General features: G+C 42.8%; 4 protein-coding genes across 5 annotated transcripts in view; 1 reads left to right on the top strand and 3 right to left on the bottom strand.

The window, feature by feature from the left end:
* Positions 1-23,648, bottom strand: part of HEPACAM2 (HEPACAM family member 2) — a 97,687-nt gene extending 74,039 nt beyond the window's left edge. Inside the window, exon 1 of the mRNA XM_075827719.1 lies at positions 23,411-23,648. Coding sequence (XP_075683834.1) covers positions 23,411-23,474 — 64 coding nt within the window. The 5' untranslated portion in view covers positions 23,475-23,648. The remainder of the gene's footprint in view (positions 1-23,410) is intronic.
* Positions 23,649-44,123: 20,475 nt separating this feature from the next.
* On the top strand, positions 44,124-55,565 carry LOC142652160 (uncharacterized). Of its 2 annotated transcripts, XM_075827704.1 has the most exons (6): positions 44,124-44,241; positions 46,818-46,949; positions 47,076-47,234; positions 47,388-47,508; positions 49,028-49,828; positions 54,075-55,565. In XM_075827704.1, the coding sequence occupies exons 2-6, from the start codon at positions 46,878-46,880 to the stop codon at positions 54,878-54,880; spliced, it is 1,959 nt and encodes a 652-aa protein (XP_075683819.1). In that variant the 5' UTR covers positions 44,124-44,241; positions 46,818-46,877; the 3' UTR covers positions 54,881-55,565. The 2 variants fall into 2 exon arrangements, with proteins under 2 accessions (XP_075683819.1, XP_075683820.1); XM_075827705.1 differs by lacking the exons at positions 44,124-44,241; positions 46,818-46,949 and having other exon boundaries at positions 47,149-47,234; positions 47,371-47,508.
* Positions 55,566-83,420: 27,855 nt separating this feature from the next.
* LOC142652166 (protein lifeguard 1-like) lies at positions 83,421-98,926 on the bottom strand. Its single transcript, XM_075827713.1, has 10 exons — positions 98,858-98,926; positions 95,568-95,890; positions 93,146-93,224; positions 91,695-91,748; positions 90,455-90,545; positions 87,989-88,026; positions 85,820-85,907; positions 85,341-85,430; positions 84,482-84,529; positions 83,421-84,037 (listed from the first exon to the last, which is right to left on the bottom strand). Exons 1-10 carry the CDS (start codon positions 98,872-98,874, stop codon positions 83,888-83,890), a joined length of 978 nt encoding a protein of 325 aa, XP_075683828.1. The 5' UTR covers positions 98,875-98,926; the 3' UTR covers positions 83,421-83,887.
* Positions 98,927-116,801: 17,875 nt separating this feature from the next.
* Positions 116,802-141,932, bottom strand: LOC142652163 (1-aminocyclopropane-1-carboxylate synthase-like protein 1). Its single transcript, XM_075827708.1, has 14 exons — positions 141,822-141,932; positions 141,416-141,475; positions 138,959-139,029; positions 138,414-138,483; positions 131,380-131,446; positions 130,232-130,329; positions 128,384-128,461; positions 126,223-126,323; positions 125,247-125,330; positions 123,693-123,738; positions 123,449-123,590; positions 120,064-120,206; positions 118,038-118,191; positions 116,802-117,190 (listed from the first exon to the last, which is right to left on the bottom strand). Exons 1-14 carry the CDS (start codon positions 141,930-141,932, stop codon positions 117,123-117,125), a joined length of 1,293 nt encoding a protein of 430 aa, XP_075683823.1. The 3' UTR covers positions 116,802-117,122.
* Between the last annotated feature and the right edge of the window lie 2,247 nt (positions 141,933-144,179).

The following is a 144,179-nucleotide window of genomic DNA, read 5'->3' as shown; positions in this document are numbered from 1 at the left end:
CGGCGTTTTGCGCGCGCAAAAACCACTTGACAGCTGCGTGTGTCATCCGTGTATGATGCGCGGCTGCGTGATTTTCGCGCAGCCGCCATCATAGAGATGAGGCTAGTCGACGCCCGTCACTGTCCAAGGTGCTGAAAGAGCTAACTGATCGGCAGTAACTCTTTCAGCACCCTCGACAGTGAATGCCGAACACAATATCGAGAAACCTGTTAAAAAAAAAGAAAAAGTTCGTACTTACCGAGAACTTCCCTCCCGGCCGTTGCCTTGATGACGCGTCCTTGGTGACGCGCCTCTCTTGACATCGGGCCCCACCTCCCTGGATGACGCGGCAGTCCATGTGACCGCTGCAGCCTGTGCTTGGCCTGTGATTGGCTGGAGCTGTCACTTGGACTGAATTGTCATCCCGGGAGGTCAGACTGGAGGAAGAAGCCGGGAGTTATCGGTAAGTGAGAACTTCTTTTTTTTTTTTACAGGTTCATGTATATTGGGATCGGAAGTCACTGCCCATGGTGCTGAAACAGTTTAACTCTTACTATAATACTGCTCCCTATGTACAAGAATATAACTACTATAATACTGCCCCTATATACAAGACTATAACTACTATAATACTGCCCCTATATACAAGATTATAACTACTATAATACTGCTCCTATATACAAGAATATAACTACTATAATACTGCCCCTATATACAAGACTATAACTACTATAATACTGCTCCTATGTACAAGAATATAACTACTATAATACTGCCCCCTTTGTACAAGAATATAACTACTAAAATACTTCCCCCCTATGCACAAGAATATAATTACTATAATAGTACCCCCTATGTACAAGAATATAACTACTATAATCCTGCACCTATATACAAGAATATAACTACTATAATACATCACCATATAATAAAATAATAACAACAGTGATCTTGAGCTTTAGGTATAACTATGAATAAGATCCTGCTTGCATTTACCGCAGGGGGGGGGGGGGCAGGCACCATGATTTAGTGACACATGCCTAGATGGTATCGGAACGTATTTCGGCCGCAAGTCCTGGACTGAACACACTGTAGGGAGCCGGGCTCCTAGTATCATAGTTATCTACGACGCTAGGAGTCCCGACCTCTCTGTGGAGCTACTGTCCCGTAGCTGAAAACATGATTACAGTACGGGACAGTTGTCCCGCATCGAGGCAGGGACTCCTAGCATTGTACATAACTATGATGCTAGGAGCCCGGCTCCCTGCAGTGTGTTCGGTCCGGGGCTTGCGGCCGAAATACGTTCCGTCCTTTACGGACATAACATGCTAGTGTGAATCCAGCCTATGGCTGGAATACCTCTTCAACACAATAAAAGCTATTGAAAAAGTCAAGTTTGCACCACCTGTATTATAATAATACACGTAATAGCTGATTTAGTATAGGATAAGATAGCGGAACATGATGTAACCAGTATTAACTAATCAGAATGTATTTTCAATTATTTTAAAACACCAGCTGTTGTGGAACTACAACTTCCATTTTGCACTGACAGCCGGTGGATGTCCAGGCATGCTAGGAATTGTGGATCTGCAACAACTGGAGAGACACGGGTCGGAGACCAATGGTCCAGAGCACAATATTTCATTGATAACAGTTTATTCAATAAAGCCCATATTGTGATGGAGAAATAGGTAATGTAATCATATAAGCATTCATTACATCGGGTGTGGTTCCTCATTACTCTCAGCACAGACCTGGGACGTCACCCATACACAGATCTATTGAGTAATATTTGCCAACATGAAAAAGCCATTTTGTTGCCATTACAGTTAATGAGGTAATCCATCTATGAAAAATAACGAGCTGAACAGGATTAAAATGTAACTTGTATTGTAGGATACATGGGAATGCACTGTTCAGCCATAACATTAACCCCTTCGCGCTCAGCGACGTAATAATCCGTCGCACTAACTGTATCGTTAGCGCTCAGCGACGGATTATTACGTCGCGGGGATAACGGCCATTTCGGCCGTCCTCCCGACACATGCAGGAGCTGTGACAGCTGCTGTCTCGTACAGCAGCTGTCACAGCTCCTACAGCGGGGACCGATCGCTGTGTCCCCGCTGATTAACCCCTTAAAAGCCGTGTCCAATAGTGATCACGGCTTTTTAGGGGTTAAGCTACAATCGCCAGCCTGCTACGCGATAGCGGCTGGCGATGGTGGCTATGGCAACCGGACACCAAACAATGGCGTCCGGCTCTGCCATCGACGGAAGCCTAGTGGGTCCTGACAACGTCAGGACCCACTATGCTTGCTGTCAGTGAGTAGCTGACAGTTCTAATACACTGCACTACGCATGTAGTGCAGTGTATTAGAATAGCGATCAGGGCCTCCTGCCCTCAAGTCCCCTAGTGGGACAAAGTAAAAAAGATGTGTAAAAATAAGAAAATAAAAGTATTAAAAGTAAAAATCCCCCTTTTTCCCTTATCAGTCCTTTATTATTAATAAAAATATATAAACAAACAAATAAACTATACATAATTGGTATCGCCGCGTCCGTAACGGCCTGAACTACAAAATTATTTCGTTATTTATCCCGCGCGGTGAACGCCGTAAAAGAAAATAATAATAAACCGTACCACAATAACAATTGTTTGGTCACTTCACCTCCCAAAAAATGGAATAAAAAGAGATCAAAAAGTCGCATGTCCCTAAAAATGATACTGATCGAAACTACAGTTCGTTACGCAAAAAAATAAGTCCTCGCACGGCTTTATTGATTGAAAAATAAAAACGTTCTGGCTCTTAGAATAAGGAACACAAAAAGTGAATGATTGTTTACAAAACGTATTTTATTGTGCAAACGCCATAAGACATAAAAAAAACCTATAAACATCTGCTATCGCCGTAATCGTATCGCCCCGCAGAATAAAGTGAATGTGTCATTTATAGCGCACGGTGAACGCTGTAAAAAAAATAGATTAAAAAAACAATAGTAGGATTGCTGTTTTTTAGTCACCACGCCACCTAAAAATAGAATAAAAACTGATCAAAAAGCCGCATGCACCCCATGAAAACTACAATGGATTCCTCAAGGGGTCTAGTTTTCAAAATGGGGTCACTTTTGGGGGGTTTCCACTGTTTTGGCACCACAAGACCTCTTCAAAGCGGACATGGTGCCTAATAAAAAGGATGCCTCAAAATCCACTAGGTGCTCCTTTGCTTCGGAGGCCGGTGCTTCAGTCCATTACCGCCCGAGGGCCACATGTGGGATATTTCTCAAAACTGCAGAATCTGGGCAATACGTATTAAGTTGCGTTTCTCTGGTAAAACCTTTTGTGTTATAAAAAAAATGGTATAAAGAGGATTTTCTGACAAAAAAATTTTTTTAATTTCACCTCTACTTTGCTCTAAATTCCTGTGAAACACCTAAAGGGTTCATAAACTTTCTAAATGCTGTTGTGAATACTTTGAGGGGTCTAGTTTCTAAAATGGGGTGTTTGATAGGGGTTTCTAATATATAGGTCCATCAAAGCAACTTCAGAACTGAACTGTAACCTAAAAAAAAATAAAAAATCAGGCAATACTTGGCTTCTTACATCATACTGATAATGAGCCGTGCCCACCCCGAGATAACCCCAGTTTTGACCGTTTGTATAAACGGAGACCCCTATTAGACCGTTTCAGTGCCCGGTTTTCCCAAGCATACACCCCCAAGAAGTGTATTTCTATTAATGAGTCCTTGGTGGATTTTAAAGGGAGGGTTCAATTCCGCGAGTACCTGCCGGGTAAGAGGGCAAGGTATGGCGTGAAGATGTATGAGCTGTGCGAGAGTGCATCAGGGTATACATACAGGTTTAGGATATATGAAGGGAAGGACACCAGTGCTCAGCCCCCAGAATGCCCCCCCTTACTGGGAGTTAATGCAAAAATTGTGTGGGATTTGGTACACCCACTGCTGGACCAGGGTTACCACCTCTACCTGGATAATTTTTATACCGGCGTCCCACTCTTCAACTGCCTCGCTTCCAGTCCTGTGGCATGCGGCACTGCTAGAAGAAATCTGAGAGGCCTCCCTAAGACTCTGCAGGGCAAACAAGAAGGGGTGAGCGCAGGGCACATTCTAGCAGCAACATATTGTGTGTCAAGTACAAGGACAAGAGAGATGTCACACCAGTACCCATGTACCTGTACGAGGTACCAGACTGCATCCTGTACTACAATAGGTACATGGGAGGGGTGGACTTGTCAGATCAAGTCCCGAAGCCCTACAGCGCCATGCGGTGTGGTATAAGAAGCTGGCCGGGCACATCATACAGATGGCATTGTACAATGTGTACGTGCTACGTCGATGTACAGGCCAGAGGGGAACTTTCCTGGAATTTCAAGAGGTGATTATCAAGAACCTAATCTTTAGGGACCAGGAACAGGGGGGCACCCAGTACTTCTGGAAGCGAGGCCACACGCATCGTACCAGGGCAACACTTTCCAGGAGAAGTTCCCCAAACTGGCAAGAAGGGAAAAAGTCAAAAGAGGTGCAAAGTCTGCTATAAGAGGAGTATAAGGGAGGACACAATATATCAATGTAACGCGTGTCCCGAAAAACCAAAGCTCTGTATGAAAGAGTGTTTTAACATTTATCATACATCCCTTGTTTTATAATTTACCCCAATTCTACTTACCCTGATGCACTCCGCACAGCTTATCCCCCCTTATCTTTCCCTTCTGAGCCCTGCTGTGTGCCCAGGCAGCTGATAACAGCCACATTGAGGGTATAGCCATACCCGGGAGAACCCACATTACAGTTTATGGGGTGTATCTCTCCGGTCAAAATGCTCACTACACCTCTAGATGAATGCCTTAAGGGTGTAGTTTTTAAAACGGGGTGACTTCTTGCGGGTTTCAACTGTACTGGGGCTTCTGCACACATGACTTTGCACGAGAAAATCCCCAGTAGGCCAAATGGTGGTCCTTTCGTTCTGAGCCCTCCCATGGGCCCAAACGGCAGTTTATCACCACAAATGGGATATTGCTGCACTCAGGACAAATTGCGCAACAGAATGGGGTATTTTATTTCTTGTGAAAATAAGAAATTTTCAGCCAAAACTACATATTATTGGAAAAAATTAATTTTGTTTTAATTCCAAGCCCAATTCAAATAAGTTCTGTGAAAAAACTATGGGGTCAAAATGGTCACAACACCCATAAATGAATTCCTTGAGGGGTGTAGTTTCCAAAATAGGGTCACTTCTGGTGGGTTTCCATTGCTTTGATACCTATGGGGCTCTGCAAATGCGACATGGCACCCGAAAACCAAACCAGCAAAATCTGTACTCCAACAAACACATAGCGCTCCTTTCCTTCTGAGCCCTCCCAAGGGCCCAAACAGCAGTTTATCGTCACAAATGGGGTATTGCCGCACTCAGGACAAATTGGGCAACAAAATGTAGTATTTTATTTATGGAGACAATAAGAATTTTTGAGCTAAAACGACATATTATTGGAAAAAATATTATTTTTTTTCATTCCCAGCCCAATTCAAATAAGTTCTGTGAAGAAACTATGGGGTCTAAATGGTCACAACACCCATAAATGAATTCCTTGAGGGATGTAGTTTCCAAAATGGGGTCAGTTCTAGTGGGTTTCCATTGCTTTGATACCTCTGGGGCTCTGCAAATGCGAGATGGCACCCGAAAACCAAACCAGCAAAATCTGCACTCCAAAGAACACACAGCGCTACTTCACTTCTGAGGCCTCCCATGGGCCCAAACTGCAGTTTATCGCCACAAATGGGGTATTGCTGCACTCAGGAGAAATTGGGCAACAAAATGGGGTATTTTGTTCCCTGTGAAAATAAGAAATTTTGATAAAAAATGACATCTTATTGGAAAAAATGTAATTTGTTTCATTTCACAGCCCAATTCAAATAGGTGCTGTGAAAAAACTGTGCAGTCAAAATTGTAACAACAACCATATTTGAATTCCTTGAGGGGTGTAGTTTCCAAAATGGGGTCACTTCTGTGGGTTTCCATTGCTTTGATACCTCTGGGGCTCTGCAAATGCAACATGGCACCCGAAAACCAATCCAGCAAAATCTGAACTCCAACAAACACATAGCGCTCCTTTCATTCTGAGCCCTCCCATGGGCCCAAACGGCAGTTTATCACCACAAATGGGGTATTGCCGCACTAAGGACAAATTGGGCAACAAAATGGGGTATTTTGTTCCCTGTGAAAATAATACATTTTGATCACAAATTACATCTTATTGGAAAAAATGACATTTTTTTAATTTCACAGCCCAATTCATATAGGTGCTGTGAAAAAACTGTGCGGTCAAAATGGTAACAACAACCATAAATGAATTCCTTGAGGGGTGTAGTTTCCAAAATGGGGTCACTATTCTGGGATTCCTACTGTTTTGGCACCTCAACACCTCTTCAAACCTGGCATGCTGCCTAAAATATATTCTAATAAAAAAGAGGACTCAAAATGCACTAGGTGCTTCTTTGCTTCTAGGGCTTGTGTTTTAGTCCACGAGCGCAGTAGAGCCACATGTGGGACATTTCTAAAAACTGCAGAATCTGGACAATACATATTTAGTAGTGTTTCTCTGGTAAAACCTTCTGTGTTACAGAAAAAAAATGAATAAAATTGAAATTCAGCAAGAAAAATTAAATTTGCAAATTTCACCTCCACTTTGCTTTAATTCTTGTGAAATGCCTGAAGGGTTAAAAAACTTTCTAAATGCTGTTTTGAATACTTTGAGGGGTCTAGTTTTTAAAATGGGGTGTTTTATCAGGGTTTGTAATACATAGGCCCCTCAAAGCCTCTTCAGAACTCAAGAGGTACCTTAAAAAAAAGGATTTTGAAATTTTCTTAAAAATATGAGAAATTGCTGTTTAGGTTCTAAGCCTTGTAACGTCCAAGAAAAATAAAAGAATGTTCAAAAAACGATGCCAATCTAAAGTAGACATATGGGAAGTGTGAAATAGTAACTATTTTGGGTGGTATAACCGTCTGTTTTACAAGCAGATGCATTAAAATTCTGAAAAATGCTATTTTTTCCAAATTTTCACTAAATTTTGCAATTTTTCACCAATAAACACTGAATATATCGACCAAATTTTACCACGAACATGAAGCCCAATGTGTCACGAGAAAACAATCTCAGAATCGCTTTGATAGGTTTAAGCATTCCGACGTTATTACCACATAAAGTGAAATATGTCAGATTTGAAAAATGGGCTCTGAGCCTTAAGGCCAAAACTAGGCTCCGTCCTTAAGGGGTTAAGACCACCTGCCTAATATTGTGTAGGTCACCCTGATGCCACCAAAACAGCTCTGACCCATCAAGGCATAGACTCCACAAAACCTCTGCACGTGTTTTTTTTCGGACTTGTTTCTCCGTCACATCACACACTTGAACGATCAGATTTGGAGCCAAGTCAACACCTTGAACTCTGTGTCATGTTTCTCAAACCATTCTTGAACAATTTTGTTGCAAGATGCATAACCATGTTGAAAGAGGGCACGGCCATTAGGGAATACCGCTACTACTTGTCTGCAACAATGTTTAGGTTTGTGGTACGTGTAAAAGTAAAATCCAAACGCATGCCAGGACCCAAGGTTTTACAGCAGAACATTGCCCAGAGCATCAAACTGCATCTGTCGGCTTGTCTTCTTCCCATAGTGCATCCTGGTGCCATATCTTCCCCAGGTAATCGACGCGCGCACACACACCCGGCCATCCACATGATGTAAAAGAAAACGTCATTCATCAGACCAGACCTCCTTCTTCCATTGCTCCATGGTCCAGTTCTGATGGTCACTTCCCCATTGCAGGAACTTTTGGCGGTGGACAGGGGTCAGCATGTGATCTATTATCACGATCCGTGGGTATGTGGACCCACTAGGCCGCACCGCCGTAGTGGAGTAGCAGCTGGCCAAACAACAGTATACACAGTCTATACAAAGTCTTAGTACAAAAGTACCTGTAATTGTCCAGACAGTAGCAGAGGCTTAGTCACAGATGGAACTTGACAGTAGATAACGCCAAACGTGGCGGATGATAGCAGGCATGGCAAATGGCACAACACGACTCCAACACTAGAAGGGGCACAGAAACAAACACAGCACGGGATACAGGATACAGGTAGCAGGGCACGGGAACACTGGGAACAGGATACAACTAAGGGACCATTTGCAAGACTAACATGGGAATACACAACAATGCTCAGGCAAGGAGTGAAAGGGCAGGACCCTTTTTATAGTCCAGCATGATCTGGGAATAATTAATTACATATGCGTGCTGGCCCTTTGAGGCCGGGAACGAGCGCGCCCGCCCCCTAGCAAATACTGTAGGGCAGAGCGGCCGGATGTGCTGACGTCTTTCTGAGAAGGAGACGTCAGCCACGGGAGAGGTCTGCGGTCGCGGCTGTCTGCAGGTAAGGGGAGGCAACGATCCAACCGCGGCTGTTACAGTGCCCCCCCCCCCCTTACGCCTTCTTCTCTTCTTAGGTCCAAAGCGAGAAAGAGGAATTTTTTAACGAGGGTAGGGGCATTAAGGTTCTCTTCTGGTTCCCAGGACCTCTCTTCAGGACCAAACCCTCTCCAGTCCACCAAATATTATGTCCTTCCTCCTACCCTCTTGCAGTCCAGGATCTCCTTCACCTCAAACACATCAGAAGAACTGCTGGGAGCAACTGCAGGACTAGGAATTTTACTGTAGCGGTTCAAGAACACGAAAGGAGTTGGGGATTCTAAGGGTAGGAGGCAGCTGAAGCTTATAGGAGACAGGGTTTATCTGTTGTAGGATCTCAAATGGTCCGAGAAAACTGGGAGCAAATTTGTATGAGGGCACCTTCAAACGAATGCATCTTGAGGACAGCCAGACTTTTGTTCCTGGAGAAAACGGAGGCGGTAATCTCCCTAGTTTATCTGCTTTTTGCTTCATTCGATCAACTGCCAGCAGAATAGAGGATCGGGTCTGCTGCCAGATTTGTGGATTGTCCCCAAATGCAGAGTTAGTGTAAAGGATCTGCCAGGTACTACGTCTGTGTATACTCCCGGGATTAATCAGTCGACACCTGAGGCCAGACCTCTTAGACTGACACCGGCTCCCACCAACCAGGGTGGCAGGCTCAGGAGTGGGAGAGCCTATCGCGGCCTGGTCAGTCGGAGTTAGCTCCGCCCCCTGTCCATTTATACCTGCCGTGTTCTCTTCCTCAGGGCTTGTTATTCTTCTTGGATTCCTGGCCCCACTGCTGCCTTGCTCCAGCCTGCTTCTGCCGTGCTTCTGCCTTGCTTCAGTTCCGCTTCTCCTGCTTTGCTTTGCCCCTTGCTTGCTTCCTGCTCCGTGCTCTCGTTGGTATACTCCACTACATCCTGATCCTGACTGACTCATTCACCGCTCCGTTTCCTCGCGGCGTTCCGTGGGCTACTGCCCCTTCCCTTGCGTGTTCCCTGTTTGTACTCCCTTGCACTTAGACAGCGTAGGGACCGCCGCCAAGTTGTACCCCGTCGCCTAGTGCGGGTCGTTGCAAGTAGGCAGGGACAGGGCGGTGGGTAGATTAGGGCTCACTTGTTCCCTTCACCTCCTTTTTGCCATTACATAATAACAAGCCCATACCTAGTCTACCATTTCTCCTACGCTGACGCTATCATGGACCCCCTTGAGACCCTGACCCAGCAGATGCAGGGCCTCTCCCTACAGGTCCAGGCCCTGGCTCAGAGGGTCAACCAGGGTGACGCTGCCTTAGTAGTACCCCTCACCTCACCTCTAGAACCCGACCTCAAGTTACCTGACCGGTTCTCAGGGGACCGTAAGACTTTTCTCTCCTTCCGGGAGAGTTGCAGACTTTATCTCCGCCCCTGTGCTTACTTCTCTAGGAAGTTTTCGCCCACGGAGAGTAACTATGATATTGGCAACCGCAAACTTTTAGCCATTAAATGGGCTTTTGAAGAGTGGCGTCACTTCCTGGAGGGGGCCAGACACCAGGTAACGGTCCTTACTGACCACAAGAATCTGGTTTTCCTAGAATCTGCCCGGAGGCTTAATCCTAGACAAGCTCGTTGGGCACTATTCTTTACCAGATTTAATTTCTTGGTTACCTATAGGGCTGGGTCCAAAAATATTAAGGCTGATGCACGGTCACGTAGTTTCATGGCCAATCCTCCTTCCGAGAAGGATCCTGCTTGTATTTTACCCCCTGGTATAATCGTTTCTGCCACTGATTCTGATTTAGCTTCTGACATCGCGGCTGATCAAGGTTCAGCTCCCGGGAACCTCCCTGGGGACAAACTGTTTGTCCCCCTGCAATACCGGCTAAGGGTACTCAGGGAAAACCATGACTCCGCACTATCTGGTCATCCTGGCATCTTGGGTACCAAACACCTCATTACCAGAAACTATTGGTGGCCTGGGTTACCTAAAGACGTTAGGGCTTACGTCGCCGCTTGTGAGGTTTGTGCTAGGTCCAAGACCCCTAGGTCCCGACCTGCGGGCTTACTACGTTCCTTGCCCATTCCCCAGAGACCTTGGACCCATATCTCCATGGATTTTATCACCGATTTGCCTCCATCTCAGGGCAAGTCGGTGGTGTGGGTGGTAGTTGACCGCTTCAGCAAGATGTGCCACTTTGTGCCCCTCAAGAAACTACCTAACGCCAAGACGTTAGCTTCTTTGTTTGTTAAACACATTCTGCATCTCCATGGGGCCCCAGTCAATATCGTTTCTGACAGAGGGGTACAATTTGTTTCCTTATTTTGGAGAGCTTTTTGTAAAAAGTTGGAGATTGATCTGTCCTTCTCCTCCGCCTTCCATTCCGAAACTAATCGCCAAACGGAAAGGACTAACCAATCCCTGGAACAATATTTAAGGTGTTTCATCTCTGACTGTCAATTTGATTGGGTCTCATTCCTTCCCCTCGCCGAATTTTCCCTGAATAACCGGGTCAGTAACTCGTCAGGGGTCTCCCCGTTTTTCTGTAATTTCGGGTTTAACCCAAGGTTCTCCTCCGTTTCTCCTGGTTGTTCCAATAATCCCGAGGTAGAGGACGTTCATCGGGAACTGTGCACAGTCTGGGCCCAGGTTCAGAAGAACCTAGAGGCGTCCCAGAGCGTACAAAAGATTCAGGCTGATAGTAGACGTTCTGCTAACCCCCGGTTTGTCGTCGGGGATGTGGTCTGGTTGTCGTCCAGGAACTTGCGCCTTAAGGTCCCGTCCAGGAAGTTTGCTCCCCGATTTATTGGACCTTATAAGATCATTGAAGTCCTCAACCCTGTATCCTTCCGTCTGGAGCTGCCCCCATCCTTTCGCATACATGACGTCTTCCATGCCTCCCTCCTTAAACGCTGCTCCCCGTCCTGGTCCCCCTCGAGGAAACCTCCTGTTCCCGTTCTCACCCCTGAGGGGGTGGAATTCGAGGTGGCCAAGATTATGGACAGTAGGATGATCCAGGGCTCCCTCCAGTACCTGGTCCATTGGAGAGGATACGGGCCGGAGGAGAGGACTTGGGTACCTGCTCGTGATGTTCACGCTGGGGTATTGATCAGGAGGTTCCACCTTCTCTTCCCCACTAAACCGGGTCCTCTTAGTAAGGGTCCAGTGGCCCCTCATAAAAGGGGGAGTACTGTAAAGGATCTGCCAGGTACTACGTCTGTGTATACTCCCGGGATTAATCAGTCGACACCTGAGGCCAGACCTCTTAGACTGACACCGGCTCCCACCAACCAGGGTGGCAGGCTCAGGAGTGGGAGAGCCTATCGCGGCCTGGTCAGTCGGAGTTAGCTCCGCCCCCTGTCCATTTATACCTGCCATGTTCTCTTCCTCAGGGCTTGTTATTCTTCTTGGATTCCTGGCCCCACTGCTGCCTTGCTCCAGCCTGCTTCTGCCGTGCTTCTGCCTTGCTTCAGTTCCGCTTCTCCTGCTTCGCTTTGCCCCTGGCTTGCTTCCTGCTCCGTGCTCTCGTTAGTATACTCCACTACATCCTGATCCTGACTGACTCATTCACCGCTCCGTTTCCTCGCGGCGTTCCGTGGGCTACTGCCCCTTCCCTTGCGTGTTCCCTGTTTGTACTCCCTTGCACTTAGACAGCGTAGGGACCGCCGCCAAGTTGTACCCCGTCGCCTAGGGCGGGTCGTTGCAAGTAGGCAGGGACAGGGCGGTGGGTAGATTAGGGCTCACTTGTTCCCTTCACCTCCTTCCTGCCATTACAGTTAGCTGCGGATACCTGAGATGTAGCTGGAACAGGAAGAGGGATACGCGGATGTTGCCCGTAGACCATATAGAATGGCGTGGAAGTAGTAGACTCACTTGTGTGGTTACATGAGTACTCGGCCCATGGAAGAAGCTGTACCCAGTCATCATGCTGCATGGAGATGAAGTGACGAAGATAATTCTCCATGATCCTATCGACTTGACCATTGGACTGGGGATGTTAGGCCGAGGAGAAGTCCAATTTCCCATTCATACAGAGGCTCTCCAGAATTTTGACGTGAACTGAACCCCCCAATCAAACACTAAATGAAGGGGCAAGCCATGCAAACGGAAGATGGGCAGAATGAAGAGATTTGCCAGTCAAGGAGCAGAAGGTAGGCCGGTCAGCGGAATAAAATGTGCCATCTTTGAGAACCCGTCCACCACCCCGACAGTCTTGCATCCTGTTGAGGGAGGAAGATTAGTGACAAAGTCCATTACAATATGCTGCCAGGGAGTGTTGGGCACAGGCAGATGTTGGAGCAGGCCGGCAGGCTTGGAGTGAGCAAACTTATTAGAAGAACAGACAGTGCAGGAAGAGACAAAGTCCACAATATCTTTGGGCAACGTGGGCCACCAGAAATTACGATCTATCAGGTCTTGAGTCTTATGAACACCAGCGTGCCGAGCCAATTTGGAAGCATTCTCCTCCTGTCTGCCAAACGAACAAAAGTCCTCCCCCGGAGAGATGTCACTAATTTGCAGGGGATTAGCAGTGACAATTCAGGACGGGTCTATGATACATTGAGGGGGATCCACAGGGTCCTCTGTTTCAAATGACCTGGAGAGGGCAGTAGCCCTCACAATTTTGTCAGAGGGACGGTAGTGGAGCACAAACTGAAAACGAGTGAAGAGCAACGATCACCTGGCTTGACGGGGATTTAGCCGTTGAGCCGACTTGAGATATGTAAGATTTTTGTGGTTGGTGTAAATCAGAATGGGATGAAATTCGCCCTTTAGCAGATGTCTCCATTCCTCCAGTGCCAGCTTGATCCCCAATAGAGTAATTGCGCTCTGCAGGAGAAAAAAGTCTAGAGTAATAGCCACATACTACAGCCTTTCCTTTGAAGCTTCTCTGGAACAGAAGTGCACCTGCACGAACAGAGGAAGTGTCCACTTCCAACTAAAACTGTCGGGACACGTCAGGATTATGGAGGATAGAGGCTGAAATGAAGGCAATCTTGAGCCTATTAAATGCTGCTTCTGCCTCTGGAGTTCATACCTTGGTGTTAATACCTTTCTTGGTAAGGGTAGAGATAGGAAACGTCAGTGACGAAAAATTTGGGATAAACTGCTGGTAGAAGTTAGCGAATCCAAAAAAACGCTGTATGGACCGCAGGCCCTGAGGATGTGGCCATTCCAGGACGGACTTTACTTTCTCGGGATCCATATTGAGGCCGTGATCCGAGATGATGTAGCCCAGGAGGTGCAGGCAATTTTTTTCAAAAATTCACTTCTCCAGCTTGGCATACAGACGATTCTCCCTTAATCGCAGCAGGACTTGACGGACGTGCCTCCGATGTGTCGTCGGATCTGGAGAGAAGATCAAAATATCATCAAGATAGACCGCAACACAGACATAGAGGAGATCTTGGAAGATGTCATTCACAAATTCCTGGAAGACGCGGGAGCGTTACACAGACCGAAGGGCATCACCAGGTATTCGTAGTGACTGCCTCGAGCGTTAAATGCCGTCTTCCACTCTCGACGGATTTCACCTCGATGGATTCGGATCAAGATGTAGGCCCCACATAAGTCCAGTTTAGAGACAATCTTGGCTCCTCGTATATGGTCAAATAATTCGGAGATTAGTGGCAATGGGTATTTATTCCTGACCATGATCTGGTTAAGACCACGGTAGTCAACGCACGGTGCAAGAGATACGTCTTTATTTTTAACGAAGAAGAACCCGGCTCCAGCCGGAAAGGAGGACTTTCATATGAAGCCCCTCTCCAGATTCTCCTTGATATAGGCTGACATGAACTGGGTCTCTGGCAGGGAGAGAGGATATACCCGTCCATGGGGGGTGAAGCATCTGGGACCAGCTCAATCCGGCAGTCATAAGACCAGTGTGGGGGAAGCATCTCAGCGTCCTTGCTGAAGAAGTATGCAAACTGAGCATAATGAGTGGGGAATACTGTTAATGGCTGAGGCAGAGGAGTCTGGACAGGACAGATCTGTAACAGGCAGCGGTGGAGACAATGGGGACGCATTGGAGAATTTCTCCGGATCTCCAGTCAAGGACTGGGGCATGTAGCCGGAGCCAAGGCAGACCCACCAACACAGGATTGACGGCTTTAAGCAGGATAAAAAAAACGCAATCTGTTCAGTGTGAAGGGCTCCAGCTTTGATCTTCAGTGGCTTGGTCTCAGGCACAATAGGATCAGGCAGAGGAAGTCCATTCACTGAGGCAACAGCAAGAGGTGTCTCCAGAGGGACTGTGGGCAACTGGAGTTGGTCCACTAGGTCCTGTTGTATAATGTTTGCCGCGGACCCGGAGTCCAGTTAGGCAGGGACCCGATGCGTCTTCTCGCCGGACACTATAGTCATGGGAATGGACAGTTTGGGAGAGAATTTTCTATTTAGTGCAGTTCCACCTAGGATTGTCTCTCCAACCAACCCTAGGCGCTCAAGTTTTTTGCCTTCTGGGGACACAAATGCACAAAATGGCCTCAGAGGTCGCAATACAGACAGAGTCCCGAAGTGTTTCTGCGTTGTTTCTCATGGACTGACAACTTGAGACGGTCTACTTGCATAGGTTCCTCTGGTGGAACAACTGATGAGGGCATCAGGGGTTGGAATGTAGGAGCCAGCCTAGGGAATCTTCTGTCCCGGCTAACCCCTTGGGATCGTTCCTGGATCCTCATGTCAATCCAAGTGGTCAGAAAAATGAGGTAATCTAGGGTAGGTGGCAGGTCTTTGGTGGCAAGCTTATCTTTAATATCTCCTGTGTGGTGTAGTATAGAGGAGCTGTCAGCTCTCCTGTGTGGTGTAGTATAGAGGATCTGTCAGCTCTACTGTGTGGTGTAGTATAGAGGATCTGTCAGTTCTCCTGTGTGGTGTAGTATAGAGGATCTGTCAGCTCTCCTGTGTGGTGTAATATACAGGAGCTGTCAGCTCTCCTGTGTGGTGTAGTATAGAGGTGCTGTCAGCTCTCCTGTGTGGTGTAGTATGGAGGATCTGTCATCTCTCCTATGTGGTGTAGTATAGAGGAGCTGTCAGCTCTCCTGTGTGGTGTAGTATAGAGGATCTGTCAGCTCTCCTGTGTGGTGTAGTATAGAGGAGCTGTCAGCTCTCCTGTGTGGTGTAGTATAGAGGAGCTGTTGGCTTTCCTGTGTGGTGTAGTATAGAGGAGCTGTCAGCTATCCTGTGGTGTAGTAAAGAGGAGATGTCAGCTCTCCTGTGTGGTGTAGTATAGAGGAGCTGTCAACTCTCCTGTGTGGTGTATTATAGAGGATGTCAGCTCTCCTGTGTGGTGTAGTATAGAGGATCTGTCAGCTCTCCTGTGTGGTGTAGTATAGAGGAGCTGTCGGCTCTCTTGTATGATGTAGTATAGAGGAGCTGTCGGCTCTCTTGTATGATGTAGTATAGAGGATCTGTCAGCTCTCCTGTGTGATGTAGTATAGAGGAGCTGTCAGCTCTCCTGTGTCGTGTAGTATAGAGGATCTGTCAGTTCTCCTGTGTGGTGTAGTATAGAGGATCTGTCAGCTCTCCTGTGTGGTGTAGTATAGATGATCTGTCAGCTCTCCTGTGTAGAGTAGTGTAGAGGACCTGTCCACTCTCCTGACATGTCTGTTTCAGTAAACAATTGTATTACCCATGAAACTCTGCAGTGCACTGTCCCTCTTTTAATCCTCTTGGACATGTGTGAATGAATTGACTACTAAGGGTATGTTCACACGGCAGCGTCCGTTACGGCTGAAGTTACGGTGCTGTTTTCAGGAGAAAACAGCACCGTAATTTCAGCCATAATGGCATGTGCAGGCGTCTTTCGCTGCGTCCATCACGGACGTAATTAGAGCTGTTTTTCTATGGAGTCCATGGAAAACGGCTCCATTTACGTCTGAAGAAGTGACAGACACTTCTTTGACGCGGGCATCTTTTTTACGCACCGCCTTTAGACAGCGGCGCGTAAAAAAAATGACCGTCGGCACAGAACATCGTAAGACCCATTCAAATGAACGGGCAGATGTTTGGCGACGCTTTTGAGATGCATTTTCGGACGTAATTCGGGGCTAAAACGCCCGAATTACATCCGTAAATAGTGTGTGTGAACCCAGCCCAAGTGTTACCATTCCCAAAACCTGCAAAGGTTCAAACTCCCAAAAATGTATCAACATCTAAGACATACTGTTCAAAATATATGTTCTTTATTAGCTCAATACTTAAAGAGGCTCTGTCACCAGATTTTGCAGCCCCTATCTGCTATTGCAGCAGATCGGCGCTGCAATGTAGATTACAGTAACGTTTTTATTTTTAAAAAACGAGCATTTTTGGCCAAGTTATGACCATTTTTGTAGTTATGCAAATGAGGCTTGCAAAAGTCCAAGTGGGCGTGTTTAAAGTAAAAGTCCAAGTGGGCGTGTATTATGTGCGTACATCGGGGCGTTTTTAATACTTTTACTAGCTGGGCGTTCTGACGAGAAGTATCATCCACTTCTCTTCGGAACGCCCAGCTTCTGGCAGTGCAGACACACAGCGTATTCTCGAGAGATCACGCTGTGACGTCACTCACAGGTCCTGCATCGTGTCAGACGAGCGAGGACACCGGCACCAGAGGCTACAGTTGATTCTGCAGCAGCATCAGCGTTTGCAGGTAAGTAGCTACATCGACTTACCAGCTAACGCCGATGCTGCTGCAGAATCAACTGAAGCCTCTGGTGCCGGAGTCCACGCTCGTCCGACACGATGCAGGACCTGTGAGTGACGACACAGCGTGATCTGGCAGAAGCTGGGCGTTCTGAAGAGAAGTGGATGATACCTCTCATCAGAGCGCCCAGCTAGTAAAAGTATTAAAAACGCCCCGATGTACGCACATAATACACGCCCACTTGTACTTTTACTTTAAACACACCCACTTGGACTTTTGCAAGCCTCATTTGCATAACTACAAAAATGGTCATAACTTGGCCAAAAATGCTCGTTTTTTAAAAATAAAAACGTTACTGTAATCTACATTGCAGCGCCGATCTGCTGCAATAGCAGATAGGGGTTGCAAAATCTGGTGACAGAGCCTCTTTAAAATAACAACAAATGACAGTAACCGACAATAAAAAACAAACAAACCCAGAAAGGTTGGAACAACATCTGCCCTTTCCACATAATGTCAATGATCACAATTCATTCCACATTGGATGTTTAAAAATAAAAAATATAAGTAATCAAATAGTATTAAAACGTCATATTTCTAAAATGCATTAATGAATTTCATAAATATTAAAATAAATCAATAACATTTTCATAAAAATATTACTGAGTTCTGTGTCTAGAAACTGGTTCACTTGCAAATAATTAACGAATAAAACTAAAGACAGTAACTAATGTGATGTAGACATGATTAATCAGCGAGATGTTACCCCTCCAGCAGCTCAAAGCGCGTTTCGCCACCTTCATCATAAGAATACTGTTCCCCTTGCCAGACTGTTTTGGGAGACACCCTATTGACAAGGGGAATGCCCAGTTGTCAATTTATTCATTTAGTCACGTAAAGAGAGATGACAGGTGCTCTTTAAAGGGGTTTTCTCGTTTTAGAAGTAAAACCCAGAGTAGAAAAAAGGGTTTTATGTTTTTACAGAAACTGCTACACGCTTCTTTATGAGTTGTGTCTGGTACTGCAATGAAGTAAATAGGACTGTGCTGCAATACCAGGCACAGCCATGAAGAAGTGTGGCACTGTTTCAGGAAAAAAGTAGATCCTGTTTTTTAATTCTGGATCACCCCTTCAATCAATATACGTATGAAAAATGGAGCAATTTTAGTGAATAGAAACATTCCATAAGCTGAAAATCTCTCCTCATGACTTAGTCTAGCTCATACAGCTGCTTGGATTGTTATTAGAGAGACCTGTGAGACACTGTAACAAGCTATGCATCTGCGTCAGGTAAATACGAGCAGGACACGATTTTTAGCCTCTGGATGAATATTTTCATTCTCTAACAGTAAGGCCATGTTCAGATGTGGCAGAATTTTTCCGCTGCAAATGTTGGTGCAGATTCGGAGCAATTACGCAACGAATCTGCAGCAACATTTGCATATTTGACAGGTAATTCAGACGTTGCAGATATCACAGCGGACTTGCCACAGATTTCAGTTTTTGCATTGCAAAGGCTGAAATCCGCAGTGAAATGCCGCTTCTTCTCCGCAACGTCATGAGCTGCTGCGGAGGGAATATTCCGCACCGCAGCCTGATTTCCACACAGTTATTTTCTGCAACGTCTGAACTAACTTTCCTAAAAATGTATAGAAACAAATGTAAAAAACGGCTGCTGCAGAATTCCACTGCGGACTGTCCGCAGCGGAATTGAACAGCAATTCCGCCACACCTGAATGTGCCCTTAGAGATCTTGAAAATAGTGAAGAATTGAAACTAAGATTATATTAAAAAAAGTCTTAGAGCTTTTTATTATACACTAATGCAATCATGTGTTCTCTATTCCCTCTTCCCCTTTTTCTTGCTAATCTACAGAGGAAGCAGATAAAAGGGTGTAGCACATGACTGAAGTATCAGACTACACAGGGTTTGTTTGCAGTCTGTAACCATGGAGACACATAGGTCTGCTTACTAGCTGTATAACACAACGGTATTTGCAAAATTGCCTTATTTTGTATTTTAAATGCATTGGAGCAATAAGTAAATGCCCTGCAACCGGATAAACCCTTTTGACTTATAATGGGGTCTGTCGTTTTGATGGTAGAAGAAGACTAGCGCTGCATGCAGATCTCACCTTTTCTGTGACATCCGAAGCAGATGTGAACATAGCCTTAAAGGTATATTAGAGATATGCTGTGTAACCTCATCCCTAATAACCCGTGGAGGATCCCTTATAATCAGCGCTTCCTCTTTGAACTGTTCGGTTGTATTGCACATGGAGAGAGATTGCTGTAATATTTCTATATTATGTGACAGTTTGTAATAAAATAAAACGTCTCTTCATTCTGGACTGACCTCTTTGTGGAATGCACAAACATGGTGTAAAATGAGGGTTTTAATCGTTCCAGCAAGGTAAGACCAAAACACAGCAGGTAGTGTTGACATAAAACAAAGGGCGGGGGTTTCGATTAAAGAAAAAAAATCCTTTTGTGTTATGTTGTGATTGTGGAGCACAAGTAAAAGCCGCAGACACATAAATCTGAAAAAAAGTTAAATGATTACTCTACTTAAAAACTGAAACTCACCTGTGACAACTTCAGTATCCCCATACTCCCACACCACACTCATAGGGGTCCAAGAAGCTAAGGTATCTCCTGGGTCGTCACTCTGTAATACTGTCCCTGTGCTGCCAACCTGATTTTTTTTCTGGACAACTTTTTCAAAAATTACGGACAACTAACATGTTTACAGACAAGTTGGAAAACAATAATGAACCATACACATAATAAGTAATATATGTCTATATTTCAGAAGTCTGGAGGACCCAGCACGTCTGTACATTATGAGAACAGCTCATAGATTTTGATGGGAAACTGTGTAATTCTTCATGTCTCCTGTGGTGGTGCTGCAGGAGATTTGAACACTTGGTTCCCTAACAGATTACAGCTAATACATTCATTTCTTCCCCTTAATGGTATTTTAGACAGCTACCTACTCTGCCTACCACTCACCCGACCTTGATTCTAAGCAATGTAGGGCTCTTGACTTAGGTGGGTGGCATGCAATGCTTTGTTTCCATCGATCACGGAGAGTCCCAGCAGCAAGACCAGGAGCGTAACTTGTAAGTATAGGAGGTGCAGGGGCGGCAGTAGCTCCCGGGCCCAGGTACCCGAGGACAGGGGAGGGACAAGCTCTCTTGGTGCCCAAGGCAGGGTTTTTAGAGTGCACCCCACCACCCTCAATCCAAGAAGTAAAGCGTTAGAGCTGTCAGATAGACAATCACTCATATAATTACCCCCGCCAATCCCTAACATTCTTATTTATTATACATACTCTCCCTTAGCGCTTCAATTGGTTATACAAAGAGATTTAACCCTTTAGTGACCAGCCTATTTTGGGCCTTAATGACGGAGTGATTTTTTTCTGTTTTTTGATCGTCGCATTTCAAAAGCCCGTAACGTTTTTATTTTTCCGTAGACATGGCCGTGTGAGGGCTTGTTTTTTTGTGGGATAAGTTGTATCATTTGCGTCTTACGTTTACCGCGTGGCATAAATAACAATAACTTTATTCTGCGGGTCGTTACGATTACGGCGATACCCAATTTATCATTTTTCATGTTTACTACTTTTGCACAATAAAAACATTTGTTTTTGTGTCGCCATATTTTATGATGCATGACTTTTTTATTTTTCTGCCAACGTTGCTGTATAAAGACTTATTTTTTGCAGGACGACTGGTAGTTTTTATTGGTGCCACTTTTTTTGATCGCTGTTTATTGCATTTTTTGGAAAGGCAGGATGAACATAAAAGAGCAATTCTAGCATTGTTTTTTATTTTATTATTTACAGCATTCACTGCGTGGCTTAAATAATTGAATAGTTTTATATTTCAGGTCATTACGGACGAGGCAATACCAATTATGTATTATATTTGTACCTTTTTTTTTCTTTTTATTATTATTATTATTATTATTATAATAAAGCATTTTGTAAGGGGAAGAAGTGGGTTTTTCATTTTTTTTACTTTGGATTTTTCATTTATTTATAATAAACTCTATTAACCCCTTAAACTTTAGACTTTAATATGTGATCATTTGATCGCTTTTATAATACACTGCAATACTTCTGTATTGCATTGTATCATGCTTTTGGCAGGGCCTAATAGTCATTTACTGAGGGCAGACCTATAAAAACCATCGGCACCCTGTGGTCATGTGGCGGGGATGCCAATGGGGTGAAAGAGGGAGCCCCCTCCCACTAAAACCACTTGGATGTCGCGGTTGCTGTTGACCGTGGCATCTAAGGGGTTAAACGGGCGGGTTTGAAGAAAGCTTTGATCCCTCCCTTTAGAGCAGGAGCCCAGCTGTCTCTAGATAGCCCGACAACCGCTCTTTTACCGGCACGGTACACCCTTGCTGGGCTTATGTCACAGTGCCGTGAAAATGCAGCGCTGTGGCATAAGTACCCTAAATGATCGCCGGAAAAACACGGTCATTAAGAGGCTAAAGGCAGAGCATTGTATTTTTTATTTTGAATTAATAAATTGCACCCGCTCGCCCCAATGGCGCCCACCTATGTTGCTACCCATGATCCTGGCCCTGCCTGAGGGGTGCCAATGACCCCTCGACTACATAAGAAGACACCAATATAATAAATAGCACATGTTATGTAGGGGGCCCGGTTACAGATTTTGCACTGGGGCACAGAACCACAGGTTGCAGACCATTTATTTACCGTAATCATATTTTACCTACATAAAAGGATGTATAAAGAGAAAATAAAAGTGTAACATAATACAGGAGAGTGAAAGGGAAGAATTGTGGCTGAATCGTTAAATGACTTTAATAATGTATTGAGGCTTATTGACGTGCAGCCAAACAATAGGAACATTTGTGAACTGCACGCTCATTGTTATACGTGTGACAGATGTGGTCATTAAAGGGGTGGCTTTGAGTAGACAATCCCTTATATAATCCATGTCAACTGCTATGGTGACCACTGAAGTTGCCTTGAAAAACGACATCACAGTCCCCTCTGCAATGATCATGAAACGTCCCAGCAACATGCACGCCATCATCGGCATAGGGGCTCATGTACATAACCATGTAATGGCTCTGTACCAGTTCTAATATGGCACTAATGTAATCCTATGAAGGTTGACGCTGTATATTTGTACAAAATATATTTGTATGAACTGTATGAAAGCAAATTGTGTTATTCTGGATCGGATGACGTGTGTATCGTGATTCCCCCCCATAGAAGTTATTTAATAAATTGCATCCATAGAAGTCAAGAACCTCCCTGCAAGTACTGGGTACTGACAAGGGGAATTGTTTTTGAAGCAAGTAATACTTTAGCACTCATACAGAACCCATATGGAACAACATAGGGAAATATATGGACAGAAATACAATACCAAACCAAACCAAACTTTAAAAGTGGGCACCCATACAGAGTGCTGTTTTTTTTTTATCTTGCCGCGTGTCTGGACCCTTAAAACATTAGATGAAAATCTGCTATCAGATGTACAAGCAATTTTATATCAAATACCACTACAAATTTCTGACAATGTACAAACAAAATTCATTGAGTACAGGGGATAAAACTGAAGATATCCCTATAAATATAAGAACCAAACAAATATGACCAAACGATGACCAAATTTATCATTCACTTCAGCCACGGAGCCACAATCAAAAAGGAATTGTCTTGTTAAATAATCAACCATATAAACTGAGGGACAGATAGATAGATAGATAGATAGATAGATAGATAGATAGATAGATAGATAGATAGATAGATATGAGATAGATAGATAGATATGAGATAGATAGATAGATAGATATGAGATAGATAGATAGATAGATAGATAGATATGAGATAGATAGATAGATAGATAGATAGATAGATAGATAGATAGATAGATAGATAGATATGAGATAGATAGATAGATAGATAGATAGATAGATAGATAGATAGATAGATAGATAGTGACTATTATTATTTATTATTATATTATTATTATTATTATTATTATTATATATTATTATTTTTATTATTATTATTATTATTTATTATAAATATTATATTCTGCTTTGGTTGCAATCTAACAAAAATGTCTATTCTAATACTACAAAATATTAAATCCATCCATTCATAATGTAGATAAAGAAGCTTTAACTATCCTGCAACCACAAATCCCAGCATGCCATTTCAGTTGCAAGTCTGGAGGATTTCTGGATCTTGTAGTTCCCCCCACAGGAAGGTAGTATATTCTGCTTTCCATAGCTCATTAAAATCCCCCTATTCTATACATTCCCTACAAATCTCAATCCAGTGAAATAATTGAAGCCTCTTACCTAATAGCAGGACTATGCAGACACCGCACTTAAGCAAGTAGTTTGGGCAAGAGAGCAGCTCCATGGAAGCATCCTGTCCCTGACAATTGTCACTTGGCTCTGAGTGACTACAGAAGACAACAGCTGCTGCTCCTGTATTTGTCAGTCAAATCAGTCTCTCCTGCCTCTTTATTTGCATTTGAGTCTACAGAGCCCAGGAGAAGGAGGAACACCTGCTGCCGGATCACTGTTTACCATCCTCTGCCCGGCCGGCTCATCAGCTTCATTCCTTTAATAGAGGGTCCTGGTATAAACCAGCCCACTGTGGCCATGTGTTGATTAGACCAAGCCCAGCAGGGTTAGACTCAAATACTTGTAATTCCACCGTGCACAGCAGAATGTCATTATCCGACACAATCCAAATCACAATTTAGTGTGTATACTGAAAATAAAAGTAGGTAAATACAGTTTACATAGGCAGACGTCAGCACGTAAACAGAAGAGGGCATTAACGTATGACTAGAGAGCACACAGCCTCCCCAAGTCTGGGAATTCGACATAAAGCTGGTATCTTCTCACTCCATAATGGGTGTCCAGCACTGGCAGATCTGTAGGAGAGCACTAAAGGGGTTGCCCAACTTCGAAAACCCATTTCCATACACCCTTTTAGGGAACTCTGAGTTATTAGAGGATCCTCATCTCTTGGCCAGAGTGGAGAGCATCTACAAAATAGCATCACTTGCTCTGGAGGACCTGTCTTGTGACTTGATATCTAATTCATTTGAATGGACATTGTGTAATACCTAGTTTCTCCTTTAGAGGCACTGTAGGGGAACACTTATTGCAAGGTTTCCCCACAGATTACAGCTGATGAATGAGGGTTCCAGCAGGGGGACACTTTGTGATCAGCTTATTGTCAAGGGATCCTTTTTAAGTATGGATTGTCCAAAGCGGAGAACCTCTTTAAGCCCTAAGCTTCCAGCACTGCGATCAATAAAAATAAATCTCTAATGATAACAGTGTAGGACATGGATTACTTGGGCCCACTAGAAGAAATGACTCTGAGGGCGACCCTCCATCTATACAGAACATGTACACATCCACTTTTAACTGCATCCTAATCTTTGTTGATATCGTACACACAGGAGAGAAAATCAATAAGGTCTAATAAGTTATTTGTGAATCATCCCATAAGAAATAGACCCTAGTAGCGAGTGATCGGCTTCAAAGTCACCTTCAAATGGGGTTGTCTTCTACTGGACTTCTGGAGTCCATAATTGTGTCAGAACCTGGGCCTGGAGGATCCTCTGGTATTCTGCAGACTGACTAGAAGTTCTTCAACAAAATGGCCATACACCTGTAGTCAGGGTTTCTTTAGGGTAAATTTGAACATGTCCGATCCTTTTGTTCATTAGTAGATAAGCCGCTACTGGCTAGCGGTGGCTTTCTCCATTCTCACTATTAAAAGCACATGCACGCTTGGTCGAGCCATATGTGTATGAGGGAGTCGGGAGGACTAGCTGTCGGCCAAACGATCCTTCGGTCAACAGCTATCTAAAGTGTATGTGTAATGGCAGGAAGGAGGTGAAGGGAAAGTGAGCCCTAATCTGCCCACCGCCCTGTCCCTGCCTACTTGCAACGACCCGCCCTAGGCGACGGGGTACAACTGGGCGGCGGTCCCTACGCTGTCTAAGTGCACGGGAGAACAAACAGGGAACACGCAAGGGCAGGGGCAGTAGCCACGGAACGCCGCGAGGAAACGGAGCGGTGAATGAGTAGTCAGGACCAGGATGAAGTGGAGTATACCAAAGTGAGCACGGAGAAGGAAGCAAGCCAGGGGCAAAGCAAAGCAGGTAAAGCGGAACTGCAGCAAGGCAGAAGCTCGGCAGAAGCAGACTGGAGCAAGCAGCAGTGAGGCCAGGAATCCAGAAGAATTACAAGCACTGAGGAAGAGAACACGGCAGGTAATAAAGGACAGGGGGCGGAGCTAACTCCGACTGACCAGGCCGCGATAGGCTCTCCCACTCCTGAGCCTGCCACCCTGGTTGGTGGGAGATGGTGTCAGTCGAACAGGTCTGGCCTCAGGTGTGGATTGATTAATCCCAGGAGTATACCTAGACGTAGTACCTGGCAGATCCCTAACAGTATGGCCAGCTTTATGACCTGTGTGTTACATTCTTTGGGTACTCTCTCCACCATATGCTCTAGGTCAGGGGTCTCAAACTCGGCCGGGTAAGTGGGCCACATATAGAAAAAATGTGAAGTTGACGGGCCGCATTACTTTCAAATTTGATACATTACAAAATTATTGTTAATTAATTCGTTATTTGAACTCCTATAACAATACTACATTACTATAACAATACTACATTACTATAATACTACATTACTATAACAATACTACATTACTATAATACTACATTACTATAATAATAATAATAATAATAATAATACTACATTACTATAATAATAATAATAATAATAATAATACTACATTACTATAATAATACTACATTACTATAATAATAATAATACTACATTACTATAATACTACATTAGTATAATAATAATAATAATAATAATAATAATACTACATTACTATAATAATACTACATTACTATAATACTACATTACTATAATAATAATACTACATTACTATAATAATACTACATTACTATAATAATAATAATAATACTACATTACTATAACAATACTACATTACTATAATACTACATTACTATAATAATAATAATAATAATAATAATACTACATTACTATAATAATACTACATTACTATAATAATAATACTACATTACTATAATAATAGCGCAAATGTCAAAATTAGGCAGCCCCTTTTTAGATATTGCCATAGTGCCCTCTATAGATACTACCACAGTGCCTTCTGTATATACTGTCACTGTGCCCTCTGTAGATAATGCCAGTGCCCTCTGTAGATAATGCCAAAGTGCCCTCTGTAGATAATCCCACAGTGCCCTCTGTAGATACTGCCACAGTGCCCTCTGTAGATACTGCCACAGTGCCCTCTGTAGATACTGCCACAGTGCCCTCTGTAGATACTGCCACAATGCCCTCTGTAGATAATGCCACAGTGCCCTCTGTAGATAATGCCACAATGCCCTCTGTAGATAATGCCACAGTGCCCTCTGTAGATAATGCTGCCACATTGCCCTCTGTAGATAATGCTGCCACATTGCCCTCTGTAGAGGCTGCCACAGTGCCCTCTGTAGATGCTGCCACAGTGCCCTCTGTAGATGCTGCCACAGTGCCCTCTGTAGATGCTGTCACAGTGCCCTCTGTAGAGGTAGCCATGGTGCCCTCTGTAGATGCTGCCACAGTGCCCTCTGTAGATGCTGCCACAGTGCCCTCTGTAGATGCTGCCACAGTGCCCTCTGTAGATGCTGCCACAGTGCCCTCTGTAGATGCTGTCACAGTGCCCTCTGTAGATGCTGTCACAGTGCCCTCTGTAGATGCTGCCACAGTGCCCTCTGTAGATAATGCCACACACACCCCTTGTAGATAGTGCCACAGACACCCACAGTACATAGCTCCATTGGGGCTCCCTCTAGGAGTGGAATCCCCAGCCAGAGCATTGCCAACGCTTTGGCCAGGGATTCCTCTGCTGGAGGAGCCCCTGATGTCCCTGTTCATACACAGTGACATCAGGGGATCCTCCTGGACCGGAATGTGATGTCAGGGGCAACCCCAGAGCCGGTGTCCCAGAGTAAAGCACTAGTATAGGCTCTGCTCCGAAACTCTGGGGAAGCAACTGACATCACAGCTCATATATGGACAGAGATGTCAGGGGCAACTCCAGAGCTGGAGTCCCGGGCAGAGCGCTACTAGCGCTCCTACTGGGACTCCAGCTGTGCTTCTGACATCACTGTCCAGCTCTGGGGAAGCCCTAGAAATCGCTGTCGATATATGGACAGCGATGTCAGGGAATTCCACAGAGTCCCAGTGCAGAACCTATACTAGCGCTCTACATGGGACTCAGGCTCTGGGGAAGCCCCAGACATCGTGTGTCCATTCATGGACAGCGATGTCAGGGGATTGCACAGAATCCCGGAGCAGAGCCTATGCTAGCGCTCTGCCCTGGACTCCACTCTGGGGAAGACCCTGACAAAAACTGTCCATATATGGACAGCGATGTCAGGGAATTCCACAGATTCCCGGAGCAGAGCCTATACTAGCGCTCTGCCTGGGACTCCGCTCTGGGGAAGACCCTGACAAAACTGTCCATATATGGACAGCGATGTCAGGGATTTACACAGAATCCCAGAGCAGAACCTATGCTTGCTCTCTGCTTTGGACTCCGCTCTGGGGAAGACCCTGACATCGCGTGTCCATTCATGGACAGCGATGTCAGCGATTTCACAGAGTACTAGAGCAGAGCCGATACTAGCGGCTCTGTGTCCCGCGGGCCGCAGCAGATGACAGCCTCAGGGGCCGCGTGCTTGAGGCTCCTGCTCTAGGTCAGTGTACAAATTAACATACCACACAGTCCCTATAAATTATATGGTTCCCAAATAATAGTGCCATATAGTGCATTAAGCTTCATGTATTCTCATCTACTACTGGTTCACGCAAGTAAATTATTATATCAAATTTTAAATAATTTTAATAAAAATGATCTTGATCGGTATAATGGCTGCTCGAGAATATCCATTAGGGGTTCCTTCTTCTTACATAATTTAGCAGATCCATCAACATCTGATCAACATGTGATCTCCCTGCAGAGCAACGGTGAATATGACTGGTCAAAATTTTCACTGAAGCTCCAGCCTTCAAAGGGGTTTTCCAATATCTTATTTTAATTTATTTGCAGCCGCCTTTATTTTCCCCAGATCAAATCCCCTAAATACCTTTTTGTACTTTGCAAGTCATTTCAGTCCTATAATCTTCATTTGTTGTCACCCCGCACTTTTCCGTTGCGTTGATGACAGCCTCCGGCTCCAAGCATGAACTGTTTCTCCTCATGTCAAACCCGCCCAGTACACACTGATGTCTATGCTCCCTCCTCCCCCGCTGTTCTCACTATATTACTAGTAGCAGTGGAGGCTCAATGTACTGAGCATGCGTGGTTTAAAGAGATACTCTTTGAAATGCGCATGCGCGTATATGATGTCCCGTTGACTGGGCCAACCTGCCACTGAACGAGCGTCATTGATGACACGACATTCAGTGACCAGGCCGGAAGAAACATTAGTCATGAAGAACAAGCACAGCGCTGAACGCTCGGGACGTCATCAGAAGTCTAGAATTTCGATGGAGACGGCGACACGTGACCGGAGTTGCGATGAGGAGAATTCATGATCTTTAAAAATTTAAGTATATTAGAAAGTTTGTTTAATAGCTATTTGCTATCTGTTTATTAATAATTATTTGAAACCGGAAAATCCCTTTAAACTTATTTAGCGACAACCATAATGCTTAAACGAATTCTCTCCGAAATGAAATTCTATTGTAATATTACGTTCCTCGGGGGCCCCCCTCCTCAACTATCACATGTAATTTATAGCACTGGTCTCCTCATATGGGGCAGAGGACATTTTGCCTCAGGCTCCAGGGTCCGGATGCCAATGCAACCTCTGCACCCCCTATAGTTATGCCCATTTCGTCGTAAAGCCATCACAGGAGATGGGGCATGACATTGCCAATGCTTTTTTGGGAAATTACCCAATTTCCTTAGTGCCGCTTCCTGTAGTGATGCCTCTTCATTCTGGCCCCTATCATGCCAGCTTTAAGAAAGAAAATTGTCCTACTGGGTAGGTTGTGTTGGCAGGCGAGTACATGGTGGACAGTGACTACTTCACCATCTTCCATCACTAAGCTATTGCTCTTCGTATTGCTGCTGGAAGCCTACACATAGCTGGAGATGAGACTCTACCAAGTAGACCGGGGCCACCTATTTCCATGTTTATGTTGGTGATGAGGCCATGCTCTTTGGGCAAATACCTGATAAGACATTATCCTGCCTGAAAATAAGAAAGTCACCTACAGGCTGACATGTGCTCTGGCAGAAACATAGATTGTATTTGGCATCCTTGCCAACAAGTGGCAGCTGGTACAATTCCATGACAGACGGTCCGTGTTCAATAATTATGTGTTAAGTTATATAGAATATATGTATATATATATATATATATATATATATATATAAATATTTTTTTCACATACTCACCTGTGTTGAAATAAAAAGAATTGTTCGTTTTTTCTCAAAAATATTCCAAGTACTTGGAAAAAAAAAAGTTTGTTTTGTGAAAAATTGGCCATTCTACCTACGCATTTTACACCTTAAGAATTTGAGTTCCTGATATATCATGTGATTTATTAGATTACATGTCAATTATGTAACATACAGTCTGTGAGTTGTACAACGTCCAAGTACAAGACGTCATAAAACATCTGCCCAGTGTAAATAACCCAAATGCTGCCAATCCTGTCTAAGTTTCTAAGTATATGATACATTGTAGGGCACCAAAGAGTGAAGCAGCGCCCCTCATGGTGGAGACCACAGACTTGTTTAACCATGAGGCCTGTTGGATATTTATCTTACAGGAATAATCTTGTCAAATCTGATACACTGTGTTATGCCTAGTGCAGGGCCCAGGGGTAGACACAGACAACTTAGAGCCCCTTTGCAAAAACAGCATTTGGCCCCCTTCCGCCAGCATACCCGTAACTTACATCTTCTCATAATTAGGCCTGATTTACACGAGCGTGTGCGTTTTGCACACGCAAAAAACGCAGCGTTTTGGGTGCGCAAAATGCACTTAACAGCTGCGTGTGTCATCAGTGTATGATGCGCGGCTGCGTGATTTTCGCGCAGCCGCCATCATTATGACACTCCGTTTGGATGTTTGTAAACAGAAATGCACGTGGTGCTTTTCTGTTTACATTCAGAGTTTCACAGCTGTTGTGCGAATCACGCAGTTCGCACGGAAGTGCTTCCGTGCGACCTGAGTGGTTTTCACGCACCCATCGACTTCAATGGGTGCATGATGCGCGAAAAACGCTTAAATATAGAACATGTCGTGAGTTTTACGCAGCGCACTCACGCTGTGCAAAACCAACGGACTGTCTGCACTGCCCCATAGAGTAATATAGGTGCGTACGACACGCGTGAAAAGCACGCGCGTCGCACGCACGTATATTGCGCTTGTGTAAATGATGCCTTAATCGACAGTGAAAAGAGTGGTGGTCACGCATGTGCACCACTGCTCCATGACACATGGAACTCAATGACCCGCATTCTCGTGATCGCTGGGAGTCCCAGCAGTGGGACACCCAGGAATCAGACATTTATCACCAACACGTGACCCTAGAGTCCAGCATAAAATCAAGTGAGCGCATTTTTAGTGGATCACTTTCTGTGTGAATCCATATCAGAATGGGAAAATTAAGCGATCTGAGCGAACTCAATCAAGGCATGCTAAAGTAGCCAGGACCAGTATTCAAAAATTGCCAACCTTGTGGGGTTTTCTCATGCAACGGTGTAGAGAGTAAACCAAGAATGGAGTAATTAAGGAAAAACAACCAATGAAAGGGGATTCTGTGACATCAACAACTCGTCTATGAAAGGGGTCAGAGGAGGATGTCAAGAATCGTTCTGAGGAACAGGTGGCGCACGGTCAAGAAAATTGCTGCCAACTACAATGCTGGTGCTCCAACTAATGTGCCCGAATGCACAACTCGTCTTTCCTTAGCACTGATGGGCTATAACAGCCAAGCCAGTGGCGGATTAAGTAGACCAGGGATCTCAAACTCGGCCGGGTAAGTGGGCCACATATAGAAAAAATGTGAAGTTGACGGGCCGCATTACTTTCAAATTTGATACAATACAAAATTATTGTTAATCAATTCGTTATTTGAACTACTATAATAATACTACATTACTATAATACTACATTACTATAACAATACTACATTACTATAACACTACATTACTATAACACTACATTACTATAATAATACTACATTACTATAACATACTACATTACTATAATACTACATTACTATAACACTACATTACTATAACACTACATTACTATAACAATACTACATTACTATAATACTACATTACTATAATACTACTACATTACTATAACAATACTACATTACTATAATACTACATTACTATAACACTACTACATTACTATAACACTACTACATTACTATAATACTACATTACTATAACAATACTACATTACTATAACACTACTACATTACTATAATACTACATTACTATAACAATACTACATTACTATAAGGGCATGACCACACGTGGCGGATTTCCTCCGCAACTGTCCGCATCAATGCCGCACAGAATCTGCGTTGCAGATTCTGCTGCGGATCTGCACAAAATGTGCAGTAAATTGATGCGGACTAGCTGCTGCGTACTGCGGGAAAAGTGCTTCCCTTCTCCCTATCAGTGCAGGATAGAGAGAAGGGACAGCACTTTCCCTAGTGAAAGTAAACGAATTTCATACTTACCGGCCGTTGTCTTGGTGACGCGTCCCTCTTTCGGCATCCAGCCCGACCTCCCTGGATGACGCGGCAGTCCATGTGACCGCTGCAGCCTGTTATTGGCCTGTGATTGGCTGCAGCCGTCACTTAGACTGAAACGTTATCCTGGGAAGCCGGACTGGAGACAGGAGCAGGGAGTTCTCGGTAAGTATGAACTTCTATTTTTTTACAGATACATGTATATTGGGATCGGTAGTCACTGTCCAGGGTGCAGAAACAGTTACTGCCGATCGCTTAACTCTTTCAGCACCCTGGACAGTGACTATTTACTGACGTCTCCTAGCAACGCTCCCGTCATTACGGGAGCCCCATTGACTTCCTCAGTCTGGCTGTAGACCTAGAAATACATAGGTCCAGCCAGAATGAAGAAATGTCATGGTAAAAAAGCAAGACGCATCCGCAGCACACATAACATGTGCATGACAGCTGCGGACTTCATTGCGGAACTTAGAATCTCCATTGAAGTCAATGGAGAAATTCCGCCATGAGTCCGCCACTGCTCCGCAACAGACAGAGCATGCTGCGGACACCAAATTCCGCTCCGCAGCCTATGCTCCGCAGCGGAATGTTACGCATCGTCTAAACGAACACTTCTAAATAGAAGTGGAAGTCAATGCAGAAACGGCTCCGCTGCGGATTAACGCTGCGGAGTGTCCGCAGCGGAATTTAAGTGAAATTCCGCCACGTGTGAACCCAGCCTAACACTACTACATTACTATAATACTACACTACTATAATAATACTACATTACCATAACAATACTACATAACTATAATACTACACTACTATAATAATACTACATTACTATAATAATACATTACTATAACACTACATTACTATAATAATACTACATTACTATAACAATACTACATTACTATAATACTACATTACTATAACAATACTACATTTACTATAACAATGCTACATTACTATAATACTACATTACTATAACAATACTACATTACTATAATACTACATTACTATAACACTACTACATTACTATAACACTACTACATTACTATAATACTACATTACTATAACAATACTACATTACTATAACACTACTACATTACTATAACAATACTACATTACTATAATACTACATTACTATAACACTACTACATTACTATAACACTACTACATTACTATAATACTACATTACTATAACAATACTACATTACTATAACACTACTACATTACTATAATACTACATTACTATAACAATACTACATTACTATAACACTACTACATTACTATAATACTACATTATTATAACAATACTACATTACTATAATAATACTACATTACTATAATACTACATTACTATAACAATACTACATTACTATAATACTACATTACTATAATAATACTACATTACTATAACAATACTACACTACTATAATAATACTACATTACTATAATAATAATACATTACTAAAATAATACTACATTACTATAACAATACTACATTACTATAATAATAATACTACATTACTATAACAATACTACATTACTATAATACTACATTACTATAATACTACACTACTATAATAATACTACATTACTATAATACTACATTACTATAATACTACACTACTATAATAATACTACATTACTATAATAATACACTACTATAATAATACTACATTACTATAATACTACATTACTATAATAATACTACAGTACTATAACAATACTACACTACTATAATACTACATTACTATAATACTAGATTACTATAAGGGCATGACCACACGTGGCGGATTTCCTCCGCAACTGTCCGCATCAATGCCGCACAGAATCTGCGTTGCAGATTCTGCTGCGGATCTGCTCAAAATGTGCAGTACATTGATGCGGACTAGCTGCTGCGGACTGCGGGAAAAGTGCTTCCCTTCTCCCTATCAGTGCAGGATAGAGAGAAGGGACAGCACTTTCCCTAGTGAAAGTAAACGATTTTCATACTTACCGGCCGTTGTCTTGGTGACGCGTCCCTCTTTCGGCATCCAGCCCGACCTCCCTGGATGACGCGCCAGTCCATGTGACCGCTGCAGCCTGTGCTTGGCCTGTGATTGGCTGCAGCCGTCACTTAGACTGAAACGTCATCCTGGGAGGCCGGACTGGAGACAGACGCAGGGAGTTCTCGGTAAGTATGAACTTATATATTTTTTTACAGATACATGTATATTTAGATCGGTAGTCACTGTCCCGGGTGCAGAAACAGTTACTGCCGATCGCTTAACTCTTTCAGCACCCTGGACAGTGACTATTTACAGACGTCTCCTAGCAACGCTCCCGTCATTACGGGAGCCCCATTGACTTCCTCAGTCTGGCTGTAGACCTAGAAATACATAGGTCCAGCCAGAATGAAGAAATGTCATGGTAGTAAAACCAATACGCTCCGCAGCACACATAAGATCTGCGGACTTCATTGCGGAATTTTGACTCTCCATTGAAGTCAATGGAGAAATTCCGCCATGAGTCCGCCACTGCTCCGCAACAGACAGAGCATGCTGCGGACACCAAATTCCGCTCCGCAGCCTATGCTCCGCAGCGGAATTTTACGCCTCGTCTAAACGAACACTGCTAAATTAAAGTGTAAGTCAATGGACAAACGGCTCCGCTGCGGATTAACGCTGCGGAGTGTCCGCAGCGGAATTTAAGTGAAATTCCGCCACGTGTGAACCCAGCCTAATACTACACTACTATAATAATACTACATTACTATAATAATACATTACTATAAAACGACATTATTATAACAATACTACACTACTATAATACTACATTACTATAATAATACTACATTACTATAATACTACATTACTATAATAATACTACATTACTATAATACTACATTACTATAATAATACTACATTACTATAACAATACTACACTACTATAATACTACGTTACTATAATAACACTACATTACTATAACAATACTACATTACTATAATACTACATTACTATAACAATACTACATTACTATATTACTATAACAATACTACACTACTATAATAATACTACATTACTATAATAATAATACATTACTAAAATAATACTACATTACTATAACAATACTACATTACTATAATAATAATACTACATTACTATAACAATACTACATTACTATAATACTACATTACTATAATACTACACTACTATAATAATACTACATTACTATAATACTACATTACTATAATACTACACTACTATAATAATACTACATTACTATAATAATACACTACTATAATAATACTACATTACTATAATACTACATTACTATAATAATACTACATTACTATAACAATACTACACTACTATAATACTACATTACTATAATACTACACTACTATAATAATACTACATTACTATAATACTACACTACTATAATAATACTACATTACTATAATAATACATTACTATAAAACTACATTATTATAACAATACTACACTACTATAATACTACATTACTATAATAATACTACATTACTATAATACTACATTACGATAATAATACTACATTACTATAATAATACTAAATTACTATAACAATACTACATTACTATAATAATAATACTACATTACTATAACAATACTACACTATAATAATACTACATTACTATAATACTACATTACTATAATACTTCATTACTATAATAATAATAATAATACATTACTATAATACTACATTACTATAATACTACATTACTATAATAATACTACATTACTATAACAATACTACACTACTATAATACTACGTTACTATAATAACACTACATTACTATAACAATACTACATTACTATAATACTACACTACTATAATAATACTACTACATTACTATAATAATAATACATTACTAAAATAATACTACATTACTATAATAACACTACATTACTATAACAATACTAAATTACTATAATACTACATTACTATAATAATACTACATTACTATAATACTATAATAATACTACATTACTATAACAATACTACACTACTATAATACTACATTACTATAATACTACATTACTATAATAATACATTACTATAATACTACATTACTATAATAATACTACATTACTATAATACTACATTACTATAATAATACTACATTACTATAACAATACTACACTACTATAATACTACGTTACTATAATAATACTACATTACTATAATACTACATTACTATAATAATACTACATTACTATAATACTACACTACTATAATACTACATTACTATATTAATACTACACTACTATAATAATACTACATTACTATAATAATACTACATTACTATAACACTACATTACTATAATAACACTACATTACTATAACAATACTAAATTACTATAATACTAAATTACTATAACAATACTACATTACTATACTACTATAATAATACTACATTATTATAATACTACATTACTATAATAATACTACATTACTATAATACTACATTACTATAATAATACTACATTACTATAACAATACTACACTACTATAATACTACATTACTATAATAATATTACATTACTATAATACTACATTACTATAATAATATTACATTACTATAACAATACTACACTACTATAATACTACATTACTATAATAATACTACATTACTATAATACTACTACATAACTATAATACTACATTACTATAATAATACTACACTACTATAATAATACTACATTACTATAACACTACTACATTACTATAATACTACATTACTATAACAATACTACATAACTATAATACTACACTACTATAACAATACTATACTACTATAATACTACATTACTATAACAATACTATAATACTACATTACTATAATAATAATAATAATAATAATACCTTACTATAATAACACATTACTATAATAATACTACATTACTAGAACAATACTACACTACTATAATACTACATTACTACAATAATACTACACTACTATAATAATAATACATTACTATAACAATACTACATTACTATAAAAATACTACATTACTATAACACTACATTACTATAACAATACTACATTACTATAATAATACTACATTACTATAATACTACATTACTATAATACTACATTACTATAATACTACACTACTATAATACTACATTACTTTAACAATTATACATTACTATAATAATACTACATTACTATAATACTACATTACTATAATAATAATACATTACTATAACAATACTAGATTAGTATAATACCACATTACTATAACAATACTACATTACTATAATACTACATTACTATAATAATACTACAGTACTATAATACTACATTACTATAATACTACATTACTATAATAATAATACATTACTATAACAATACTAGATTAGTATAATACCACATTACTATAACAATACTACATTACTATAATACTACATTACTATAATAATACTACAGTACTATAATACTACATTACTATAATACTACATTACTATAATAATAATACATTACTATAACAATACTACATTACTATAATACCACATTACTATAACAATACTACATTACTATAATAATACTAAATTACTATAACAATACTACATTACTATAATAATACTACATTACTATAATACTACTACATTACTATAACAATACTACATTACTATAATACTACATTACTATAATAATACTACATTACTATAACAATACTACATGACTATAACAACACTACATTACTATAATAATACTACATTACTATAATACTACTACATTACTATAACAATACTACATTACTATAATACTACATTACTATAATAATACTACATTACTATAATACTACATTACTATAATACTACATTGCTATAACAATACTACATTACTATAATAATACTACATTACATTACTATAATAATACCACATTACTATAACAATAATACATTACTATAACAATACTACATTACTATAATACTACATTGCTATAACAATACTACATTACTATAAAAATATTACATTACTATAAAAATACTACATTACTATAACACTACATTACTATAACAATACTACATTACTATAATACTACATTACTATAATACTACATTACTATAACAATACTACATTACTATAATACTACATTGCTATAACAATACTACATTACTATAATAATACTACATTACTATAATAATAATACATTACTATAATAATACCGCTGGGTTTAAACATAACGGAAATTTGCGAGTTTTCTCCACGTGCTTATTTTAACAATCCAGTTTTCCAGTTTAAGTGTCGCTAAATGCAGTCCGGCGGCTCAGTTGGCAGCGTTTGGCAGACACACGAATGTCAAGATTGGGCAGCCCCTTTTTAGATAGTGCCACAGAGCCCTCTGAAGATAATGCCACGGGCCCTCTGTAGATACTGCCACAGTGCCCTCTGTAGATACTGCCACACACCCACCGTAGATAATGCCAAAGTGCCCTCTGTAGATAATGACACAGTGTACTCTGTAGACACTGCCACACACCCACCCATAGATAATTCCACAGTGCTCTTTGTAGATAATGCCACAATGCCCTCTGTAGATACTGCCACACACCCACCCATAGATAATTCCACAGTGCCCTCTGTAGATAATGCCACAGTGCCCTCTGTAGATGCTGCCACAGTGCCCCCTGTAGATGCTGCCACAGTTACCTCTGTAGATAATGCCACCCCCCCCCCCCCCCAGTAGATAGCTCCATTGGGGCTCCTTCTAGGAGTAGAGTCCACAGCCGGGGCATTGCCGACGCTTTGGCTGGGGATTTCTCTGCTGGAGGTGCCCATGACGTCACTGTCCATAGACAGTGATGTCAGGGGATCCTCCTGGACCGGAATGTTATGTCGGGGGCAACCCCAGAGCCAGTGTATGAACAGAGATGTCAGAGATGTCAGGGGCAACTCCAGAGCTGGACACCTGGGCAGAGCCGCTTCTAGCACTCTGCCTGGGATTCCAGCTCTGCTCCTGACATCACTGTCCATATATGCACAGTGATGTCAGGCGCAACCCCAGAGTCAGAGTCCCGGGCCGAGCACTACTAGCGCTGTGCTCCGGGACTCCGGCTCTGGGGAAGCTCCAGACATCGCTGTCCATATATGGACTAATGTCAGGGGATTCCACAGAGTCCTGGAGCAGAGCCTATACTAGCGCTCTGCCCGGGACTCCGGCTCTGGGGAAGCCTAAGACTTCGCTGTCCATATATGGACACCTATGTCAGGGGATTCCACACAGTCCCAGAGCAGAGCCTATACTAGCGGCTCTGTGTCCCTCAGGTCGCAGGTGACAGCCACAGTGGCCGCATGTGGCCCGTGGGCCACGTGTTTGAGACCTCTTAAATAGACCATAGGCCCTGGGCTGTTCCACAAACTTGGGCCCCCCTTCTCCACCACCGCTCTGCCATATCTATAGTGAACACCAACTTTTGTGCGAGCGTTGACAAATGGGTGTTACAATTTCTCTCATCAAAGGGCTGTGTCCCTACATACTGACAGTCTCCAAACATCGCTGACAGTATAACGCTGTGTAGGGACACATCCTCTTGACAATGGGAATAGTAACACGAATTTGTCTATTAGTCCTGGGAACAAAAAGACTTTATATGGAATGCAAGGATTTCCTACAACAGACATGTCAGGAAGAGGGGCAGATCCTCTATAGATCCAGTGACTCACAAGTGACGTCTTCTCTGATGGGAGTTGTTCTCTTTTCTTCTCCATCTGACACAGACTGGTATGGCGACTTCTCCAGAGACATCTTTGCTCCTCGCTTCTGCAGCCATTTCCAGCCTCTATAGAAACACAAAAATTCAGACACCAAGGCCCAGGACCATAAATTAAAGGGGTTGTCCGGGCACGGACCGTTTTTTTATACTGATGACCTATCGATGTGCCTGGACAACCCCTTTTACTCAGACTAATTAATTAGAATACATACAGACCCCAGACCTTCTAAACTATTGCCTTCCCCAGACCAGACCCCGCTAAGCAAATACAGACCCCAGAACAAGCACCCTAAAGAAATACAGACTCCAGAACAAGCACCCTAAATACAGACCTCGGACCAGCACATGATGTGAATACAAAACGTCACTGATTTGGGTCTGAGACAGCGGAGATTCAGTCGTGTGACCGCATTACAGAACTGGAAAATGGAGCAGCTTCAAGAAAATAAATATCTTAGTAAGTGAAGGATATTGAGGGGGAATAACTGATCTAAATATAACTTTGTACACTATGCTGCTCTGCCTGCCCCCTGCATTCACTCGCCACATTATACTTTCTGCTCCCTTTCCCCCTACTTTTTGGTCCAAATGCAGGAGGAAGAAGCTTAAATGGAGCAGCATTGTGTGCAGAGGGCATGCAGGGGGCGGGCAGAGCAGGAAGTCTGAGAGGTGCAGCTTCAGCCAATAGCTGCAGAGCAGGAAGTGATGTCAGAAAAGGGGGCGTTGATTTGACAACTTCTAAATAGCCCAGTAACAGACTGTTGATTATCTTTGTGGTGTTAAGCACCTGTAGTGTACAGAGCACCTTGGAAACTTGCATTCGAGGGGCCACAGTGAAAAGAATAACCAGCCCTGGTATATCATGTGACCCTAGTAGCTCCATGTACCTATTTATGAAAATTTGCCTGGAGTTTCACTTATATCCACACTTTCTCGCATTGCCAATCCTTGTGGAAGCCCATTAAAGAAATCTATGGGTTTGAAAGTAAAGCAGTGCTTTCTTATTTTGACATTAAATTTATAAATTTTACATTTCAAGTGATCTTGTGTCCCTGTGGGGTATAAATCCTGAATACATTTTCTCATTATGTTCTGATAGATGCCATTTACATATTAATATATTCTCCCTAAGGCTTCTCTTCTCTTGGTTGAATTAGTTCTGATAACCTTCCCTCTTAAGTGAAATCTTCCATGACCCCTATCTATTGGATTTACCTACCTGGAACCTTCTCGTGGTCGCTGATGTGTATATATAAATATATTTTTTTTTTATGAACTGCTGTCCAGAAGATGCAGGTGCATCAGTCAGTAAAAGACCCTGTTCACACACAGTTTTTTTAAGTCAGAAATAATCTGCCTCTGAATTTTGAGGCAGATTTTGAACTGCCTGCACTTATTTTTCCAAATTTTTTCACTGTTTTTCGTCTGCGGCCATTAAAGCTGATGCAATGACCGCAGGCAAAAAACGCAGCAGAAAAAACACTCAGAAACTAAACGCCTCTGCCTCCCATTGAAAACAAAGACGTTTTTTTGGCACTGATCCCGTCAAAATCAGAACCAAAAAACTCAGTGTGAACTGACCCGCAAAATTCAATGTCCTTAAAATTATTTGTGTCAAAAGTGCTGCATAATAAAAAATTGATTTGTGAGAAAGCCCCGGCCTCCCATCACATTTAGGTGTAAAGAATATAAGTTTTATATACTCTCGGGGTCCTCTTGCTCCATATTTGAAGCCAATTAAGGCTCTGGTCACATCTGGTCACAACCACTGGTGCCCGTCACGGTGTCCATCCTGCATGCTGCACTATTTGCGAAAATCTAGGGAATCTGCGACCGAGCCCCGAATGGAGCCTCCGAAGCAGATGTAAACAGTGTCTAAGAGGATGTTGGGTATGTCAGTAGGAACTCCGCAGAACACAATTCGTCTTGACTGCCACTATCAGCCCTGGCCAGAAAAGGTTCAGAAATAACTGTCTAAACATTTCTTCCTCCATTGAGGGAGATTGGGGAGGAATTGGCTTAGAAAGTAGAACTTTTTTTTTTTTTTTCAAGAAACTGCGCCATTCTTGACAATGGGTAGTGTGTGTTATTATAGCTCATTCCCATCCATTAGTGAACTTAGATGCAATACCAGACACAGCCCATTGATAAGAGTGGCGCTAGGGACAAGGAAATGGTTACCTCTACAGGAGCGCCCGATCCTCTTCTCCTGACTGTAATCCCACTACTCTCGTTCACTTTAATACCAGTGTCCAAAATTTCTCAATGTTAACTAATGATATTGGAAAGTTGTTATTACAATCTTTTGGATTTTTCGCTGACCATGGGATCATTGAAATGAAAGCCATCGTAGCTTCCTAGTTAAGCCACCCCAACCCCGGGCAACTAAGCCATGGCCAAGAACATCTGTAAATTTCTTATAAATTATAGAAGCCATAAGGGATCCTGAGTCTTTGAGGACTTCATCAGACTATATCCAACAAGACATCTTCAGGGGTGAACTAATGTCAGGTTGCTGATTTCCGAATGCGATTTTTTGAAAGGGTCTTAAAGTGGCAAAGAAATTTATAGAGCTGGGAATAACAATGGAAAAACCCCCAATGACAGACTGTACTTTGTTTGTAGTCTGTTACCATGGAGACACATAAGATGGTAGGAGTGAAGCAGCAAGGGAAGCTAGCCAGAAAGTGGAGAACAAATAAACTATTGATTATCATTAGGGGAGCAGTAAGTGAAAAAAGAGGGGGGAAAGCAGCACGTCCAGTGAGTACAGAGACATTAATATAACTGAAGTCAGTCTGTGCGCAATGTTGAGTTGAGGATCCGTTATTACCACTTCAGAATCTGCGGCCATTTGCAGCGCAATCCATGTGGAAATTGGAGCATGCTGAAGATTTTTAAATTCCCATTATTGTGCGGAAATGTTGGCGATTTTACCTTACGCCATGCATAGGGTGAACCGCCGCAAAATCCGTATGTAAAAGATGCAGATTTTGGCGTGGTTTTGTAGAGAAATCCGTAGCGGAAAGAATCAGCTACATGTGGATTTATTCTAAATCTGGGGCTGAGATTCTGATAGCAAAATTACCCCTTTATTTTTCTGACAAGTGCAGTGTTGTCATGGAGACCTTGTGCCGATCCAATGCCATCTATAGAATACATTTTATCCATGTTTTGTCTTATTAATCAACTCATTAAAGGCCTTCAAAGAGTTAAATTGTTTTAAAGTGTGTCCATAATGTGGTGGTCTGTCAGGGTGTATTCACATGGTGCTGCCTTTGCCGCACGGCCGAAAACACGGCAAAACCGCACTGTGTGAATACACCCTAAGGGCTCATTCAGACGAGCGTGTTCCTCGTCCGTGTGCTGGGAGTTGAAATAACAACGCACATCATACGGACCCATTGATTTCAATGAAGCTATTCACACATGCGTGAGTTTTCAGGCAGCGAATGTCTGTTGCGTGAAACTCACTGCATGTCCTATATTGCTGCGTTTTCCCGCACCTACGCGCCTATTGAAGTCAATGGGCGTGTGAAAACCACGGACGCACATCCGTGTTCTGTCCGTGTTTCACACGTCAATTACATTGAAAAAAAATCGATGCAATTGCGTGAAAAACACAGGCCACTCGCAAAGCACAGATGAAAAACGCAACGTACACGGTCAGATTTACACGCGTTTTTCGGTTGTAGGTCTGATACACTGTGTACGTTTATGCTGCGTGTCTGACCTGTGTGAACGTACCCTTAGGGCGCCTTTACAGGTCGTGTGCCATGCAGGCAAGAACCATGGAGCAAAAACGAACGTAGTTGAACTGGAATTACCGCGTTTAGGAACTGCGGCCTTTACAGTTGAAACACATATAAACCGTGTGATTCACCTGTTTAAGACGCGCGGGCAAAAACAACATGGCAAAACCGCGGTTATTCGCCTTAAAAATGTGCAGTTTTGCCGCCCGGTTCTTGCCCCTACAGTACGCAAGGGATACAGGGAACCTTATCGATATGGGGGAAAACATAGACCTGTATCCTCCACGTTAAAAACTATGGAGTTGTGTTACTGATCTACGTATTTTTAGCTACCGCTGACTGGGGAGAATACAGATCCGTATTACTTATTTCGCCAGTTGTTCATTCCCTGCAAATTAAAAATTCTTATCAAAACCAATTTTTCGCTCGTTTCCTGAATTTGTCTCAAAATGTTATAATTCCATTATAATAATTGCTGTAGCTAATTACTAGGAACGTGAGGAAATTATGAAAAACAAAATGGGCGTTCTCTAACTTTTCCATGTTCTGCCAAATGAACTTTCAGAAATCCTCCACTAGGGGCCGCTATCCTGCCGCTCGCTTCACTCATCTATGCCACTGACTGATCACATGATCGCGGCGTCATCAAAGCTACTTTCGTTTTGCATGACTATGCTCACGTGACTGATCACATGATCGCGACGTCACGGCAGGTCCTTCAGTCCTCCAGTGTATAAGGTCTTTTAGTTGATCATGTCCCTTGTATGGACTCCGCTACATAAAAGGAGGTGACGCCATCCCAGCTGTCCCCCGGCATGTAACGTCCAGCAGGCGCTCCGGTAATATGCAGCTGATTACAATGACATAATGACAGTGCCCAGTGTAGATATTATGGGATGACATTGGATGGGCTATTGCATAAATGACAGTTCCATATTGTACTGTGCTTATTAAAAATCAATCCCTTAAAGGGGTTGTCCATCAGGACAACCCCTCACCTATTAGAGCATATGGATATCATAGAGGGGGGTCTGTAAGGGTGACTCCCACTCCGGCGTGTCCTTGCATTATATGGAATGGGCGGCACATAACCCTTTTTTTTTTTTTAATCCACTCCTGGTTGTGGCTTCAAGAAATACACCAAAACTGCACTGTGTGAATATACCCTAAGACTTTTTATAGCACTACTGATTGATTTTAACTCTTGAGTGACAACTGCAGTCCTCAGGATTGTATACAACTCAATATATTGCCATTAAACTCAATCAGTAGCCGTACAAAAAGTCTAGGTGTAGCCCTGGCCATAGCCTTCTATTGCCTGTATTGTGCTGTAGTTGCTAGCGGGGACGGGTGAGGGATTTGATTTCTGCTGCACTGCTCGATTATCACAATTGTCTTCTTCGTGCGAGGCCAGGGCTACATGGAGACTTTTTGTAGCGCTATTGATTGATTTTTACAGTCACGTCCGAATGAATACATTGAGTTGTATGCGATCTTATGGACTGCAGCTGTCACTCAAGAGTTAAAATCAATCAGTAGCGCTACAATAAGTCTAGGTGTAGTCCTGACCTAAGGGCTCATGAACACGGGAAATCTGTGTATATGGCGGCACACATCGCCCCTACAGTTCCGTATTACAGTCTGGTAGGTACGTTTTGGTTGAGTCAACTGGGTCATGAGACCCCCATTTTCCAGTTGATGCTCCATAAATGTTTATAGTTGGAATACCCCTTTAAAGAAAAGTTTTTGTGCATTTGTCAATGAGTGAATAAAGTTCTCTGTTTTTAATTTACAATGATCTGAGAGGGTCAGGGGAGCGGCTGTATTCACAATGGGGGAGATTTATCAAAACTGGTACAAAAGATCGTAGAACGGTTACCCATAGCAACCAATTATGTTGTTGTTTGTATCTGTCAACTGAGAAATGACAGCTGGAAACTTGCTGGTTGCTATGGAAAAGTGACACTTTACAATGGGAAAATTATTATCAGAATTTATGGATTATCAAATGCTGGATTAAAGTGCTTTGGCTTCATGTGTATCAGGTATTCTCCAATTACACCAGTCATGTGCACCATAAGGCTGGGTTCCCACAGTGCAGATTTGCTGCAGATTTTGCATGTTTTTTTTTTAACCAAGACCAGTAACAGAAGAAATATATAAAGGAAGGCCTTATAGGTCTGCGCTCCTGGATCCAATTCTGGTTTTGGCTAAGAAAATGCATGCAAAATCTTCACTGTGGGAACCCAGCCTTAGGATATGTTCACACTTAGTGTACAGATTTTCTGCAGCATATCATAGTAGTGGCAAAGCGGATGAGATTTTAAAAATCTCAATCACACGCTGCAGAATATTTCCGTGCAGAGATCCGCGGTGTAGATTTATTAATCTGCAGGATGTAAATTCATGCTGGGAAATAGTTGCATATTTGTTCAATGGGAAAGTTAAAATCCGCAACAAATTGCAACAGTTGCATCATCAAAAAAAACTTTTTTTTTTTTTCCAGTTAAGGGGGAAAAAAAAACACAATACTCACCTCCCCCGCTCTCTCATAGTGATGCGTCCCTGCTCCCAAGTCTGCACCCGCCCTCCTGGGATGACGTTTTGTCTCTTATGACCGCTGCAGCCAATCACAGGCTTAAATAGTCATATGGTGAAAATCGTCATCCCAGGAGGTTGGCTAAACACAGACGAGCCGGGGGAGAAGGAACGTGTCTCCATGGGGAGATGAGTTTAGTTTTTTGTGTTTTTTTTACTCTGCCCTCTCCGACAAATTTGTCCGATTTTGGTGCAGACTTTCTGCCGGAATTCCCATCGGAATCTGGATCGGTTTTCCTGTTGGGTTTTCTGCAGCAAATCCGCCTTGTGTGAACAAACCCTATAAGTGATACAGGTAGAAGAAATCCCTGGGCAGGTGTTAAGAACGGGGTAGTCACACTTGTCCCAGCGCTGGTAGCACGTTAGTTATGAGGATGTGCAATGTAAAACTAAAGCTATACCTGAAACCTCCACCTCTCCAACCAATGACTGCGTACACCACCATGTATAATAATAGTCTGTATAGAACCTATATATGTTATAACCTATAATATGTGTAGGGATATCGCTCCATCCATCATGAATACAGTATTAAGCCATTAGAAGAAGTCATTGTACTGTCTTCTTCTAATCCTCGTTTCTAAGGCTCAGCTGTCTTCAATGGGAATGGTGTAATACCTTATTACTACTGGAGAGGCGCTGCATGGAAATTAAACACTTCATGCCAGTCCCAGCAGCAGGACACCAAATGATTGGCTTCTCTTTGAAGACCCTTCTAGCAAAAAGCATTGTCCAAAGCGGACAACCAGGGCTACATTTCTATTATTTGGTTGTTTATATCCATTTATAAAAGAAAAAAAACAATATCTTTTTACAGAGTTTTCAAAGACGTCACGTCAATCCACGAACAGTAGCGTCCATTTCTAGGGTATTCAGGATGGACTATGACGGCAGTCACCTGAAGATCCTAAAACTGACCCTGGAGATCATCTACCTGCTGACTGGAGAGGTGAGGGATTCTGAAGACACTGCTATTATATCCCCTACATGAATATTTTATTGTATGTATATGTATGTATGTGTATATATATATATATATATATATATATATTCTCTTTTAACTCTTGATATACAGGACTACACAATTGTGAAGAAAACATCAGAAGATCAAAGGACAATAAGCAGCGGAAGCCAGGAGCCCATTATGATCCCGCAACCTACCTCAATGACACAAAATTATGATGAAAAGATTCTGCAACTCACCAACCAAATCATTCAGCTGATTTCTGGAGAGGTAAAAAGAAAAATTAGGAAAAGGGGGGAGAAATGATCCTAAGAATTGTCCACCTTGGAGAGAAAGTTTAGTGCATAATATAGACTGGTTTATTTTTTTACCTCTTACATTTTATTTATTTGATTTATTGTTTTAGCTTTGTGTTTACGGCAGGTTCCTCTACGATGTGAGGATGTAACGGTTTATTTCTCCATGGAGGAGTGGGACTATGTAGAAGGACACAAGAGTCTCTACCAGGACGTCATGATGGATGATGACCAAGTCTTGTCATCGGGTAATGTTGTGTGCCGAATATGCTCCACACTCGCCACTTCTCTGTTTCCGATAGGGATTTAATTTTTTAATCCTCTACGCCATGTTGTTCGCTGAGGTCTTAGAAACTGCAATAATTTTACCCCAATGTTTGGAGATGCATCACTGTGGTCCACACACAAAACTATTGACCACGGGTGCAAAACCTTTTCTGGTCTGATTGTCAGATTGCACCACTCACAAGGCCTGAAAAATACAGAGGTATTCCCAACTGAGACATATTGACAAAAGGTGGAAGTACCAGAAGTGGAACCCCCACCTCTCAGGAGAATAGGGGTCTCCTGCTCAGCACTCCAGAAGAGATGAGGTGGCTGCAAATGCAAACGGCAATCTTTATTGTAGTTTATGGGCGTTATGGTTAAACTACAATAGAGAGCTGCACGCATGCAAGGTCACCTCTCCACCTCCTCTCCTAATCTGTGGCGTGTCGATACTGTGGCTATGCCATAAATGTCTCATATGTGGATATCCCTTTAAAGGAGCTATCTGGTAAAGCTGATGCACTGTTATGTCTAGTGCAGGGCCTGAAGGGGGCGGTGTGCGTGACACATGGTTTTAAAGCCCACCAAAGAGAGAATACTAGTCATGGTCTGCACTTTGATTAACACAGTAAGGCTATGTTCACATAGACACGCTGCATAAACGTACACCATGTATCCGCCCTGAAATCCGCAGGGAATTCCGGCCTAAAAACTTCACCAAATTGTGGTGCAGTTTTTCGGGCGGAATCTCTAATGCAAAAAGACTGCTGGGAAACAAAGTTCATACTTACCCCTTTCCCATAGCAACGTTTTCTTCTGTTCTCGGTGCAGCCCGGCCTCCTGGGATGACGCTGCAGCCTGTGATTGGCTGCAGCAGTCACATGGGATGAAATGCCATCAAAGGAGGTAGGGGGGCCGACCTGGACGGAGAACAGAAGAAAGTAATGCTATGACAACGCCCGGGGGGATAAGTATGAAACTTTTTATTAATTTGAAACCCAAAAAAAGTTGTTGTTTTTTTAGCCCCAAAAATTGCAATACCTTAATACGCTGCAGGTTTTCCACAAGGAAATCCATTGCGGAAAATCTGCAGTGTTTATGCTATGTGTGAACATACATTACCCTAAGTTTTGCCTGGATTGCTCCTTTTGTGTTGCTTAAAATACAACCTATACAGCCCCACAATTCTTCCCATAACCTTGCCAACCACACATTGCATTCCCAAAACCGTGCCAGCCTGGTGGTTGAAGGCTGCACAGAATGGTGTCACAGGTTGTGCACCCCTGTTGTGGACCCTATGTTTTCAGGTGGACGTCGGCATAAAGTATAAAGACATCCCATGCTCTGCCCACATGTGTAGCGTGCCAAGAGGTCCATACATCCTATTAATTCTTGTTGGATCACATAAAATCTTTATATATTACATATTTCCATATAAAAAAAAACCCTTATCTAGACTTTTGGACACTGCAAAGTCGTCTTATATTTATTTTATTCCAGGTCGACACTATGGCAAGAAAACTATAGAAGAGCATGAGATTGTATCCTCTGATCATACATGGGAAGGTGAAGAAATGATACAAGGCGACCACCTCAATCTCCCACTTCCCACCGCTGCTATTTTTCCTACAGACTTGTCCTTGGACTCTCCTGAATATTTGGGACCTTCACTTGATACCTCAGACAGTATCCTACCTAGATGTGAATTATTTGCACTTTCTCAGCACAATGAATGTGCCATCCAGAACCCGACATTCATGGCACAGAAAACACTTTTTACTTTGAATAAGACATTTCCGTGTCCCGAATGTGGAAAAATGTTTAAACACAAAAATAGTCTTTCGATACATATTAAAACCCACACAGGGGAGAGGTCCTTATCGTGTTCTGAATGCGGGAAAAGCTTCATACACAAGCGAAGTCTTCTTGATCACCGAAGAATTCACACCGGTGAGAAGCCATTTCCATGTTCGGAGTGTGGAAAATGCTTCAGACATAAAGTAGGTCTTCTAAGCCACCAGAGAACCCACACGGGGGAGAAGCCATATGGTTGTTCGGAGTGTGGGAAATTTTTCGCAGGTAAAACGGCTCTTAATCGTCATCAACGAGCTCATACTGGAGAGAAGCCATTTTCATGTTTGGATTGCGGCACGAGTTTCACACGGAAAGAATATCTCACTGAGCATCAGAAAATTCATACCGGAGAAAGACCGTTCTCATGTTCTTACTGTGACAAGAATTTCACTCATAAATCCACTCTTGCTCAGCATCAGTGTATTTGCCCAGCAAATAAATCCTCCCGTAAGTAAAAAAAAAGAAATAAAAAATTAACAATAAATTATTAAAAACTTTTTACAAACGAAATTTAGAAAAACTTTAAAGGAAACATCAGTTCTGAGGAAAACACAAAAAGTGAATGTAGATTAAATTATAAGAACGTTTCATATATATAATTAGCAGAACAGCAGATTTCCCTCAGAATTACAGAAAACAGAATCTACTTTCACTTCAGCGAGTGACCACCAAATCTCAGGAGATTCTCTTCTTTTCTGGGAGATACCAACTGTGAGGCGGGGGAGCTGATTCTGTACAGCAAGTGGATCTTTGTACTCGGGTCAGGATAAAGGACGAGCAAATGAATTTGCCTGTTTTGTCGATTTGCTGTTCCATAGAATTTAATGGGAGAATCCATTCCCCTATTTTTCTCATATATTCTCCAAAAGTGAATCTCAAACCTGGTGAATTAATTTCCCAATGCATCGTAATGGGTGGCAAAACGCAAATCAAGTTAATACATTTCCTCACCTCCAGCCAGGAGCCTGAACATAGTCATACAGAATATTGTTGTTTTATCAGCCATGTAATAAGATTTCACTGTATATTATGCAACCAAGCTAAAGAGGGGAGAATACAGCATCTTGTAAAGGGTTAATTTGCTAGAGGAAGAGAAGACTGCTGCTTTCAAAGGGTTAATCTGCTAGACGAAGATACAGCTGTTTGTACGGCTAGGGCTTCATGCCGACTTTGGCAGTGACACAGATTGCACAGCCAAAGATCACTGTCGCCCTGCCTGCAACCCGAGTAATAAAGAGGAATGTGGTCGCGTTGCGACCCACAAATTACCGCGAACGACCAGTCCCAAGAAATTGAAAACCGCTGGACTTCTTACAACTGACAAGTTGCAGGAACTTGCCGGTCGCAATGCATTACATTCACTTGCGATGGAGGCAGGGCGACACCGTGATCTTTGGCCATGTGACCTGTGTCACAACCAAAGTTGCCGTGTAGCCCTAGCCTAAGGTTTAATCTGGTAGAGGAGGAGGCGACAGCTGCTTGTAAAGGGTTAATCTGAGTCTCCCTACATACAGAACTAACAGCAGCCGCACACTGAAGAGAAAGCTGTGACAGGATTTATCTTGGCTGCATCCTCCTGCTGTTGCTCCATAATACATCGGGAACCATCTAACATTGCTACTAATATAACTACATTCGGCATGAAGTAACAGTCTCCCCCTCACAGAGGACTCTCCCACCTCAGAAGCAGAAAATCTCAGAGCAGTCAATCTCCTGAGGCATTTACATGAGGAGCTTCTGGCCACATGGAAAAAAAATGACATAAAAAAAATCACGGTTGTTGCGGTTTTTACAGGTAAAACTGTAAAATGTTTCACCTATAAGAACCGCACTGCCAAAATTCACATCGCAAAACCTTGGTAAAAACTAGATTTTTCATTGTGGCTTATACCGCGTGGCCAAAACGGTGTCATGTAAATGCACGCTTTGTTTTCTTTTTCCTAAATATATTTATTTGAGAGGTTTTATATGTCAATCTCCTATTACTTCATAAGGTTTCCCAGGAGGTGATAGGTCCTCTCTTAGATCAGATGAGGGCAAAAAAAAAAATAATTCCCTGGCCAAAAATATTTTTATTTTCAGAAATAAGTTTGCTAGTTAAAAAACGACATTACTTTTTTGTTATTTTTTGCGCTACTGCTTTCTATAGCTCAACTAGATGCCGTAATAGTGTCATGCTAATTAAAGAGGCTCTGTCAGCACATTATAAGTGGCCTATCTTGTACATGATGTGATCGGCGCTGTAATGTACATTACAGCAGTGTTATTTATTTAGAAAAACAATCATTTTTGACGGAGTTATAACCTATATTAGCTTTATGCTAATAAGTTTCTTAATGCCCAACTGGGCGTGTTTTACTTTTTGACCAAGTGGGTGTTGTGGAGAGAAGTGTATGACGCTGACCAATCAGTTACCAATCAGTGACCAATCAGCGTCATGCACTTCTCTCCATTCATTTACGCTGCAATAGTGTTCTTACTAGATCACTATGTGCAGCCACATACGCACAAACTAACGCTACTCAAGTGTCCTGACAGTGAATATACATTACCTCCAGCCAGGACGGGATGTGTATTCAGAATCCTGATACTTCTGGAGCGTTTGTGGTTGATTTACAGCAGAGCAGGCGTAGTCTCGCGAGATTACTCTGTAAACTGTCATTTACAGCGAGATCTCGCTGTGCTGTGCTGTAGTCTCACACAGACGCTACAGAAGTGTCAGGATTCTGAATACACATCACGTCCTGGCTGGAGGTAATGTCTATTCACTGTCAGGACACTTGAGTAGCGTTAGTTTGTGTGTATGTGGCTGCACATATACAATAAGATCACTATGTGCAGCGTAAATGAATGGAGAGAAGTGCATGACGCTGATTGGTCAGCGTCATACACTTCTCTCCACAACGCCCACTTGGCCATATAGTAAAACACGCCCAGTTTGGCATTAAGAAACTCATTAGCATAAAACTAATATAGGTCATAACTCCGTAAAAAATGATCGTTTTTCTAAATAAAATACACTGCTGTAATCTACATTACAGCGCCGATCACATTATGCACAAGATAGGGCACTTATAATGTGGTGACAGGGCCTCTTTAAAACCTCCAGATCCCGAATGAACAAATTTTATATTTCTGTTGCTGATTATTTTCCGGAAGGAAATGGGAGCATTCTGCGGATTTTCAAATCCTAAATCCGCAGCATTCTCGTTCTGTCCTGGATGTTTACTTTCGGATTTTTAGACTTTTCAATGGAAGAGGAGCCAAATCCACACGTAACACGTATGGATTTTGCTGCGACTATGCTGCAGAAAATCTGCAGTATTTCAGTCTCGTGTGAATCCAGCCTAAGAGGCAAGTCAGATGCCGCAGATTTTCTGTACATCCGCAGCAACTTACAGTACATGTGGGTGGGCTTTTATAAACCCTATCCACGTGTAACGGAATTGAGACCATGCTGCAGATTTTTTTAACCTGCAGCAAGTCCATTTTGTTGCGGTTTTCACCCTTTGCAAATGCCTTCGGTGTAAGCTGCACCGAAAACTGCATGTATTTACCCACAAAATTCCCTAATGCTCCCTGCATAAAGGTGCAAATATGTATACATTGTCTAGCATATGACATCACACTATGTTTACATGTATATGCAGTTTATGTACATGCAAAATGTATTAAATCCCCCCCGAAATCCCTTTTAAGACCGCAGTTTGCAGTAGCAGCACCCAAACGCCCCAGCAGGTCTACTGAAGAGAAGTTACATATCCATATGGTTCAATGGTGATCTACGTTCAGTTCAGTAGAACCATTAAAACACCACTACTCACTCTAAAGTGTAACTAATTGTTCAACAAACTTCTGACGTCATAGGATTGGTTGGGGTCCGAGCACTGAGACCCCCACCAATCGTTAAAACGAAGCGGCAGAAGCGCTCGTGTGAGCCACTTAGTTTCTGATCTGCTTTTCTCGGAAAGCCGATGGAGCAGTGTACGGACTCAATAGAAAGTCTATGAGCCCGTACAACGCTACATTGGCTTTCCGAAAAAAAACTAACCGAAACAAAGCGGCTCACACGAGTGTTTCTGCCGCTTCGTTTTAGTGATCGGTGGAGGTCTCAGTTCTCGGACTCCCACTGATCAAAACTTCTGACATATCAGAAGTTTGTTGAACATTTAGTTACCCTTTAAAGGGAACATGTCCGTTTATTCATGATGCCCTAACTACAGGCAGCATGATATAGCGACATGCTCTGATTACACTAAACTATGTACGGAAGCGCCCAGCACTTATTGAAGTCGCCATAATGCTGCAATTTTACCACAAATCACCGTACAGACTGCAAAAGCCGGGCTCGTAAAAAATCCATAAAGAAACTTCTATATTGCAAGTTTCCAGATAATCAGTCCATTATTGTATGTTTGCAATGCCTTAAATGGGTTCAACATTTCAAAAACATGGCTTCCAGAAACAGCGCCACAGCTGTCCATGGGTTGTCTGGTATTGCAGCTCCGCTCCGTTAAGGTAAATGTGGCTGAGCTGCACTACCACACACAACCTGTACACAGGTGTGGTGCTGTCTATGAAAGAAAGCAGCTGTGTTTTTTTCTTTTTCTGGACAGCCCCTTTAAGAAGTACTTATGAAGTCTTGAGTTATGTAGAATTGAAGATCACTATATATTTCTTTTATTCCTATTAGGGCAACGCAAAAACACTACAGAGAATGATGAAATAGTCTCTTCTGAACACACAAACAAAGATGAAGAAATAGTTCAAGAATTCCATGAAGAAAATCCCAATATCTCATTACTTTATCCAGCTATTTTTACTTCAGATTTGACTCCAGATTCTCTTCCGTACTGGAGATCTTCACCGGATATTATAGACAATATTCCTAGAAGGACTGAATTGCTTGTACATCCTAAATCTGATGAATGTGTCATCCAGAATCCAAATTTCAATTTTAAAAACACAGTTTATGCTTTTAAAAAGACATTTCCGTGTCCTCAATGTGAAAAATTCTTTAAACAGAAGAAAAGCCTTGCTACACATATGAAAACCCACACAGGGGAGAGACCACTGGCGTGTACTGAATGCGGGAAAAGTTTTTTACATAAGCGAAGTCTTCTTGATCACCGAAGAATTCACACCGGTGAGAAGCCATTTCCATGTTCGGAGTGTGGAAAATGCTTCAGACATAAAGTAGGTCTTCTAAGCCACCAAAGAACTCATACGGGGGAGAAGCCATATGGTTGTTCGGAGTGTGGGAAACATTTTTCTGGTAAGACGGCTCTTATTTGCCATGAACGAACTCATACGGGAGAGAGGCCATTTTCGTGTTCTGATTGTGGCGTGTGTTTCACTCGGAAAGAATATGTTATCGAACATCAGAAAATTCATACCGGAGAAAGACCATTTTCATGCGCCTATTGTGGGGAGAGTTTCAGCCAGTCTACTCTTATTCAGCATCAGTGTATTTGCTCACTAAAAAAGATCTTTCTATGACAGAAAATTGTTCTGTAATGAACTTTTTTATGTATACAGTAGAAAGTTTATGGGTAAAAAGCAAATTATTATTATCTGGCACAGTTCTGACTACGACTACTAATACTGAACATATGATTTTTGTCACACTACAATATTAGTAAAAACCACATTCAAGGCAAAACAAAAATAGTGCCCACAAGACCTACCTCACCTTCTCTCCCTGTCAGCGGCACCATGTTGTTTGACAGGCCATGCCAGTAACTGTGACCTATAGAGTGTGTCTAATCTATGACTGGATTGTTCCCACATATCTCCTCCTGGTATACTTGGTCATTCAACATCATTTTGTGTCATTTTGGTGTGCCTCCTGAGGTAACACACATCGCGAAACGCGCGTTGGTGTTCTATACACGGCATCCAGGCTTCCATATCACTGACATGGGTAAGGTTTCCCTCATCCTTTTGATATTCAGGCTTTCCCTAACTCTTCCCAGGACTACTGTGTCCACAACTTGATGGTTTTTTTCATGAGGGGTCAGCCACCTATAGGATAATATACCACCCTCTCCATATATCCTCATTGTAAGGATTACAGTGCATTACCTTATTGTTACAACCATATGGATAGTCTGTTTTCCTGTTACACCATGTAATATAGAGTCTTTCCATCCATTATGTACCTTTTTAAATGTCTGTCTTATTTTCGTGATAAATAAAAAACAATTATTTATATATATATATATATATATATATATATGGCTTTGTACTCTGCATTTATATCAATTATGGAGTTGCCTTTGTACTAAGCGAGGTAGGGTGTTTCTTTGGGACATTGCCTAGCCCGTCACTACAATGCATTAGGAGTTTATACAACTATAAACGTGCTGCGTAATATGTTAGCGCTATATAAGGAATGGAGAATATACCAGCTCAGATTGGTCCGTAAAGAAACCTCTTCTAGATTCATGGCAAAATTTATTTTTTCACCCAAAATTCTCCTTTGTACAGAACGAGGGATAAAATATGTTCATACTTCTTTCAATTTAGTTGCCCTTCTTTGAACCTTCCACAGGGGCATAGCTAGGGGGGGCGGGCAGGGCATGTGCCCCAGGCGCAACTAGGACGGATGGTGGGGGGGGGTGCCGACGCTCTGGCTGGGTATCTACCCCTGGAGGGAGCCCTCTAGGAGCGGAATACCCAGCCATAGAGTCGGAGATGCTGTGGCCAGGGATTCCGCTCATGGAGGAGCCCCTGAAGCAGAATCCCCAGCCAGAGCATTGCCGACACTCTGGCCAGGTATTCCGCTCCTAGAGGGAGCCCCTGACATCCCTGTCCTAGCACTATCTACAAGAGGGGATGTGTGGCACTATCTACTGGGGGGGGTGTTTGGCTCTATCTACAAAGGGAGGGTGTGGCACTATCTTCTGTGTGGGGGGAGTGTGACAATATCTACAGGGGGATGTGTGGCACTATTTACAAGGGGGGTTTGCGGAACTATCTATAAGGGGAGGCTATTCATTATGCCAACATATAGTCTCATTAGCCTCAGTTATACAATATGTTTTAGTCCGGCACTGACTTCTAATTTATTTTCTTTTATTGTGATGGTAACTCCCTTATAGAACTATGTTGCTTGTAAAAACGTACAAATGATTTTATGCATGAGTTACATAAAGAAAAAAAGAATTACACCTCATTGATTGGTAGAGAAGGCAAACATGGTGGGGGGAAAGGAGATATCGGGAAAAAAGTTCGGGGGGGGGCGCCAAACTGAATGTTTGCCCCCGGTGCAGGGGAACCTAGGTACGCCTCTGCCGTCTATCTCATGCATACATACAATGTGGTACCCAAAACGGTTATCCCCCTTTCAGTGGGTTACATTACTGATAAATTTATATAGAAGTATTACTTTTATATAACTCGGCATGGGCGGCACAGTGTCTAACACTGAGGTCCTGAGTTTGAAACGAACCAAGGACAACATCTGCATGGAGTTTGTATGTTCTCCTTATCTTTGTGTGGGTTTCCCCCCGGTTCTCTACCTCACTCCAAAAGCATGCTGATAGGTTTCTAATAAAATTGGCCCTAGTATGTGTGTGTCTCTGAAAATAGGGAATTAGATTGTGAGTCCCATTAGGGACAGGGGCTGATATGTACTCTGACAATCCATATAGCGCTGCAGAACATGTTGGTGCTATTTAATCAATGGAAAACAAAAATGTAGGCTACATTTAGGGTCCACATTTTAGAGTCCCTATTATGGCCTCAACACCCGAATTCCCCATAGAGTTCTACTTAACTGAACATCACGTCAGAACCCATTGTTGATCTAAGATCAGTTCAGCGGAGCCATATTTTTCGACCTCCAAGGAATTTTCCACCACCCAAATTGGCTGCATATGGCTCGGAAATGCTTTTAATGTCTGGACGGTGGGGACCTGGTCCCTTTGGCTTCTCCTCTGACCTTTCTTCTGTCACTCCCAATTGTAATATTGCTATACTGAAGTGAATGTGGCCTTGTTATAGTGCCAACACTTTGCCAGGTCTCCATGAATTAGTAAAACTGAAGGGGACACATCTCTTTATCTAATGTTGTGATTATAAGATATCCCCTTTGGTTGGGCCACAACTGATCAGATATTGCAGTGATTCTGACCCACTCATGTCTCGTGAATTAAGGTGACCAAACCTGAGATACCTGTCACTTCTACACCTATGTTCTCCAACTACACCTAAATCCAACAAGACAGGTCGTGCTGTCCCCATAAACATGATCAAAAGTGGGAAACATCAGCATGGGATCTACTTTTTTCTCTACACTCTCCAGAAACTGCTCTTACTAAAGACTCAAATGATGATCTGACGGCTAAATTTTATGGTAACTACTCTCTACTTCTCCTGGATCTCTCTGCAGCCTTTGACATTGTAGACCACAAACTCCTACTCGGTATGCAACACTCTAATGGCCTCAAGGACGCGACTCTCTCTTGGTTTTCCTCCTATCTCTCTGACCGCTCGTTCAGTGTGTCATTTGCTGGTTCCACTTCTTGTCCTCTTCCCCTTGCTATCGGGGTTCCTCAGGTATCAGTCCTAGGTCCGCTCCTCTTTTCTCTCTACACAGCTCCTATTGGACAAACCATCAGCAGATTTGGCTTCCAGTACCATCTCTACGCTGATGACACCCAATTATATGCCTCTTCCCATCACATCACCCCCGCTCTAATACAAAACACCAATGATTGTCTGTCCGCTGTCTCTAACATCATCTCCTCTCTCTATCTGAAACTGAATCTTTCTAAGGGCGGATTTACACGAACGTGCAATACGTCCGTGCAACGCGCGTGTTTTTCACGCGCGTCGCACGGACCTATGCTAGTCTATGGGGCAGTGCAGACTGTCAGTGATTTTTGCGCAGCGTGAGTACGCTGTGTAAACTCACGACAGGTCCTATATTTCTGCATTTTTCGTGCATCACCCACCCATTGAAGTCAATGGGTGCGTGAAAATCACACGCACCACACGGAAGCACTTCCGTGGGACGTGCGTGATTCTCGCAACAGCTGTCAAACTGTGAATGTAAACAGAAAAGCACCACGTGCTTTACTGTTTACAAACATCCAAACGGAGTGTCATAATGATGGCGGCTGCGCGAAAATCACGCAGTCGCACATCCTATCTGATGCCACACAGAGCTGTTAAGTGCCTTTTGTGCACGCAAAACGCAGCGTTTTTTGCGTGCGCAAAACGCACACACTCATGTAAATCCCCCCTAAAACTGAGCCCCTTGTGTTCCCACCATCTACTAAACCTGATGTCTCCATCTCAGTGTGGCACTACCATAACTTCTCAGCAGCACGCCCGCTGTCTCGGGGTTATTTTTGACTATTTCCTTTACTTCACACATTCAATCACTCTCTCGCTCCTGTCACTTTCCCCTCAAAAACATCTCCAGAATCCGCCCTTTTCTTATTGTGGGAACAGCCAAAACTCTCCTTGTCGCTCTGATTTCCTCTCGTCTTAACTCCTGTAACTCATTACTGATCGGTCTTCCCCTCACTAAACGCTCCAATCTATTCTGAATGCAGCAGCCGGGCTCATCTCTGACCAACCGCTACACCAACGCCTCTACCCTGTGCCAGTCACTGCACTGAGCCACTATACCAATATCTCTACCCTGTGCCAGTCATTACACCGCTACACCAACACCTCTACCCTGTGGCAGTCACTGCACTGAGCCACTACACCAATACTTCTACCCTGTGCCAGTCATTACACCGCTACACCAACACCTCTACCCTGTGCCAGTCACTGCACTGAGCCACTACACCAATACCTCTACCCTGTGCCAGTTACTGCACAAGCCACTATACCAGTGCCTCTACCCTGTGCCAGTCATTACACCACTACACCAATGCCTCTACCCTGTGCCAGTCATTACACCGCTACACCAATGCCTCTACCCTGTGCCAGTCACTGCACTGAGCCACTATACCAGTGCCTCTACCCTGTGCCAGTTACTGCACTGGACCGCTACACCAATGCCTCTACCCTGCGTCAGTTACTTCACTGAGCCGCTATACCAATGCCTCTACCCTGTGCCAGTCACTGCACTGGTTTCCTATTCACTTCAGCAGTGGCGTAACTACCGCTGTAGCAGCTATAGCGGCTGCTACGGGGCCCGCGGCAAGAGGGGGCCCGTGTCGCCCGCCGGCACGGGCCCCCACCATGGCCGGAGGCTCCACTAGCAGCCGCTATGGCTGCTACAGCGCGATGCCACTGAAGACTACGGCAGAGCAGGGAGGTATCTCCCCGCTCTGCCATTAAACTTAAGACATGTATCCCCTATCCACAGGATAGGGGATACATGTGTGATCGCTGGCATTGATAGGGAGAACGGGGGACTGAAAGTCCCCTGAAGTTCTCCATCACAAACCTCGGACTTCCGGGGTCTGTGTCGGCAGCTCCGTAGAAATGAATGGAGCGCCGGTCGTGCTTGTGCGCATGCGTGACCAGCGCTCCTTTCATTTTTATTGAGCTGCGCAGACGCCGGAACTCAGAGGTTAGTCATGGAGAACTTCAGGGGACTTTCGATCCCCCGTTCTCCCTATCGCTGCCAGCGGTCACACATGTATCCCCTATCCTGTGGATAGGGGATACATGTCTTTTGTAGGACACACTGTGGGTCAGATTTTTTTGGGGGGTTGGGGCTGCATGGCGTTACCTACAGGGGGGGCTGTATGGCGTTACCTACAGGGGGGGCTGTATGGCGTTACCTACAGGGGGGGCTGTATGGCGTTACCTACAGGGGGGGCTGTATGGCGTTACCTACAGGGGGGCTGTATGGCGTTACCTACAGGGGGCTCTATGGCGTTATCTACAGAGGGGGCTGTATGGCGTTATCTACAGAGGGGGACTCTGTATGGCATTATCTACAGGGGGGGTTCTGTATGGCGTTATCTACAGGGGCTGTATGGCGTTATCTACAGGGGGACTCTGTATGGCGTTCTCTACAGGGGGGCTGTATAGCGTTACCTACAGGGGGGCTGTATAGCGTTACCTACAGGGGGGCTGTATAGCGTTACCTACAGGGGGGGCTGTATAGCGTTACCTACAGGGGGGACTGTATAGCGTTACCTACAGGGGGGACTGTATGGCGTTACCTACAGGGGGGCTGTATGGCGTTACCTACAGGGGGCTGTATGGCATTATCTACAGGGGTCTGTATGGCGTTATCTACAGGGGGGACTCTGTATGGCGTTCTCTACAGGGGGGGCTGTATGGCGTTCTCCACAGGGGTCCGTATGTCGTTATCTACAGGGGGGGCTGTATAGCGTTACCTACAGGGGGGCTGTATAGCGTTACCTACAGGGGGCTCTGTATAGCGTTACCTACAGGGGGGCTGTATGCCATTACCTACAGGGGGCTGTATGGCGTTACCTACAGGGGGGCTGTATGGTGTTACCTACAGGGGGCTGTATGGCTTTATCTACAGAGGGAGCTGTATGGCGTTATCTACAGGGGGGGTTCTGTATGGCGTTATCTACAGGGGTCTGTATGGCGTTATCTACAAGGGGGACTCTGTATGGCATTCTCTACAGGGGGGCTGTATGGCATTATCTACAGGGGGACTCTGTATGGCGTTCTCTACAGTGGGGGCTGTATAGCGTTACCTACAGGGGGGCTGTATAGCGTTACCTACAGGGGGGCTGTATAGCGTTACCTACAGGGGGGCTGTATAGCGTTACCTACAGGGGGCTGTATGGCGTTACCTACAGGGGGGCTGTATGGCGTTACCTACAGGGGGGGCTGTATGGCGTTACCTACAGGGGGGGCTGTATGGCGTTACCTACAGGGGGCTGTATGGCGTTACCTACAGGGGGCTGTATGGCGTTATCTACAGGGGTCTGTATGGCGTTCTCTACAGGGGGGGCTGTATGGCGTTCTCTACAGGGGGAACTCTGTATGGCGTTCTCTACAGGGGGGCTGTATGGCGTTCTCTACAGGGGGGCTGTATGGCGTTATCTATAGGGGTCTGTATGGCGTTATCTACAGCGGGGACTCTGTATGGCGTTCTCTACAGGGGGGGCTGTATGGCGTTCTCTACAGGGGGGCTGTATGGCGTTATCTATAGAGGGGGCTGTATGGCGTTATCTACAGGGGGATGTATGGCGTTATCTACAAGGGGGGGTTGTGTGACACCCAGGGGAGGGGGGCCCCAGTCAAAAGTTTGCTATGGGGCCCAGTCTTTCCTAGTTACGCCCCTGCACTCCAGAATACAATTTAAACTTATTACTCTCACCCACAAAGCTCTCCACAGTGCTGCACCTCCTTACATCTCCCTCATCTCTGTCTACCACCCTACTCGCTCTCCACATTCGGCCAACTAATTTAGATTAACGTCCACCATAATCCGAACCTCCCACTCCCGTCTCCAAGACTTCTCTCGTGCTGCACCAGTTCTCTGGAATGTGCTACCCCAGACAATCAGATTAATTCCCAACATCCACTGTTCTAAACCTGCCCTGAAAACACATCTTTTTATACAGGCCTATAACATTCCCTAATGAGTCCTTTCCCTGGCCCCCTATTATATTACATCAGAGCCTAACCCCTTCATTCAGCAGTATCCCCCCCACTCATTGCCCCCTAATACACTTCATGTCTGTCATACACGGATACTAGCTAGTGACGGCTCATTCAGCTTTATGTTACTACCCCATGTGTATAAAAGACCATTGTACCGAACAATCACTATTCACATTTTGTGTCTCCCACATTTCCACATAGAATGTAAGCTCTTGTGTTCAGGGTCCTCACTCCTCTTGTGTGAATTGTTAATTATTTTTGTCACTATGTAATATCTGATATTGTCTGTACATGTTGCCTCTGAATTGTAAAGTTCTGCGCAATATGTTGGCGCTATATAAAGATTATTATTTATTATTATTATTAAGCCTGATTTAGATGATCTACCATTAGACTTGTGGCAAGTACATGTGGCATGTGCAGGACGCTGCTTCTATTTATTTTGCATGCTCTTTCAGGTGTCTGTGTCCCCATAATAGTGTTAGCCGCCACATTTAATTAGTGCACTGACTTGCACCGCTGACGTGCCTTTGTCATATATGACTGTGCTGCTCCAGTTTCCTGCTCTATGATAGAGGGTATTTTAGCCATTGGGGAGAGTGTGAGACTCAAAGTAGCTAATATGGTAACACTGGTCGAATCCTCGTTAGGTTACGTGTGCAGTGTACATTTAACATATAAGCTGTGAAAACTTCCTGTGAATATACGTTAAAAGTACCTATAGAACCCCATTCAGCAGACGGAGGTTAAAACAGTCTCCTTTTGGGCTCCGTCGGGGCAGAATAGGTCAGTTGACCTTTTTTTTTTACTAGATAAAATAGCACAGTTGACTACACTATTGTATCCAAAGGCACATAGCCGCGTGGTGTACATTTTTTTTAAGATGTGAGCCTATGGCCGACCGATGTCAATGTATGCCTATAATGTGGCATCCAATATATCTGGAGATTCTCCTGACTTGTATCCCAGATGTTTACAAGTTCTATGTGGCCCAATAAGTCACTTACATCTACAATCCGCATGTCCTGCACACTGCTACTGTCTGTGATTGAGGACTGTGCGGCCACGCACATATATGGGAATATATATATATATATATATAAGGGAAGTGCCTGGTAACGTCAGTGGGGAAAGGGCAGCGGACAGCACCACCCAGTGCACTGGCCAATGATCCACAGCACCGTAGAGGAGAGTCCGTATGGATGCTCATCATTAGCGCCCACCTCCTAATCCCTCATATCGGGCTCAGACAGCTCCACTTCCGTGGAAATTAGGAATGGAAGATGATGTGCAAGCGAATCCAATCATTCACGTGGCGTCATATGTAATATTATTGTGTGTGGAGCCTCCTGTACGCAGCACAGATGTGACAGGCATGTTGCGGGTGCAGCATGACAGGCAGTACAGCAGAGGGCCATTTAAAAAAATATATATTTTTACTGTGGGAGCCTATGGGCGGTGTATCCCACTGTATGTAGATACAGTGGCATATGTTATAGCCTTCCATCAGAGATATACCTCAAGAGTCCTCCCGACGTATACCTCTGACATAAACACTGAACGCAGTGTGAACAGAGCCCTTGGCTATGAGTAAAGACCATGCCGTCTAAAAATGCATCATCCAAGCCATAAGTTCTTCCAGATGTGATATCTGGCTGCTTTTATCTGGATTAACCGCTTCAGGATCAAGGTATTTGGGGTTTTCCTGTCCAAAAACAGTTTAGCTATGCGTAAGTTCTATAATTTTTTTATTTGTTGGGACATTGACGCGATTTTTGCTGATTTTTTTCGTGTCTAATAAAAGTTTTTCTTTATATCATTTTTATACACCACATTTTCATTTTCTTCTATTTTTTTAGGCTTATGGCAGAGACAATGCCCCCATGACACCTACAAAGCCCCATGCCAGCCACAATGCCCCTATGACGGTTACAATGCTGCATGTCAACCAAAATGCCCCTATGACAGTAAGGGTATGTTCACACGACCTCTTTTCAGACGTAATGGAGGCGTTTTACGCCTTGAATTACGCCTGAAAAGACGGCTCCAATACGTCGGCAAACATCTGCACATTGCTTGCAATGGGTCTTACGATGTTCTGTGCAGACGAGCTGTCATTTTACGTGTCGCTGTCAAAATACGGCGCGTAAAATGACGGCTCGTCAAAAGAAGTGCAGGACACTTCTTGGGACATTTTGGAGCCGTTTTCTCATAGACTCTATTGAAAAACAGCTCCAAAAACGTCCGTAAAAAACGCCGCGAAAAACGTCTGAAAATCAAGAGCTGTTTTCCCTTGAAAACAGCTTCGTATTTTCAGACGTATTTTGTTAATCGTGTGAACATACCCTTACAAGGCCGCATGTCAGCTACAATGGGCCTATGACAGTTACAATGCTCTTTTTGCCGTTCACAATGCTCCTATGACAGTCACAATGCCCATCACAATGCCCACTTTCCCAAGATCCAGCCACATATGTCCACCATAACACTGTAGCTGTATGAGACCCTGCATTTTCCAGATGCTTCTAAATATACATTAAGGCCTCATGCACACGGCCGTGCCCGTAATCAAGGGCCTCGATTGCCGGCACGGGCGGCCGCCAATGGGCATTTTCGGCCCATTCTCCCATACAGAGTACAGAAGCATGGACAATGAAAAGCAAAAGATAGGACATGTCCTATCTTTGTCGGTACACTTCTACGGCCGGACACCTTCCCGTAAATAAACCGTAATTGTGGATGATTTTTACGGTCGTGTGCATGGGGCCTAAATCTAGGTATGTTCACACAGGGCAGAGAAATGCACAGCAAATACTTGTGCGGATTTTTACGCAGATACCGACCATTGTAGCGGCAAGGTTGAGCTATACACTCAGATACCGCCACTTTCCGCAGTAGACTAGACCGCAAAGTCTATTGTGAAAACTGCATTTACTTACATTGCACTGTAGTTTGCACCTGGTGTGAACATGCCCTATAAAACACTAAGACATAGAACATGGGCCAATGACGTTTAAATGCTCGTGATTATCACGCCTGCACACTAAGGCCGGGGCATTAGCGACATATCGCACGTGATGTGATCTGGTCGGAGATCGCAGCATAAACTCGCAGTCCATAGTAGGTAGTCGGGGGAGGGACTTCAATTGTGTTTCTGCCATGATCCTAAACGCAAGACTTGTACACACGCAATGTAATGCGAACCTATAAACTTACATGGTTTGGGCACGTAAGCATCGCATGTGTATAATCACCGCGGATCCCGCGCTTATATTGCATTTCATCTTATACAATAATGCATGTAACCTTAGCCTATGGGAACGTATGACATTGCACGTGTATATATGACGTCACGTGTCGCAATGGAAAAAATCTAAATGTTGGACTTTTTAAGATTATCACAGAAATCCAATTGAGGTCCTTTTATGAAGTGCAAATATACGCGTCTAATATACGCATCATATCGCAGGGATTTGTCGCCGTGGAGCCCCAACCATAAACAGGACAAAACATTTTATTGCTGCTATGCACCAGCTTGTATTCAATGAAGGAGTATTCCCAGAATCAGAAGATATGTCCTATCCACAGGATAAGTGATCATTGTCTGATCAATGGGACCCCCACCGATTGCGAGAATGGGGGTCCCAAACCCCCTGTTCCTCCTTAGGCTATGTTCACACAGAGTTTTTTGCAGGCGGAATTTTGTTCCTCAAAATTCAGTTTGGAAGATTGAGGCAGATTTTCCTCTCCCTGCACGCCGATTTTCGCTGCGTTTTTCGCCTGCGGCCATTCAGCGCCGCAGGCATAAAACGCGGCGAAATACGCTTTCTCTGCCTCCCATTGAAGACAATGGGAGGTCAAAAGCGTAAACGACCAAAGATAGGGCATGTCGCTTCTTTTTCCCGCGAGGCAGTTTTACCGCTCGTGGGAAAAAGACGCCTCCGCCTCCCATTGAAATCAATGGGAGGCATTTTTGGGCCGTTTTTGACGAGTTTTTTGGTGCAGTTTCTGCGTCAAAAAACTCAGTGTGAACATAGCCTTACTGCCCGAGAAACAGCTGCGTACAGCGCTATCCTGCAGATAGGTGATCATTTCTCCTGTGGACAGGTGATCATTTTTTATTCTGGGAGTGCCCCTTTAAGTGCAGGCTATAAGAACGAGACACACCCTGTACCTCAGTGCTTCAGAATATCACCAGTGCAGCAAGGTAAGACAACGTGGGGCTATAATCATGAGTAAATTCATTCACACAAAGCCAATAGTAGTTTTTAAAACAAATGGGAAATATTAAGGAGGAACTAATACATCTCCGTCTTCCTGGATCTACTACTGGCTTTGAATCAAAAACTGCTGCAAAATCTGCACCAAATATGCGATGTGTGAATCCAGCCTTTCAATCGCATGAGTTTGTCTGCAGAAACCAAAAAGGAATTGGAACAAGGGATGTTTATACAAATGTAGGAGAGCTGGAAATTATGGGGACACCTGCTGAGACAACCCCGTTGGGCCAGGATCACACACACAGTTTTGATGCAGTTTTTAGAGCCAAATACGAAAGTCGACACTGAAGCAAGGAGATGCATCTGTCTTTTCTTTCTACCTCTCCTTCCTTTTGGATCCACTTCTGGTTGTGGCTAAAAAAAAAAAAAGCTGAGCCAAAAACTTCACTGTCCTGATCCTGGCATCAAAGGGCTAGTCCCATCTTGGGGTATGTTCACACAATTTACATATTTTTTTTTACACACTGCTTTTTCAGTTTCAGAATCGGCCTGGAAAACGACTCTACTTTGCCTCCCATTGTTTTCAAAGGGGATCCGCACCGTAGTGCCAAAAAAAACAACTCCTGGCCTATCTAAGGGCAGAATTTTCCTGAAACCTCCCACAAACTTTTTCAGCCTCCACTTAAAGAGACTCTGTCACCAGTTTATAACTGCCCGATCTCCTACCTAATCTAATAGGCACTTTAATGTAGATAACTAGTGGTGATTTTTGTGTTTGTTTTTTTTTGTGGGTTTTTTTAACATTTTTTTTTACAAACTATTTTTGACAAAGTTATGAACATTTTAAGATTTATGCAAATTTGTTCTTCATGCCCAACTGGGTGTTCTTTTTAAACTTTTCACCAAGTGGGCATTGTAAAGAAAAGTGTATGACGCTCACCAATCAGCATCATACACTTCTCTTCATTCCAGCCCAGCTTAATCCACAGCGTGATCTCGCGAGATCACACTGTGACGTCCCTTTCTCCCGCGAGTCCTTCACTGGAGCGCCTCCAGCCGCTGCAGATTCGGATAAACGTGCTGGCACGGCTGGAGGCGATGTCTGTTCAGTCTTCCATCTCTCCGGTGAAGGACCTGTGGGAGGATGTGACGTCACAGCGTGATCTTGTGAGATCGTGCTGTGGATCAAGCTGGGGTGGAATGAAGAGAAGTGTATGACGTTGATTGGTCAGCATCATACACTTTTCTATACAACACCCACTTGGTGAAAAGTAAGAAAACGCCCAGTTGGGCAATAAGAACAAATATGCATAAAACATTTTTTTTCAAAAATAAATCTTTTAAAATACAAAGAAACAGCAGTAATCTACATCTTTAAAGTGCCTATCAGATTAGGTAGGAGATAGGGCAGTTATAAACTAGTGACAGAGCCTCTTTAATATTGTGTGAACATACCCCTATACATTTATACACCCGCACCTATATCAAACAGCGGTCACCCGATGCCCGTCTTGCCTTTTAAGGCGGCCACTGAATCCAGGTGTAGTGACTTTTAGGGTATATTTTTTTTTCAACTGCTTATTTTCGGCTGTAAACGGCCGAAAAATCGGTCGCAGAATGTTTCCAAACATTTTCCCAATGGGAAAAATGGCGTTCTGTTCCGACAGGCTGTTTGTTTTTTTACGCGGCCGTTTTGAAAAACTGTCATGGTGCGGATTTGAAAATGATGGTTTCCCAGGGTAGCTGGTAGATATCTGTGAGCCCTGCCTAATAGGTTGCCTGTCTGTAATACATTGCAATACAGCTGCATTGCAATGTATTATAGAAGCGATCGGAGGATCACAAGTTCAAATCCCCTGGAAGATAGAAAAAAAAATAGAAACTTTTTTTTTTTTAAAGTAAAAGCATATTCTTTTTATTTCTATACAGATGTGTTTTCGTTCAGAAGTATTAAAAATTAAGAAAAAAAATATGCGCTTGAGATTGTCGCGATTGTAATGGCCCATAGAATGAAGTTGCTGTTATGCCAAAACCGGGGGAAAAAAAAATTAATCAGTAAGGCCTAAAATACAGTTGCATTCTTAAGAGGTTAAAGGCTATGTGCAATGTTTTGTTGTTTTTTTTTTGTCTACCCAACTTACAGAAACCACCTAGGGGAAGTTTTAACTAATTACGTCTTCAGGATGGACAACAGCGGCACTCGCATGACTAAGAAGATCTTAAACCTAACCCTAGACATAATCTACCTGTTGTCTGGAGAGGTGAGGAAATTCAATGTTCCGATCTCATCCATTGCATTAAAGGTTTCCAGAAAACTAATGTCATTGCCTCTCAAAATGCAGGAGTACACGCTGGTCAAGAAGACATCCGGTGATCAGCCATTAATGAACGGTGGTCTTTGTGTTATCGATGGATGGAGCAGAACCCAGGAGTCCAAGATTCCTTCCTCTCCTCCCCCAACACCGGAAAATAACACAAAGATTCTAGAAGTAACCAACCAAATCATTCAGCTGCTTTCTGGAGAGGTGAGCACGGCGCGGCGTGGGGTTTTTCTACAAGAATGTCAAAGGTAGAACATTCATATGTTCAGAAGTGTTAGAATGTTCCAATATTGAAACTTATCATAGAATGCAAAACATTTAGGCCTTATTCACATGGACGTGTTTGGTCCGTGATATACGGACCGCGTGTTGGCCGCATTTCCCGGACCGAAAACAGTTCAGGGAGCCGAGCTCCTAGCATCATAGTTATGTATGACGCTTGGTGTCCCTGCCTCCCCGCAGGAATACTGCTCCCTGAACTGTTCGGTCCGGGAAATGCGGCCGACATGCGGTCCGTATATCACAAACCAAACACGGCCCGTGTGAATAAGGCCTAAGGGTAAGTTCATAAGTAGCGTAAATACTGCGAAAATCCTCAGCATAATAAAGTAGCAGCAGAGTGGAAATCTTACCCACATGCTGCGTAAATATGCAGAAAAACACTCAAATTGACATGCATTTTTTTTTTAATCCGCAGCATGTCCATTGTATTTGTGTAATTGCTGCTTTAGTTCTGTGGGTTTTCCCCATTGAATTCAATGGGTGATAAAACCCACAACAAATACCAGATGTTGCGATTTTTGTGGCCGAAAAGCTGCGATCACAACTCTGGGGGGGATATCATACTTACACAGAATTCTGTGCTTTGTCTAGGCCACCCTCCGGGGATGACGTTTCGACCCATCTGACTGCTGCAGCCAATCACATGGGATGAAACGTTATCCTAGGAGGCCAGTCTGCAGGACATCAGAGGGTAAGTATGGCAGTTTTGGTTTTTTTTGTGTGTCTTTGCGCTTCTGTTTTTCACAGCGGACATTCCAGCGAAAAAACAACACCAAGATTACCTGTACCTTATACGCAGCATATCCGCCCTGTGTGAACTTACCCTAAGAGTTGTTGCCTATCAGATCACACTTTAGCTCTGCCTCCCCTCTCACAGCATGCATCTCACAGAGACATCAGCTGCATCTCCCTCCATCCCCCTCTTTATTGTTTTATTTCTTACCCTAGATAGTGAGTGAGGAGATTACTGAATGTTTACAGGGGGCTTGCAGGCAGGGAAAAGGGGGTACTACAGGATTCTGGAAGATGTGGATTCCCCCTAATAAGATGTATTATGTATTCTCATGTGCTACTATACTTTTAATTCCCAAATCATTGGACCTCTAATGACTTAGAAGACAATAGACCTCATGTACAAAAAGTGGAGCAGTCGCCCAAAGCACCTATGGTGAATGTGCTCTTATATCTATAGCAGGTTCCTGTACGTTATGGGGATATCGCTGTGTATTTCTCCAGAGATGAATGGGAATACTTAAAAGGACACAAGGATTTATACTCTGACGTCTTGATGGATAATGAACTCTCATCGCTGGGTAATGCATGTCTCTAACCTTTTTGAGATCTTGTATAGTATAGATTTTTGGAATATTGCACTTTGTATCTGTGCATATTTTTTATTTTTCAGGTGAACACAACACCAGTGACTTCGTGGAAGAACATTCGTCTTCTGATTGTCAAAAAGAAGAAAGGGAGATACAACCAGACTTTCATGGAGAAAGCTCCAATACTTCCCTTAGACCTGAAGAAATTGGTGTAAAAAATTTTGCTTCAGATTCTTTAAACTCTGAATCTTTACCTGACCCCACAGACAATATCCCCGGAAGTAAGGAAAATCCTGAATCTAATAAAAGTTTTGTTCCAAGTTCCCACTCCAGCTCGAAGACCAAGGTTGAGATTTTTCCGTGTGTTGAGTGTGGCATATACTTTACACGCAAAATAAATCTTGCCTTGCATGTGAAAAGCCATGAGGAGGCACGAGGTTTTCCGTGTTCTGAATGCGGAAAAAACTTCAAGCGGAAACTACTGCTTAGCGACCACCAAAGTATTGACGCTGGTGCTGAAAACCACTTTCCATGTTCTAAATGTGAGAAAAGCTTCAGGTACAAAAAATGTGTTTTCTACCATCAGAAAAGCCACATAGTGGAGAAACCATTCTCTTGTCTGGAGTGCGGGAAAGGTTTTACACAAAAAGGAAGTCTCCAAAAACATAAAAAAATTCACGCAAGGAGAAGCTATTCAATCTTCAATGTGGCAAAGATTTTACATGGAAAATCAGATTAAGGCGTCATTCAGACTTCTGTATTGTGGCCACATTTTAGTGTTTGTATCATGGCCACAATCCCTGGCCCATCCACTAGTCTAATGATATGTACTAACCGAATGGCAGATCCTATGATGCTGTTAGTTCCGGTCATTATACCCGCAGTTGTGCCGGGATTTGCAGTTTGAATGAGACCTAAGGCTTATTTCACATGGACGTAACAGACCCGCATTTTTGGAAACCCTTTTTATAAATAGAAGACCCAGATCTCCTGTTTTTCTATTCCAAAATATGGGCAGTTAAACAGGGGTACAATACACTTGTCTGAATGAATCCATAGGCTGAAGTCACCCATTGGTTGTGGTGTACGCCCACATTTTTTAACTCCTTTTTGTATTTTTTTTAAAAATATATAACATCCTGGGATCAGATGCAGCTAAAGTTTGTTTTATTTCTTTAACTGTCCCTGTTCGATCTGATCTCCGCAACCTAAGGCTATGTTCACACGCTTAAAGAGGCTCTGTCACCAGATTTTGCAACCCCTATCTGCTATTGCAACAGATCGGCGCTGCAATGTAGATTACAGTAACGTTTTTATTTTTAAAAAACGAGCATTTTTGGCCAAGTTATGACCATTTTTGTATTTATGCAAATGAGGCTTGCAAAAGTACAACTGGGCGTGTTGAAAAGTAAAAGTCCAACTGGGCGTGTATTATGTGCGTACATCGGGGCGTGTTTACTACTTTTACTAGCTGGGCGTTCTGAAGAGAAGTATCATCCACTTCTCTTCAGAACGCCCAGCTTCTGGCAGGCAAGACACAGCTGTGTTCTCCAGAGATCACGCTGTGACATCACTTCCCCAGGTCCTGTATCGTGTCAGACGAGCGAGGACACATCGGCACCAGAGGCTACAGATGATTCTGCAGCAGCATCGGCGTTTGCAGGTAAATCGCTGTAGCTACTTACCTGCAAACGCTGATGCTGCTGCAGAATCAACTGTAGCCTCTGGTGCCGATGTGGCCGACACGATGCAGGACCTGTGAGTGACGTCACAGATCTGCACTGCCAGAAGCTGGGCGTTCTGAAGAGAAGTGGATGATACTTCTCTTCAGAGCGCCCAGCTAGTAAAAGTAGTAAACACGCCCCGATGTACGCACATAATACACGCCCACTTGTACTTTTACTTTTCAACACGCCCAGTTGTACTTTTGCAAGCCTCATTTGCATAAATACAAAAATGGTCATAACTTGGCCAAAAATGCTCGTTTTTTAAAAATAAAAACGTTACTGTAATCTACATTGCAGCGCCGATCTGCTGCAATAGCAGATAGGGGTTGCAAAATCTGGTGACAGAGCCTCTTTAACAAAGAGTGGCTGAAAATATGGAGCAGTTTTCAAGAACTGCTCCTGATTTTCAGCCCTTTTTTGCGGCATTTGTGTTAGCTGTTTTTGGAGCCGTTTTTCTATTGTCCATGAAAAACGGCTCCTCAAAACGGCTCAAGAAATCAATGGGCAGATGTTTGGAGGCGTTCTGCCCCCACATTTTTAGCAGTTTTTCGGGGTGTTTCGGCCTGAAAAATGGCTGGAAATAGGTCGTGTGAACATACCCTAAGGGTATGTTCACACAGCTAATTTTCGGCCATTTTTTTGAAAAATCAGAAGCAGAACACCTCCAAACATCTGCCCATTGATTGGAAAACGGCGGTCTGTTCCAACAGGGCCATTTTTTTACGTGGCCATTTTGAAAAACGACTGCGTAAAAAAAAATGGCCGTGAAAAAGTGCATGTCACTTCTTCAGCCGTTTTTCATAGACTCTGTTGAAAAAGAGCTCAGAAAACGGCTGTAAGAAACGCAGCGAAAAACACGACTTTGATTAAAAAAATGTCTGAAAATCAGGAGCTGGTTTCCCTTAGCTCCTGTATTTTCAGACGTTTTTAGTCTAGTGTGTGCACATATCCTAAGGCTGGATTCACACGAGCATGTTCGGTCTGTAAAGGACGGAACGTATTTCGGCCGCAAGTCCCGGACCGAACACACTGCAGGGAGCCGGGCTCCTAGCATCATAGTTATGTTGGATGCTAGGAGTTCCTGCCTCGCTGCAGGACAACTGTCCCGTACTGTAACCATGATTACAGTACGGGACAGTTGTCTCGTGGCGAGGCAGGGACTCCCAGCTCCAAAAACGGCAGTGAAAATTGCGAGTGGTTTAAACGTCTGAAAATCAGAAGCTGTTTTCCCTTGCAAACAGCTCCGTATTTTCAAAAGTTTTGTGTTTGCGTGTGAACATACCCTAACAGTGGCCTCACTGAGCACCAGATAAGGGGGAAGAGACTTGTGTATTTTAATTTGTCGAAATGCCAAAAACGCTGAAATCACACAAGCAGTCTTTGGGCAAAAACCAGAAGTAGATCCAAAAGAAAGACGAAGCATAAAGGAAGGACTTCCTGTTGGTTCCACTTCTAACTTAAAAAATAAAAAATAAAATCTCGTCTCCTGTATTTTTCTTTCCCAATTTATTATAAAAGTGGATGTTGTTCAGATTCTGAATTGATAGTTGCATATTTTCAGTTTTTTGTTTTTTTTTATGTTTAAAGGGGTTTTCCCATCAGACATTTATGACCTGGATATTTAATAAATGTCAGAGTGATGCGGGTCCCTCCTCTATCTCTAGAAAGGGGCCCCCTAAACCCAGTTCTACCGCTTTGTGTTGTGGCTGAATCGTGATTTCTGACCATGAATTACGGAAACTGCGTAGGAGCTATGTTTCTGTAACTTGCATAGTAGTGAATGGCTGTTACGAAAGCAGCGCAGCATGTGAGTTACACTGTTTCCGTAACTACCAGTCAGTCCGATGGGACTTACGGAAACGGCGAAGCTTAGCGAGCGACGCTGTTTCTGTAAGTCATGGTTGGGAATCACAATCTTCAGCCACAACACAGAGCGGTAGAACAGTGTTTAAGGGGCTCCATTCTAGAGATAGGTGCAGGTCCAGAGGTGGGACCCACATATATCTGACCGACACAGGATATGCCATAAATGTCTCTGATGGGAAAACTCCTTTAATCATTGAAATATCATTTGTTAAAGTCTGTGAATCACAAATCGATCTAAGCCTGAATAAATAAAAAAAAGGTTTGCTGTAGTTAATTAAAGGCTGGAATAAAATGCTGCAACCCCGGGGCCCTACAATAAATGTGCCCAAAGACATTAGACAGAACTCTGTGGGATCGGCCGATGATCTAAAGTGTATGGGGGGGGGGGGCACATGACCCCTCCCACCCAATGTCAGATGAGGGTGGGGTGGAACGGGCATGTTGGTTTCAATACACCTGATCCTTTATTTGTCTTATTTCCCTCTCCCCATTGAAAACACATGCACAGTGGCCAAATCAATGAAAAGTTACTATAGTAACTGGGGCCTATGTAATAAATTACATGGGCCCTTGTTACTGTAGTAACTGACAGTACTTACCCTCCCTCTTTATGTAGCGCAGCGGAGGTTCTGACGTCACAGCGATGTGCGCAGCGCATAACATCCCGACACTTGATGGAGTGAGGACCTCCGCTGCGGCCGAAGAGGAGGGTAAGTTTAATATTACGGACTTGCTGAAGCTGATGGGTCGGGGTCCTACACATGGGACCCCCTGCCAATCAGCTGTTTTGAAGGGGTGCAGCTGCTCATACGAGCGCTACTTCCCGTTCATTCCGGTCACTTTCTCACACTGAATGGCCGACATGGACGTGTCAGCGATTCACAGTGTGGGCAAGTAAGGGAAATGAAGGGGAAGCCGCGTACGTACAAGTGGCTGCACCCCCTTCAAAACAATTGATTGGTAGCGGGTTGGGGTCCTACACCCGGGACCATCTGCTATTGATGGCCTATCCTGAGGATAGGCCATCAATGTTTAGTGACTGGACAACCCCTTTTAAAGCCTACCCTGTGTTAGGCTAAGGGCAGATTCACACGAGCGTTGCGTTTTTGCGCGCGCAAACAACGCGGCGTTTTGCGCGCGCAAAAACCATTTGACAGCTGCGTGTGACATCCGTGTCTGATGCGCGGCTGCGTGATTTTTGCGCAGCCGCCATCATAGAGATGAGGCTAGTCGACGCCCGTCACTGTCCAAGGTGCTGAAAGAGCTAACTCTTTCAGCACCCTCGACAGTGAATGCCGAACACAATATCGCAAAACCTGTAGAAAAAAAAGAAAAAGTTCGTACTTACCGAGAACTTCCCGGCCGTTGCCTTGGTGACGCGTCCTTGGTGACGCGCCTCTCTTGACATCGGGCCCCACCTCCCTGGATGACGCGCCAGTCCATGTGACCGCTGCAGCCTGTGCTTGGCCTGTGATTGGCTGGAGCTGTCACTTGGACTTAATTGTCATCCCGGGAGGTCAGACTGGAGGAAGAAGCCGGGAGTTATCGGTAAGTCAGAACTTATTTTTTTTTTCTACAGGTTCATGTATATTGGGATCGGAAGTCACTGTCCATGGTGCTGAAACAGTTTAACTCTTTCAGCACCATGGACAGTGACTATCTCCTGACGTCGCGTACCGATAATTTTTTTGCCGGGTTCGGCCAAAACGAGTTTGGCCGAACCCGGTGAAGTTCGGTTCGCTTGTCCGGCTTCGCTCATCGCAAAGACACTCCGTTTGGATGTTCGGAAAAAGAAAAGCACGTGGTGCTTTTCTGTTTTCATTCATCCTTTTCACTGCTGTTGCGCGAATCACGCTCGTCCCACGGAAGTGCTTCCGTGTGATGCGCGTGATTTTCACGCACCCATTGACTTCAATGGGTGCGTGATGCGCGAAATACGCAGAGTTATTGAACCTGTCGCGCTTTTTGCGCAGCAGACAAACGCTGCGCAAAAAGCACGGACTGTCTGTACTGCCCCATAGACTTGTATTGGTCCATGCGGGCCGCGTGAAAACCACGCGGCCCGCACTGACCGAATACACGCTCGTGTGAATCCCCCCTTAGATACAGTTGACAAATATGATAGACCCTTGGTAGCTGGCAGGCTGAGATTATGAACTAACAAACAAATGCCAATAAGGCAAGAAATAGCCTCATTTCCCACCTACCATAAAAAGTTTTTATAGTAATCTTTATTGTGCTATATTTAGCAAAGGACTCACAGACAAAAGAAAACAAAGAGTTAAAATTTCCAGTGCTTGGAGCGGGCCAGCAGGGTGGAGTATTTGTTGCAGAGTGCACGTGTATACAACGTCTGTCAGACAAGACGTGCAACCTAAACACAGGGACCGCTGGGATCAGCAACAGTCCCCTTGATAGATAAGTATTGTGCCCTAATCTCCAAGCATGTGTTAAAATTATTAGAGTAGTCCCCCCGACATGTTTCGCCACTGATGCAGCGTCCTCAGGACTAGCCCCGATAACCCCTGAGGACGCTGCATCAGTGGCGAAACATGTCGGGGGGGCTACTCTAATAATTATATTAATAATATTATATAGCACAATAAAGATTACTATGAAAACTTTTTATGGTAGCTGGGAAATTAGGCTATTTCTTGCCTTCTTGGCATTTGTTTGTTAGGCTTAGATACAGGGCCCCCGCTTATACTGCATAAGAATACTGTCTGCTGGACCCTGTATCTAAGCCTACATTAGGCTTAGATACAGGGTCCAACAAACTGTATCATACATGGGCCCTGTATCTAAGGCCCTGTTCTGTTCAGATCACCGCTGCCCTTCCATTGAGGGGTTCTATCGGGTTAACCCCTCAACGGAAAGGCAAACGGAAACCTTAGCTTGGTCTCAATGGTGATGGAAACTTTGCTAATGGTTTCCGTTTGTCACCGTTATGAACGGGTTCCGTTGTTTTGGCGGAATCAATAGCGCAGTCGACAATGCAAAATAACGGAAATCTGCCACAGCGGTGACAAACAGAAACCTTTAGCCACGTTTCCGTCACCATTGAGATTAATGGTGAGGGAAACGGAGGCAGAGGTTTCAGTTTGCATTTTTTTTGAGGGGTTAACCCGACGGAACCAGCGGTGATGTGAACAGGCCCTTACTAATGTTTTTAGTGTTTTTTTTTTTGTTTTTTTTACAGGTTCGGTCGTTGGACTACGTCGGATTCGAGGACTTCTTCGATGACTGTTTTTTTTTCTCAATAAAATAGTTAATGAGGGTTGTGGGGAGGGGGGTTTATTTCAATAAAAAATTTTAGGTCTATGCCAGGGGTGCTAGGCAGAGCTGGGTACAATCTAGTACCTGACCATCTGTAGTGATGGTCAGGCACTGGGGCGGCCGCAGGCTGGTATTATTAGGCTGGGAAAGGCCAAAAACAGTGGCTTCCTTGGTAATGCTAGGCTGCTGCTGCATTGTATCTGGTTGGTTATGAAAAATGGAGGGGACACCACATATATATATTTTTTTTATATAAATATTTGGACAGCATGATGTGGGGTTCCCCCATTTTTATAACCAGCCCGATACAACGCAGCAGCCTAGCATTACCAGGGTGGGAAGGGCCACTGTTTTTGGGCTTTCCCAGCCTACTAATACCAGCCTGCGGCCGCCCCAGTGTCCCTCCGTCACTACAGATGGTCGGGTACTGGATCGTACTCGGCTCTTCCCGATACCCCTGGTGGCGGTGGGTACCGGGGTAATAATGGGGGTTAGTGTTAGCCTCTTCATGTCTAACATTAAGTCCCCCCTTCATAATGGACGTTGTCAATCAGCCAGCGGCCATTATTAAGGTGATAGTTATAAAGTTTAAACAAATACAAAGACATAGATAATATATTTTATTGAAATAAGAATCCCATGCTCAACCCTCGTTATCTATTTTATTAAGAATTTAAAAAATGCAGTAATCGAAGTAGTCCTCGAATCTGAAGTAGTCCAACAACCGCACTTGTAAAAAAACACAAACACACAAAAATAATTAGTAACACACAAAAAAGTAAAATAATTCTTATACTTACCTTTCCTGGGTCCAGCACTGGAGCCGCAATGTCAGCGAGCTGGGCCCTTTATCTAATCCTATCATGTGTGATACTGTCTGCTGAGCCACTGTATCTAATCCTATCATGTGTGCTACTGTCTGCTGAGCCACTGTAACTAATCCTATCATGTGCGATACTCTCTGCTGAGCCACTGTATCTAATCCTATCATGTGTGATACGGTCTGCTGAGCCACTGTATCTAATCCTATCATGTGTGATACCCTCTGCTGGGCCCTATATCTAATCCGATCATGTGTAATACTGCCTGCTAAGCCACTATATCTAATCCTATCATGTAAACATCCAATGATAGGCAGCACTCCAATGTCAAGGTAAAAAAATAGCTTCAATAGCCCTCGTGCGACGTTTCGGCTCTGTGAGCCTTTCTCAAGCTGCTGCTATCATTGGATGTTTATTGGATATGAAACTGTGTTTGGGTTCCCAAGGCGTGCACCCATCTATACTTTTAAAGCTGGTGCTGCTGGACGGTGGACTTCCTAATCCTATCATGTGTGATACTGTCTGCTGAGCCACTGTATCTAATCCTATCCATAGGCATAGGGTCGTATTGCTATAGATATGCTGTCTCATATATATATATATATATATATATATATATACATACATACATACACGTAAAAATTTTTTGGGGGAGGGGGCACATATGTATTGTGGCTATTCCCCCTGATGTTTTAAGTCCTTAGTAACGCCCCTGGCTGCTAGTGCTGCATTGTTGGATCACTTAGGAGACCCAGCGATGCAGCTGAAAGCTGCGGGTTGTCGGCCATGAGAAGTTTGGTGGGGGGCTAAGAAGAACCTTTGCATCGCTAAGCCCCTGGCTGAGCATGCATATTTTTGGGGATATCGGGGGGGGATACCAGTTGGCTGGCAGTTATTCAACCCTGCCCTGACGTCTGCTGAGGCCTCTCGTTCATATTTAATAATTTTGCCTAGCCGCAATTGATCATAGTATACAGTGGATGTGCGGCCCATGTCTAGTTTCTCTCATTGATATGATACAGAATCTATCCCCCCTCATTTGTTTTGTTTTACTTGGTACCAGCACTCCTTACTTTTGGCCCAGCTGATTTTAATTTAGGAATGACCTCATAAGTGTTCCTGCTTGTACTCTCAGTGGGCCACTGGGGGCGCATGGTAAGGTGAGCTTATTCCATCAGTTCACTTGTTGTGCTGCTGTGGGGTGGTGTCTGTTGCTGTGGTGCTGCACTTGTGGGGGGACGTGGCCCAGAGCCAAGGAGGCTTGGCCTGATGGTATGGGTGCTTTTGGGTCTCTGGGTTGCTCCCTCTGCAGGAGCGGCGCTACAGTGGCGGTGACCGCCACGCGGTGGTGCAACCGATAGAGTAGGGAGCCACTTTTAAGAGGTCGCCGTGAAGTGGCAAGTGGGCTTGCATACAATTTGATCAAAATGTTACAAAGAAGCTCTCGTTCATATTTAATAATTTTGCCTAGCCACAATTGATCATAGTATACAGTGGATGTGCGGGCCATGTCTAGTTTCTCTCATTGATATCATATATATATATACATACATACATACACGTACATTTTTTTTTTGGGGGGGGAGCATGCATATTTTTGGGGATATCGGGGGGGGGGGGATACCAGTTGGCTGGCAGTTATTCAACCCTGCCCTGACGTCTGCTGAGGCTGGGGGTGTATGGAGTAGGCTCACGGGTTGAGCCTGCTCCATAAGTTGAGCATGTCTGCAGCCAACATCACTGCAACGAGCAGCGACCACAGAATCTAAGCCATTAGAAACGTGGCCATGGGGCTCCTATGGTGGTAATGTCAGCCTGGGGGCCTAATAAAGGCCCCCCAGTTCTGCCTTTTGTGTGCTCCTATTAAGCCCTCGAGTTAATAGGTGCCTGTAAAAAATCACAATATACTGCAATACATTAGTATATTGTGCAAGTGAACCAAAGATCAGTGGTTCAAGTCACCTAGGGGGACAACATTAAAAAAAAATATATATAATTTTTTTTTAATATATAATATATATATTAAAACTAAAAAAAAATGTAAAAGAACAATCGCTGTGTCTGTAAGAAATCGGAACTATTACATTATAACATCAGTTATCACGCACGGTGAATGCAGTAAAAATCAAATGCTGGAATTGCTGTTATTTTTAAAAAAAAAAAATTCCTTGTCGAAGTAGTAAAATATAATACAAAACTATATAAATTTGATATCGTCGTAATCTGTATTGATCCGCAGAACAAAGTTAACATCTTTTTACTGCACAGTGAATGCCATGAAAACAAAACCCCCAAAGCAATGGAGGAATCGCTGGTTTGTGTTTTTTCCTATTTTTCCCAGCATGTTACATGGTGCAATAAATAGTGCCATGAAAAACTACAACTTGTCCCGTCCTCAAACAGCCATATCTACAAAAACAATGTTATGGCTCTTGGAAGTTGGGTCGAAAAAAAGGAAAAATGGCTGTGGAGGGAAGGGGTTAATGCGTGTAGCCGCCTTAGGTGCTTGAGAAGTAAAGAACCATCCGAATATTGAAGTATCTAAGATTCTCCATTGCAGTCATGTAATGAACTAGTCTGTCCACCTATAATAACCACCTGCAAAAAGCAACATATTCAATGCTAAAGAAATAATCTGCCAGGGAGACAAATGCCCCCCTGAACTCAACCAATAATCTATGCCATCTTGGTAGCCAGGACTATAAGTGCACTACCATCACTTCATTTCATAGTGAGCGTGTCACCTGCCCTTATATCACATTAGAAGGAGCCACTCCGTAAATATGGGGAGAGAAAATGTGCATTTACAGTAATCAGCAGATGGATGGAAAACACCCAAAATATGCGTTAGACTCCCTACTCGTAATTACTAGGCTAGCCATAATTGCTAGGAATGAAATTAAAGGAGAACACTGGGCAAAACGAATACGCTGTCATGTCTAGTGTGGTGGTGGTGCATTACAAAGGGGCACGCTAATGCCTCATGCACACGACCCAGTGTGAGCCGGCTGAGTCCCGTCAGTGATCCGTGGAAAGATAGGAAAATCGGGTCCGTTTTCACAGACCCGATTCACCTGCTAAAGTGAATGGGTCTGTGAAGACTATCGGATGCCGTTAAAAATGGCCCGAATGGCACATCGGTCGTGTGCAACTGGCATTATTGGTATTCCTTGAATTCCTGTGTCGTGCACCGCCTTCTCCGGCCATGCACATGGCATTAATCAGTTTTGCTGTTCTGTGTAGGATTCAAGATATTTTAATCGGTGGGGATGTTGTCATCTGACATTAATAACAGTTGGTGCCTGTCCAGTGGTCAGGATTAGTTCTGACCCGAAGATGAAGATCAGTGTTTTTCTACATTTCTGAATAATTTGTCCTAACTCTAGCAAGACAAAAATACTAAACAAATTGGGTGGGCTGTTTTGAAGGGGCCGGAGCGTTGCTTCCCCTTCATATTTCCTTGCGCACTATGAATATTTGACGCGCATTTATTGGCGATTCACGGTATTGCAGCCTTTTCTCCCATTCACTTCAATGGAAGAAGAAGGCTGCAATACCTGTGAATCGCCATTAAATGCATGTCCTAGATTCACAGTGCGCAAGACGAAATGAAGGGGAAGCAGCGCTTGTATGAGCCCCTTCAAAACAGCTGATCAGCAGGGGTCCCAAGACTCAGAGCCCAACCTATCAGCTATTGATGGCCGACTGGAAAGCCCCTTTAACATTTAGGCAATTGTGAGTAGTTAAAATGATTATAGTAGTTGTGCCCTTATCTAAATGCAGCCCAGCCGGTGATCTGTTGATTTCCAGAGTCGAGCTGCTGAAGCCCCCAGAAATCAACTCATATGGCGGGGGTGGGCTGAGGGTGGGAACACATGTAGTACTGAGTAACTATCACAATTTGCCATCTGTAATTATATATACAGTGAAACCTCTTTGAGACGACCACCCAAAAGTGCATTACAAAGTGATATGCTAGGGGGGTGGTCTTCTCAAAGAAGATGGGTAGTATATAAAGAATATGGTGGAACTGAAAATCTGGTATGTTCAAGGGGGTGGTCTTCTCGAAGGGGTGGTCTTTGGAGAGGTTTCACTGTATGTACACTACCGTTCAAAAGTTTGGGGTCACCCAGACAATTTTGTGTTTTCCATGAAAACTCACACTTATATTTATCAAATGAGTTGCAAAATGACTAGAAAATATAGTCAAGACATTGACAAGGTTAGAAATAATGATTTTTATTTGAAATAATAATTTTCTCCTTCAAACTTTGCTTTCGTCTTGGAATGCACCATTTGCAGCAATTCCAGCATTGCAGACCTTTGGCATTCTAGCTGTTAATTTGCTGAGGTAATCGGGAGAAATTTCCCCCCATGCTTCCAGAAGCCCCTCCCACAAGTTGGATTGGCTTGATGGGCACTTCTTGCGTACCATACGGTCAAGCTGCTCCCACAACAGCTCTATGGGGTTGAGATCTGGTGACTGCGCTGGCCACTCCATTACAGATAGAATACCAGCTGCCTGCTTCTTCCCTAAAAAGTTCTTGCATAATTTGGAGGTGTGCTTTGGGTCATTATCCTGTTGTAGGATGAAATTGGCTCCAATCAAGCGCTGTCCACAGGGTATGGCATGGCGTTGCAAAATGGAGTGATAGCCTTCCTTATTCAAAATCCCTTTTGCCTTGTACAAAACTCCCACTTTACAAGCACCAAAGCAACCCCAGACCACCACATTACCTCCACCATGCTTGACAGATGGCGTCAGGCACTCTTCCAGCATCTTTTCAGTTGTTCTGCGTCTCACAAATGTTCTTCTGTGTGATCCAAACACCTCAAACTTCGATTCCCTAACACTTTTTTCCAATCTTTCTCTGTCCAATGTCTGTGTGCTTTTGCCCATATTAATCTTTTCCTTTTATTAGCCAGTCTCAGATATGGCTTTTTCTTTGCCACTCTGCCCTGAAGGCCAGCATCCCGGAGTCGCCTCTTCACTGTAGACGTTGACACTGGCGTTTTGCGGGTACTATTTAATGAAGCTGCCAGTTGAGGACCTGTGAGGCGTCTATTTCTCAAACTAGAGACTCTAATGTACTTGTCTTGTTGCTCAGTTGTGCAGCGGGGCCTCCCACTTCTCTTTCTACTCTGGTTAGAACCTGTTTGTGCTGTCCTCTGAAGGGAGTAGTACACACCGTTGTAGGAAATCTTCAGTTTATTGGCAATTTCTCGCATGGAATAGCCTTCATTTCTAAGAACAAGAATAGACTGTCGAGCTTCACATGAAAGCTCTCTTTTTCTAGCCATTTTGAGAGTTTAATCGAACCCACAAATGTAATGCTCCAGATTCTCAACTAGCTCAAAGGAAGGTCAGTTTTATAGCTCCTCTAAACAGCGAAACTGTTTACAGCGGTGCTAACATAATTGCACAAGGGTTTTCAAGTGTTTTCTAATCATCCATTAGTCTTCTAACACAGTTCGCAAACACAATGTACCATTAGAACACTGGAGTGATGGTTGCTGGAAATGGGCCTCTATACACCTATGTAGATATTGCATTAAAAACCAGACGTTTGCAGCTAGAATAGTCAATTACCACATTAACATTGTATAGAGTGTATTTCTGATTAATTTAATGTTATCTTCATTGAAAAAAACTGTGCTTTTCTTTCAAAAATAAGGAAATTTCTAAGTGACCCTAAACTTTTGAACGGTAGTGTATGTATATATATATATATTATGGTAAAACAGAAATTTCATGTTTTGTGTCCTGTCAAAAGCAAACATGAGACAGTAGTTGTGCAACAATTGGGAACAAAATGTTATTTGCTACACAGGTTATTTATACAATGAACATTTTAAAAACATTTACAAATGAAATCTCACAAAAAAATAAATAATCTACAAACTTTAAGAACAGTAAAATTAAAGTCAAACAGATTTTTTAAGGAATGCATGTGGTAGATTGTCCTCATTCTTGCATCTGTATTTGATTGTGGTTTTTGGAGCTTCAATGAAAGTAGGCAATGTACAGTAATGGGCACCACAGACACCCCTTCTTTGTCTTTATCCAGTAATCCTACTCTAACATTGGAAACCTTTGAAAGTAATTAACGACACAACCCAAAGATACTCAGTAGGAGAATGAAGAGATTGATGATGTCTACATAAATATTCAGAGCAGCAAAGACATATTCCTCAGGGCTCACGGCATAACGGTGCTTTCCACCTGTGATTAGCTGTGTGTCCACAACCAAGTACTAAAAAGAAAACCGCGTTAGAAATGTATGAAGTATGAAAAGAAAGCACATTATTGTTATATAGCTGTTTCAAACATGTAAAGTGCTCTGCCCATGTCCTCATGGCAACACTTTCTCTGCCCTCTGTAGCTCATTGTTATCATAGGGATGCTGGGACTCATACCAAGCAGAATCCTTTTTTTTTGTCCAGCAAAAGTAAGAAATCAAATCAGATCTTTCATTGATTGTTATAAGTTGTATTGTCCCTGTGATAACACTGAGCAGCGAGACAGAAGAACATGAGGTGTTGTTATTGGAACGCAGGGAGAGAAATTGTTCTAACAAATGGCCTGTGTCTTCTACTGTTGATAACGTGACATAGGAATAAATTATTTTAATCTTTTTTTTTTATATATTTTGGTATTTCTACCTTAATTGTAAAATCAAATGAACAACATTACTTACCATTCCAAAAATGAGTGTGCCGATGCAGGCATAGACAATATTCAGCCACTAAAAATGCAAAGACAAGAGTCAGCAGGAGCTAAAATTTCTACTTCAGTTCACATCACCTTCGTAAACTATGTTTGGCATATCCATAGGGCCCCATGCACCCGGCGTAGGCCATAATAGTGTAGTTTAGCATACACAGTGAGATGGCATTTTTTTCTGCTGTATAGAATAGCATAGGAGACTAGGCTATTCTATACAGACGAATACAATGAAAAAAATATACCGCGAGTCCTATGGGTGGCAAATGCTACTGTATTCCTATACAGCGGCACGTGAGGCTATGGTCACACGGCTTCTTTTCAGTCGTTTTTCGGGCCGTAAACGCCCCAAAAACCAGCTGAAAATATGGGAAAAAAGGCGTTCCGTTCCTATGGGGCGTTTATTTACGCGGCCGTTTGTAAAAATGGCGCATTAAAAAAACGCCCCGTAAAAAAGAAGTGCATGTCACTTCTTGAGCCATTTTTTGAGCCGTTTTTCATTGGGTCGATAGAAAAACAGCTCCAAAATCGGCCTGCAAAAAACACCTCAAAAAACATTTGTGGTTTAAAAAACAGCTGAAAATCAGAGGCTGTTTTCCCTTGAAAACAGCTCCGTATTTTACAACAGTTTTTTGTTAAGCGTGTGAACATACCCTCACCTTTCGTCGCAAAACTCATGCGTGATGTGAACAGAGCCTTATCTAGTCGACCATAGCCTGAATTTTGTGATACTAATGGGTAATCAATGCCCAATTGGTAGTATCTGTCGTATCCTGAATAGGGTCCTGTGTATGTGGCCCAAAAAGAACCATATATTTTCTTGTAGTACTTACCATTGACCTAAAGATGGCAGCTAATATGCCAAAAGATATCAACACCGAGAGAGCAACCATAAGACCCCCAGACATGATGGTGAAATCCCACTAGAGATAAAAGATTTAAGTGAGATATAACAGCGACAAATAGAGGCGTAAATATTTCAATGTCATGTTGTGTCCTTCACTTAAAGAGCAATGTCATTGACTGCTGATATTGACTTCAATTGTACAGTAACTGGAGCTAATGGCTGATGGTAGAAGATCCCAACAGCAGACCCCCGAGCTCATCATCAGGGGTCTCATTACCTTAAAAGCGGTTCCACAAATTGATCAGCTCCTTTAAAGTTCTATTGAATATCTTTATTATGGTCCGGTGTTTGCATGTTGTATGTGTTGCTGATCAGATTAGTGCAGGCACTTACAAGATATAAATCACCAGTAGTATTAGTAGCTCACTATTATCTACAGAATTGACAATATCAATGATGTCTCACCTTTGTTTGCAAAGCGAAAAGGGTCAGAACCAATGACACAAGTATGGTGGCTCCAGTGGCCCACATCACCGCATCAGCATCAAATAACCTGAGGACAAGGTACGAAATCCTGTAAGCAATTACACATATGCTTCAAGGGGAACTCCACCTTTATACAACCTCCTCTATTGGCTATATAATTTCCTTAACCAGACTGGCTACAGAATATTCAATCCCCACCTACTTCTTGTACTGTTGTCATCATTCCCATCACTAAACTGCCTACAGAGTATTCCATCCCCACCGTTTCTTCTAGTGCCTTCATCATTCCCATCACCAGACTGGCTACAGATTATTCCATCCCCACCGTTTCTTCTAGTGCCTTCATCATTCCCATCACCAGACTGGCTACAGAGTATTCCATCCCCACCGTTTCTTCTAGTTCCTTCATCATTCCCATCACCAGACTGGCTACAGAGTATTCCATCCCCACCATTTCTTCTAGTGCCTTCATCATTCCCATCACCAGACTGGCTACAGAGTATTCCATCCCCACCGTTTCTTCTAGTGCCTTCATCATTCCCATCACCACCATTTCTTCTAGTGCCTTCATCATTCCCATCACCAGACTGGCTACAGAGTATTCTATCCCCACCGTTTATTCTAGTGCCTTCATCAATCCCATCACCAGACTGGCTACAGAGTATTCCATCCCCACCGTTTCTTCTAGTGCCTTCATCATTCCCATCAGCAGACTGGCTACAGAGTATTCCATCCCCACCATTTCTTCTAGTGCCTTCATCATTTCCATCACCAGACTGGCTACATAGTAATCCATCCCCACCATTTCTTCTAGTGCCTTCATCATTCCCATCACCAGACTGGCTACATAGTAATCCATCCCCACCATTTCTTCTAGTGCCTTCATCATTCCAATCACCAGACTGGCTACATAGTAATCCATCCCCACCATTTCTTCTAGTGCCTTCATCATTCCCATCACCAGACTGGCTACATAGTAATCCATCCCCACCGTTTCTTCTAGTGCCTTCATCATTCCCACCACCAGACTGGCTATATAGTATTCCATCTCCACCGTTTCTTCTAGTTTTGTCATCATTCACTTTACCAAACTGGCTGTTCTATCTGAGTAATCTATCACCACGTACTTCAAGCAGGATGCATATTGTCAAATTTGTGCTGATACTCAGATGTTAGTCTAAGTTCACACTAGTGTTGTCATCACTGAAAATCTAAATGGAAAGCATCGCTTCCGTTTGAATTACCATTGATTTCAATGGTAATTATTTCATTTCAGTCGGATTCTGTTTGCCTCCATTCCGCTAGGGTTACGTTTTTTTTCACGGAAACAAAAGTGCAGTCTGCAGCACTTTTGCTTCTGTGAAACAAATGGAAACCTAGTGCAACGGAGGCAAACGGAATCCAACTGAAATGAAATAATTGCCATTGAAATAAATCTATGGTTTCCATTTCGATTTCCAGTCATCTCTTCCTCTGACGGAAGAGACATAAACGGGAGACAACTCTAGTGTGAACTTAGCCTAAGAAAGATTTCCTGTAACAGGAATCTTATTAGGGAATCTGGCAACAAAAGACGACCCTTTGGGGTACATTGGTGTCCTGTAGTTGTAGACCTCCATACTGCTTGTAGAAATCTGGACCTGCCTAGAATAAAAGATTTGTGTGTTTTCTGGCTATGGCTCTGTTCACATCACGTTAGCACCCTACGTTTGGCGTATGTGCCAGGAGAGCTCCCCAAGTAAACGTCAAATGTATCCGTAGGCCCCCATTCACCCGGCATATGCCAAAAGAGTAGTGTAGGCAACAGCGTATGTTTTTTTTTCTGTGTAGTACAGCGTAGTAGACTACGCTAGTCTTTACAGATATAGTAAAATTACATATACAGCGTGATATATGTTTTTTTAATCTCAGCCTATTAATGACATATACCAATGTATGCCTATATAGTGGGATACGTAGCAGTCTTACATCGGAGGTATACGCCCGGAGACCCTCCCATTGTATACCTCAGACATAGGGCTTTAACATGATGTGAACAGAGCCTTAGGACTATATTTTGGGACACCAAGGAATACTCATACACTGTCTGGATTGAATGCCCCACAACTCAACTACTAAAATAATAAATACGGTATTTAAACAACTCACGCTGCAAGCGATCCTAGTAAACAGCCTTCAAACACAGTCTGTAAAAGCAAGCACCGACACAGAGTTACAAACACACCAAACATATAGGAGGCAGATACATCTCTTTAAAACCAAATGGTGTTCATTAAGTCTATGGAGCAACAAAGCGACGAACAATGCTACCAAAACCCCCATCTCTGGACAAGTAGGCCGGTGCTTTTTGGTCTTTCTTCTCTTCCAAGAGATAATCAATATGACTTTAGTGCAAGTTCCCCCATCACTTGGATACTAATGGTGCATGTAGTGGAGAAGGGGTGCCCTGTTCTGCCTCACACGGCCTATGGAGAACCGGAACCAATACCCTCTCTACAGACCCTTAGCAGCCGTAGGATCTGCCTCTAAGGTACATACACCGTTGTTCCCAGAGTTATTCCCATCATGGCTATTCCACATGATATGCCATAAATGTCCGATATATGTGGGTCCCTATGTCGAAAACGGAGGGTCGCATCCAGGCGGAAAATCCATGGAGAGGTGGCTCTCTTCATTCTGCAAGCATGCTCGGCTGTTTCCATAATTCTTAGGCCTCATGCACACTTCCATTGGCTGTCGTACGGAGTAGGACCTATCCTATTTTTGACGGAACGGCCACATGGTTCCGTTAAAACAACGGCAGTGTGCATGGCCCCATTGAAAAGAATGTGTCAGGGTGCTATCTGTTAAAAAAAACGGGTAGCACCCTGAAGAAAAAAACTGAAGTTGGCATGAGGCCATGTAGACATAGCGAGAGAGTTGCAAACATGCGATGCCACCTCTCCATTCGTTCTCTGCCGTTCTCTACATAGGCGCGGGCCCCAGAGCTAGGAACCACGTCTATCAGACATTTATGGCGTATACTGTGGATATGCCATAAATGCATGAGACGGGGATAACCCTTTAACTGTGAATTTACTAATACGGAAGAGTAGTACTTAGGATGGAGATATTTATGTTCAATATCAACGATACTGGCCTTTCTCTTATTACTGGCAACCTCTATATTAAGAGGAGGCCATAGAGCGGTGGATGAAGATTAGCGGAGGCCCCCATCCCACCTTTGGGATCCGGATCCTACCTGATCACCTCTTACAACTACATATGGGAGAGGTGGCATCATACGCCTGGCCCTATTCACTAAAGACTAAGGGAGTTCTGGGGACAGCCAACCAATGACTTCCATAGACTTTAAAAGAGAGAGCTACCCACAGGAGGGAATGACATAAGGAAGAAAAAGTCAATGGTGAGGTAGAAAAAAAATAGACAGAAAAAACATAATGGGTCAATTTACTAAGACGAGCGTTTCATACTTAATTTTCTGCTTCGCTTGAGTAAGATGTGACAGATTTATTAAGAGCCGCGCTCCTCCTAATAAATCTGTTGAATCTTTACGCCGGACGTGCGCGAACCGTTCCCCTCTCCCCTCATTGGACATAAAATGTAAAAAAAAAATATTCTCACCTCACCACTTCTCTTCACTTCTCTCCACTGGATCCCCTCAGGCTCCCTCAGTAATCCACAGCTCATATAAGGTCCTGAATCCGAGCAGCGCCAGGGCCTTATATGCGACGCAGCACTCAACATCATCACATACACCGTCCTGAAGATGCCCGGCGCCATTATATTGTATGAGCCATGGCATGCTGAGGGAGCCTGAGGAGATCTAGTGGGGAGAAGTTGTGAGCTGAGTGAACATATTTTTTTTTTATTGTCCAATGTGGAAGGGGGTTAGTCTAATCAGGAGGGACGGGGTACAGGGTCCGATATGGACATCTACTTTGCTTTTCCCAACAGAGTGAAATGTACATCAGGTAGGAGTTGACGTAGATTTTCGCTATAATTTATGCCAGTTTTGTGGCGTAAATTCGAACACATTTATTGAGATGTGGTGGCCCTGCCCCTTTTGGCAAGCCACACCCATTTTTAAAAGTAGCAAGTCCGGCACAAACAGCCCAAAACTCACAATTTTCACTGCAAAATGCGACTTTTGGGCGTTTGTGACTTTTCTACCCCAGAAAGTTTGATCAATTCCACTGGTAAAGTAAAATATTTCCTTAATATCAGGGTTAGGGTATGTTCACACGGCCTATTTTCGGACGTTTTTCGAAAAAAGGCCAAAAAATCAGAAGCAGAACGCCTCCAAACATCTGCCCAGTGATTGCAATGGGAAAAACGGCGTTCTGTTCCAACGGGCCGTATTTTTACGCAAAAAAAAGTGCAGGTCACTTCTTGGGACGTTTTTGGAGCCGTTTTTCATAGACTATAGAAAACAGCTCCAAAAACGGCCATAAAAAACGCAGTGAAAATCGCGAGTGGCTTAAAAACTTCTGAAAATCAGGAGCTGTTTTCCCTTGAAAACAGCTCCGTATTTTCAGAAGTTTTTGACGCAGCGTGTGAACATACCCTTAGGGGTCTTAGGATACAAATAACTTTTGTCAATATTAAACTTACAAAGATTCCAAGTAGTATGAAGTTTAATGGGACTTTCCGACGGGCTTGGTTACAGCAGGCAAGAATCATAATCAAAATGAAGGTGCTGGGTCTGTAAGCAAAAACACACAGCAGACAACGAGTTACCATGAGATGAACAGAATATGATCTACACTATGCTGAAAAAAGTATGTGCAGGCCCGGCGTCAGCATCTGGCAAACCGGTGCAGATACCAGGGCACACTGGCTTGTTGGTTCCGTGGCAATCTGGGTCATGCTCTACACTTGCGAAGCTGAAGGTGGGGTAGACAAGGGCCCACATACACCTCCAGCTAGCCCTGAGTATATGTATAATCCTTCTACTTATTGCATTCAGCCATAGCTGGTGCCATCACTTGTGGGCGTCGGCTGTGATATATAGCCGACACCCCGCTTTAATGACCAGGATCGGAGATAATGGCCATTTAACTGCTTAGATATCGCGGTCAATGCTGACCGCGGTATCTAAGTGGTCAGACAATGGGAGGGAAGTTGCGTACGCGATCGCGGGGTGCCGAAGGTTTTGCTATGGCAGCTGGGCAACTAAAAATGGCCCCCAGGTCTACCGTAGATGGAGGCCTATCAGGCCCTGCCAGAGGCCAAAAAGGTTTGAAAAACATCTAGAAAATCTATATATATACGAAAAACAAAAAATTTTTAAAAGAAAAAAAAAAAATATATACATCTTTAGTATTGCCGCATTCATAACGATAAAATAAACACAATATTTATCCCTCATGGTGAACGCTGCTCAAAGAAAGACTAAAAACAATACCAGAATTGCCGTCTTTTTTTTAACATCCACCTTCCAAAATGGAATAAAAAGTGATCAAAAAGTAATATGTACCCCAAAATGGTAATAATGAAAACTACCGCTTGTCTCGCAATAAACAAACCCTTCTAAAGCTCTGTCAACGGAAAAATAAAAATATTAGGGGTCTTTGAATGCACAACCACAAAATAATGAATTTAAATTAAAAAAAAATGTTTTTATTGGGCAATAGTAGGTAAACTGAAAACAAAAATGAAACATTTGGTATCACCGTAATCATAGCGACCCACAGAATAAAGTTATCATGTAATTTATACCGCATGGAAAACTGTTCCTGTTTTTTCTTACCTCTCCCTTAAAAAAGTTAATAAAACGTATACAATGTATTATATGTACCCCAAATATTTCATCATCTCTGCAGACATTGCAAGCACATTCTAGAATACTTACATAAGTGCATATAAAAGATAAGGATTTTGCCACGACCATTGACGCAGTGTTTGCCTAAAGGGACAAAAAAGTCATTAATACAATTGCAATAATATTTTAAAGAATTGTAGAAATACACATTTATTATCGAAATCACTCTTTATAGATAGTAATTTTTCTATTATATAGCAGGAAATACAAATTACCTGTAGCTTTCCTGCCTCCCGGTTTTGCCTGCATCCACCACTAGAGGGAGCTTAGTCACTAGTTATGCCCAATCTCCTAGGTAATCTGATAGGCGCTGTCACACTGATAATACTAGTGACATTTGTGTCCCAAAACGTTTATTATTTTAAAAGTTATGAGCTTTTTTCTAAATATGCAAATGAGTCTTTACTAGACAAGTGGGAGGTAACACCAGCGACTCTCCTGAGGTGGAGCCTCCTCACAGCCTCTGCCGCTGTCCAATCAGCATGAAGCTGCTTCACACAGTATGAGAGACTGAGGCTGGAGGGAAGGGGGATCACTTCAAATAGCCATATCTCCGGCTGTGGACCACCCAGAACAGCGGTTCTGGGGGCATATGAAAGAGGAGATTCTAATCTTTTATATGACATGAGGATCACAGTTATAGATGTGAAATAACCTGAGGTATCGCCGGGAATGGAAGCTGTATACTTTATGATCACACTGTGTTGCTGGGCAGGGAAAGGGGGAGAAGCTGTATGCTGATTGGACAGCGTCATACAGAAAACATTACACCGCCCAGAGAGAAAATAAAGTGTCACCTCCTATTTGGCTATTAGAGCCAAATTAGCATATTTATAAAAAAAATTCAAATAATAAATAGTTTTGAAAAAAAAAATCACACTGTAGTTATCAGCATCATAGCGCCTATTAGATTAGTTAGGGGAGAGGGAATTAATAAACTGGTGACAGATCCCCTTTAAGTCGGAGTTGTATGCAGGAATCTAGAATTATATCATTTAAAGGTGTTTTCCCACCATAAAAAGTTGTGCAAATCTCTTGTGATTTCCTAGAGAACCAAGAGAAAGAAAATATATGCCCAGTCCTATGCGCACGACAGTATTTTCATCTATCCCGAAATACTGTCCGTAAATACGGTCCGTATTGCATCCGTATTCCATCCGTATATATGGATCCTTACAAAAAGAGGGAGATTGCAAATGATGTCATCAACATGTTGCCTAGCAATGCTTCCATAAATACGGACGGTTTACGGATGCACATCAGTAGCCGTCCTTATTTACGGAAGCGTACATAGACTTCTATGGTAGAGTGTGTGCCGTAATTACTGATAAGAATAGGATGGGTTCTATAATTTTTTTAGCACGGACACCCATCAATAAAAATACTGAAAGGTGTCCGTGGCCAATAGAAATGAATGGGTCCGTAATTACTGATGAAAAATACTGTCGTGTGCATGGGCCATTTAATAAAAATCAACTTACCAAAATGTAAACATGAATACGAGTCCGAAAGTTATAACCAGCTGTATGGTCAATGTGATGTAAACCTTCCGGATAAATGCTGGAATGACAGCAAAATGCAGGTTAATATTTTATGTCACTATGAAATGATGATAAACTACTGGGATTCAATCCTGCAAATATAAGAGTTCCTTAGGTGACCACTAGGGGCAGTGTTCAATTTCCATTCACATGTTATATTTACCGTTAGTGAAACGCACTAATGGTTTTGCCTCCGGTTAAGGCTTTACAATACTGGTGATGGATCTCTGTGCTGCATTGGTATAAACAGAATAAACTTGTAGTAGGAAATGTGTATACTTCTGTTGCCTCTATAGTGCCGACATGTTCTGCAGCGCTGTACAGAGACTCACAGTGTGGAGGAAAGCCACGAAAACAGTGTGAGAACATACGAACTCCATGCAGATGTCATTACCAACTTCTTGTGTCAAGGCTATTTGGGGAAACTATTCCTTTCCATGAGATAAGCAGTGCCAGATGTGTCTGGCAGCCACTGATCATTATCTCCTTATTGGTAAAATATCTAAACCTTTGAAAAAATGACCATTATTTCTCCCCAGAAACTCCATCCGCAGGTACAGACACATGTTGCTGACCACCGTATAACATTTTCAGAGACTAACCTATTATAGCGGCAGATCATGAGATTACTATGGGGTCCGTAATGGGATGGAGCTGTGCACTGAACTGCTCACTTTGCTTCCCTCCTTACTTTATAGAGTTAAATAATAAAATGTTGCTTTCCTCCAGCCAGCCCTAGGTGTAACATATTGCATACAGATTTATACAGCCTTCTAAGGCCCTGTTCACACAGAGTTCTTTGGCGCTGAATTGGACGAGGAAACCGCAAAGGAATCAGCGGCAAAAAATTGCCAAAATATTCCCCCCCCCCCCCCCCCACACACTGATTTCAATGGAAGGCAGAGGCGTTTTTCTCCCGGACAGCTTTTGGCCGGTCACGGGGATATAAAGCGGCATGTCCTTTCTTGCTGCGGTTTCCGCCTCTGACCTCCAAATTCAATCAATAGGAGGCAGAAAAAAACCTGCGGCGCTCGTTTCCAAGCATTTTTTTTCCCCGCGGTTCTTGCATTAGGTTCAATGGCCGTGGCAGAGAAACGCAACGAAAAAACGCTGAAAGTTCAAAATCTGCCTCAAAAGTCCTGAAGGAATTCTAAGGCAAAAAACTCTAATGTGTCTAACGCTAACGCTAATGAGTTCAATGGCAGCTATATAACTCCATATGCTGTGAGCTCCCCCTAGTGGTGGCAGCAAATAACCAGAATTTTATCATTTAACCCTACCACTACGTGAAGGGATGAAGGAGATTTGGAGCTCTGTGTCAGAAAAGGGGAGCAACAACCTTTATATAGTATATTATATTATATTAAGAAATTCATAATTTTATTAATACATTTTAAGTTTTGCTATGGAGCCCTATTATTTCGGACTACTTTCCTGAGTAATTCTATGTGTTATGTGTAGGGGTATGTTGAAAGTTTATACAATAACCTATTACACAAAGTATAAAGTTTGAACTATTAGTTAAACATTAGCTGCCGAACTGCAGAATTTACATATCGACTCCTTATCACAAATAAAAGTTTCCGCAAAATGAATCATTGTAATCCCATTAGTTAGTTTTCCTTAATCATTATAGGGAGCATTGTTACCTGCCAATGACCCACGTAAGTTATTAACTTAATAGTTACTGACACAGGGAGAATTCTGGGTTGCAATACCAGGCACAGCCACTGGGCAGGAGTGGCGCTGTTTCTAGAAAAAAAAAGACATGCTTTTTCCTTATCTTTAAGAACAGTAGTTCTTGCTTGTGTAATAGAGAATTAAAGGATTACTCCACCTATAAACACGCTTTTACAATTCAATCTACATTTAATATGAAATAAATTTGCAAATACTTTAGTTACTTCATGTTTAATAGTCCAGTCACTTCCACAGCACCCCTTGCTAGTTCAGTGTCTGTACCGAGCATGCCCTGCTGGTTTGCATTATGGGAGATGTAGTGTTCACAAGTAGAAAAAATGACATCTCCCACAATGCACTGCGACAATTGCATTAATGGGGTTTTCCCATTACAGACAACTCCTTTAATATGAAAAGTTGCCCTCGACTGCTAATTTCCACTGCAGCGGCCACTACTGGGGAAATGTAGTATTGCATGTGGCCCTTCAAACAGGTCAGCCACAGCTATGGTCACTGCTTGCTGTCCACTCTGACTCACCGATGGGGGGTCCATCTGCCCTAATAGGGGGTACGGAAAGAGATTCTTGGGGATCTTGCATATAATTGCTCACAGCGGTAACTGTGGCAGCTTCGCCATAGTGGTTACTTCGTTGCTATCTTTGTATGGTTGGAACTTTCTTACCTCTTCTGATTACACGTTCGGAGAATGGGCTGCTGTCCTGTATCCCGGCCGTGTACTCTGGTGGGACTTCCACATTTGGTTTGGGACCGTCTTCACCAAGGAAGGCAAAATGAGGCTGATCAGGAGGGGGATAAGGACTATACACTGGGACACCCACCAGTGGGGGGCTTTGCTCGCTATATGGTGGTGCATTTGGCATTGAGGTCAGGCTGTATGGCGGCGCCTGCGGAGGGTAGGCTGGGTTTTGAACTGCATATACATAACTCATCGGTGGATTATCATTGTCGTGGTTGTGATCACTTTTCTGCATTTTTTTCTTATATCTGGAATACAAACAAATAGGATTGAAGGGGTTTTCTCGTTAAGATAATTTATAACCTATCTACAGGATAGGTGATAAAAATCTGATCGGTGGGGGTCTGACCGCTGGGACCTTCAATGATCCCGAAACGGGGGTCACAGCAGCTCCACTCCATAGAAAGTGAATAGAGCGGTGGCTGAGTATTCACATAGGGCAATCCGATGAAGATCCCAGCTGTCGAACTCCCACCAATCAGACATTTATTATAATGAAAAAAGGTCTTTAACCTCTTTCCGACATTTCACGTATACTTACTGTACGTCATATCCCGGGAAAGGTGGAGCATGGAGTAGGCTCATGGGCTGAGCCCGCACCATATTATGCGGGTGTCAGCTATATGATTCAGCCGATACTTCACTGTAAGGCCTCATTTACACGAGCGTATTATACGCGCGTGCGACGCGCGTGCTTTTCACGCGTGTCGTACGCACCTATAATAGTCTATGGGGCTGTTTAGACGATGCGTGAATTTTGCGCTGCGTGAGTGCGTTGCGTAAAACTCACGACATGTTCTATATTCTTGCGTTTTTCACGCAACACGCACCCATTGACTTCAATGGGTGCGTGAAAACAACGCATGCCACACTGACGGTCCTGCGTTGCATGCGCGAAAATCACGCAAGAGCTGTCAAACTCCTGAATGTAAACAGAAAAGCACCACGTGCTTTTCTGGTTACAAACATCCAAACGGAGTGTCAAATTCGAGATGAGCGCACCGAACTTCACCGGGTTCGGCCAAACTCGTTTTGACCGAAACCGGTAAAAAATGTTCGGGTACGCGACGTCAGGAGACAGTCACTGTCCACGGTGCTGAAAGCGTTAAACTGGTTCAGCACCATGGACAGTGACTTCCGCTCCGAAAATCCATGAACCTGTAAAAAAAAAAAGACGTTCTGACTTACCGATAACTCCGGTCCGACCTCCCGGGATGACAGTTCAGTCCAAATGACAGCTGCAGCCAATCACAGGCCAAGCACAGGCTGCAGCCAATCACAGGCCAAGCACAGGCTGCAGCCAATCACAGGCTGCAGCGGTCTCATGGACTGCGGCGTCATCCTGGGAGGTGGGGCCGGATGGCAAGAGAGGGACGCGTCACCAAGGCAACGGCCGGGAGCCCGGACTGGGGGAAGCAGGAAGTTCTTGGTAAGTATGAAAGTCTTTTTATTTTCACAGGTTGGTGTATATTGTGATCGGCATTCACTGTCGAGGGTGCTGAAAGAGTTACTGCCGATCAGTTAGCTCTTTCAGCACCTTGGACAGTGACGGGCCTCGACTACCTCATCTCTATGATGGCGGCTGCGTGAAAATCACGCAGCCGCGCATCATGACACACGGAGCTGTCAAATGCCTTTTGCGCGTTTAAAACGCAACAAGGCTGCGTATACGCAGTGCATACGCCATGCATACGCGCGCAAAACGCAGCGTTTTTTGCGCGCGCAAAACGCATACGCTCGTGTAAATGAGGCCTAACAAGCGGAATACCCGCTCTAGCGGGATTCTGCTAGTTTTACACCATAGATGCCGCAGACAATAGACAATAAAAATAGGTTCATAGCCCCCTCTGACAGCCCATCGCCCCCCCCCCCCCCCTGCGATGCGATCACGGGGTGCTGATGGTGGTTATGGCTTCCTGGGGGCTTAATAGAGGCCTGTGAAAATCACAATATGCTTCAATACATTAGTTTTGCAGTATATCGTGCAAGCGATCCAACGATCGCTGCTTCATGTCCCCTAGGGGGACCAGTAAAAGACTGTTATGTAAAGGGTATTTTATGTACAAAAAAATATTAATTTAAAAAAAACAAACTTTTACCATTTTCCCCCTAAAGAAATGCAAAAAAATAAATAAACATAATTGGTATCGCCGCGTCCCAAAAAGTCTGAATTATTACAGAGAAGGCATACAAAAAAATGGAATAAAAAGTGATAAAAGGTCTTACGTACGCCAAAATGTAGCAATAAAAACCACAGCTCGCCACGCAAACAAAAAGCCCTCATACCGCTCAATTGACAGAAAAATAAAAAGTTATGGCTCGCAGAATATGGCGATACAAAACAGGTTGTTTTTTTCAGCAATTGGCTTTTTCCTTGTAAAAGTAGTAAAACATAAAAAACAATATAAATGTCGCCATAATCGTATTGACCCACAGAATAAAGTTAATATGTTATTTTTATTGCACGGTGAACATCGTTAAAACGAAACCCACAGAACAATGGCGGAATCGCTGTTTTTTCCATTCCACCACACAAAGAATTTGTTTTCAGATTCCCAGAACATTATATGGTACAATAAACGAACGATGCCATAAAAAAAACTACAACTCGTCCCGCAAAAATCAAGCCCTTATATGGCTTTATTAATTGAAAAATAAAAAAAAGTTGCGGCTTTTGAAAGGTGGGGAGGAAAAAGCGAAAATGAAAATAAAAAAAATGGCTGCAGGGGGAGGGGAGGGGTTAAGGCCCTGTCAATGGGTTGCCCACTGATTTCAATGCATAACACTTTGACATACATCTGAGATTTCAGGGCTAAAAACAAAAATGGTTTGCCATTTAGGAGAGCGTCTGGTCCATTTATTATGGAGATTTTCTGAAGTATCTCAGTGATATAGCAGAAATGTTTACAGGTGAAACCTCGCATTAATTGTTATCTAAATATTTTAAAAAAATACCACTAGTCATACTACTAATACTACTAATAATAACAGTATAAAAGTAGTAGTAGTAGTAATAATAATAATAACAACACTACCAAAAATAATAATAATACCAAAATAATAATAATATTAATAATACAAAAAACAATATTATAATACTAGCACTAATAACAATAGCAATAATAAATGTAGTAATAATAAAAATAGTAGTACTAATAATAATCATAAAAGTAATAATAATTAGATCTAGAAATAACAGAGTATTTGCCACTTACTGAGATTTGCCCGGCATACGCCACTTGTACCTCAGTACCCGGCGGTGACAGTGGTCATTGTTCGTACAGTGCTAATATTCACTCTGTGCAAGTGTCAAAGTTCAGGAGCTTTTATCGAACAGGTGTAATGTCATTGGTGCTTAGAGATGTTTGCACAAGTTCTTGATAAAAGCTTCATGAGAACACATTACACACAGTCTCTGCTGCTGCATGGATTTCCCCTTCAGCAGCAAAGAAACACAAATAGATCACTTTATGGCAGGGATTTTTTATATTTATGCTACTGAACCTAAATAAAATAAATGTTTGCTAAGCCGTTCATGATGTTTAGGTAGTTGCTTAACTAGCGATTCCCTAATACAGTGCAAACCAATAATACAACACTCAAGAGAATTTTACATTTGGTGTCATTGCCCTGTGAAACCATACGCAGGTTATTGGAAGTTTACAACAATGTGTAGTCCATTGACTCCATATCCATATGGATCCTGTATTCTGTATTATGGATACTATGGATATACTACTATGGATATTATTATGGATACTATGCACATACCATGGATATATTATGAATATAGTAATATGGATATTATGGATACCATATCAATCTGTCATCTCTCCTGTGTGGTGCAGTATAGAGGATCTGTCAGTTCTGTGTGGTGGAGTATAGAGGATCTGTCAGCTCTCCTGTGTGGTGTAGTATAGAGGATCTGTCAGTTCTCCTCTGTGGTGTAGTATAGAGGAGCTGTCACCTCTCCTGTGTGGTGTTGTATAGAGAATCTGTCAGCTCTCCTGTGTGGTGTTGTATAGAGGAGATATCAGCTGTCCTGTGTGGTGTAAGATAGAGAATGGATCTATCAATTCTCCTGTGTGGTGTAGTATGGAGGATCTGTCAGCTCTCCTGTGTGGTGTAGTATAGAGGAGCTGTCAGCTCTCCTGTGTGGTGTAGTATAGAGGAGCTGTCAGCTCTCCTGTGTGCAATAGTATAGAGGATCTGTCAGCTCTTCTGTATGGTGCAGTATAGAGGATCTGTCAGCTCTTCTGTGTGGTGTATTAAAGAGGAGCTGTCAGCGCAACTGTGTGATGTGGTATAGAGGATCTGTCAGTTCTCCTGTGTGATGTAGTATAGAGGAGATCAGCTCTCCTGTGTGGTGTAGTATAGAGGATCTGTCAGCTCTCCTGTGTGATGTAGTATAGAGGATCTGTCAGCTCTCCTGTGCGGTGTAGTATAGAGGATCTGTCAGTTCTCCTGTTTGGTGTAGTATAGAGGAGATCAGCTCCCCTGTGTGGTGTAGTATAGAGGATCTGTCAGCTCTCCTGTGTGGTGTAGTATAGAGGATCTGTCAGCTCTCCTGTGTGGTGTAGTATAGAGATCTGTCAGTTCTCCTGTGTGGTGTAGTATAGATGATCTGTCAGTTCTCCTGTGTGGTGTAGTATAGAGGACCTGTCAGCTCTCCTGTGTGGTGTAGTATAGTGGATCTGTCAGATCTTCTGTGTGGTGTAGTATAGAGGATCTGTCAGTTCCCCTGTATGGTGTAGTATAGAGGATCTGTCAGCTCTCCTGTATGGTGTAGTATAGATGATCTGTCGGCTCTCCTGTGTGGAGTAGTATAGAGGAGCTGTCAGCTCTCCTGTGTGATGTAGTATAGATGATCTGTCAGCTCTCCTGTGTGATGTAGTATAGACGATCTGTCAGTTCTCCTGTGTGGTGTAGTATAGAGGATCTGTCAGCTCTCCTATGTGGTGTAGTATAGATGATCAGTCAGCTCTCCTGTGCGGTGTAGTATAGAAGATCTGTCAGTTCACCTGTGTGGTGTAGTATAGAGGATCTGTCAGCTCTCCTGAGGGGTGTAGTATATAGGAGCTGTCAGCTATCCTGTGTGGTATAGTATAGAGGATCTGTCAGCTCTACTGTGGGGTGTAGTATAAAGGATCTGTCATCTCTCCTGTGTGGTGTAGTATAGAGGATCTGTCAGCTATCCTGTGTGGTGTAGTATAGAGGAGATGTCAGATATCCTGTGTGGTGTAGTATAGAGGATCTGTCAGCTCTCCTGAGGGGTGTAGTATATAGGAGCTGTCAGCTATCCTGTGTGGTATAGTATAGAGGATCTGTCAGCTCTACTGTGGGGTGTAGTATAAAGGATCTGTCATCTCTCCTGTGTGGTGTAGTATAGAGGATCTGTCAGCTCTCCTGTGTGGTGTAGTATAGATGTGCTGTCAGCTCTCCTGTGTGGTGTATTATAGAGGAGCTGTCAGCTCTACTGTGTGATGTGGTATAGAGGATCTGTCAGTTCTCCTGTGTGGTGTAGTATAGAGGAGATCAGCTCCCCTGTGTGGTGTAGTATAGAGGATCTGTCAGCTCTCCTGTGTGGTGTAGTATAGAGGATCTGTCAGCTCTCCTGTGTGGTGTAGTATTCAGGATGTGTCAGCTCTCCTGTGTGGTGTAGTATAGAGGAGCTGTCAGCTCCCCTGTGTGGTGTAGTATAGAGGAGCTGTCAGCTCTCCTGTGTGGTGTAGTATAGAGGATCTGTCAACTCTCCTGTGTGGTATAGTATAGGGGATCTGTCAGTTCTCCTTTCTGGTGTAGTGTAGAGGATCTATCAACTCTCCTGTGTGGTATAGTATAGAGCATATATAAAACAAGATTAGGTTTAGAAAACCATACCCAATAGAAAACCCAACAAAAAATGCGATATCAATATCACACGGTGCCAATTCTGAAAGATATATATGTAAAACAAAAAAGAAAAACTATATCAGAAATATAACCAGGCACTCTTGGGTCATGGAAAATTATGAAAATGTATTTAATTATTTAAACTCCAATTATTTAGAAAATATAAATGTATTCACACAAATTAAAACATTTTTATCTCCTGGCCAGGAAAAGGTTACATACAGATACAAATAACCTCCTATACAAAATATATTACTGATAAGTAGAAAGCATTGATGTACACCTTGTTTTCCCCACAAATCGGGGTAAATAGCATAGATCCAAGAAAAATCGCTAGGTTGAATTCACACCTGCGGTTTTTTTCCCCTTGCACATACTGTATATTTCCTCCAAAAATGACAGCAGTTCTTGTCAAAGGAACGTGTAGTAGATTTATAAGGAAGGCCTTCCCATATATGAAAGAAGCATTCCCCTATAGAAATAAAGCTGTCATTCAGTGAGGGGATTGTATTTTCTATTGTGTGTGGCTCTCATTCCTCCCTTTCAAGGATCAATCTTGCCTCAGGGATCAGGGGTAATAGACAGTCTATTTCTTAGACCATTCCGGTCAAAAGATATTCCTCCCGATCCTTATAATTATCACAGAGAGCTCCGTTCTTAATGATTTTATACGGCTTTTACCTTTAAACATCCGCAAAGAGACGTGGAAGAGCAGCAGGCACAATTTGAAGCTCCAATGCCTCTCACCAGGGTGTATTCAGGTGAGATTCCGCCCATAAACTCATACCTTCCTTCAAGCCTTTAGGATTGAATTCTTCAATATAGGCTTTATTACGTCTCCGACATGCAAGGTTGCTCCACAGGAAACATGTAGAGGTATTAGATCCAAAAGAAAGAGGGGCCCACACTTTCAAGAAGGTGATTTTCCAAACCATATAGTATCCATATAGTATCCTTTTTCGTGCGATGTTCCCAACACGGCCAGGGATTCACAAGGCAGAGTCTCGACGTCACTACCCGCCTTGCTTGATTAGGTCAGCTGACGCGTTTCATCCCTTATCGGGATTTCCTCAGAGCTGTCTTAGCAAGTCCAACCAGATTCAGTGCATTTATAGTGTCCAACGTACTTTCATTGGTTCTATAGTTGGGAATGAAATATCCCGTACCGGAGATCTATGCTATTGCAAGATTACCCTCATATTCCTTCCAAGAAGTGACAACAATAATTTTCTTTCTACATCAAAAAGTATATTAAGGAAAGAACTGACAATCAATTAGTTCGATATTAATGAACATTTTAATCCCTATATAGATCGTGCATAATCAGTGGTGCCCCTTATACGCTAATATGTATGTGAAACTCGGGTTTTGGAGAAAATTACTTCCTGCCTAAATGAAGTTAAATAGTATTACCCAAGTTGTACATTTCATATTTCACATATTTTTTGAAATATTAAATATAAATATTTTTCCTTTAATAAAAGAGAAAAAGAAAAACTTTTCTTTCCCCATTTTTACATAGAGAGACATACCGTGTTTCCCCGATAGTAAGACACCCCCGATTGTAAGACGTATCGGGGGTTTCAGGGGGGTCGGCTAATATAAGCCGTACCCCGAAAGTAAGACATATGTCTTACTTTCGGGGAAACACGGGGGTATTGCCGCCTCCTGCCCACTTCCGCGCCGCCCCCCTCTCCATACGTCACCGCGCCGTCCCCTGCACTTGCTCCTGCTGCAACTGCCGGAATCGAAGCGCGCGCCGATTCCGGCAGTTTAACCCATTAAATGCCGCTGTCAATAGTGACAGCGGCATTTAATGTGTTTGACAGAGGGGGGAGCTCCCTCTGTCACCCGATCGGCGCCCCCGCAAACAAATCGCGGGTCGCCGTCGGGTTTCCATGACAGCCGGGGGTCTAACAAAGACCCCCAGGTCTGCCTTCAGCATCTGCCTGTTAGGCGATGCCGGAGGCATGACCTAATAGGTTGCCTGTCAGTTTTACACTGACAGGCAATAATGCTTCGGTATACTAAGTATACCAAAGCATTATATATGCGATCGGCACATCGCATAGTGAAGTCCCCTGGTGGGACTAAAAAAAAAAATGTAAAACAGTTAAATAAAGTTTGTGGAAAAAAAAAAAAACAAATTCGACAATTTTTTTACAATATAAGACATACCCCGAAAGTAAGACATAGTGGGGCTTTTGGGGATAAAAAGAAAGTAAGACACTGTCTTACTTTCGGGGAAACACGGTAGATACGAAGAGCTTTTAAATATTAAATTTTTGTTTATTACATTTTTGTTTAGTCAAGATATTCAAGCCCGTTTTTTTGCAAATAACCCATAAATATAGTTCCATTATATGAGTAAATTCTCAATTTTATGACAGAAAAATATGGGTGGAGTTCATTGAGCCTTCCCGGGACAGCAGGGAGGGGGCTCATACCCAAAGGGGCAACAAAGTCCCAAGTCCCCACTAACCCCGGAAGGAACACGAAATCCCCCACACATCCAAAATTCTAAGGAGACATCAAGGGACAAAGTGTCAATCAACGTGCGCAACGTATTTTAATCCCTGTATAGATGGAAGACAGTCAATGGTGTGCCCTCACATGGAAATACGTATGTAGATCTCTAGTGTAGGGGAGAGTTGTTTACTACCTCGATATACTTTAATGCCATTACAGAAATAGTACATTTTACATTGCATATTTTTACAAAAAGACACAGCAGTCATTTTTGGAGGAAATACACATAAGTATGTGCAAGGGGAAAAAAAACGCAGGTGTGAATTCAACCTAGCGATTTTTCTTGGATCTATGCTATTTACCCCGATTTGTGGGGAAAACAAGGTGTACATCAATGCTTTCTACTTATCAGTAATATATTTTGTATAGGAGGTTATTTGTATCTGTATGTAACCTTTTCCTGGCCAGGAGATAAAAATGTTTTAATTTGTGTGAATACATTTATATTTTCTAAATAATTGGAGTTTAAATAATTAAATACATTTTCATAATTTTCCATGACCCAAGAGTGCCTGGTTATATTTCTGATATAGTTTTTCTTTTTTGTTTTACATAGTATAGAGCATCTGTCAGTTCTCCTGTGTGGTGTAGTGTAGAGGATCTGTCAGTTCTCCTGTGTGGTGTAGTGTAGAGGATCTGTCAGCTCTCCTGTGTGGTGTAGTATAGAGCATCTGTCAGTTCTCCTGTGTGGTGTAGTGTAGAGGATCTGTCAGCTCTCCTGTGTGGTGTAGTATAGAGGAGCTGTCAGCTCTCCTGTGTGGTGTAGTGTAGAGGATATGTCAGCTCTCCTGTGGGGTGTAGTGTAGAGGATATGTCAACTCTCCTGTGTTGTTTAGTATAGAGCATCTGTCAGTTCTCCTGTGTGGTGTAGAGGATCTGTCAGCTCTCCTGTGTGGTGTAGTATAGAGGATGTGTCAGCTCTCCTGTGTGGTGTAGTATAGAGGATCTGTCAACTCTCCTGTGTGGTATAGTATAGAGGATCGGTCATTTCTCCTGTGTGGTGTAGTATAGAGGATCTGTCAGCTCTCCTGTGTGGTGTAGTATAGAGGAGCTGTCAGTTCTCATGTGTGGTGTAGTATAGAGGAGCTGTCAGCTCTCCTGTGTGGTCTAGTTTAGAAGATGTGTCAGCTCTCCTGTGTGGTGTAGTATAGATGATCTGTCAGCTCTCCTGTGTGATGTAGTATAGACGATCTGTCAGTTCTCCTGTGTGGTGTAGTATAGAGCATCTGTCAGCTCTCCTGTGTGGTGTAGTATAGATGATCTGTCAGCTCTCCTGTGCGGTGTAGTATATAATATCTGTCTATTCTCCTGTGTGGTGTAGTATAGAGGATCTGACAGCTCTCCTGAGTGGTGTAGTATATAGGAGCTGTCAGCTCTCCTATGGGGTATAGTATAGAGGATCTGTCAGCTCTACTGTGGGGTGTAGTATAAAGGATCTGTCATCTCTCCTGTGTGGTGTAGTATAGAGGATCTGTCAGCTATCCTGTGTGGTGTAGTATAGAGGATCTGTCAGCTATCCTGTGTGGTGTAGTACAGAGGATCTGTCAGCTCTTCTGTGTGGTGTAGTATAGAGGATCTGTCAGCTCTCCTGTGTGGTGTAGTATAGAGGTGCTGTCAGCTCTCCTGTGTGGTGTAGTATAGAGGAGCTGTCAGCTCTCCTGTGTGGTCTAGTTTAGAAGATATGTCAGCTCTCCTGTGTGGTGTAGTATAGAGGAGCGGTCAGCTCTCCTGTGTGGTCTAGTTTAGAAGATGTGTCAGTTCTCCTGTGTGGTGTAGTATAGAGAAGCTGTCAGCTCCCCTGTGTGTTGTAGTACAGAGGATCTGTCAGCTGTACTGTGTGGTGTGGTATAGAGGATCTGTCAGCTCTCCTGTGTGGTGTAGTATAGAGGAACTGTCAGCTCTCCTGTGTGGTGTAGTATAGATGATCTGTCAGTTCTCCTGTGTGGTGTAGTAGAGATGATCTGTCAACTCTCCTGTGTGGTGTGGTGTAGTATAGAGGATCTGTCAGCTCTCCTGTCTGGTGTAGTATAGAGGATGTGTCAGCTCTCCTGTGTGGTGTAGTATAGAGGATCTGTCAACTCTCCTGTGTGGTATAGTATAGGGGATCTGACAGTTCTCCTGTGTGGTGTAGTATAGAGGATCTGTGAACTCTCCTGTGTGGTGTAGTATAGAAGATGTGTCAGCTCTCCTGTGTGGTGTAGTGTAGAGGATCTGTCAGCTCTCCTGTGTGGTGTACTGTAGAGGATATGTCAACTCTCCTGTGTGGTATAGTATAGAGCATCTGTCAGTTCTCCTGTGTGGTGTAGTGTAGAGGATCTGTCAGCTCTCCTGTGTGGTGTAGTATAGAGGATGTGTCAGCTGTCCTGTGTGATGTAGTATAGAGGATCTGTCAACTCTCCTGTGTGGTATAGTATAGAGGATCGGTAATTTCTCCTGTGTGGTGTAGTATAGAGGATCAGTCAGCTCTCCTGTGTGGTGTAGTATAGAGGAGCTGTCAGTTCCCGTGTGTGGTGTAGTATAGAGGAGCTGTCAGCTCTCCTGTGTGGTCTAGTTTAGAAGATGTGTCAGCTCTCCTGTGTGGTGTAGTATAGAGAAGCTGTCAGCTCTCCTGTGTGGTGTAGTATAGAGGATCGGTCAGCTGTACTGTGTGGTGTGGTATAGAGGATCTGTCAGCTCTCCTGTGTTGTAGTATAGAGGACATGTCAGCTCTCCTGTGTGGTGTAGTATAGATGATCTGTCAGTTCTCCTGTGTGGTGTAGTTGAGCTGATCTGTCAGCTCTACTCTGTGGTGTGGTATAGAGGATCTGTCAGCTCTCCTGTGTGGTGTAGTATAGAGGAACTGTCAGCTCTCCTGTGTGGTGTAGTATAGAGGATCTGTCAACTCTCCTGTGTGGTATAGTATAGAGGATCTGTCAGTTCTCCTGTGTGGTGTAGTATAGAGGAGCTGTCAGCTCTCCTGTGTGGTCTTGTTTAGAAGATGTGTCAGCTCTCCTGTGTGGTGTAGTATAGAGGATCTGTCAGGTCTCCTGTGTGGTGTAGTATAGAGGATCTGTCAGCTCTACTCTGTGGTGTGGTATAGAGGATCTGTCAGCTCTCCGGTGTGGTGTAGTATAGAGCAACTGTCAGTTCTCCTGTGTGGTGTAGTAGAGCAGTTCTGTCAGGTCTCCTGTGTGGTGTAGTATAGAGGATCTGTCAGCTCTTCTCTGTGGTGTGCTATAGAGGATCTGTCAGCTCTCCCGTGTCTTTTAGTGTACAGGATCTTTCAGCTCTCCCGTGTGGTGTAGTATAGAGGATCTGTCAGCTCTCCTGTGTGGTGTAGTATAGAGGATCTGTCAGCTCTACTGTGTGGTGTGGTATAGAGGATCTGTCAGTTCTCCTGTGTGGTGTAGTATAGAGGTTCTGTCAGCTATCCTGTGTGGTGTAGTATAGATGAGCTGTCAGCTCTCCTGTGTGGTGTACTATAGAGGATCTGTCAGTTCCCTGTTGTTGTGTAATATAGGGGATCGTTCTCATAAGTGGTGTAGTATAGAGGATCTGTCAGCTCTCCTGTATGGTGTAGTATAGAGGATCTGTCGGCTCTCCTGTGTGGCCTAGTATAGAGGACCTGTCAGCTCTCCTGTGTGGAGTAGTATAGAGGAGCTGTCAGCTCTCCTGTGTGATGTAGTATAGAAGATCTGTCAGCTCTCCTGTGTGGTGTAGTATAGAGGATCTGTCAGCTCTCCTGTGTGGTGTAGTATAGAGGATCTGTCATTTCTCTTGTGTGGTGTAGCATAGATGATCTGTCAGCTTTCCTGTGTGGTGTAGTATAGAGGAGCTGTCAGCTATCCTGTGTGGCGTAGTATAGATGAGCTGTCAGCTATCCTGTGTGGTGTAGTATAGAGGATCTGTCAGTTCTCCTGTGTGGTGTAGTATAGAGGAGCTGTTAGCTCTCCTGTGTGGTGTAGTATAGAGGATCTGTCATTTCTCCAGTGTGGTGTAGTATAGAGGAGCTGTCAGCTCTCCTGTGTGGTGTAGTATAGAGGAGCTGTCAGCTCTCCTGTGTGGTTTAGTATAGAGGATCTGTTAGCTCTCCTGTGTGGTGTAGTATAGAGGATGTGTCAGCTCTCCTGTGTGGTGTAGTATAGAGGATCTGTCAACTCTCCTGTGTGGTATAGTATAGAGGACCGGTTAGCTCTCCTGTGTGGTGTAGTATAGAGGATCTGTCAGCTCTCCTGTATGGTGTGGTGTAGTATAGAGGAGCTGTCAGCTCTGCTGTGTGGTGTAGTATAGAGGAGCTGTCAGCTCTCCTGTGTGGTGTAGTATAGATGATCTGTCAGTTCTCCTGTGTGGTGTAGTATAGAGGAGCAGTCAGTTCTCCTGTGTGGTGTAGTATAGAGGATCTGTCAGTTCTCCTGTTTGGTGTAGTATAGAGGAGCTGTCAGATATGCAGCTCTCCTGTGTGGTGTAGTATAGAGGAGCTGTCAGTTCTCCTGTGTGGTGTTGTATAGAGGAGCTGTCAGATATGCAGCTCTCCTGTTGGGTTCAGAAAGGATATTATGTCATGAGTTTTAGTAAATACTTGCATTCCCCAGGAAGTAACAATTTTGTAGCATCTTTTCTTAGAACTCTGCATTGTGATGGTCCTATGTTATTATTTTAGGAAATATATGATTAAATTGACAGCTCGGTGTTGCCAGTCCCCTTATCATGAGGCTGTGCGCCTATATACTCTCACATTGTCAGCACTAATTAGATATGTAGATATGAGTTCAGTATTGTTATTTCATACAAGTTTCTACAAAAAAATTATCATTTGGTTGTCAGCAGTCTTAGGCCTGATTTACACGAGCGTGTGCGTATTGCGCATGCAAAAAACGCGGCGTTTTGCGTGCGCAAAAGGCACTTAACAGCTGCGTGTGTCATCAGTGTATGATGCGCGGCTGCGTGATTTTCGCGCAGCCGCCATCATTATGACACTCCGTTTGGATGTTTGTAAACAGAAAAGCACGCGGTGCTTTTCTGTTTACATTCAGAGTTTGACAGCTGTTGTGCGAATCACGCAGTTCGTACGGAAGTGCTTCCGTGCGGCATGCGTGGTTTTCACGCACCCATTGACTTCAATGGGTGCGTGATGCGCGAACAGCGCACAAAGATAGGACATGTCGTGAGTTTTATGCAACGCACTCGCGCTGCGCAAAATTCATGCACTGTCTGCACTGCCCCATAGACTCATATAGGTGCGTACGACACGCGTGAAAAGCACGCGCGTATATTACGCTCGTGTAAATGATGCCTTATGTTTATCTCCCTTCCCGACATTTGACATATAGTTACGTCATAGCCGGCAAGAGTGAGTATGGAGCAGGATAATGGACTGAGCTCACTACATACTCAGCATATCAGCTGTATGCTATAGCCGACACCTCACTGCAACGGCCGGGATCGGTGATAACTCCTATCCTGGCCTTTTAACCCCTTAGAAGTCAGTAGCGAAGGAAAGAGGGGGACGGCCTCCTTCCAACAGCCGTGGGTTGTCAATGGTTATCATAGGAGCATGGGGGCTGCTGAAAGACCCGCCATATTTGTGCTCCTATTAAGCTGTGAATAGTTTATTAATACCCTCAATAGGAGCCGATAAAGAACACAATGTATTGCACTACATAAGTAGTGCAGTATATTGTGCAAGTGATCCAATGATCGCTTGTTCAAGTCCTCTAGGAAGACTTTTATTTTTTTTAAAAAGGTAAAAATAGTTAAAGTTAGTTATATATATATATATGTCAGTATATGATCGGTGGGGGTCCAACACCTGGACTCCACACAGATCAGCTGTACCGGCTGCCTGTGGAAATGAAAAACCGCCCCATGCCCAGACAACCTTTGTTGAATCTTGTCATTGGGATTTATACCCGGTCTCATGGTTTAAATCATATTGTTGTTTGGATTTGCCAACACAAAATTATTTTACCCAATTGTTATTACTTCTTGCCTTGTTGTAATAACCGCACCTAAGGAAGAATATATGGGCAAAAGTATGCGGACACTTGACCATTGCACCTATATCGTGGCTATAACAGCATCCACTCTCCTGGAAAGTCTTTCCACAAAATGTTGGTGTGTTTCTGTGGAAATTTTTCCCCTTTCAGGTAAAAGAGGATTTGTGAGGCCAGGCACTGATGTTGGGTGAGAAGGTCCGGTTCACAATCGGCGTTCTGTGGCTCTGTGCAGCCACTCGAGTTCCTCCACAATAAACTCCTCACACCATGTCTTTAAGGAGCTCGCTGTGTGCACTGGGGCACAGTCATACTGGAACAGGAAATAGCCGTACCCCAAACTGTTCCCGCAAAGTTGGAAGCTACAATTGTCTAAAATGTTGTATGTTGTAGCATTATCAATACCAGACACAACAGATGGGCAGGCCTGGTACTATTTCTGAAAGCAACCGTTCAGGGGCAGGGCGTAAAGGCAGCCGGCAAAGCTCAATATATTGCAATGCATAAGTATTGCAGAGTATGGTACCAGTGATCACCAGTCCAAGTCTCCCAGGGGAACTAAAATACAGCAAAAAAAAAGCGTTACATTTTTTTTTTTTTTAATAGACCAAAAACAAAATATTAAAAGTAAAAAAAACAAAAAAACCTTTATCTAATTTTTCCCCTAAAGTATGTAAAAAAAATAAATTGCTGTTTTTGGATAGTAAATCGTTTTTGCTTTGTGAAAGTAGTACATCATAAAAAAATTATATAAATTTGGTATCACTTTAATCGTATTGACCCACAGAATAAAGTTTACATGTCATTTTTACCGCATGATGAATGCCATATAAAAAGAGACCCAAAAAACAAATGGAGAAATGGCAATTTTTTTCCCATTCCACCCCACAAAAAAAAATGTTTTTACATTTTTCTGTACACTATATGGGACAATTAATACTGCCGTTAAATCTACAATCCGTCACGCAAAAAAAAAAAAAAAACCCTGATACGGCTATATCGATGGAAAAATAAAAACCGTAAGGCTTATACAGGGTGGGCCATTTATATGGATACACCTAAATAAAATGGGAATGCTTGGTGATATTAACTTCCTGTTTGTGGCACATTAGTATATAGGAGGGGGGAAACTTTTCAAGCTGGGTGTTGACCATGGCGGCCATTTTTAAATCGGACATTTTGTATCCAACTTTAGTTTTTTCAATGGGAAGAGGGTCATGTGACACATCAAACTTATCGAGAATTTCACAAGAAAAACAATGGTGTGCTTGGTTTTAACGTTACTTTATTATTTCATGAGTTATTTACAAGTTTCTCACCACTTATAAAATGTGTTCAAAGTGCTGCCCATTGTGTTGGATTGTCAATGCAACCCTCTTCTCCCACTCTTGACACACTGATAGCAACACCGCAGAAGAAATGCCTCCCGATCTGGCCCCCTTAGACTTTTATCTTTGGGGTCATCTGAAGGCAATTGTCTATGCTGTGAAGATACGAGATGTGCAGCAACTGAAACTACGGATACTGGAAGCCTGTGCTAGCATTTCTTCTGCGGTGTTGCTATCAGTGTGTGAAGAGTGGGAGAAGAGGGTTGCATTGACAATCCAACACAATGGGCAGCACTTTGAACACATTTTATAAGTGGTCAGAAACTTGTAAATAACTCATGAAAGAATAAAGTAACGTTAAAACCAAGCACACCATTGTTTTTCTTGTGAAATTCTCGATAAGTTTGATGTGTCACATGACCTTCTTCCCATTGAAAAAACGAAAGTTGGATACAAAATGGCCGACTTCAAAATGGCCGCCATGGTCAACACCCAGCTTGAAAAGTTTCCCCCCTCCCATATACTAATGTGCCACAAACAGGAAGTTAATATCACCAACCATTCCCATTTTATTTAGGTGTATCCATATAAATGGCCCACCCTGTAGAATGCGGGAAGGAAAAAAACAAAAATAAAAAAATTAAAAATAGATGCAGTGGCAAAGGGTTAAGAGTTCTATGTCAGAAAAACAGAGCTCTGGCGGCAATTATTTATGAGGTCGCTCCTAGTGAATACTTCTTTTTTGCCACGAGGCCACTAATCGGGCGTTGGCATTCTCATTGAGTGGGAATGCTGGTAGCACTTATACACCAGTAGTTCCGGTGCCAGCTGCCATGGATTACAAGGATTTATTTTTGCCATATTGAAGGGGGAGAAGCACAAGAGGAACATCACAGAATTTGTTTGTATTTTTAAGCCATTCAATGGGTGTAAAATTGTTAACTCTTCGATGGCTCCTCTCCGGGGTGTATCTATAGGGGTTGCAACGATAGCAATTACACCCAAGCCGGAGGAAGCTTAACCCCTTCCCACCATAACTTTTTCATTTTTCCCATCGATGTAGCATTATGAGGGCTCGTTTTTTGAGGAACTAGTTGTAGAATTTCATGGCACTATTTATTGTACCATATAATGTAGTGGGAAACTGGAAAAATAATCTTTGTGGGGTGAAGTAGGGGAAAAACGTGATTCTTAAATTTTTTGGGGGTAAAAACGACATGTTAACTTTATTCTGTGGGTCAATATGATTATAGTGATACCAAATGTATATATTTTTTTATGTTTTACTTTTACAACGAAGTGTGTTTTGTCTAAATATTCTGGGAGTCATAACTTTTTTTTTCCATTGATCGAGCGGTATGAGGGCTTATTTTTTGCGGGCCAAGCTCTAGTGTCTATTGATACCATTTTAAAGTACATGAGACTTTGTGATCCATTTTTTGTGGGACATGAAGTGACCAAAAAACAGCAATTCTGGAGACTTAAGTTTTATTTATTTTTTTACCGCATTCACCGTGCGGGTTAAATAATGTATTGTTGTAATAGTTCAGACTTTTATGGACGCGGCGATACCAGTTATGTTCTTTTTTTTTTTTACGTTGTGCTTGGGGGAGTATTGGAAACGTTTTTTTCTTTTTAACTTTTTAACTTTTCATATTTTTCTTTTTTTTATATATATATGTTAAAAAAACCTTATTTAACTGTATTTCGTTTTTTTACTAGTCCCCTTAGTGGACTTGAACCAGCGATCGCTCGCATGATTTACTGCAATATTAATGTATTGCAGTATATTGTTATACTAACAGTCTGCTATGAAGCCCTGCGGGAGGAGTAGAAAGATAGCATGCCAACCATCGGCACCCTCCGATCACGTTGCGGGGAAACCGATGCAACTTAACAGGGGGCCGCCTTCCTGTTTCAAATGGCTTAGATGCTGCGGTCGGATGCTTTTGACAGTGTCACCTAAAGGGTTAAACGATGGGTTACACACAGCCGTCACACTCGTTCTATGAAGCGAGCTCAACCCGTAAGCCCGCTCCATATTCCCCCACCCGATCTCCACCGTATATATTTCAGCAGATATCGGGAAGGCCACTCTGCCACATAAGTAGACACCAATATTATATACTGTATGACACCTGGTAGGTGGGGGGGGGGGGGGCTGTTACACATTTTGCATTGGGGCCCAGGAGCTTGGAGTCACACCTTTGGCTTCTATTACCGATACTACTATGTACGATGCTGTTTTATATTGTCACATTCAGTAAGCAGTCACTAGCAGAGCCCTCGTCATCGCATGTGACCCATTACTATACAGAAGAGCAGAGCATGGTTGTGCAATATAGATGAATAATAACGGAAACAATTGTAACACAAGAAGTATTACGTTCTCCTATGTAATCATGCCTCGTAGATGACTTGCTTGTCAGTACAGTGCACTGATAATGTACTCGGTTAATTATTACTTTACACAGTACGACTACACAGGCATTGAGCTTTGCCCTGTATTCCGTCCTACCTCCAAAAGATATAATTCTCTTGTTTTATATTACATCTATTTCCTTCTTTTTGGTCAATCTATGAGGTTCTGAAGACAACCCAAGTCCATATGCCATTTTAGGGCATATGGGTGACATTAAGTGGGGTCCTCCATTTAGGATCCCCCTCTATGAGCCAGAAGGGTTCTGACCATTCATGTAATGCTACATGTTGCCTACAGGGATAAACTGTACAATTGGCCTACAGTTAAAAAGGGGTTTTCTTCAGGAGATCCCCATTAAAGGGTTTTTTCCATAATCATTATTTATCCACCGATTACGAGAACAGGCTTACCGTGCCGTTTCTGGGAACACCATAGGAATGGCGCGGTAGTGCAAATGCTTGGCCCTGATCCATCCTTTTCTATGGGGCTGCCGAAGATAGAGCCCAGCAGCCCCATACAAATGAATGGAGTGGTGGCCAAGCATGCACATTACTGCTCCATTCCTATGGGGCTCACCAGAACGGCACGGTAAGCCCGTTCTCGTGATCGGTGGGGGTCGCAGCTATCGGACCCCCACCAATCAGAAGTGTATCACCTATCCTGTGGACAGGTGATAAATAATGATTATGGAAAAACTTCTTTAAGTGGTGTCTGCTTTGACAATTCCATTGCAAAGATCTTTTTTTTTTTTTTGTCCTGGATTAGAAAAACATGGCTGTTTTCTTCCAGAAGAAGCGCCACACGTGTCCATGGGTTGTGTCTGGTATTGCACCTGAGCTACATTGAAGTGAATAGGGTTAAGCTGCAAAACCACATACAAGCTGTGGACAGGTGTGGCACTGTTTCTGGAAAAACAGCTAAATTTTTCTAATCCTGGACAACTCTATTTATGATCTGGTAACAATGGCATCTGCAATGGGGGTGGGGATATATTAGGCAGCAATTGAACAGTCAGTTCTTGAAGTTGATGTGTTGGAAGCAAGAAAAATGGCCAAGTGTTAGAATCTGAGCGACTTTGACAAGGGCCAAATTGTGATGTTTAGACGACTGGGTCAGAGCATCTCCGGTTTGGTGGGGTGTTCCCATTATGTAGTGGTTAGTGCCTACAAAAAGTGCTCAAAGGAAGGGCAAGCGGTGAACCGGCGACAGGGTCCTGGGCATCCAAGGCTCATTGATGTGTGGGGAGTGAAGGTTATCCTGTCTCGTCCGATCCCACAGAAGATCTACTGTAGCAGAAATTGCTGAAAAAGTTACTACTGGTTATGATAGAAAGATGACAGCAGACGCAGAGCATCGCACCTTGCTGTATATGGGGCTGTGCAGATGCTAAACACAGAGTGCCCATGCTGCTGTCCACCTCCGAAAGCAGCCACAATGGGCACATGAGTATCAGGACAGGACCATGGCATAATGGAAGAAGACGGCCTGGTCTGATAAATCATGTTTTCTTTTACATCATGTTGACGGCCGGGTGCGTGTGCGTCACTTACCTGGATAAGAGATGGCACCAGGATGGCACCTCTAAGAAGAAGACAAGCCGGCGGAGACAGTGTGATGATCTGGGCAATGTTCTCCAGGGAAGCTTTGTATCCTGGCATTCATGTGAATGTTACGGTGACACGTACCCCCGACCTAAACATTGCTGCAGAATAAGTGCGCCCCTTCCTGGTAACGTTATTCCCTAAATTCATCAGGATAATGCCCCCGCCACACTGCAGACATTGTTCAGGAATGGTTTGAGGAACACGACAAAGAGTTCAAGGTGATGACTTGTCTCCAAATTCACCAGATGTCAATCCGATCGATCATCTGTGGGATGTGCTGGAAAAACAAATGGAGGCCGCACCTCACAACTTACAGGATATAAAGGATCCACTGCCAACGTCGATACCACAGGAACATTCAGAGATCTTTCGTAGTCCATGCCTCGACAGGTCAGTGCTGTTTCGGCGGCACGAGTGCGACCTACACAATATTAGGCAGATGGTTTTATTGTTATGGCGGAACAGTGTATAGGATTTATCAGGGAGTCCCATTCTGGAAGAGGGGCTCCCTTTCTGGCGGACTCATCTGAATAGCCGCCATATAATACTACATTTCCTCTGCATCAACATCACAAACACAACGATGACAGATAATAATACCATCTTGGTGCCCCTAGGACTTGGGTCTGTCTGATTCCCTAGAAAATAACATCTCCCATCACACATAGTTAGTTAAAATACAGCAGTCAGTACTAATCGCAGCATTTTAATCTGAAAACAGGGCACATTAGACGAGGTTTGTGTTAGACAGGAAACGGAGCTGTCGCTGCTCTGGCATGATGGCATCAGACAAGAAGTTGGGAATGAGCCTGAAATCCGTGGACTCACAGGGTGTGTATATATATATATATATATCCACCCAACTGCACAAATAGGTTAATGCCAGCAGCCTCCTCAGGTGAAAGTATTGGGTTCCAGGTCATAGATTAGTATGGTTAACATGGAAGAGCATTTTCATCACCCGCTTAGCTAATGTGTAGCAACAAAACAGTTAGAATATTTTCCACTATATTTTATGTATCAGTTCCTCACGGCTTTCAAGATCTCCGCTTGCAGTCAGAAAATAGGAACTCACACAGATTATTTCCAGTGGATAAAAATCTGTCCTAGTCATGTGACGGTCACACAGTTGCACGGCTAGATACAGTTATCCGAGATGTGTCTTGTAACGAGCCGTACACCTGTGTGTCCATTACATGATCAGGGCTGATTTTTATCCACTGGGAGAAAGCAATGAAAGTTCCAATTGAATGACAGACAGCAAGCAGAAATCTCCAAAACCATAAGGAATCTATAAAGAAAGTATATTGGAAAATAGTACAATTATTAACTGAAATAGGAACACCCCTTTAATATTTACTACACAATTGCTGCCTAAAATAGTCAGAGCCGGGTTTTTATTCACATGGGAAAAAGATTCAGTTCCTTACCCTAGCCCTATCTAAATATCCTGGCAGATGCAGAGTATCTTGCTGGCGTCCAGGCCCCTCGGGGACCCACCGGGACCCGGACCAAAGGGCCCTTATATCCCGTCAGCCCCGCCCCTGCACAGCTACACCCCTGCTTAAAACAAGTACAAGAAGAGCCAGATAATCAAAACAATTCTGACCATAGCCGCTTGGGCATTATACATCAGTTCTGCCCATCTGACAAAAACAAACCATAGACAAAGTATATTTCTTTATCGAAGCCAAAAATTGGGTAAGGATAGCTAAATTAGAACTTGCTTTATATTATTTGGAATTACTTGTAATATTTAATTGTGGTCCGCATTGTAAAACCTTCTTCAGCTTTTCTAAACCTAAAAAAAAAAAGGGTAATAATTACAATAAATGATGGTCTTTTCTTTCCTCTTAAAGGGGTGATATTGAATTACAAAAACATGGCTGCTTTCTTCCAGAAACGGCACCGCACCTGTCTATGGGTTGTGTCTGATATTGAAGCTAAGCTCTATTGAAGTGAATAGGGATTAACTTCAATACCACAGACCGCCTGTGGACAGGTGTGGCACCATCTTTTCTAATCCTATACATTTAGTTTAAATAAGTATGGAAGAAGTAGAACCAAAATCCCACGCTTAGGTAAGTAAAAGGAACCAACGTTTCACTTTATTGGTATTGTATCAAATTTGTTAAAAACGAAGGAGTAATGGAGAATGTAACAGAGTACGAAGATGGGTGGAAGGGGGAAGGTCAAAATTGCCTTAGTTAATTTTGGCTACGCGTTTCTGACACGTCCTGTGTCCTTACTCATGCTTATTTAAATAAGTATGTAATACACAGCAGCAGTCTGATCATGGTCTGGGGCCCCAAGCATGGGCCCCTTACTAACCACTATAACTATGATATATGTGCAGGCTGTGGTAGGGAGTAACATTGGAAGGGCTGCCCCATAATCATGTAAAGAAAAAATTTATGCTTCAATAAATATTATTTAGCAAAAAAAAAAAAAGGTGATCCATTCGCTTTAAAGCAAAAGTGGGCCCTTTTTTAATAGATTATTAGAATATTAAATTCCATTTTCATTTTTTTTTTAACCAGAGTTTCCCCTTTAAATTACACGGAGAAGGAATCTTCAAGGTATGATCCGTTGTATCTCCTAGGTAAGGATCTGTGAATTGTCGCTAGTTGACAAGTTGATGTACTTACACACTTGTAAGATATGATCTGGGAGGGAGGTAGTCAGACGAAACCAGCCAGGCTCACAGCATTCAAAGGTTTTACCAGGAGTTATACAAAGTTTCTCAGAAATAAACCGTTGCCATAGTTCCATCTCTCCTTCAAATGTCTGTGATGGCAGAAACTAAATTTATGAGAAAAATCAAAGAAAATGTTTTAAAATGTTTTAAAAATGCATACTAAAATGGAAAAAGGAAAGCAAAGAAAATGAAAAAGAAATTAAAGACATGTAAAAGGGCAGAGAGAAAAAGAAAGTAGAAAATGAAAGAAAAGAAGAAAAGGAAAGAAAAGAAAAGAAAAAAAAAAAAGAAGGAAAGAAAGAAATAAAGAAAAGAAAGAAATAAAGAAAGAAAGAAAGAAAGAAAGAAATAAATAAAGGAAAGAAAGAAAGAAAGAAAGAAAGAAAGAAAGAAAAAGAAAGAAAGAAGGGAAAGAGGATAGAAAAGAAAGGAAAAAAGAGAAGGAAAGAAGGGGGGGGGGGAAAGAAGAAAAGGGAAGAAAAGAAGAAAGGAAAGAAAGAAATAAAGAAAAGAAAGAAAGAACGAAAAAGAAAGAAAAAAGGGAAAGAGGATAGAAAAGAAAGGAAAAAAGAGAAGGAAAGAAGGGAGAAAAAAGAAGAAAAGGGAAGAAAGGAAAGAAAAGCACAGAGAGAGATAAGAAAAGTAGGAAAGCAAAGGAGAAAAGGAAATAAACGTGAGGAAAGAAAAGACAAGGGAAGAAAAGAAGGGAAGGAAAGGAAAGAAAAGGAGCAAAAAGAAGAAAAGGAAAGGAGAGAAGGAAATGTAAGAAAGAAGAAAAGGATTGATATATTTAAAATCTTAGAGACACTTGCAAGAAGCCAGGGAAAATACAAAAATAAAGCCCACCACTAGCAATCACTGGGCTAAAATCCTTATCATTTCAATGATGTCACTTATTTCTATAACATGGAGTTGCAGTAACAGCTCATAAGCTCTGAACAAAGTACAGACACAGCAGATACACAGAGCACTTATGACTAAAGTTTTCCAAGTGCTAAAGGCAAGTCAGTATAATTAGAACATCTTTTCATCTATAGGGCACAAGGTCATCCAAAAGGACCCCAATAAAATACTATAATAGATCATTTGCATACGTGTTGTAAATTTTGCATGTTAAAGAGCCAAGTACCATTTTAATTTATTCCAATGCATCTAAAATAAAAAATAATTAAATGAAATAACTTGATGACAAATCTACCATATTGCATATACAGCTCTTACGCAGACCTATGTGTCTCCATAGTTACAGACTCCAAAGAATCCCTGTGCAGTCATACTCCTTTCTATCTGTCCTCTGCCTCTTGCAACCTACCGAATGTATGTTAGGAAGAAGTAGGGAAAAGATGGAAGGGAGTAACATATGACCGCAGGATCAGACTACACAGTGTTTGTTTGTAGTCTGTTTCCATGGAGACACATAGGTCTGCATAGGAGCTATAGACATACAATGTTAAGATATTTGTATTTAAGACTAAAAAGGTGATATACCCTTTAAGCTGATGCCAGAATGTTCATGTTAGGGTCTATCCATCTTATAGTTATCCCCTACGTTTTTCTTTTCCATAATTTTTAAAACGTAAAAGTTATTTGGCATAAAGCACAACTACTGAACTTTTCTAAAGTAGTCACTGTTGAAAAAAGTGTCATGGGGTTTGATATATATAATGCTAAATAAATGTACTGCATATTTTACACCTGAAAATTGGGTAAATGTCTCCAACTTAGGACCCCCCTATTAACCAGAGTGGCGAACTTCTGCAAGCAGCTTCTCTCGCTCTATTGGATTTGACTAGTCTATTTATTACATGGATGGATATTCATTTGAATGGCCGTCATGTTCACACTACATTTCTACAGTAGTTGCCGCCGGGGGAAATGTATAACCAGCCAGAGTACCGGCGTAATAACAGCTGATCGTCAGGATGACTTCAATAAAGAAAGGGTTTGTCATGTTGGCCCTGATTTTGTAGACATACCTTCCTGAAATCCGCCCAGACATACATCCCCGTGGACCGGTGGATCACTGGTATTCTAAGTTCCTCTAGCCCAGTAACAAGGGTCGTTTGAGAATTTCTGAGGAGTTCTTTATTGGTAGGAAAAAACACATTCTCCAACCAGTCTATAAAAATGAAGAGTTTTAGACCTTTAACCACTTGTAACAGGTTATACAATATTCTGACTTTTTGTATATCCAAGTATCTATCCTTACCGCTTGAGGCCTAACATTGTTTCCCTGTGCCATGTTTAACCCCAACATATACTGTGCAAAATTTTTAGGCAGTTTTGGAAAAATGCTGCAAAGTAAGAATGCTTTAAAAAAAAAAAAAAGAAGTGTTAAAACAGTTTTTTTTTATCAATCAACAAAATGTAAAGTGAATGAACAGAAGAGAAATCTAAATCAAATCAATATTTGGTGTGACCACCCTTTGCCTTCAAAACAGCATCAGTTCTTATTGGTACAATTGCACATTCTTGAAAGAACCTGGCAGGGAGGTTGTTCCAAACATCTTGTAGAACTAAGCACAGATCGTCTGCGGACGTCGCTTCCACAAATCCTTCTGTCTCTTCATGTAATCCCAGACAGACTCGATGATGTTGAGATCAGGGCTCACTTCCAGGGCTCCTAGTTTTTCTTTACACTGAAGATAGATCTTAATGCCAATGGCTGTATGTTTGGGGTCGTTGTCCTACTGCAGAATACATTTAGAGCCAATCAGATGCCTCCCTGATGGTATTGCATGATGGATAAGTATCTGCCGGTATTTCCCATCATTGAGGACACCATTAATCCTGACCAAATCCCTAACTCCATTTGCTGAAACGTAGCCCCAAACTTGTAAGGACCCTCCACCGTGCTTCACTGCTGCTTGTGGACACTCATTATTGTACCGCTCTCCAGGACCCTCTACCATGCTTCACTGCTGCCTGCAGACACTCATAATTGTACCGCTCTCCAGGACCCTCCACCATGCTTCACTGCTGCCTGCAGACACTCATTATTGTACCGCTCTCCAGGACCCTCCACCATGCTTCACTGCTGCCTGCAGACACTCAATATTGTACCGCTCTCCAGGACCCTCCACCATTCTTCACTGCTGCCTGCGGACACTTATTATTGTACCGCTCGCTAGTCCTTTGGTGAAAAAACTGCCTTCTGTTGCAGCCAAATATTTCACATCATGACTCCTCAGTCCAGAGCACCTACTGTCATTCTACTGCACCCTATTCCTATGTTTTTGTGCATAGTGGAGTTGCTTTGGCTGGTTTCCATGTCGTACGTATAGATTTTTGCCCGCAATCATTCAATGAAGACCGCTTCTGGCCAGACTTCTCTGAACAGTAGATAGGTGTACCTGGGTCCCACAGGATTCTGCCAATTCTGAGCTGATGGCACTGCTGGATATTTTCCGATTTAGAAGAGAAGTAAGCATGATGTGTCTTTGATCTGCAGCACAAAGTTTCCTTGGCTGACCACTGCATCTACTGTTCTCAACGTTGCCCGTTTCCTTGTGCTTCTTCAAAAGAGCTTGAACAGCACAGAAAAAAACCCAGTCTGATTTGAAATCTTTTCCTGGGAGAGATCTTGCTGATGCAGTATAACTACCTTGTGTATCTTGTTGCTGTGCTCAGTCTTGCCATGGTGGACCTGTGACATGAAACGGTCTTCCGCAATCTCACCTTTGTAGCAGAGTTTGGCTGTTTCTCACCCAGTTTTGTGTCTCCTACATAGCTGTTTCTGTTACAGTTAATGACTGTTTCAATCTACATATGAAAATGATGATCATTATCACCTGTTTGATATAATTGGTTAATCATACACCTGAATATAATCCTTATCCATGACGTTGTGCAAGTGTACCCAGAAGAATTGATGCTGTTTTAAAGGTAAAGGGTGGTCACACCAAATATTGATTGGATTTAGATTTCTCTTCTGTTCATTAACTTTGTATTTTGTTAATCGATCAAAAAAAAAATATTAACACTTCTAATTTTTAAAGCATTGTTACTTTGCAGCATTTTTCCACAACTGCAAAAAGCCTTTGCACAGTACTGTACCTCCGACGGAAGGCTGCAACGTATCTAACTCTATAGGCCAGTGTTTCCCAATGAGGGTTTCTTGGAATCTGGTCAAGGGTTCCTCAGAAGAAAGCAGTAGGAAGAGCTGTTACTTTCACGGTAGGAATGGACAACTTTCATCCTGTTAAAAGATCCTTGGCAAAACAGTCAACAAATCTGGGCCACAATAAAACCTTTGCAAAAATTACACAATGATATACCATAATTACACCAAGCAAGAAATGGAAGCAGCGGTTCCGAGGCAGTACCAAAAAATTTCAGAGATTCTTCCATAGCAATAGGGTTCCTCCATGGCCAGGGTTGAGAATCACTGGGATACGGCGCCTGAAACAGACCTGGCCCCCTCTCACCCCCCAGGTAGATGCTTCTTGATGCTCTGCCTGTGGATTCCGGCCCTCGGGAAGCTCTTGACATCACTGTTTATATATGGAGCTTCCTCAGGGCCGGAGTCCCCGGACAGAGCGCTTCCAGATGCTTGAGTCCCCAGCTGCTTTTTATCTCCATCCCAGGAAGCTACGTCAGGGGAGCTTCCCTGAGGTAAATTACTGGGACTACCCTAGGGCAGATTAAATGCAGCCCAGGACAAGGAAAAAAATCAGCCAGAGACGAGCGGGCAGCCTGCAGCCCTGTGCAGTAAGCTTCAGTGACAATACTGTCCATATATGCACAGTTACATGACTGGAGCTTCTCGACGTATACGTTTACCGTATACCTATAACAGATGCCATACAGTGACATTCGTCACACTTAGGCTTCATGTTAGAAAAAAGTATACCGCACGCTATTTGATTTTTTTGCCGGATCTCGCAGGATGGAAAAGCGTAGGCCAAAAGAACACTCATCTTTTCTTACAACTCTACATCGTGCTGTTCCTCTGATACAGTATTGGTCATGCGGAAATGTATAAATAAATTGACAACTGGGGTAAGTGATATGTTGTAAGGCTGGAATCACACGGGACGCAAATGTTGGGGTTTTTTCCGTGCGGAAAATCTGCAGCGGATTACAGACTGTGGATTTGAACAAAATTTATTCACATGCTGCTGAACATTTTCTGGACAGAAATTAGAGCATGCTGTGGATTTTCAAATCTGTAGCATGCTCCTTCTGTTCTGGATGTTCACTGCGTATTTCAGTTTTTTCAATGTAGAAGAGGTGACATACGCAAAAATTCCATTCCGTGTAAATCCAGACAGGTACAGCAATGGTCAAAAGACTTTTCTTCTGCTGGCCCTGGATTCCAGGCCTTTAGGGAGATCTTTGTGAACACCACTGATGACTAACCTCTGTCCTGGAGGAACTGATAGGCCATGTGCTGGGTGGGTCCTGAACATTGGTGGAAAGTTGCCATACGACTCATGGAATTGACGACGTGCTTGTTTTCTGTATAAAGTATCCCTATTCGGAGTCCATTCATTCCAAAATCCTACAAGTAAATCATAAACAGAGAACCCCCACAGTTAAAAAAACATACACGTAAAAAGGATCTCTTAGCACAGACGGGTTCACACTAGTCTACAGACTTTACCTTGCTAAGTCCCCATATAAAGTGAGTTCTCTCTGGATCTGGGAGACTAAATATAAACATAAAATAGTCAAAGGGAAAAAAATATTAAGAAAATAATTCCAAGATTTACAGACACCGGATTAGTCTCTGGCTTCAGGAGTGAAAAATGGGAACAGGAGACGAGTGAAGATGGGTCTCTTGGCAATATTTTATGATAGGTTATCGGTGGGGGTCCGACAGTGCAGTGGCATACTCAAAGCACAGGGGGCCCTATAAAAAGCCCTTTGCTCAGTAGTAAAAATTAAACTATATGTGGCTATCAGATTCAAACCTTCACACAATCTATGTTTATATCTTATCCTACAACGACTGCGTGTGATCACAGATCCATTATATGTATAGTCTAGAGATAAGAAAAACTTTTTGGCCGTCCAGTTAAAATTCATGTCTAAAAAAATCAACCAACGAAATGCAAATAATAAATATAGATTTTGGAGCTTCGTACCCTGGAGCTTTCAAGGAATTTTCCAGTTTGTCAATAAAGCTTAATCATTGTACTATAAAAAGTTCTGCAACTTTCTTATAAACTTTGTGTTCGGTTCATTCATCCAAAACTTTCAAACAAAAAGCAAAACCGGCCTGCAGCAAATTTTTGTATCCTGACATTCTGTGTCGTCTCCAAGCACTCCTAGCAATGCGAAATACAGGCTGCGTATGAAGTGCCAGCTACATGCCCCCGATATACAGTGCAGCAATATGCCCCTGTGAGTGCCAGACACATGTCCCCCATATACAGTGCAGCTACATGCCCCCGATATACAGTGCAGCAATATGCCCCTGTGAGTGCCAGACACATGTCCCCCATATACAGTGCAGCTACATGCCCCCCATATACAGTGCAGCTACATGCCCCTGTGAATGCCAGACACATGTCCCCCATATACAGTGCAGCTACATGCCCCTGTGAATGCCAGACACATGTCCCCCATATACAGTGCAGCTACATGCCCTTAAGTGTGAGCCAAATGTCTTTCTACAGAAAGTGCAGCCATTTACCCCCTATATAAGTGCCTGCCACATGCCGTACCACTCTGTTACCCAGGCTCACTGCGTGTTACAATAAATTGGTTATAGAAGAGAAGATTGGTGACTGTATATATTGTTTTTGACCAATGAGTACCATAACCAACAGACCCAAAAAGAGTTAGGGTAGGCTATGTTCACATGGCGGATTGTCATGTGGATTTCAGTGCAAGTATGAAAACCACCGACATTAAGCGTCCCATGGATTTTAATGCAAAACTGCTCAGCGAATTGAAAACCGCATTGCTTTAAAAATAAAGTGACATGTCAACTGTTGACGCGGTTTCTGCGCGTATTTCGTGGAAAATACTGCATCGTGTAGCCACACGCAGATTAGCGCTATTGAATGGGGCCAATCTTACGTGTAGATCCATGGCAGTTTTAACTGCAAAACTGGGTCAGCCGCAAATTCTCATCCAAATCCATCTCAGATTTTTCCCAGTGTGAGATCCACCGTGTGAAGTTAGCCTTTGACATCTGGACAATACTTACTCATGGAAGGAAAGGACGCTAGTAAACTCAGTATCCATAACTGACAGCATGTAAATTTCATCCAAAATCACGTGCAATTTGTACCTATAGACAAATAAAAATAAGAGCATGTACAATAAGAGCGAATACAACTTGCACTAAATTCTACTGCATCTGTGCACCAATTTTGTGCATTTGTAACCTGAGATTTTTTTCAATAAGTGTTCCCATGTCTGAGATGATTGGCCTCCCTGCCTTGCCAGGCTTATGTATTGAAGGAAGCGTGTAGAATTTTCAGATTCTGGGATTCTCAGGTATCAAGTCCAAAAGTTGTGTAGACTGTAAACTGTTTTGTTTAGTGACAATTAATTACCAAGGAAATAACACTTCTGTACACAAGGTGGCGCTCTCACTCCTTCACAAATCTACCCTAATGTTTTATACACAGACAAAATTGTCTAAGATCAAATCTAATGAAAAGGTTCCCCAAAAAAAAGAATTAGTACAAAATTTAATTCCATTTTCAAAGAGCACAAATAAATGAAATAATAAATCTGGAAAAAGTTAAATATTAATTTATGAAAAAATATTATATAGTTCATTCCAAATTGTGATGCAGGTCTAAGGCACAGGAGAGGCAGAAGAAGGTGCACTGTGCAGCAGCATGCATGTCACAGGCAGTAAGCAAATCACAGCCCACTGCACTGAGGGGCAGAGATAATTGGTTGGCAATAGTGAAACATCATTTACAAGAAACAGAAAGAACCCTGTGTGAGGTTCAGTGACCACAGCAGAATGGACAGGGCTAAGTTGTCACCCAGTTCAATGATGGGTTGTTGCAACGCAATGGCTGGGGCACATTCTGCCTGATATTTTATTACTCAGAAACCTACAAGAGACAGCAGTGACATTGGACATCATAATTACCAGAGAAAATTCACATTGGAAACTGATGGTTTTCACCGGAGTTCCCTTTTAAGATTCACATAGCTCATACCTGCTGGCAAATTCTAGACATTCTTTGATTAAATGAAGGGGGTAGACTTCTCCTAAAGGATTTTGGGGATTTGTAAGGATTAATGCTGTGACCCTGATGCCCTGGAAAAAGACAATACAAAGAATCATATTACATACCAAAACAATGCAGATCACACTACAAGCAAGGTATGTTTGTAGTCTGTAACCATGGAGACACATAAGTCTGCATAAGAGCTGTAGACACAATGGTAGGATATTTTTATTCAAGACTATTTGAAAAGTTACTACTTTTTTAGCATTGGATCAATAAAATTTGGTTGCAAAAGTGACATATCCTTTACATCTATCTTATGATGGAACAGCTTTACAGGCCAAGTACAGTGTGGTTATATAAGAATGCAATGGGGAGGGAGGGGAGACCCTTCCATGAAATGCATTATTCATGAAGCCTATGATATTGAATGTTAAAGTGTAGCTAAATGTTTGAAAAACTTCTGACATGTCATAGTGACATGTCAGAAGTTTGGATTGGTGGGTGTCCGAGCACTGAGACCCCCACTAATGGCTAGAACGAAGCGGCTGAAGCGCTCATGTGAATGGTCAGCCGCTTCGTGTCTATTCGGCTTTTTCTGGAAAGCCGATGTATCGGAGTACGGGCTCATAGACTTTCTATTGAGTCTGCACACCAATACATTGATTTCCGGAAAAAGCCGAACAGACACGAAGCGGCTGAGCGCTCACACGAGTTCTTCAGCTGCTTCGTTCTAGAGATTGGTGGGGGTCTCAGTGCTCGGACCCCCACCAATCCAAACTTCTGACATGTCACTATGACAGAAGTTTGTCAAATGTTTAGCTACACTTTAAAGGCTATCGACACCTTTGCTATGGAAACAAAATGTTTTACATATATTAGTCACCTGGAATTAAAAAAGTTGCACTAAGTTTCAGGCTGCAATCTCCATTCATTATAAGACCCCCTGATATTCAGCTTACAACCTGCTCCTAGTTTCAAAATTTTCTCATGTGGACATGTCCCTCTCAGCAATACATGCTGGCTATGAGCTCTGTGTGTCCAGAATGCTCCTGTTTCCACATGTTCTCATGTATCAGCACAGCTTCATTCCTGTACTGCTTTCCCCTTCTACAGCCTATGAGGGATAACTTGTCCTCTGTGCTGACAGACACTGATGCTGAGGACGGTGAGATTCCCCCTCCCCCTCTGCTTTCCTCATATTCTGACAGCTTGTGTGATTTGCCATTCCTGAACACTTGGATGCTTTCCCTCCTCTCCACACACTGATCTGCCATGTACACTAATATGTATCTCTAACACTGCAAAAAGGAAGGGGGAGAGCAGAGAGGGCCGCCACAGACACCAACAGTGTGCAGTCAGATCTATGTCAGAAGCAGCAGGACAACCAGCTAGGTGAAGGAATAGACTTGAAACAAGTCACCCCAATGGCCACAACTTAAAAAGCAACTTAATATATTTTATTCAAATTACTTATATTATTTACAGTCAATAATAAGAAGTCTTTTTGTATTTTGGTTGTTTTTATGTGATGCATCTGGAGTGTTTTGGGATTAAATACATATTACGCATAAAATTCTAGGTGTCTTTAGTTAGCACTGTAGCTATGATTAAGGACTGTTACTAGCCAGAAACATGTAAGCATGAGTGCACTCTCTCTCTCTCTCTCGGATATCTGTTGTTTTTAATATTTAGCTAAAATAAAAAAATTCCGTTTTTAACTGGAGAAGTTTTTTGTTACATCTAAGAATCCTAGATCACCGTCCTGTACTGCCGAGCACCTCCTGCCCAGCGTTTGTGAACAGTGGCGTGGATGACATTTGGGTGAGATGATCTTTTATTATTTGTTTTGTGCTTAGCTTTCTAATATACTGTATGTTTCAAGTTTATTCATTTTCAACATCTCTGAATGTTGTCAGTGAACAGACGCATTCCTGTTTACATCCATAGGTTGAAAACTGACCTAATACTTCACACACCTGAGGGTTTCTTACAAGTGTGTGCAAGCCACTGAGCTACATACATCTGTAGTACAAATCTCTCTCCTGCCCTACGTGTTTGCTACAATGTATCAGTACAGGAAAATATATCAGTCTGGATTCTATACTGTTTAGCTCACATCAAAACAAAACATAAATACAGATTTCACCTTCTGTTTTCCCTTCTCCATTCCTTCTTCTAACTTCTGCATCGTTAACTCAAAGGGATGACCATTATTTTCTGTTACCTTTAAAAATATATTACATATAGGAATGACGAGATAGTAAACTCATACTGAAATTACCTAAACTATTCATGCATGACTATACTGAACAGTAAAGGACAAGGACAACGTGTACCCCCATATTGGTTCCTTGACCTACAACATGGCAAAACACTACAAGGAGAACATCTACAACTTATAAAGATGGGGAAACTCAGATATTATAGAGCCCTACACGGGAAACATTTAATGGATTTGTAAGGACAAGACCATGTGCAATACCAATGTGATCCTCATAGGTCCTACCTAGAAATTATCCATCATGACATTAATTAGTATTAATCAGTACTTAGGAAAGAGTTCACATAGTCAAACAAGACCAAGGACCAAGAATCTCCACCTTTTAACACCATGTGTTTGTAGGTTCAATATTCTGTGCTCATAAATTTCCTTATATATCGTTAAAGCCGTCTAAAATCTCTTTTTCTGAAAGAGATGCAAAGCCCCAGCTTAGACAGAGTTAAATGATAAAACTCTGGCAACCTGCAGCCACCACTAGAGGGAGCTTTGGAGCTTACTGCATACAGTGTTATTATAGAGTGCCATGTATAGATGTATGCACTAAGCTCCCCAAAGTGGTGGCTGCATGGCAGACAGCATTTTATCATTAAACTATAGGTCTATGCAAGGGCTGAAAAAATAACAGAGCTCAATCTGCTATAAAGATTTATTAAGAGATTAATCAATGTAGAAATTTGGACTTATTTAGATAAGAATGATGTTTAATGGTGGATATTCATCTTAAAGAGGCTCTGTCACCAGATTTTGCAACCCCTATCTGCTATTGCAGCAGATAGGCGCTGCAATGTAGATTACAGTAACGTTTTTATTTTTAAAAAACGAGCATTTTTGGCCAAGTTATGACCATTTTTGTAGTTATGCAAATGAGGCTTGCAAAAGTCCAAGTGGGTGTGTTTAAAAGTAAAAGTCCAAGTGGGCGTGTATTATGTCCGTACATCGGGGCGTTTTTACTACTTTTACTAGCTGGGCATTCTGATGAGAAGTATCATCCACTTATCTTCAGAACGCCCAGCTTCTGGCAGTGCAGATCTGTGACGTCACTCACAGGTCCTGCATCGTGTCAGACGAGCGAGGACACATCGGCACCAGAGGCTACAGTTGATTCTGCAGCAGCATCAGCGTTTGCAGGTAAGTAGCTACATCGACTTACCTGCTAACGCCTGATGCTGCTGCAGAATCAACTGTAGCCTCTGGTGCGGATGTGGCCGTCACGATGCAGGACCTGTGAGTGACGTCACAGATCTGCACTGTCAGAAGCTGGGCGTTCTGAAGATAAGTGGATGATACTTCTCATCTGAACGCCCAGCCAGTAAAAGTATTAAAAACGCCCCGATGTACGCACATAATACACGCCCACTTGGACTTTTACTTTTAAACACACCCACTTGGACTTTTGCAAGCCTCATTTGCATAACTACAAAAATGGTCATAACTTGGCCAAAAATGCTCGTTTTTTAAAAATAAAAACGTTACTGTAATCTACATTGCAGCGCCGATCTGCTGCAATAGCAGATAGGGGTTGCAAAATCTGGTGACAGAGCCTCTTTAAAGGATATTTGCCACCACAAACTGATGGCATATTGATAGGATAGGCCATAAATGTTTAACCGATGGGATTCAACTACTGGGACCCCCATCCAATCCTGAGAATACTTGTATAATGAGTCTATAATTTTTATGCAATGATCAGGTGTATACAATGAAATGTCAGACCTGGCTGTTCAGGGGGACATATACAGGCTGTAAACCAGAATATGCTCCAGTGTATAGGGCTATCCTGGAATAGTAGGGTGTAGGAGTCAAGAATCCATCTGTAAAGAGATAGTAATATTTTGAGGAAGTGTTACATAAACTTTAAGGTATGAAATACAATCCATATCTGTTATAATACATGAATACATATTAATAGGGATGATCTCCAGGACTCCTGACAGAGCAGGCAAACCTCCAATAAATGCTGCTGGAAGACACCACTAGGGGGAGCTTCTGGCTTATGATATGTATTTATAATACAACATGTCAACTGACTAAATATTTATGCAGTTAGCTCCCTCTAGTGGTGGCTGCAGGCAGCTATAATTTTGACATTTAAAAGGTTTTTCCCACTGACAAAATTTATTACCGATCCATAGGAAACCCTTACTTCCAAAGGAAAACTTGTGCTGGCACTAGTATGATCTGAAGTTTTATTATAGTCACAAAAAACATTATCCACACTGGTTGTCAGGGGGCACTCTGCTGGCACCGGTTGACATGAAGCTGGAGATATATATATATATATATATATACATACACACACACACACACACACACACAAGTTTATACATATGATCCACAACAGACTCACATCTCGGGAGCAGAAAATACAGTATTTTCTGGTGAGATTCTGATCAGCCAGTGTGAATAAAACAAGACATAATAAAACCGAGGGCTACCTGACTGTTGGCCTGTTGAACGAAATTAATCTGCCCAGTAATAGGGGTTTTAGCTGATTGGTGGGAAGAGTACATGATCAACTGATTGGTTGGGTTATTTGAGCGGGAAATCAAGCACAAATGATTGGTTGGGGCACTAAATGACATAATAAGGTAAGACACAAAGAGATCACTTCAGCTGAGGGGAATGGAGGACAACCAAAGCTTCTATCAGCGTTTATAGCATAGACCTACATTACATGTATATAAGTGGTGAACTGAAACTGCCGCACCAACTCCCACTGCACGTACTAGAAGCCCTCCATTGGTGGCTTATACATAATGATATTTCCAGAAGAAAACCATTATCATTACATGTATGGGTCCCATATACAACATTCACCCCATTTACTGATAACTCCATAATCAATGAGTTTATATGTTTACCTCCTGGATTACAAATCACGGCAGAGAGAGCGCACAATATCGAGGAGCATCCGTTCATGATGATTATCTATATGCAGGAGCCAACAGACAAACACAATAGCTAGATCAATACATGACCTCTTATTTAGAAAAATATATGTTTATTAATTATTAACCCCTTAAGGACCGGGCCATTTTGCACGTTAATGACCAAGGATTATTTTTTGTTTTTTCACGGTCGCATTCCAAGAGTCGTAACTGTTTTTTCATTCCGTTGACATAGCCGTATAAGGGCTTGTTTTTTGCGAGACGAGTTGTATTTTGTAATTGTACCATTTTTAGATGCTTATAATATATTGATTAACTTTTATTAACTTTATTTTAGGAGAGAATTGAAAATAAGCAGCTATTCCAGCATTAATTTTCACGGTATAAATTTACGCCGTTTACTATGCAGCGTAAATAACATGTTACCTTTATTCTATGGGTCGGCACGATTACGGGGATACCAAATGTGTAAAGGTTTTATATGTTTTTCCTACGTTTGCACAATAAAAAGCCTTTTAGAAAAAATTACTTGTTTTTGCATCGCCGCGTTCCAAGAGCCGTAATTTTTTATTTTTCCGTCAATGTGGCCGTATGGGGGCTTGATTTTTGCGGGCCAATGTGTAGTTTTCATTAGTACTATTTTGGGGTACATAGGACTTATAGATTAACTTTTATTTCATTTTTTTATGGGGGGAATGGGAGAAGAGAGAATTTTGCCGTTGTTTTTTGCGTTTTTTTTGGACGCCGTTCATCCGGCGGTTTAATTAATGTGTTCATTTTATTGGTCAAGTTGGTACAAAAACGGGGATACCATATATGTGTATGTGTTATTTGTTTTGACACTTTTACTAAATAAAACCACTTTTTGGGCAAAAAAAGTAGTTTTATTTGATTTTGACTGTAATTTTTTTTTTTTCACAAACTTTATTTAACTGATTTACATTTTTTTTTTAGTCCCACCAGGGGACTTCACTATGCGATCTGCTGATCGCATATATAATGCTTTGGTATACTTAGTATACCAAAGCATTATTGCCTGTCAGTGTAAAACTGACAGGCAACCTATTAGGCCATGCCTCTGGCACGGCATAATAGGCATACAGCCAGTGCAGGCCTGGGGGTCTTTGATAGACATCCGGCTGCCATGGCAACCCGTTGGCAGCCTGAGATCGCATTTGCGGGCCGCCGATGGGTGACAGAGGGAGCTCCCTCCCTCTGTCAATAGATTTAAATGCCGTGGTCGCTATTGACTGCGGCATTTAATGGGTTAAACGGCTGACATTGAAGATTTCTTCAATCTCAGCAGTTGCAGCGGGAGCCCAGCTGTCAGTCACAGCCGGGCTCCCGCGGCGATCGCGCGGCCACAGCTTCTGTGCCCGCGCGATCTCCATCACGTACATGCACGTGGGAATGCGCGAACAGGCTGCATTCCCCGACGTGCATGTACGTGAAAATGCGGGAAGGGGTTAAAGGGGTTTTCCTGTCCCAAAAAAAATGTATGGCCTATCCTCAGGATAGGCCATCAATATGTGATCGGTCAGGGTCCGACTCCCGGCACTTGTAGCGGCGGTTCACAGTCTTACTGCCTTCTCCCATTGTCGGCGGTTCATAGTGTGAGCAGTAGAAATAAAGAGGAAGCAGCTCTAGTACGAGTGCTGCGGCCCCTTCAAAACAACTGATCGGCAGTGGTGCCAAGAGTCAGAGCCTGACCGATCACATATTGATGGCCTATGATGAGGATAGGCCATCAATTTTTGGGGACTGGAAAATCCCTTTAAGTTTACATGTGTCCTTTTTATATGTTTGGTACAGTCAGATCACCCCCAAAAAGTAGCAAAAAAATAAAAAAAGAGTGAAGGCACTCTGGTAATAGAACCGGTGGTATATCCAAACAATTTCCCTACTTGTTAGAAGAGTCCCTTGACTAAAAGTTGATCACAACGTGACCCCCAGCGATCAGCTGTAATCTGTGGAGAAACCTGGCAGTAAGTGTTAAATTTCCCTGCAGCGCCACCACATGAGTAATTAAGGATTACACATTGCCCATTCATTCCAATGGGTTGTCTGTGTAATGCTGGACAAGACAGGTCCCCCACAGCGAGAGACATGCTTTGTAACTGCTCTCTCCTCTGGCCAAGAGATGAGGATCCTGAACAGGGGACCACCTCAGTTACCTCAGACAGTGGCGTAACTACCGCTGTAGCAGCCGTAGCGGCTGCTACGGGGCCTGCGTGCCGTCTGCCCCACCTTGCCCGGTGGCGCCGCAAGCAGCTGTCATGGCTGTTTCAGCGGTAGCGACGCCACTACGGGTCCTGCGCCTCCCGACCTCTAACATTTATGGGCCGGGCAGCACGGGCCCCCTCATGCCACATGGCGTCGCTAGCACCGGAGGGTGCCCCGATGCTAGCGACAGCCACATTCACTTGTATCTGTGTCCTCTGGACGTAGATACAAATGAATATTATAGGCTACTGCTGCCTCTCTGAGGGGTCGGCAGCGCCACTGAAACCAGCCGCCGCCACCCCCTCTTGCACTTATTTTACCTGCGTCTATAATACGCAGATACGATTACATGGATTTGCGCTGAATGGACAGCCATTCAGCACCTTACAATGACGCTGATTGGCAGGGTATAATGACTTGCCCCACCAATCAGCGCCTTTCAACGACGCTTGCGGTGCGATGACATCATCGCGCCGCTTCTATTGTTGAAAGACGCTGATTGATGGGGCAAGTCATTCTGCCCTGCCAATCAGCACCTTTCAACGACGCTAGCGGCGCGATGATGTCATCACACCGCTTGTGTTGTTCAGCACCAGGAGACCTGCTCAGGAGAGAGCAGATCTGCATTGCCACCGGACGGCGCGGGAACGGGATCATGTGAGTATGTAAAGTTTTTTTTTTTGTTTTTTTCTAATAAAACTGTGAGTGGCATTATCTACAGGGGGGGTTTATATGGGAATGTGGAGCACTATATACAGTAGGAGCTATATGTAGGGCACTATGTACAGGAGTGGGCTATATGTGGGACACTATATATACAGGTGTGGGCTATATGTGGAGCACTATAGGAGGAGCTATTTGTAGGGCACTATCTACAGGGGTGGGCTATATCTGGGACACTATATACAGGGGTGGGTTACCTGTGGGGCACCATCTACAGGGGGGGCTGTATGTAGGGTACTGTCTACAGGGGTGAGCTATATGTAGGACACTATATATAGGGGGAGCTATATGTGAGGCACTATCTACAGAGGTGGGCAATACGTGGAGCACTATCTATAGGGGGAGCTATATGTAGGGCAGCACGGTGGCTCAGTGGTTAGCACTATAACCTTGCAGCTCTGGAGTCCATATGTGAGCACTATGTACAGGGGGCTGTATGTGGGGCACTATCTACAGGGCTTCTATGTAGGGCACTATCTACAGTGGCTCTATTGGGGTCACTATCTACAGGGGGGCTATGGGTGCACAGTGTGTGTGTGTGTGTGTGTGTGTGTGTGTGTGTGTGGGACACAGTGTATGGTACTATTATAATTAGAGGTGCAGTGTAAGTTTTAAAAGTGAGAAGCTGAAGACATCTGAGCGGAAGCTGCAGAAATGGGTTGTGGCCAGGAGAAGTCATCATAGAGGTCTGGACCGGATGGAAAAGAAAAGAGAACAAGAACTAGAATCTGAGACGCCACCGGTGCGTAACTTAATGTAAATGTTTATTCTGCCTCTAATCAGTAATGTAGTCACTGTATGATCTGCAGCGAGATGATGGATGGTTTGATTATGATATGATTTTTTTTTTTTGTGAAACAGCATCTCCCAGCATATCCTCACCATTGTTCGAGCCATGCTGGGAGCTGTAGTTTTACGCCTTACAAACCTATACGGCAGTGGTTGCACTAAATTGAGTTGTACTGGTGCTGTATATATGTACTGAGCTTGGTTCTGGGGCTGTAAATATGTACTGAGCTTTGTTCTGGTGCTGTATATCTGTACTGAGCTCGGTTCTGGTGCTGTATTTATGTACAGAGCTTAGTTCTGGTATTGTATATATGTATTGAGCTTTGTTCTGGTGCTGTATATAAGTATTGAGCTTGGTTCTGGTGCTGTATATATATGTATTGAGCCTTGTTCTGGTGTTGTATATATGTATGAGCTTGGTTGTGGTACTGTATATATGTCAGAGTTTGGTTCTGGAGCTGTAATTATATAGGATATATTTCTAATAACAAAATTACAGGGCAGATGGAATTGTTTTCAATTCATTGTATATTTAATGGGAACCTGTCTGGTAGTTTTAACCCCTTGAAGTGCTACCATGCGGTAATACATGACCTGACAATATTTCCAAACATTCCCTTGTATGTTTTTTTCAGATGCAGCAAAATCTATAAAATCAACTTTTAAAACGGCGCACACTATATGCTAATTACTCATTAAAGGGTCATGGGGCGGTGCCTCTATCCTGAAGAGTCAGAGTCCTGCCTCTAAAACCACCTTTCCATGTTTAATTGACATCCCCCTGGCTGATACAACTTTCTCGGATGCGCCATTTGAGGAGGCTGGTAGTGATGTAGAACAGCCAGGGGGATGTCAATTAAAATGTGGGTGGCGCCATTTCCATTTTTGCCTCAGGCAGCAGAAACACTAGTATCGGTCCTGAGGCTGCAGGCCACTTTAGGCCTGCAGCCTATAAGGTGCTGGGAAGACTCTCTGCGCAGGCCGGCATGATGAGGTCACTGCATCACGCTGGTCTGCTCATGTTTCCCGACCGGAGACTGTGCAGTGCTCCGTCCCCCGCAAGAACTGGGCAACGCAAGTACAATATATATATATATATATTTTAATTTTTTTTTTTGGGCAGGCTGTGTGCCACTATATACAAGGGGGGGAGCCGGGTGGAACTATATACAAGGGGGGAGCAGGGTGGCACTATATACAGGGGAGGGAGCAAGGTGGCACTATATACAAGGGGGGAGCAGGGTGGCACTATATACATGGGGGCTGCGTGGAACTATACACACAGGGGGCTGTGTGGCACTATATACTAAGGGGGCTGTATGGCACTATATACTAAGGGGGCTGTATGGCACTATTTACAAGGGGAGGGCTGTGGTGCTATCTACAGGGGGCTGTGTGTGGGACTATCTACTAAAGAGGGGCTGTGTGCCACTATCAACTAAGGGGGGCTGTGTGGAACCATATACAATGGAGGAGGGATGTGGGGCACTATATACAAGGGAAGGGGGCCGTCTGGCACTATATACAGGGGAACTGTATGGCGCTATTTACAGGGGGTGCTTTATGGCTATATCTACAAGGGGCTGTATGGCACTATCTACAAGGGGGAGGTGGGCGTGCTATCTACAAGTGAGGTGTGACACTGACTACAGGGCTGTATAGCACTGTCTACAGGGGGGCTGTATGGCATAATCTACAGGGGGCACTATCTATAAAGGGGGCTGTGTGTGGCACCTAGGGGGGGGGGCAGTCAAAAGTTTGCTATGGGGCCCAGTCTTTCCTAGTTACGCCCCTGACCTCAGAATACCTTTAATAGGGAACATGGAAATGGGTTCTCTAAACAAGACATCACCTTTGATTCATGGAAAACAAGGCAACTATCAATATTTTGTCAATTTCCAGACATGAACATAGAGCAGTGGTTCCCAAAATTTTTATCATAAGAGGACTCTTGGGAAGATTTTTGCCATTCCGGGAAACCCTACCAATAGAAATGTTAAAAAAAAAGAAGAGCTTGTAACTACTGCAAAGCAATTCAAAGTAGAAAACACAAATTTTTACCTAAATTGCACACCTACTGTAGCTCCCCAAATAACACACAAAAAAAAAAGACATAACAATGCCACACGGAGCAAGGAGACAATTTAGCTGCATGTAAACATATGGTTCAGATCACAAGGTCATGCATTATGCACTGAATACATGACCCACAGCAACATTCAAATATGACTATAACAACTCCCACAATGCACCCTCAGTCTAGAGAGTGATAGTGAATCATGGGGGTTGTTATAATCAGGTTACTTGCTGTGTAGGGCGCTCAAATGTGCAGGGGCTGGGTTAGATTGTCGGCAGGAGGCTGGATAGGGCCACCCTTAGGGGTGTGCAACCTGTGAGGTCGCCACTTCTGAAGGAGAGCCCACAAGTTGCCTGGCACCTGAGGTTTATGACCACCACAACTCTTATCATTAATAGTATAGCAGTATTATTTAAACATTGTACAGAACTGATATTAGATTACTTTATGTATATTGGTATAATTTGGGCACTGTATGTTGGTATAATTTGGGCACTGTATGTTGGTATAATTTGGGCACTGTATGTTGGTATAATTTGGGCACTGTATGTTGGTATAATTTGAGCACTGTATGTTGGTATAATTTGAGCACTGTATGTTGGTATAATTTGGGCACTGTATGTTGGTATAATTTGAGCACTGTATGTTGGTATAATTTGAGCACTGTATGTTGGTATAATTTGGGCACTGTATGTTGGTATAATTTGAGCACTGTATGTTGGTATAATTTGAGCACTGTATGTTGGTATAATTTGAGCACTGTATGTTGGTATAATTTGAGCACTGCATTGTGATATTTACTTAGGCTTTGTGTGGCACTGTACAATATATTATTTATGCAGTGTATGGTGGTTGCGGCATTGTGATGCACGGTTATTTAGGCAACTATAGGCACTGATATCTCGGCACCATACTGTATGGAGTTTACAATAAGTGGTGGGGCAGGTGCCAAAAGAAGGTATCGCAGAGGACGCCATTCAACACCTGAGGCTGCTGTAGTGTGCCTAAGTAGGTATTGGCATGTGTGGTCATGTGTCATGCATTTTAACCGAGGGGGCCTCTTGTTTAGTGCCCGAGTCCCTATTAGCGGCCACGGCAAAAGCCACAATCAGTTCACGTTCGGACAGTGCAGTTGCTTCGAAACCCCGGTTGGGAAACAGTAACACAGAGTATGGGGGGGGGTCGGGAATCTTACATTATTTGGATTCAGTGGGACTGGAGAACGACAATAGTCTGTAAGAAAACGTGCTGCTTCTTCTCGGAGGCTGTAATACACAGATAAAGTGCTATTCTAGAAGCCGCCATAGTTATGAACACAGCATTGCTTAATAAAGAATATTACATATATATGAAGCTTTTTGCCATATTCAGGGTCTCTCCACAATTTAGACAACTAAAGTTCTCAGTTATGGGTCCTATAGCTCTGCTTAGCCTAATCTTCCCAGTTCATGAATATAATTCTAGCTGCTATAACTACTGATACTTACACAGGCAGAGAAGACGGTGGTGTAACTCTGTATAACAATGCAGATTTGTTTGTGGTAAACTGGGTGACAACCCGTAAGGGCCATATAATAGCTGCCATTCGTGGTTGTCACCAGGTAAAAAAAAAAGCAAGCAAACTCAAGAGAGCAGAAATAAGGACATTTCCTCCGTTCTTTTCTGGTTTATCGTACACTACATTATCTATCCGTAATGCCCAGGATGCACACAAAGTGTAGCTGATGCTGGTTTTCTTACCTTCGAATGCCCGCTAGGTTATTATATCCCAACAGCGAAGAATCCAGATAGTTCATATCAGGCCTAGTAAGCTGGCACATCAAGATAAGACAAGACATTGTCACTAGCATAGTCTTATGTAAGGTGACATAGAAGGAAACAACATATCCATGTGGGGAATCATTGTGTGTAGTGTAAGCATTATATGGCAATATCACCAAATTTCATTGATCGTAGTGTTTAGTAGCTGAGAACCGTATGGAGCTTTGCAATTCCTATTTGGTTGGCGATCAGGGATGGGAGAGAATTTTTTAAAGGGGTATTTCAACGACGGTCAAGTGACCGTAAACATAAGGACAATAGTGGTGTTTGTTAAAGGGGTTGTCCACAATCTCTTTGTGTTCAAAGAGTTCTTCAATGATTAGCTGCTCATAGGAGGTTCGGACCCCCAGTGATCAGCTGTAATCTGTGAGGGAACAGAGTATTCAATTTCCCTGCAGCGCCGCCACAGGAGAAATTAAGCATTACACAGTGCCCATTTAGATCCATAAGTTGTCCGTGTAATGCATGGAGAGATGCTTTTTTTTGGCTTCGACTTGGCTAATAGAGGAGTGTCCTGAATTGACGGTCTCAGAATTAACTACTTGAGTATTTAAAAATGTTTTATCTACGGCAGACATCCATTTTACAAAGACGGAAAGCCTAGTACAACATTGCTATGGTGGCCATCCACAGCCTGATACAAATATACCCATCATATTACATAGTTGAAAGCAGTAAGATACATACAGTGGGGTAAAAACGTTTAGTATGATGAGGCATATATATGCAAATCCGCCATTTTTTCTTGTTGTGACGCCCAAAATCCACCAATGTGCATAAGGAATGTGTGTGAAGTTGCACTCTCATTGTTACATAAACCAATTTTATTGCTAACAAAGTGTATTTGGCTTACAATTTTTGTTTTAATCGTACATGAAAATTTTAGAATTCTGTATAAACCCTGCAGATATCGGGTCCCACAAATAACAACAGAACATTGCGCACCCAATAATTGGTGCAATCTCCCTTTTGCTTTATCACCTCCTTAACCCAGTTTGACACGGAGTCAACAAGATTTTTAATCACTTGAGGGGAGATTTCACGGTACCACACACCAATGATGGTCTCCATCAGTTTTGTTGGGTTGTCGTATCTGGTTTCCTTCCCATTTCTGACAAACCCAACGCACAGCCGCACGCGCAGGCAGTAGTGAACAGACGCTGGGGCAGATTTATGAAAACTGACAGAAAAACGGTCTTTAACCCCTTAACGCATTATCACGTAACTGTACGTGGTAAGGGTTAAGGGGAAGTATGGAGCGACCTCATGGGCTGAGCTCGCTCCATACACAGCGGGTGACGGCTGTGTTACACAGCCGACACCTCACTGCAACGGGCGGAATCAAAGTTCACTTTGATTCCACCTGTTTAACACCTTAAATGCCGTGGTAAATCGTGACCGCGGCATTTAAAGTGTTAGAATTTAGGGGGGTGCCCCCTCTAACAAGCCCCCCCCCCTCGCAGCACGTTCAGCCTGTAACAATGGTTGTTATGTCAGCCTGGGGTCCAAACAAAGGCCCCCAGGTCCGCCATCTTTGTACTTCTAGGAAGTTCTGCCTCCCGCAGGGCTTCAAAGGAGTGTGTCGGAATCACAATATACTGCAATACATTAGTATTGCAGTATAACATGCAAGCGATCCAAAGATCGCTGCTTCAAGTCCCCTAGGGGGACTAATAAGTAAAAGTAAAAAAACGTTAAATTGTTTTTTTTATGTTCCAAAAAAATAAAATATTAAAAGTTCCAAAAAAAACCTTTTCACATTTTTTTCCCTAAATCAATGTTAAAAAAAAATAAAAGTTTACATAACTGGTATCGCTGCGTCTGTAAAAGTCTGAACTATCACAATATAGCATTGTTTAAGCCGCTTGGTGAATGCTTTAAAAAAAATATATATATAAAACACGCAAATTGCTGTTTTTTGGTCACCTTAGCGCTCCGAAAAATTAAATAAAAAATGACAAAAAAGTCGCATATGCCCCAAAGTTTTCTCTTCCATGCCCTTTCCAAGACAATTGGGCCAATTCTGCAACCTTTGCTTAATAAGAACGCAGTATATCTGGAGAGGGGAGTCCTGCACAAGTTTTTGTCACCTAGTAGCCAAACGGATGAAACTAGGACTGGGCCCCCTTTCTCCAGGGGCCCTATAGCAGCAGTATTGTCTGTCTCAATAAACATACATCTTTGGTTGGAAGATAAAGCTCTTCTGATGATTGGGAGCAATTTATATAACAAAAAAAGAAGTGTCAGCCCCCATACACCAGGAGTGACACATCAGACTTTATATGCGCACCGTAATAATTGCAAACTAAACGGTGTGTTTATATAAAGGGCAGCATTCTGGACATCAAAAACTTGCGGTCCCTCAGGACTACTCACCCTTTCTTTCAGCAAATCAAAACAGACCTTGTTTTCAGTGACTCCAACATTGACAAACCCCTAAAAAAAAAAAAAAAAAGGAAAAAATCGTATCAGAGCATTATTGGTCTGGACTTGAAGCCCACCCCTATGGCAGCCTCCCGACTGCCCGATACACGTACATGCTTGGATCGGCCGAGTGTGCTTATTTATTTCAATACGGAGAGAGAGAGATAAGCTACTGCTGGACATCTCTGACAACGCTTATCTCTCTGGGAACTTTAATGGATTCGGAAAAACATCAGAATTAGTAGAAAATACACAACACCATAGAATTTTTAGGCAGAATTTTCTTAAAAAACGTTTTCCTAATGCAGGGGTAGAATCCCCGTCCCACAACATGGTCGGCCGGAGTTTGGACACTTACCTGAGGGTTACACTGTTGGTCATATGGATCCTGTAGAAACATGCCCAGGGCCTGTTCCAATAGGTCAGTTTGAGAGACAATTTTTGCTCCTCTTACTGAAAGATTTTCCATGTTACCTGCTCTTCTCCAGAATCACCTGAAATGCTCCGCAGAACAAAATCTGATCTTAAAAGCCTTAACATTTTGCATACATGTGTTTAACTGCAAACATAACGCATAACATTATACTAAATACTGCAAATCTATTCAGACCTATATACCTCCAAGGTGCATCCATCTACATCAGATATTTATACATTCTTAAAAAAAAGGAGAGCTCACTAAGCTGTCAGGAAGCGCCAAGGCACTTCTGGATTCTCCACTCACGTTGGAGGAATTGGAAGAAGCGGTCAAACAGATGGCTAATGATAAGGCACCTGGGGCGGACGGGCTACCAGTTGAAATATATAAAAAATACTCTGAGGTGCTCTTGCCCAAATTATTAGAAGTATTTCATTATTCATTGGATTGTGGTTCTTTGCCGGCTTCTATGCAAGAAGCCATTATTGTGGTCTTGCCAAAACCCGGGAAAGATCCTCAATTAGCTGATTCTTATCGACCGATTTCATTATTAACATCTGACGTTAAGATTCTGGCAAAGGCATTAGCTCTGCGGTTGAATGGTGTTATTTCTACCATTATACACCCGGATCAGACCGGTTTTATGGCTGCTAGGTCGACAGCCATGAATTTGAGACGTTTATTTTTAAATCTTCAGCTCAGGGCAGACAATGTAGGCGAAAGAGCCATTTTTTCACTGGACGCTGCCAAAGCGTTTGACAGTGTGGAATGGCAATATCTTTGGTGCACCTTGGAGGCTATGGGTTTTGGACCATCTTTTATAGCATGGATTAAGGTCCTGTATTCTTGCCCTACAGACATAATACAGGCAAATGGAGGATTGTCTCCCCGGTTTGCTCTTGAAAGAGGGACTAGACAGGGTTGCCCATTATCGCCCCTCCTGTTTGCCGTGGCAGTAGAGCCCTTGGCAGCGCGTATACGTCTATCTGATGATATTAAGGGCTTCTTGTATGGCTCGGTGCAAGAAAAGGTAGCGCTTTATGCAGATGATCTGCTTCTATACTTGGGGGATATGGGTGGCTCTCTGGCAGAAACAATATCCCTAATTGAGAAATTTGGGGCATTGTATGGGTTTAAAATAAATTGGGATAAATCCCATCTGCTCCCTGTGGATTCAATGTGCTCTATACCAGGGGTGCATGGGGTACCTGTAGGATGCGTTAAAAATCTTAAATATTTAGGGATCAAGATCTCGACCTCCCCTTCTGAATATGTTGCTCTCAATTTGCAACCCCTTCTGGTCAAATTTAAAATGAAAATAGTGGCTAGGTGTAAATTATATCTGACAGTTGTGGGTAGGGTCAATCTTATTAAGATGATCCTAATGCCACAATTATTGTATATTTTACATAACTCCCCTGTATGGATCTCATTACGCAATTTTTATTATATTAATGCACTTTTTAGGGACCTAATATGGCGGAAGGGTCGCTCAAGAATTAGATTAGAAATTCTACAGCGCGCAAAGCATGACGGCGGTCTGGCCCTACCCAACCCTTGGATATATTTTCTTGCCTCCCAATGTCAGCACTTTAAGGGGTGGGGGGAAATTATATCAAAGGGATCCAATGGATCGATTCTACAGGCACAGTTTGGACCATCTGTTTTATTCTCAGTATTGGAGGCAGGTCACTCTATGTTGGCGGGCAGGAATACGCCCACATATACACTAATGCGTAAAGTATGGGATAAAGTCCGAGCTATTAGAGATATGGGGGTTTGCACAATTTTTACACCTTTATGGGGGAATAAGACACTTCCGGAATTCTTCTCTCTTGAAGGATTTGAGGGTTGGAAAGCAAGAGGCATCCTTTATGTCTCACAATTGCTCCAGGAGGATATATTTAAAACTTATCAACAGATCCAAGAGGAGTTTGAATTACCTCGAAATTCCCTCTATCAATACTTACAGATAAGACATGCTTTTGATGCCCAGAAGAAGGCGGTGGATTTGGCAATACACACAGATGGGCTGTTGTCTGTTTTACATACCGGGAGTGTTACATCGGGGGTTATTTCACATATTTATCAGTTGTTGATCAGTACATTTTTTGATAAATAACCCCTGATGGCTTCTAAAAAATGGGAAAGAGATATGGGTCCCATCTCTGAAGAACAATGGATAGATATTATGAACGCAGTTCCGAATACTTCTCTTAGTGAGACTGGGCGCCTTTCTCAATTATATATTATCCATAGAGTATACAGGACTCCTAAATTTATTTTTCATATTGGGGT

The sequence above is a fragment of the Rhinoderma darwinii genome, chromosome 5, assembly GCF_050947455.1.
Source record: "Rhinoderma darwinii isolate aRhiDar2 chromosome 5, aRhiDar2.hap1, whole genome shotgun sequence".
In the NCBI taxonomy this organism is placed as follows: Eukaryota; Metazoa; Chordata; class Amphibia; order Anura; family Rhinodermatidae; genus Rhinoderma; species Rhinoderma darwinii.
Note: the sequence above shows the minus strand (reverse complement) of the source record. Positions and strands in the feature narration are given on the sequence as shown.

Bases quoted from the DNA above. Each gene is read 5' to 3' on its own strand.
- LOC142652163 (XM_075827708.1), bottom strand. From the start codon at position 141,932: ATGGAAAATCTTTCAGTAAGAGGAGCAAAAATTGTCTCTCAAACTGAC. The intron at 123,591-123,692 runs GTAAAGTCTGTA...ATTTACTTGTAG, and splicing joins TTATATGGGGACTTAGCAAG to GATTTTGGAATGAATGGACT. The intron at 120,207-123,448 runs GTTAGTCATCAG...TCATTTTTATAG, and splicing joins TCAGTTCCTCCAGGACAGAG to ACTGGTTGGAGAATGTGTTT.
- LOC142652160 (XM_075827704.1), top strand. From the start codon at position 46,878: ATGGACTATGACGGCAGTCACCTGAAGATCCTAAAACTGACCCTGGAG. The intron at 46,950-47,075 runs GTGAGGGATTCT...CTTGATATACAG, and splicing joins TCTACCTGCTGACTGGAGAG to GACTACACAATTGTGAAGAA. The intron at 47,235-47,387 runs GTAAAAAGAAAA...TGTTTACGGCAG, and splicing joins TTCAGCTGATTTCTGGAGAG to GTTCCTCTACGATGTGAGGA.
- LOC142652166 (XM_075827713.1), bottom strand. The intron at 88,027-90,454 runs GTAAGTTTAATA...TTGCTTTTACAG, and splicing joins TCATACTACTTGGAATCTTT to ACTGTGTTTGAAGGCTGTTT. The intron at 84,038-84,481 runs GTAAGTAATGTT...TTTTCTTTTTAG, and splicing joins GCACACTCATTTTTGGAATG to TACTTGGTTGTGGACACACA.